The sequence below is a fragment of the Anolis carolinensis genome, chromosome 1, assembly GCF_035594765.1.
Source record: "Anolis carolinensis isolate JA03-04 chromosome 1, rAnoCar3.1.pri, whole genome shotgun sequence".
In the NCBI taxonomy this organism is placed as follows: domain Eukaryota; kingdom Metazoa; phylum Chordata; class Lepidosauria; order Squamata; family Dactyloidae; genus Anolis; species Anolis carolinensis.
In genome coordinates, this window is record NC_085841.1 from 173,970,037 (window position 1) to 174,091,932 (window position 121,896).

General features: G+C 40.1%; 1 protein-coding gene and 1 long non-coding RNA gene across 5 annotated transcripts in view; both read left to right on the top strand.

The window, feature by feature from the left end:
• Positions 1 to 1,578, top strand: part of LOC134293030 (uncharacterized) — a 16,581-nt gene extending 15,003 nt beyond the window's left edge. For both annotated transcript variants that reach the window (XR_010000098.1, XR_010000099.1), the window contains one exon: positions 1,240 to 1,578. This is a non-coding gene — a long non-coding RNA (uncharacterized LOC134293030). The remainder of the gene's footprint in view (positions 1 to 1,239) is intronic.
• Positions 1,579 to 57,722: 56,144 nt separating this feature from the next.
• tfap2d (transcription factor AP-2 delta) lies at positions 57,723 to 121,561 on the top strand. 3 transcript variants are annotated; one of them, XM_062959251.1, is made up of 8 exons: positions 57,723 to 58,639; positions 60,920 to 61,426; positions 68,771 to 68,831; positions 89,533 to 89,698; positions 93,397 to 93,515; positions 102,096 to 102,237; positions 109,361 to 109,474; positions 116,438 to 121,561. In XM_062959251.1, the coding sequence occupies exons 1-8, from the start codon at positions 58,490 to 58,492 to the stop codon at positions 116,655 to 116,657; spliced, it is 1,479 nt and encodes a 492-aa protein (XP_062815321.1). In that variant the 5' UTR covers positions 57,723 to 58,489; the 3' UTR covers positions 116,658 to 121,561. The 3 variants fall into 3 exon arrangements, with proteins under 3 accessions (XP_062815321.1, XP_062815326.1, XP_062815332.1); XM_062959256.1 differs by having other exon boundaries at positions 57,725 to 58,487; XM_062959262.1 differs by having other exon boundaries at positions 57,728 to 58,924.
• Positions 121,562 to 121,896: the final 335 nt, after the last annotated feature.

Genomic DNA, 121,896 nt, shown 5'->3' on the forward strand with positions numbered 1-121,896 from the left:
CCCTCCTTTGGATATGGGTTCCAGATTCTTGATATCCTTCTTAATCTATGGTGTCCAGAACTGGATACACGGTTGCTCTAGTTGAGATTTGATCAAAGCAAAAATAGACTGGCACAGATATTTTGCCCAATCAGGATACTATAAATTTGATTTAAAAAAAAAAAAATCCAGCATGTATCACATGCCTTTTGATACAAGATTTTAAATGCAAAAATACCAGTGCATATTTTCTGCAAACCATGTCTTCAACCATGTGCCTGTTTGTGTGCAATTTCCCAGCTCTAGGACTGCTTGTGTTTCTGTTTATATGAAGCTAATTATCTTTATCCATTCCAGCCGGGCTTCTAGCCAGAGGTGTATGCAGCAATTCCATTTGTCAAGCTTGTCATTTGTTTTTTTCCCATTAGGCAGAGATTACATGTAATGCATGAGGAGGTCTTAGATGAGCTTTCTTGGAAAAGGGGGAAACTACAGTCCCTGTAACTAACATCAGTTGACCAGAAAAGAAAGAGGAAGTGAGGAGAAAACAGGAAGTGGAGGCTGTGGGTCAGATGAAAGAGACTACAGTTCACACTGCAGGTGGAGGTGTTGTTATAAACAAGGATTACTGTTCTAAACAAGGATTACTGTTATGCCAAGCAACCAGGAGGCTTTGGAAAGATCATTTAGATGTTCAGATTGAGTTTAGTTTACCAAACCTTTATGGGGCTAGCTATTTCCCTCTCATAATAGTCACAGCATTTCCCCCTGATGTTTCACCTGCATTTTTGGCTGGCATCTTCAGAGGATCTGACGGTAATAAAGCAAGTGGAGTATATACCTGTGGAGTGTCCAGGGCAGGAGAAAGAGACAATGTTTATTAACCAAATGTGAAGGGTGCAATAAGCAAACCTGATTTGAAAGTGTTTGGGATCTATCCATCAGCATGTGAGTAACTGAGAAAACTGCATAGTATACTTGATTAATATTAATTGTCTATATTTGAGAGGTTTAAGAACATAATATTATTTTTGTATGAATAAAACAGAAAAATGATATTGGCTTAACATAATATGGATAACACAATTTATGAGAGTATTTTCTATAGATGCAAGCAAAATATCCAGTAGAATCTTCCCCAAGTGCTGGTGCATTCTCCATAACTCTGAAGCACACATAATTGCTGCATAGATAACCATTAATTTAGGGCATATATTCATCCTGAAACTGTTATAATATTTACCTTCTCATTATTAATAGTCTTGCTGAACTCTGGCACATAAAAAGATCTGGGGTGATACAATTTTCACACATTTCCTACAATCTACAACACCACAAAACTGCTCACGAGGAAAAGAAGAGGAAGAACAGCCACCAATGGATGGTGAAGCAACAGCTCCCCCTGTGGCCGGAATCGTGAAGCTGGAAAGATGTTAAAAAATGCCTCTGTATCTGTCTAAAAACTGAATGTTGTTTGTCTATTTGCATTGAATGTTTGCCATATATGTGTTCATTGTAATCTGCCCTGAGTCCCCTTCGGGGTGAGAAGGGCGGAATATAAATACTGTAAATAAATAAATAAATAAATATTGAAGTGTAGACTGACACTGGCCAAAACATCATTTTGGTGCCTCAGAGTCTGGTGGACCTGTTTCTGGGTATATTTGACCAGCTGATTCCAAAAATGGTACCAGTTTCCTTCTATCTGCTGTACTGTCTGAGATACAGAACACATGACATATACCAGTCTCCATGTGCTCGCCCATAGAAAACCATAATCAGATCTAAGAAACTAAAATTGAAGTCATTTATCCAATGCAATTTTCTGAATCAACCAAATAACTCCAGGGACAGGTCTGAAAACCAAGAATGGCAAAGTTGTACAATTGAATGTGCTACCAAAAGTGCACAGCAGAGGAAGAGGAATACACAATATGCAACGGCACTGTGTGCACAGTTCTGCTCTCACATCCCTAAATTGAATGGATACATTGCATATTAGATAATATAATAATAAAATATAATAATAAAACTTTATTTGTATTCTGTCCAAGGGGACTCAGAGAGAAAAATGTCTGGCAACTTTCATAAGGATATTTCTTCATGCATAAGATACTATCAAGTTTCTGGCAAAGACTGCTACCTTCACCTTTTTGAGTATATGAAATCATATTTTCTGTATGATTCTTGGAACATTGGGCCTCTGCCCTAGCCCACATTTTCCCCCAGGCCACAACCCCCGGACTTCTGCTGGGATCACACGTGCATACACATACTCACCTCTGAACTGCTAAAGGCTTCTTTCTGCTCCCTCTCCATGGGCCATAATATGAGCATTTTAATAGAATATAATAATAATTTCATTATGGACAGATTGTACCTCATGACTGACATGATCAGAGTTTTTTTTTTCAGACTCAGGCTGATTTATCTTGACACTTTAGTCAAAGAAATGTGGGCTTTAAAATTAATTTTCATTGCAAGGAATAAATTCAGTTCAAAGGTTGGTGGTACTGAAGAAGAACCAATTATACCTGTTGGGGAATCTTGCCATTACTTTGACAGTAGGTGTCATCTATTTTTACTTACAAAACTAGTAACTGAGAGAGGAGGGAGGTCCTCTTTTTGAAAATTCCAGTCACGTGATTTATTTTGTTGTTTCTGATGTGAAGTAGGTATCTGCTATCAGACATCTCTTTCTTGAAAACTGCTTTTGGACATGAGACTCTATATCATCTTAACCCAAGATGCTATGACATGTTTGTCTCGAGTGTTCAAATATTATAGGAACACTGGATTACAACTAGTGTTTGCTTGGTAACCTCCCATGATATCCAGCATTATCTGGACTGAAGTAAGTAAAACTGAAATGATTTCACATTTATCACTTTGACAGAGGAGAAACAGGAGAAAACTCCCAAAAGGTCAGAACCAATAGCAAACCATGCTGTGCCCATTTATCAGGCCATAAAAGTAAATGCCAAATCTCATGAATCCTACAGTATCAAAAGCAACTTTCAGTGCATTGTTAGCAGGCATGTTTTCCTTCCAGAAAGAACCTATGTTAAAGCAGGTAAGAGATTCCTGTGAAATTTTCCCCAATCCCCCTAGTAAGCCAGATTCTATTATGAGGTTTATCAACACCAGAAAATGGATCACAAAGACATCTTTAAAAGGAGGTACTACTTTGCAAGCAAAATTAAGATGGCCTATGAGCTTCCAAAATCCCCAAAAAGGTGACCTTAATAATCCTCAGAAAAATAAAAACCCTGTTATTCAGATTCCTAAGCTTTTCTCCGATAAGATTGCAATACTGATCTATGGCATCACCCTTTACACCCAAACAAGCTAAACATATGCCAGGGCACTCAGTGCTAGAGACACATCCAGCTCTTCTATTAAAGCAATGAAGTCTTGCATGTTGCACCCTAGCACTGAGACACCTATCACCCCGCACCACACCAGAGTCCAGTGATCCAGTAATATAAATGTTTATTGAAGAAAATATATAAAAAGGGGAAAAGAGCAAATCCAAAAGAGACAGTCAGCATATAAAAAGCAATATAGAAAATAAGCCAGAGTTCAGTAGCAGTAATCCAATACGGCCATGGTAAATCCCAGAACCAAGTAATCCAAAAACACATAATTAATCCAAGTATTTCCATGAACATGGACACAGGAATCTCTCCCAGGTGAACTCTCCAAAGGTACATAAGCATAGACAGGAACATAAAATAAGAATCTTGACAAATTTCAAAACATGAACAGGAGAATGATCCACATTAGCAATGTTGTCTCCTCTGCTTGAAGTCAAACCATTTAATTTAAGCCCATCCAGGCTCCCATGAGATCATGTCTAATGCACCTGGACATTAAGGCCTTATCTCGAATCCCTAGTTTTACTGTTTTTCACTCCTTGCGTTCTCAAGTTTAATCTACACTCCCTTGACACCTCCTCCTTCTGACTACTGTGTAGTTTGGTTTGGGGTCAGTACTACGTATTGTCCCATGTCAGGTTAAGGTGATCCCCATAAATATTAAGAATGATGGCTCACTTCAATGTCTCCAACTTTTAGTGCAAAAATAGGGAAGGTGAGTCGACCAATATATGACTCTTTCCCCAACTTTCATTCACAGTACTATCAAGGTTACTTATCTGAGGAGCTCTTTCCTCAATTTCTCAGGTGTCGCCTTAATTACTCATTTGGCTTTGCATTTCTCATTCAACTTTGTTTGTATTCTTCATGTGCCAGGTGTTTGGCTTAACAATTTATATGTAATGTGCTGGAATTTTAGTGAGGAAATGGAGCAGAAGGGATGGAAAACTTAACAGCTGTAAAGTTTTAGAAGGGGAATGTAGAGGGGAAGCACATTTGTGCGTTCAAAATGAATGAAGTATGCACTGCCACATGTTAAAGAATTTATAAGGCCTGACACAACCTCAAAATAAAGAAAAAGAAAAAGAAACACAATCCTAGATAGCTGTGAATGAAGAATGTGCTACATGGCCACAACAAATTCTAGCTAATTAAAACATAGCTGTTTTCTCAAGTTCCATGGCTTTGTTCTGCCTCGAGTTTTGAATTGCATCAAGATAGGTATGAAGTTTTATGAGAGCTTTTTATATTTCCAAATGAAGAAGCAACATTTATCAGTCAAAAGATCCTCCTGTCACCAGAGCCCCCTGTCTTGAGCCAAGTAATCACCCCTATGACCACTCCCCACTTTGCTGCTTCTAAACTGCAAGGGACCCGCAGAAGAGGTGAGGCAGGCCAATGGGCTGGTGGCCTCACTGAAACTCATAGCATTGAAACAGTCACATTTCCTGGAGAGTCCAGGGCCTAAGTCAAGTGAAGCAAAAATGTCAACCTGAGAGCCATAACTAACCATTTCTTCTTACACAAGGTTTCACTTAACGTCCTCCACAATGTCCATTCTAAGGCACTTGTGTCATGGCAGTACAGGACAGCCCCAAGAAACTTTGTTACCTTGAGTGAAGGACATCACCTTCCTTTCACTGAATACTCTAAGAGATGTGATGAACCCTCTTCTAAAGAGGTTCTCCTGAGACTCAAACGTATATGTGAGGATTCCATTTTGTCCCCCAAGCTGTTCAGTATCTATATGAAGAAACTGTGGAAAATCATAAGGAGAGTTATGGTGGAGTGCTATCAGTATGCTTGTCACCAGAACCAGCTAATGTCTCCTGATTCAGATGTCCTCCATAAACTAGGAGTGTGCAAATCTTTTTAAAATTGTAAGTAGTATGTTTTCTATATATGAATAGATATTTAGAAACATGAGGGGAGGCAAGCAAAAACTTAAGAATCAAAACTCACCAATACTTTTTCGTTTGAATTTCTTAATGCTCGGAAGTCAGTTTCATTTCAATGCAAACGAGGTAAAGCGAAAAAGGCTGCCATTCTTTAAATTAAGAAGAGATAGGCTGTCTCTCACTATGAAGAAATCAGCAGGGCAGGATGAGCTGAGTGAGCTGGAAAGGAGACTGAGAAAACATGGAATTCTTGGAAATGTAGTTTGGGAAGGCGAGGAGCCCTATGGCAGAGAATTCAAAAGGCCCTTCCCCAAACTATATTTCCCAGAATTCCGCTTAGCATCAGAAAGCCTCAATAAGGATGGGGGAGAAATTTGTCCCTCCAAGAAGCAGCCAGAGTTCCAAAAAATTGAATCTGCAAACAGGAGGATTGATTGATATTTCAATACTAGTAAGCAAAGGTGTGCTAGGCTGGGAAGAAATCCCTTAATTGAAGTTCTATTGGTTAAAGACATTCAATTATATACCTGTTGTGGCTTTTGAAAAATGTTTTTGTCAATACTTGTATAGTTGTATGAATATTTTTGAAACTTGGTGGGTGGGAGGTGATTCCCTGTTATCTTGTGGCATGGTATAGAAAATTCAAGGAGATAGCTCTTGCAGTTTTTTTTAACTGTAAAAATTTTGCAATTCCCCAAAAATCAGTGGATGAATGAAACATCCTGAAATTTGATGGACTAACAGTGGTAAATGCATTCTATAGTCATAGCAAGTTCCTAACAATGAGTTAAGTTTCTCCATTGGCTCAATTACTTAATGAAAAGTAATGAAAAAGTAGTTAACTCATTATAGTTACGATATGGACTCTGGCTGATATTAGAAACACTTTAGAAACAAATTTCCCTCCATCTCCTATTTTCATAATGAGTATTGAAATATTTTTTCATTGATTACAGAGTTCTATCAGAAAGACTAGCTGCGGCGCAGCATTTGGGGCTACAAGACCAAAGGATTCCCCACAGACTAGCCAGAAAGGATGAAAACTACACTGAATCAAAATTCCCAAACACTTTTCATTTCTTAGCTCATTCAATTGGGAAAAACACTTAAAAACCAATGGATACTTTCCCCCACTTTACCCCAATTTTTATCCCTACAGGGTTTTCGTACCTAAAATTCTCATCATCCCTGACCCATTGGTTACTGATGGAAAATGTAGTCCCAAACACCCAGGGCTGTAGTCAGTTGGCGGTTCAATCCCCCCCTCCCCCCATTTTTTCATGTTTTAAAAAAACCTGGTTTACTCATGAATTTTAACTGGTTAACCAAATTCCCATGAGTGTCCACTGAAGTTTATCTGTCTTGAGTGTCCACTGAAGTTTTTCGATAGAGACTGCTTTCTAAATTATTTTGCATTATAGAAACTACTCATGATTCATTTAAAAAGTTTCAACTCTCCCCCCCCCCCTCACTTTTTTCTGAATATTGTCCTGCAAGCACCTTAATCATTAATGCCTGTGATATCTGGCAACTGTGGAGCACTAAATAATTTCCCATTATTCCTGAGTATGTGACATTGGAAATCATACATGATGTACATTCCTCAGTCATGCTCACATAGTTATGGTTACTATTTGCAGTTTGTGATTCATTCTGCAAAAAAAAAATCACACATTTTTGAGCAGAAAATACTGTTTTCTCAAGAAAACCCTGCCAAAAACCCCCCAACCATATGCAAATGTGGCCCCCTCTTATTTCCAGGGAAACCCACCATGCCCCTTGGCTCTAGGCTTTCAGGTACATCAAGAAAGATGTCCTAATTTTTTAAGCTTTTGGTTAAATTAGTTATGTTTTGGCACTTGCTTTTGCATTGTCTGTAATTTATTATTTTCAGTTTTCTGAAACATAGTGTTCTTATTTTTAGCCTTTTCTTAGGGACTTCTTATTTTAAGCGAAAAGATAAAACTACAAAGTAAGAAGCAGTACATTTGCACTGAAAGTGCAACATTGTCAAAAAGGAAAGAGCAGTAGCTGCAGCTCTTGGGATGATTTTGACAACAGTTGTTGCTGATTATGCAGTAAAGGATCTGCATGTTGCACTTTTATTTTTATTGCTGTGTTTTAAAAATGCTTTTATATTGTTTTGAATTAATCTAAATCCCATAATTATGTGGTCACGAAAAAGATGCAGCAGTAAAACAACTGTCTATTTCCTGGATGATGAAAAGAAAGAAGGCAAGGTTAATTCTATGATGGGAACATTGACTGTTTGGGTTAAAGAGCAATTTTTATAACTATGAGGGCAACCTGCCAGGCTGACCAGCCAAAATCTATCAACAATTCAATTAATTGAGTCTAAGTATCATTAGATTTGATCAATGTACAGATCTATTAGATTGAGACTCATCTTATTGCTTTGGAAGATCATTCAGCTACTCACAAAAATGCACTTTAAGCTTTGAATCATAGAATTAAAAAGACCAAAGACTATATCTAGCCTACTTCCCACCAACCCATCCTGAGTGGTAGCTAGCTATATAATCTCTTAAAAGTGTGAGCACACACAAAGAAGGTTTTGTCCGCCATCTTACAAATGGGTATATTTCACTTTTAAACATATCTTACCATCTTGTGGCTTCATTAAAATCTCATTTCTTGTAATTTGATTTCACTGGTTTTGGTTCTATTCCCTTCAGCAGCAAAATAAATAAATAAATAACATACTGCATACTGTTGCATCCCAGAGCCTGAACCCCTCTGACCGTAAAACACACACCAGCTGAGTCTTATCAGCAAGCAGTTTATTGAAGAATATATAAAAGCCGAGCAATAAAAAGGATTTAAGAGTACAGTCCAAAAGGTTTCTTCAAAATATCACCAATAGTCCACAACTTCCAAGGTACGAGAATTAAACACAAGGTACAAGGTTGCAAAATCCAAAAACACAAGGCAGTGTAAATCCCAACAGTCAAGGCATGAACTTGGTAACTGGAACCATGAAACTAAAACACACTTGGAATTAAAGAACAGGAACTTGGCGGGACAGGAACCATAAAGCTAAAATTTCATTTGGAAAACTTTGAGCATGAACTTGGCATGACTGCCTTGAATCACCAACATTGACCCCAATGAAGTAAAAGGCTTTTCTGTTTCTCTTAAAAATCCTCCTGCAGTGAGAAAAACAATTTCAATTCACTTTCTCACCAGATAATTTATCAATTCTCAAATGCGAACAGACCTTTGAAGGACCCAAGTCAGGGGAAATCCCAAATTCTGGGGCAGGATGCAGGCTTTCCCTCAACTTTGGGCAACATGGGGCAAGGCTGCATTAAGGTGGCCTTGCCCTGTGTTACCACAGATCAGCCCCATGTGGTATGAAGTTGTATCAGGGCCGATCCAATTCTACAACAATCTAACTGGTTAGTATAGATGTGCCCTAAGTGTATGTTAACACATGTGGGAAGGTCCATCATGCAAAGGCCCCAACTCCAATATCTGGCATCTCCAGGTGAGAGTTGGGAAAGACTGTTGCCTGAAACCTTGGAGAGATGCCCAGTCATAAGTGATGGGCTGAGTTAACCAAAGTTCTGTCTAAGCACAAACGAACTTTACATGTAGCAATGGAGTAGAAAGCCATTGCTCAATATAAACTGTTACAAACCGTTTTGTTAAATAGTACTTTCAAGGTAGTGTAGCAGAACAGTTTATATGAGAAGTGGACTAAAAATGAAAGTCCTATTCAGTTATTGTCCTCATGGGTAGTCTCTACAGATGGCGAGAAGAGAGTGGATGAGTTCACAAGTCCCTCCCTCTCCTTACCATTCTTGTCATTTTCTACTGTCTGCAGCCTCTGCCCGTAGAAGTTCTTCCCACGATTATGGAATTCTATTTTTTTTGGTTTCAAAACTGAATTGTCCTTAATAGCAAAAAGAAGAAAAGGGTTTTTTTTACATGTTAAAGCGCTGAGCTGCTGAACTTGCAGACCAAAAGGTCCCAGGTTCAAATCCCGGGAGCGGAATGAGCGCCCGCTGTTAGCTCCAGCTCCTGCCAACCTAGCAGGTTGAAAACATGCAAATGTGAGTAGATCAACAGGTACATCTCTGGTGGGAAGGTAATGGTGCTCTATGTAGTCATGCCAGACACATGACCTTGGAGAGGTGTCTTTGGACAATGCCGACTCTTTGGCTTAGAAACTGAGATGAGCACCAACCCCCAGAGTCGGACATGGCTAGACGTAATGTCAGGGGAAAACCTTTACCTTTACCTTTTATTTACGCTTCTGTTTTGTACCAGATAGAGATTCAGTCTTGTTGTGACTCAAATTTAATTGACTACTGTACACTCAGTCCTGAAATTCGGGTGAATATCAAGCAGCTTAGATGGAAAGAAGTGGACTTGGGCATCATTTATGTATTACAGCCCATAATCAGCTAGACAATAATATACAGTACTTCTGTGCTGCAGGTAAGGTCATTTTCTTAATATAGATATAAAATCTTCCCAAATATTTGTTGTTGGCAAGCTGAATAATTTAAAAAAGAAATTGACAAGAAATAAATGAAGCAGAGCAAGAAATGATAAATATTTGAAAACAGAATAAGTAACTTTCGCATGAAGAAATATAAACTTATTTTAAGGAATGTTTGAAGTCTCAAACAAAAATAGTGCCATTGGAAATACACTTTTTTCCTACTTTTCATATACACGTGTGCATAAAGAAGACTTTCATATAACAGCTTGCTCAACATGCAGCTTCAAATACCAAGAAATCATCCAATAGATAACAATTTGTCATAAACAATTCCATTTTGATAGATAATGTATATCAAATGTATTTCATAGTTCTAATAAACACAGGTACAGCACAACCCATGAAACCAGTTCTTTTACAATCAAGAAGGAGCTATGACTGCACGGGTACCATTTTAAGAGCCTCATGCATTAAACATCATGGCAGGGAGTAGTACAGCTCCAGTTCAATATGTGACTTGTGAGCTATCACAGGGTCTCTGACTCAGTATTACTAAGAAATGTTCACTGACTGTCACTGCAAAGGTATGAGAGTGAGACTCTCCAAGGACCAATTAATGGGAATGGAAGAAAATTCTGGTGGATTGGATGCCAGTAGGGGGAAGGCAAGTGGAGAGTGGTGAGGAATAATATGTGTTTGCAATTTACTTATTAGTTCTATATATAAAAAGAAGAAGAAAAGTCGCTCTTGCCAAATGAGAGATAACAAAAGATCCTAGGAGCATTTGTAAATACCACTTTAATAATTTAAACTATGTGTGAACAGAAAGTCATTTTCATATTCATTCCATAATCTTTTTTCCCCTCTCTTTCTTTAGGGCCTCCATTGCTAATGAACTCCGAGGCCTCATTGTGTGTCAGAAATCAGCAGTACTCTGCCGCAGAGGAAATTTATTGTTCCAGTTTCTTGCTGCTTGTAGCCTTTAATCACAGCTGAAATAATGGCATCTTCAGTCAGAGATATTCATGTTGAGATTTATTATTTTGCTGTTTTCTCCTTTAATTTTTTTTTTTAAAAAAAATGCTCCCAAAGCATTTCTCTCCATTTGAAGGTCTTAGGCATTCTTAACAATGCTAATTAATTGCATTTCAGGAACTCCTTTTCAAAAGCAAGTCTTGCCAAATGCAACTCACCTAATGGTAAGTTCCTTTGGTTGAGTCTGACAGGTGATAATTTTCTACAAAATGAACATTTGTGTGTTTGTGTAGGACTGGTTGTTTATGCATATTTTGACTCTCGTTTTCATTGATTCAGTTTAGTGTGGTACCTAGTATCAGGAGTGTTTTAGCATATGTCATTGACTGGGGCTCACATTCTGGCAGAGAGAAAAGTTTTCTCTTCAACTAATTATTTTTCTCCCGTGAGACTGGAAGAGAAGGCGGTGGAATTTCCCTTTTCTGGATTTGGCTTTCTAAACACAAACACACACACACACACACACACACACACACACATACACAGAGATACCTTTCCGCGTTCTCTTCACTTCAGCCCTTACACTAACCTGTATAAGAAGACTTAAACATCTGGCACTCTGCACACATAGGGAGAAAAAGGACAGGAAGAAAAGAATTCAGGGACAAAAAGCCAAAATATGAGAGTTTGAGCAATGCTTGAAATTATTTCCCAGAACTGAGGAACTTGTATATCTTTCAGATTTCAGTTACTCTGGCACTTCTGGGGTCCTTCCACACAACTGTATAACCCAGAATAACAAGGCAGGAAATCCCACAATATCTGCTTTGAACTGGGTTATCTGAGTCCACACTGCCATATATCCCAGTTCAAAGCAGAAAATGTGGGATTTTATTCAACTATGTGGAAGTGACCCTGGTCTTTCTATAGGTCAACTGCCACCACCGTTCCTTAAAACCTACTGTGATCATCTTTTTATCACCCACTCCCCAATGGTCAAACTGATTGCGACTGAAGAGAACTTGAAAGCAATAACATCTGGAAAATCAAAGATTCTTAGATTTTGGTTATATAAAATATATTGTGAAGGCCATCTGTCCCCCACCCCATTCCCACAGTGGAATTTCTCTTACTGCCTAATAGCCTGGGCATTCACCTATCTAGTACTATTGACAGTTTGGTGATTCTTTAAGCCTCAACTCTTCATTTTTCCATAATACCTGCAGCACATGGTCTGGCTCTGCGCTGGAATCAGGCGATAGCTGCTTGAACCACTTGATCTATTGGTGGAAGAAAGAATCAGTTGTATTATTGTCCACTCATGCCACATGCTGAACAGTGATATTTCAAACATCTAAGGGTGATGCTAGGATGAACTGAAAGGAGATTGGTAACATGCACTACAACCAAGTTATCACACCAGAAATGGATTGGTGAAATAGGGAGCTCATCAATTCAAATCCACACTCCTGCTACCTTGAGAAATCATTCTAGGAATCCCATAGAATAATAGAGTTGGAAGAGACCACATGGGCCATCTAGTCATGCAGGAAAAGCACAATCAAAGTACCCTGACAGATGGCTATCCAGTCTCCGTTTAAAATGATGGAGCTTCCACCACACTCTGAAGTAGATATTATATTATATTATATTATATTATATTATATTATATTATATTATATTATATTATATTATATTATATTATATTATATTATATTATATTATTATACTCTCCCTATACCCATGGCCAGTACTGTGCTCACAGTTTCCTCCTAAAAAAGATATCAAACCCAATTGACCCAACTTCATCTGAGATAATTCATAGGGTATCCTGGATCTTGAATGCTTGCAGCCAAAAGGAAACCCCTTTGAAGTAGTCTAAAATTCCAGACATACATACCTCTTTAATATAATTGGTAGGTCTAATTCAGCAAAGGCCATACAGATACCAAAGTCTTCTTTGGAATCATCACCCTATAGGCCAAATTAAGGTGGCCAATCAGCACCTGCATTTTTGTCGTGGTCACTTTATGCTTTGCAAGAAAACTAGCCCTGCTCTCATAGAAGACTAATCATATCTTCAAGTAGTGGAATCTGTTGGTGTATAGTGTTAATTTCAATTCAGAAGGAACCCAAGCAATAGCCTTGGTCCTCTGACTTTTTCTCTACTGGAAGAACCCGCAATTCCTCTTTCAGAGCATAAAATTCAACCAAGAGGAGCTTACTCTGCCCTATGCCACCATAACCATGAACAGGGAGGCATCTAAATAGGGGACCATGCCCCAGAGACCTAAGCAGAGCTGTAGGGCCCATTCAAGACACTGATTTTTTTAAATGACACGTGGAGTCAAGCACTCCAATATTTTTGCCTTGTTCATATAAAAACAGTGGTCAAAATAAAAGCCAAGCAACTCCAAAATCATGAGCAAGCAAAATGCAGATTTCATTAACTCTGTACCCATGTCTCTCTTCCAGACTTCCTAAATGGCATGTTCAAAAGAGGTGTAATGGACTAAGCATAAGTATGCTGGAGCTGCACCCTTAACTGATTTGCCTCTCAATATGAGTTGAGATGAAATTTACCATCCTCAATGGCGACACCTTAGGATTTGAAACTGACAGTGAAGAAAAGAGTCCTTCTACATCGCCTTCCTTGCTGATCTTATCCCTAACAATTGTCTCTAAAGAGGGGCAGGTGGGTGAATCCATCACCCTGCACGCAGCTCCTTCTCAGTGACACTTCCCTCATCACATGTGGGAAGCATCACCCAAGCAGCAAGGATCCATGCTGGCTCCATTGGACAACATGGGCAGGCTCCTGTGTTGGGACGGAAGCGTTGTATGATGCTTCCACTCCACTTGTGGGCAGGACCTTTGCCGGAAGTCCAGTAATGTTGTGAGATGGGCAGTGTGCCTTCTAAATATGACAGAGAGACACCATCTGTGCTGCTAAGAAAAAGATCTATGCTAGTGCAAAAGCTGAGATCCAAAGAAGGACAGGAGAACTCAAGAACATCTGGTGGACAAAAAGGCTCAAGAAATCCAACACTTTGCAGATGAGCATGATGCACCAAGATTCTTTAAAGCCACAAAGGTTATCTATGTCCCAACAAATCATGGCATACACACTCTATGTTCATCAGATGGAACCAAACTTCTGAACCTTCTTAAACTAAAGGGGCAGGGCTGTGGCACAGCTGGCTAGTAACCAGCTGCTATAAATCACTACTGACCGAGAGGTCATGAGTTCGAAGCCCAGGTCGGGTTAAGCCTCTGACCATTAATAGCCCCGGCTTGCTGTTGACCTATGCAGCCCCGAAAGACACTTGGACCTGTCAATTAGGGAAATTTAGGGACGCTTTATGCGGGAGGCTAATTTACAACACCATAAAACTGCCAGCAAAACACGAGGAAAGAAATGAGGAAGTACAGCCACTACTGGATGGTGAAGCAACAGCTCCCCCTGTGGCCGGAATCGTGAAGCTGGAAAAATGTTAAAAATGCCTCTGAGTCTGTCTAATGTATGTTGTTTGTCTGTTGGCATTGAATGTTTGCCATATATGTGTTCATTGTAATCCGCCCTGAGTCCCCTTCGGGGTGAGAAGGGCGGAATATAAATACTGTAAATAAATAATAAATAAATAAAATAAAGCTCCAACATGGATGAAGAGGTACGTTCGCAAATCCCACAAATATCAGGGATGAGCTTGCAGCATTGCCTAGTTTGGAGGAAATCAGCAAAGCCATCAGCCAATTAAAAAAATTAAAAAGCCAGGGAACTTTATGGGATCCCTGTTGAAATTTTTAAAGAGGGTGGACCTGACCTGACATAACAACTCTACCAGCTTATTGAAAAAGTGTAACCAAGAAAATCCCAGCAGACTTCAAGGATCATCACCCTTTTCAAAAAAGGGGGAAAGAACAGACTTTGGAAACTATCGAAGTATCTTTCTTTTATCCTTTGCTGGGAAAATCCTCACTAGAATCCATGCAAACCGCCTTCTACCTATCTCAAAAGACATCCTCCCAGAATCTCAGAATGGCTTCACCTCTCCAGAAGAACAGTGGATATGATCCAAGAAAAACTGAGGGAATAAAATCAACTTCTGTACATGGCATTCATTAACCTTGCAAAGGCATTCAACACAGTGTATCGCTGTGCTCTCTGGAACATCCTCCTAAAATCGGATGCCCTAATGAACATCCTGTGGCTCCTACATGATGACAACAGTCTTGGACAACATTGACTCCCAAAGTGTCAATGCACTGTTTTAATTTTGTTTATTGTATATTATGATACTATTTAAATGTTTAAACTGTTTTAATGTTATTTTATTGTATATTGGTGCATTGGCATTAATTGCCATTTTTGTAAGCCGCCCTGAGTCCCCTTGGGTGAGAAGGGCGGGGTAGAAATTATATAAATAAATAAATAAATAAATAACCCATTTAAGGTGGAATCAGGTGTCAAATAGGCATGTGTTATTGCCCCAACCTTATTTTCCATTTTCATAGCTATGATAGTGCACTTTGTTGATGGCAAGTTTCCCGCCGGTGTGGAAATCACATACTGGACAGATAGCAAGCTATTTAACCTCAGCAGAATGAAAGCCAAAACCAACATCAAAACAACGCCTGTTATAGAATTCCAGCATGCTGATGATAATGTCTGTGCTCATTCAAAATAAGACTTACAAGCCACTCTAAACACCTTTGCAGAAGCATGCAAAAAGCTTGGCCTCTCACTGAGAAAACCAAAGTGCTCTTTCAACAGGCACCAACCAATGGTGTGTTAGAAAATGTTGATCATTTTTGCTACCTTGGTAACCACCTCTCCACAGAAGTCAACATTGACACTGAAATACAAGACCACCTGAGCTCTGTGAGCCCAGCATTTTTTTTAATGAAACAGAAACTGTTTGAGGATTGGGACATAAGTAGGGATACCAAGACCCTTGATTACAAAGCTATTGCCCTCCCAGCCCTGTTATATGCCTACAAAACACGGACTGTCTACAGACATCACACTCAACTTCTGGAATGTTTCCATCAACTTTGCCTCCAAAAACTCCAGCAAATCTCTTGGGAAGACAGGCAGACAAATGTCAGTGTGTTGGAAGAAACAAAACCACTAGCATTGAAATGATGATCCTACGCCATCAACTTCACTGGACTGGCCACATTGTCTGAATGCCCAATTATACGGTTACTATAATTCAAGAATGGAAAACAGAATGTTGGTGGACAAGAAAAGAGATATAAACATGGGCTTAAAGACAACTTTAAAAACTGTGCCATAGACACCGAGAACTGGGAAGTCCGAGCCCTCAAGGATCCTAACTGAAGGTCAACTGTTACCAAGAGTGTTGTGGAATTCGAAGAACCATGAATGGAGGGTGAAAGGGAGACCACCTTCCAAATGGAAATCAGTATCTTCATTATGAAAGAACATAAGGATCAAGAATAGGTCTCTACAGTCATCAGTAGACCTATCGCCAAGACCCTATACTTGAAAGGTAATCATACTTGACCATGAGTGCTAGCCTGTGATGATGATGATGATGATTATGACTATGCTTATAGCAAATGTTCAGAGTTGATCTGTTCTGAGAACCATTCATTTGTCTTTTTAGCAAACCATGTAGCCATGGTAACCATATTACAAATGAGTTGATTTTCTTCTTGCTAGCTTTCTTAAGTGTCCAGCTTCCACAATCATACATTAAAATACTGAAAAATCAGAAATATGTTTGCCTGGATTATTCATAATTTTGTTTTGATTGTATGTCTTTTCAATTGAGGATGTTATATAATTACTTCATAGCTGCCTTTCTTGGAGTAGTTCTACACAGCTCTCTGAAGTCAGTTTCAAACCAGTATTGAAGAAAATGATTTTTTTGTGCAGATTATTGTATAAGAAATCTTGGAACCAGTTAAAACCTGAATAATGATTACACAAACCACTGAGCATTGATGGGCATAAAGATTTGGTTTTGGGTTTTTTGCATGCATTAATAAGAGTTTGTTGCCTAGTCACTATGAGGTAGCTTTGGACTGCATGATATTGTTAGTGTAAGGTAAGGTAAGGTTTTCCCCTGACATTAGGTCTAGTCGTGACCGACTCTGGGGGTTGGTGCTCATCTCCATTTCTAAGCCGAAGAGCCAGCGTTGTCTGTAAACACCTCCATGGTCATGTGGCCAGCATGACTGCATGGAGCGACGTTACTTTCCCGCCAGAGCGGTACCTATTGATCTACTCACATTTGCATGTTTTCGAACTGCTAGGTTGGCAGGAGCTGGGGCTAACAGTGGGTGCTCATTCCGCTCCCGGGATTTGAACCTGGGACTTTTCGGTCTGCAAGTTCAGCAGCTCAGTGCTTTAACACACTGTGCCACCACCAGGGCTCATTGTTAATGTAGACTAATATAATTCCATTCAATGCAGTTTAATTGCCTTCTGGAATGGCATTATATGGCAGCGTAGATGGGGCAGATTTCTTTACAGTCTCCATTTTGATTAATGAATAAATCAAGGCATATGAAAACTTTAGCCATGTTGATGTCTTCATTCACTTCATTCACTTTAAAGTTATCCAGATCACTTGTGGTCATTATTTTTGCCTTAATATTGTGCTGTAATTGAACCTATTCCTTGAACAGATCTCATTTTGCTGAGAACATGATTCCAATGAAGGAGGAGACCTGATTTGTTGGAAACTCGATTTGATAAGGTCATCTGTGTATTGCCTTCTTGGCAATGATGAGTCAATCACATAGTTTTGGAGATCATACTAAGCAATAGCATTGCCCACAGATGATGAAGATGAATATATTTCTGATGGTTCACATGAAAATGGGCATGCATCATAGCCAGGCCAAAGTGCCTGTGTCAGAGAAGATTGAAAAGGGACACACAAATGGTTCAATTTGGGGAAGAACTGAAATAACTATAACAAATAATCTGAATGATTGTATTCCAATTCAACAAAATTGAATTGCCATTATAAGCAACTCTGAGAAACTAGGGGTGTGTGGTCCATTTAAAAAATGCTTCAAAACAGGGGCACTGGCATTTCATTTCTAAAGTGTTTCTGAAGTATAGTTTGTGGAAAATTCATTACTATAACGAGAGTAATGAAATTTCGCTACTATTTCATTATAGTAATTGTGCATAATTACGATAATTGGGGAAACTTCAGGGGCTCCTTTCTCCCTCTTTTTTAAAACTATTGAAGAGAAACTTGCTACAATGGAAAAACATATTACTATTGTTAGCCCATCAAATTTAAGAGCATTTTACTTATCCATGGATTTTTGGGGGAATTTTCAAACTTTTTAAAAACAACATTTTTAAAAACTACAAGAGCTATCTACTTGAATTTTATATACGATGCACAAGATAATTAGATCATCAATCCCCAGAAGTTTCAGAAAGATTTACACATCTACACATTTTTGGGGATTTTTAAAAGTTTAGACAAAAACAATTTATTTCTCCAAGAAGCGACAACAGCAATTCCCTTGAATTTCTGTCTGTCTTTATGACACACAACCACATAACTTCAAATTAGCACAGATGTATACTATTACTTACTTTAGTCCTCTATGCAGATTCATTAATTTTATTTATTATTATTAGACTGACTCTAAATGGCTGGTGCCATTGGGGCTTTCAGATGCTGAGCACTACATTCTGGGAAATGTAGTTTAGAGCAGGGCCTTTTGCATTCCCTGCCACAGGGGGCCTCGATTTCCCAAACTACATTACTGAGAATGCTGTGTTCTTAGTCTCCTGCCGATTAACTTTGTTAATCCTGCCCCCAGTTCTTTGTTTATGGTGATCGGGCCAAAGAAAAAGGATTGGTTTTAAAAACACTTTATGTTTTCTTGGCTTTACCAAAGTTGCTTAATGCTTATACTCAAAATTAAACTGACCTTGGGAGGCATCCAGATGCTACAGAATCCTAACAAAAATTATTGCTGAGTGTTTCGATTTTTAAATCCCCACACACACCTTTCCTGCATGTTTCTAATATTGATTCATATACACAAATGTAACAAATTTGATACAAAATATGAATTAAAAATGAAATTATGCACACCCCTATGAGAAACCATGCTGGCTTGTTGTAGTACCTAACAAAAGAGGCACCAGTTGAATATGACTGGGGAGGAAGTTCCACAACTGGTAAGAGCCTCCAAGGAGGGGAAAGGTTCTCTTTCAAACATCAACATTCAGAGAAAAATCTCCAAAGATTATTTGAAATGATGGGGGAGTTCATGAGAAAGGAGGACACCTTTTAGAGGCCTGCATCACTTAGGCATTTGAAAACAGAAGCTTATTTTCAACATCTTGTTTCCATATTTATGCATTTAGTCTTACAATGCTGTTGGAAGACAAAGGGATGTTAATAATGTTGCATATTCCATGGAACATCTTGGGTGCTCAGCAATCTGCTTGCATCTCAAAAATGTATTTTCCTGACAAACATTCGTGAAAACATCTTCACATCTGCCAAGCTCAAAAAATGAAGTTGGCAAGGATATTACCATTTGGTTGACACATTTGTTTTGACATTATAAAAAAGCTCCCTTTACTTTCCCCTTTCCATCATAAAACTCTGCCCGTTTCTTTCTCTTCTGAAACAATAATGTGTTTCAGCAAATGCTGCAAAAGATCAAAAGCTGTTCAGATCATATTTACAGAACTAAAGGCACAATGAATGTCCCTGTAAATGACATGTAAATTACAGAACAATGATTTAACTTCAGTCAGGTTTTGCAGATGAATTGAAGGACTTTAATTCCACTTTAACTTAGAGATCTGATTATTCAGCTGCTTGTATGAAATCAGCTTTAATCCTCTTTTAAATGTCATTCAACAGGTTCTCGCTGCTCAAAAGATGCAAATGAGTTTTCCTTTACAATATCTTTTCTCTTTCGTTTTCCTTCCACAAGACATTCTTAGAAATAATTTAGATCTGAAGTATCAAAATGATAACTATTCTGGATGAGACAGCTTAAAGGAAATATTGGGAAATAGCTCTGTCAGTATGTTAGACAGTTAGGCTCACTTCAGGTTACCAGGGCTTCAGTTTTCAATCCCTGTTCTCTGTGGGCGGTCTAGTATGCTGCAGTCAATCCTCCAAATTCTGTAACAAGGCATCTCCACTTTTGCAATCAGAGACACAATGTATTTTGCCATGCCACCTTTCTGTATAGTTGCTTTAAAATAGTGACTGAGCTTCTCCATTCACCCAAGTCTTTATACTCAGCTTGGCCTTCTTGCCCCACCCTGTAATAATATTTCCTGCTTTGACATATTTAAAGAGCAGCATGAAGGAAAGCAATCTCTCAATAAACCTCAAATAAAAATAAGTCTCATACATCAATAAGATCAGGTGAGGATGTCAACAAAATCATCTAGCCCAGAAAAGTATTATATTTCAATAAAGCTAAAATTATCTACATATAAAAACTTCTTTTAAAAAGCAAATCAACCTCAAAGTCAAGGGTCCCCAAACTAAGGCCTATGGGCTGGATGTGGCCCTCCAAGATCATTTACACAACCCCCACCCTAAACTTTAGACTTAGTGTCACACTAAGTCTGAAATGACTTGAAGGCACACAACAAGAATCCTAATTAACTTGATTATTTCATCAGCTGAAAGCAGGCCCACCCTTCCCATTGAAATATTGTCTTTTATGTTTTGTTTTGTATTACAAATAAGATATGTACAATGTGCATAAGAATTCATTCATTTTTTTTTAAATCTACAGTCTGGCTCTCTGCTTTAAAAAGTTTGAGAACTCCCTGCTCTACGTTTTTCTAACACACTCCACTGATAGCCCTAACATACCCCAAATGGCAACACATTCTAAAATTGTGGTGTCATTGCCAGGAAAAAGGCACTTTTACCAGCTTAGCTGCTCTCATATATAGGCATGTGAGGATGACATTCTTATCATCATCATTATCATCTTTTATACCCCATGTTTTCCCCAACATTGGGATGTAAGATTAATATGATTCCACTATAGTGTAATTAAAAATATTTTTAAAAAACAAGATTAAAGTACAATTAAACTGTTAACTACATTAAAACAAGTTATAATGTAACACATAAAAGGGCAAGATGGTTAAAATAGTGCAATTTAAAAGAAAGCAGCACCATCTTACACATCCTATTCTTAAAGACCTTCAGTTTTAAAATGTGTCTGACTACACTTGGCTACCCTTTCCATCATATAACAAACTCCAGGAGAACATGGTCACTCCCACCAGGATCCTTAGGTAATAGGACTGTGCACAGTTCTGTTTTGAAAACGGGCTCTGGATGGTTCAGAGGAGTTGGATGTCAAATCCATGGACACAAGCCAGGTGGAGGGCAGCTGAAGTCTTACCTAGAACAGATCACAGCAGCCAGATCTTTTCGGTTAATGGGGGCTAATAAAGTCCAATAGGCCTGAATGACCAGAACTCTGTCTGAGGCAGAAGCAGACGGTGTGTGGGCAGAGCAGCCTTGCTAAACAGGAAAGCTGCTGTTCCTCCTTTACTTGCTTCCTCCATTCCTTCCAGAAGGTTCTCCCGTCTGCACCCACTTGAGGCAAAGCTTTGAAAGACCCTTGTGCTCCCTCCCAGGAGCTGAGGTTTCTTTCTCTGTTTCTCACTTTCTTTCTCAACCAATCAGAGGCCTGGCTGAATGTGTCCATCCTCCTCCCCTCTTGTGGTGTGCCCTTGGAACTTCAATTCCCAGGACCCCTTCTTGTGGGGTTTTTTTAATAAAAAAATGTTATATTAAAAACATTTAAAAATGCCAAAATAAAGATATAAAAATCTTCTCTAATAATATAAATGGGATCAATTCCCCAAATAAAAGAAGGAGGATTTTTAATGATCTGAGACAAAAAAAATATGAATTGATAGCGTTACAAGAAACGCATATAGCCAAAAAACATTCTAAATATCTAGTCCAAACACGTTTAGGGAAAGAATTTTTTGCAGCCGCAGACGTCAAAAAAAGAGGAGTAGTTATCTATGTTCAAGATTGGATACCGGTGAAGCAAGCTTTTAAAGACGAGGATGGAAGATTTGTGGGTGTAATTTTGGAAATAAAGAATCAAAAGATATTATTTTGCAATATTTATTGCCCCAATGGTCCGAAAATGAATTTCATGAAAGATTTAAAAAATAATATTGAAAAACAAGAATTCGATGAATTAATAGTAGTGGGAGATTTTAATGCGGTAGTCGATATAGATAAAGATAAATCAAGAAAAACTAATATACAAAAACAAGATAAAGGGACAAATTCCAGTCTCTTACCCAAGAAATTCCTAAAATATTTTGAGACACTAAATCTGATTGACATATGGAGACACCATAATGAAGATGAGAAAGACTATACTTTTTACTCAGGGAGGCACGAAGTATGGTCACGCATAGATATGATATGGATGACCAGAACCCTTACTACTAGAACAAAAAAAATAAAAATACACCCTAGAACCCACTCAGATCATTGTGCTTTGGAATGCACATTACAGGGTACCAAAAACAACTTTAGATGGAGACTCAATGAAAATCTGCTGAAAAAAGGAAAGGATATTGAATATAATAGGAAGATATTAAAAGAATATTTGGATATAAATAAAGGAAATGAGACTACAAAAGAAACACAATGGGATGCGATGAAAGCAGTCATGAGAGGACATCTCATGCAACAAAATATAAGAAGGAACAGAAATAGAAACAAAGAAATAAAAGTTATACTAGACCAGATTAATCAAAAGGAGACAGTATTAAAAAAACAGCCAACTAATAAGAAGATAGCAATGGATTTAGAGTTACTTAAGAAACAGTTACAGATAACACAAACAGAAAAATTGGAGATACAATTGAAACGTTCAAAACAAAATTACTTCCAAAATGCAAATAAAACAGGGCAATGGTTAGCCAATAAATTAAAAGAGAAAAAACAGAAGACGCACATAACCAAAATACAACAGGAAGGGCTAACATACACAGAAGAAAATAAAATCACCGAGTGTTTTGTAAAATTCTACAAAGAGTTATATAAGAGAGAGGGAATCCCAAAAGAAGAGATACTGCGATATATATGTAATTTAAAACTACCAAAAATAACAGATTTGCAAAGAGAAACATTGAATGGTACAATAACAACTTATGAAATAGAAAACGCTATCAATAAACTGAAAAATAATAAAGCACCGGGGCCAGATGGCTTCTCTGCTATCTTCTACAAAACGTTTAAAGATGAATTGGGACCGTTACTGAAAGAAGTATTAAATAATATTTTAGAAAAAAGCACACTTCCAAAATCTTGGGAACATGCTAATATTACATTAATACATAAAGAAAATACCGATCCGGCCGAGATTAAAAATTACCGTCCAATCTCTCTACTTAATCACGATTATAAAATCTTTGCAATAATAATGGCAGAGAGACTGAAAACATTCATGACAAATTGGATATCTGAAGACCAAACGGGCTTTTTGCCCGACAGACAAATTAAAGATAATATTAGAATATTAATCGACACTATTGAATACTATGAATATCACAATGAAAAACAATTAGCACTGCTATTCATAGATGCCGAAAAGGCATTTGATAAAATTAATTGGAATTATCTAAAGCTACTATTAAAGGAATTGGATATAGGATTTAAATTTAAAAATTCAATAGAAGCCATATATAGGAATCAAAGGGCTACACTAATAATAAACGGCCAAGAAACTAAGAAGAACATACAAATCGAAAGAGGAACGAGACAGGGATGCCCCCTGTCCCCACTTCTTTTTATTCTGATTATGGAAACCTTAGTAAGAGCAATTAATGATGATAAATATCTTGAAGGGTTAAAAATTAGAAAACATAACTTTAAATTAAGGGTCTATGCGGACGATGTAGTATGCATAATTGAAAACCCAAAAGATAGCATAACCAATTGGATAGATAAAATAGAAAATTTCGGCAAAGTAGCTGGCTTTAAACTAAATAAACAAAAAACAAAAATATTAACTAAAAATGTGGACAGAAACACAAAAGAATCGATACAGCTAAAAACAGGAATAAGAATAGAAAATAAAGTGAAATATCTAGGGGTGACTTTAACACCGAGTAATGCAAAACTGCTAAAAAACAACTATGAGCAACTTTGGCTAAAAATAAAAAGAGATTTGGAGAAATGGAAATATAAAAACTTCTCGATACTAGGAAGAATAGCTATTATTAAAATGTCAATCCTGCCACAAATACTGTTTCTTTACCAGACAATTCCAATAATTAGAAATAACTTCCTTTTTAAAAAATGGAATAGGGAAATCACAAAATTTATATGGCAAAACAAAAAACCAAGAATTAGGCTAAAAATATTGACAGATGACAAAAAAAGGGGAGGGCTAGGCCTACCTGACTTTCAAACATATTACGAAGCCTGCACCCTGTCTTGGGTCAAGGAATGGGCCACACTAAAGAACGTAAAACTACTGGAATTAGAGGGCCATGACCTGCGTTCAGGATGGCACAATTATTTATGGTACAACAAAAGGAAAACTGAGAAAAATTTCGGTAATCATTATATTCGAGCATCTCTAATAAGGGTGTGGGAAAAATATAAAGACAGACTGTACGCAAGAACTCCATGTTGGATATCCCCAATAGAAGCCAAACACAAAAGGGAATTAGCGACAGAAAATTGGCTAACATACAAACAAATTTTGAGAAAATCAAACAACCAAAACTTTAATATAAAGACATATGATGAACTTAAAAAAGAATTTCCAAAAATAACATGGTTTCAATACTATCAAATAAAACAGTGCTATAAAGAGGATACAGAAAAGGGATTTTCACAAAATCAAGGCCCTTGGGAAACTATAATGCAAAAAGGAAAAAAAATTATTAGGATATTATACCAGATGTTATTAGAATGGTCAACAGAGGAGGAACAAATTAAACACTGTCAGGTAAAGTGGGCCCAAGATATAGGCCACAGCATAAACATAAACCAGTGGGAGGAAATCTGGAATAAAAAAATAAAATACACCATAGCCACAGAAATCCAAGAAAATTGGTATAAGATGTTTTTTAGATGGTACCTCACCCCTGTCAAACTAGCAAATTTTAACAAACACAATACGAATAAATGCTGGAAATGTAACAAAGAAGTAGGAACCTTTTTACACCAATGGTGGAAATGTAAGAAAATCAAAGAATACTGGAAAAAAAGTCCATAGGGCATCACAATCAATACTAGGACTCAAGTTCCCTCTATCACCAGAGACTTATCTATTAGGAATATCAAATGTAAAAACAAACAAGAATCAAGACAAATTACTATTTCTTATTGGAACCGCAGCAAGACTAGTTGTAGCCAGAATATGGAAGCAAAAGGAGGTACCGTCCATCAACGATTGGATTCTAAAATTGTTTGATATAATACAAATGGACATGTTAACTCAAAGACTAAGAGAAGTCAAAGAAAAAACAGACTGGCTGGGCTTCAGAGACTTCATTCAGAAAGAAGGATATAATTTAACAATAGACTTAATTGGTATGTGATATACACCAAAACTACAAGACTGTTAATACCTGAGATGAAAACAGACTACAAGATTTTGAAACCCTCAAGAGGTCAATGGGTCATCCACATCTTTTTTTTGTTTTGTTTTGTTTTTGGGTTTTTTTATTATTATTTTTTCTCTCTTTTTTAATTTCTTTTTTACACCTTTTTTTTAAGTTTATTATTTATTTATCTTTCCTTTGCTGGTGTTATCTTCTTATGCTTTTTTGGTCCTGGTTTCTACTTTCACCCCACTGTCTACACACAACTGTTTTCCTCGCTTTCACTGTAATAATAGATAAAAACACAATAAAAACTATTTTTTTAAAAAAATGCCAAAATAATAATAATAATAATAAAACTTTATTTATATACCGCCCTATCTCCTGGATGGGACTCAGGACGGTTTACAGTCATAAAAGCAAACACAAACATTACATAACAACATAATACACATTATTAAACAAAGTAAAATAATACAATTATAACAATAAATCACACTTACATGACCAGATCAAGGGGACGGGAACCATAAAACCAATATATTAAAATGTATCATTTTAGGCTAGGGAAATCTTGTGCAATATATTCAGGCCCAGAAATCGGCGGTAGTCCAATGTAATTACTGAAAAACCTGCCGACACCACCAGGTCTTCAGTTCCTTACGGAAGTTGGATAATGTAAGGGATTGCCTGATCTCTTTTGGCAATGCATTCCAGAGCCGGGGGGCCACTGCCGAGAAGGCTTGTTCCCTCGTCCCCACTAGCCGCACTTGAGACAGTGGTGGGAGCACAAGAAGAGCCTCCCCGGAAGATCTCAAGGTCCGCACTGGCTCATAGGAAGAGATGCGATCACAGAGATAGGTAGGGCCTGAGCCATATAGGGCTTTATAGGTCAAAACCTGCACCTTGAATTGGGCCTGGCAGTTTATTGGCAGCCAGTGGAGCTGCTTTAATAGGGGCATTGTGTGATCCCTATAGCCGGCTCCCATTAGAAATCCGGCTGCCGATCTTTGAACCAGTTGGAGTTTCTGGGCCGTCTTCAGGGGCAGCCCCACGTAGAGAGCATTGCAGTAATCCAGTCTGGATGTAACTAAGGCATGGACCACCGTGGCCAAGTCAGACTTCTCGAGGTATGGTCGCAGCGGGCGCACAAGTTTTAAATGTGCAAAGGCCCTCCTGGCCACCGCTGACACCTGGGCATCAAGCGCCAGATTGATGAAACCTTCTGAAAGTTGGCAGACTTACAGAAATAAATGTGGCCTACTAGTGAGGTGAGTTTCACGCTGACAGGCCTAAAAATGATGGAGAAATGAGCCTCTAAAGTTTCCCCATTGGTGGCAATGGACCAAATCTTTTTGGAATGACAACAGAAATCCCTCCTGAATTCGTGAAGCTCCCTAAAAACAGAACAGGGGGGGATCCAAAAACTGGACACTGAAAACAGCACTGGTTTTGCTAAATTGCACACCCCTATTAAGTACCAACCCACAGATTGACCTCCCAGACCTTCCGCTTCTATGTGTCACACACACATGCATAAATAGAATGAGGCATACATAGTTTTAATATATGTTAAAAAGCAAAAAAAGGGAGCAAAGCATAACTGAAAGTCTATATGGGAAAAGGGTATCACTTAAACCCTCGATCTAAGCATTTTGCAGCCACTACATACATGATTTGGGAGGGAAAGAGGGAATGGAAATAGCAAAACAATGAATGAGTATTCAGATTTCTAGAGCCTTTTATCCCCAATCCCTGTATCCCATATCCCATATTACCTGCTGTTCAAGAGGAACAGAATGACAGACATACAGAGAAGCACAGAGGGAGGCATTGTGTCCTGCTGATCTTGCACCTAAAATATATAACACTCTCAAGAACCCCGTCATGGCAGCTCCATACCTTGCACATCAAACGCAGTTGCTACAGGGACACCAGTGTTATATGAATGTTTCCTACAACAGACATATAAAGTGTACATGACAGATTTGCATCTGTAAAGTACTCATGCACACATGACTAGGAAATCCAGTTGAACTGCAACTACTAGATGCATAAGTACGGGTCTTTTAGGAAGCAACATGTCTGTTGTGTAAAATACAGATGTCATACCAGTGTAATCATGACAATTGTATCTGCTAATCTTCTTTGTAGTTAGCCTACAGCTTCTGAAATCGTTTGTATTTTCCTATGCATTCACCACTTCTTCATATTCCAGGTCCCACTAATTTAGACAGTCATCTTGGATATTATACAAATTATTATAATTATGTATAGTATTAATGTTCATTGATGATATATTATCTATTTCTATTTCTGCCCCTGCCTTATGGAATGCCTTGCCGCACTATATGAGAGCCATGCGTGAGTTAGGGCCTTTTACCCTAGCACTCAAGACCTGGCTCTTTACTAGAGCTTTTAATCTATGTTCATTTTATCAATATTTGTATGTATGTATTTTTATCCTTTACAATATTATCTTGTAAATCGCCTAGAGCATTGTGGATGGAGGGCGATTAATAAGTAATTAAATGATGATGATGATGATATTATGAGTATGCAACATTTCCCCATTTTTCTACTACAGTAGAGTCTCACTTATCCAACACTTGCTTATCCAACATTCTGGATTATCCAACACATTTTGTAGTCAATGTTTTCAATACATCATGATATTTTGGCACTAAATTCATAAATACAGTAATTACTACATAGCATTACTGCGTATTAAACTACTTTTTCTGTCAAATTTGTTGTATAACATGATGTTTTGGTGCTTAATTTGTAAAATCATAACCTAATTTGATGTTTAATAGGCTTTTCCTTGATCCCTCCCTATTATCCAACATATTCGCTTATCCAACATTCTGCCGGCCCGTTTATGTTGGATATGTGAGACTCTACTGTACTATGTTTTGGTCTAGGTAGGTAGGTATCCTTTTTCTACTTAATTATTCATCTCTGAAAAATGGCATACCATAATATTTTAAAGCCTTGGGCCTGGAAGAGACATGTTCAAATTCCTGCTTGACTATGGAGTTTACCATGTAACCTTGGACCATCACTATCTCCCAACAAATCTACCTCATAGGGTCGTTCCACAGATTAGGGAACAGGAACCCTTCAAGGTGGCCATGTCCATTGCTGGTATTGTAGTGGTAATCATAATCATAATGGAAGCAGTAATAACATTTTGCACACAGAGGCACTATTGATACTATTTTCAAAACACAGACATGTGTAATATATTCTATATGTTCCTATTTGTTTTTTCATGGGCGGCAAAAACAAAAACCAGATCATTGAAAATATTTCAGGAAGCCCCTGAAACTGACAGTCATTTTCTCTTCAATTTAGATTTGTGCCAAGAAAAAAATCAGAGGAAATTAAAGGCAGTCCACAAATGTAGCTTCTTTCCTTGCATCTTGTACTTTCTTTTCTAGCTCCTTGCACCTTCTCTTCACTCTTCCTTCTTCTTGTCTTCACAATACTGTTCACCCTTAGCATGCACCTTCTCTCCTTTTCTTGCCTCATCTTGTACTCTTAACATGCCCTCCTCCCTTGCTCTTCCTTCTTCCTTCCATCCTTGACTGATATAATTCCACCACTCCTTTCCCTCTTGCACTTTGTATTGTCTTAGGGCACTTCCAGACATTATTTAAACACGCACCGAAATGGATGTGAAAACACGCTTTGCCATGGGTTTAAGTTCACCGCCCCCCCCCCCAAAAAAAACCAAGGCTTTCCTGGGGGGGGTCTACATGCCATCCCAATAACAATAAAGATGATATGCAGCCACCTCGAACTCATGTGTCTTCTCCCCCATTCCCGGTCTCCTGGCACATCATTTTCTTGCACCATGGGGGTGCAAGGAGGATCATAATGGCAGCCAGGTAAGTTTTTTAAACTTTTTAGGCATTAAATTTGGGGCTTTGGGGGAGGGAGTGGGCACCCTCTTGGTTTTCAGGCTCTTGGAGCCCAAAAAATTTAGAAAGCTTAGATACCTAAGATCCGAGTCTTACCAGGTGTTTAATTTATCAGAACAAAGCAGGGAAACCGGGCTGTGGCGCAGCTGGTTAGTAGCCAGCTGCAATAAATCACTGCTGACCAAGAGGTCATGAGTTTGAATCCAGCCCACATCGGATTGAGCACCTGACCATTAAAAATGGCCCAGCTTGTTGTTGACCTAAGCAACCCAAAAGATAGTTGCATCTATCAAGTAGCAAAATTTAGTTACCGCTTATGTGGGGAAGCTAATTTAACTAATTTACAACAACATAAAAATTGTCCAGCAGTGTGCAGAAAGGAATGAGGAAGCAATCCATCAAGGACTCAGTGTCACAGTGGATGATGAAGCAGCAGCTCCCCCTGTGGCCGGAATCAAGCATACCCTCATGAAGCCTGGAAACTGGAAAATGTTAAATTGCATCTGTGTCTTCGTCTCTGTCTCTGTCTGAATGTCTAATGGCATTGAATGTTTGCCATGTATATGTACATTGTGATCCACCCTGAGTCCCCTTTGGGGTGAGAAGGACGGAATATAAATACTGTACTGTAAATAAATAAATAAACCCTTCCTTGTTCTGAATACATTGGGTTTAATCTGAGGCGTTGTTTGGATGCCTCCAGTAAAACCGTGATAGGTCCCAAGATATGAGCCTGTCTGGATGGGCCCTTGCTCATCTTCTGTGTCACACTCCTTTCCTTTCTTTCCTATCAGCTGCATCAGTCATATCTTCACCATATTCCTTTTTTTTTTTTTTTTGCTTCTTTACTCTTCCACTTCCATGTATCTACCATCCCCTCTCCTTCTGTTGTGCTTCTTTTCACGTGCATGCGCCTTTCTCGGGTTCAACCTTTCATTCCTTCCCCTTAAGCTGTTTCACTTTACCTTGCCTCACTTGTTGCCACAGCTGCAGCTCCACTGCACTCTTGCCACACTTCTTATTTCTCTTAATGCTGCTGTCTATCATTGAAATCACAGTCCTGCTTTAAACCATGGCTGGTAAACAATGGGATAGCAGTGGTGCTTCCACTGTTGCTAGGTGAGCAAGGAAAAAGAGATATACAAATCTATGAGGAGGTGGAAGAGGTGGCAAGGTAAGGAGGAGAAAAGATGGCAACAATGCAGAAGTTTCTTTCCTTTCCATGTCATTCTGTGGGAGACCTTAACTCATCCCTCATAAAAATAAATAATTTTGCCATATCAGAAAAGCAACACATTACACAAAACCTTAAGTACTAAGCATTTTTTGCAGCTTCTGCTTCACATTGATATATCCTACTGGCTTCATTTCTATGGCTCCATTGGTTTCTGTGCAACCTGTATTAGATGCTCTTCAAAATTTGAGCTGGATTTTAAACTATTTTCCTGTAGAGTTTTAACTTGGACCCAGGGAATTTGAGGTAGAATGGCTCATAAATGTAACCACAACCAATCCATTCCTTCACCCCATTTTCATCTTCACTTTGGACTTGTGCCTTTTCACAAAATAAGATTTGCATAACCTCAGTCCTGTAGAATTAATGCAGTTTGGCACCACTTAATTGCCCTGGCTCAATGGTAGGGGAATCCTGGGATTTGTAGTTTGGTGAAACACCAGCACCGTTTGGCAGAAAAAACAAAGTACTTCATGTAACTGAAATGTCCATGATTCTATAGCATTGAGCCATGATTGTTAAAATGGTGTCACACTTCATTAATTCTACAGTGTAGCTCAGGCATGGGCAAACTTCGGCCCTCCAGGTGTTTGGACTTCAACTCCAAAAATTCCCAACATCCAGTAAGCTGACTGGGATTTCTGGGAGTTGGAGGACCGAGGTTTGGCCGTGTCTGGTATAGATGCCCCTAGTCAAGTAAATTTCCCCCCAAAATTGGTCTGTCTTTATTAAAAGTGGGAATTTCACCTTATAACAAATGTTTTTGTCATTTCTTCTTTTCCCTCTTGTAACTTGAATGCTTGATACATAGAATGTTATCACACTGATATGGCTTTTCCTGTGGTGAAACCATGGTCATCCCATCTTGACTGAGACTGGAGGATGCCTGCCTAACCTCGCTTGTTACTGCACAAATCCTTTTTAAAAGCATTTTCAGCTGTGCTTGTAATGAAAAATAATCCAGATAAACCACAGGGGTGAATTAGTAGAGATGTGATGTCCCTTCCAGCCACAAAACAAAAAGTAATCTCTCTTCGCCCTTTTACAAAGAAAAAAAAGGAATTGAAACTTTATTCAGATTTCAATGGCATTTACTTCAGAGTAGGTAGCTGCAATATAGAATTAATTCCGTTTGACACCACTTGAACTATTTTCCAATATTATGGAATCCTGGGAATTGTAGTTTCACACTGTCTTTAGCCTTCTCTGCCAAACTTCTCACCAAACTCTGACTCCTAGGATTCCCTAACATTGATCAAGGGCAATTGATGGAATGTCAAACTGAATTAATTCTACAGTGTATAGCAGTGATTCCAATCCCAACCTTTTTTTGACAAGGGCCCACTTTGACCAAGGCCCACTTTCACCAGAGACCACTTTGACCAGGGACCACTCTCCAACATTAGTACCAAAAGGATTACAAATTAGTTTTTGATCAACTTTAGATTAGGTTTGGTTATTTGGGGTGCTGATTCAGAAAATTGCATTGGATAGACCATGCTAACTCTAGTTTCTGATACTGAACATCTGCCATCGAGTAGTCGCCATCTGCTCACCCACAGAAAACCATATTTAATCATCTAGAGCTGATGTGGTCTATCCAATGCAATGGTCAACTCTGCAGAAAGGAGCAGAAATAAAAATAATACAATATAATAAATAAATAAAGAGGAAGGAGGTTCGCGGACTGGATTTTTGTTCTCGTGGCCCACAGGTTGAGAACCAGTGGTGTATACAAAAGGGCCAGTTTTAACTTTTAAATCTGATGATCAAACTTTTCCTTTTGTGCCTGGCTGGGAAGGAAAGGAGATCTCACAATGGACATAACATCCATCCCACCAACCACCCCATCAGCCCCAATGTCAGAAATGTTCCTGATTCATTACACATTATTAAAGCTGTTGGAAACAGGTTTATAAAAACTACTACCCAGTACCTACCTATGCTTTGCTACCAAATGTCATGCAATAATTTCCACTTCCACTTGTGCTTGAAGAAGCTGTATCTTATGTTAAAAAGTAGTATCCCCCTAGTTGCTATGAGGTGTCAAAGCACCACTTGAAGCCCACTTGATTAAATGGTCATCCAAACAAACAAGCTAACATCTCATCATGTTTGTTTATTGTTTATGTATTAACAAGATGAGAAGGTAACAAGTTCTCATTTAGATGCCAATTGGCTATATTCATCCTGTATGATGGAATTTTGACATTGGTTTTCCACCTCAGTGAGAGTAAGTGTTAACATGTTCACTGAATGATTGTGATAACTGGAGAGAAAAGCACACGAGAAGAAAGAAGATCAAGGGGCAGAGATGGGAGAGATAACCTAAAAGATTTTCATGGAAATAAATGTTTGTGCTTGTTGAAAATACATGCAAACTCCTATTCGTGCCTTCTTTTTCTCTCCCCTTAAATTTCAAGGCAAGTCTTAAAAATTTAAAATGACTATGTACGAATCTTATTAGCCAAGCCTGTATTTGGCCTGATGCTTTCAGTTTGATATGATGTGACCCGAATTTCTGCCCTAATGTAACTCTCTTATCTCATCCTCATCCAAGCATCCCCATGGGCTGCAGCAGAGCTTAATGCTTTGAATATGAGAAAAGAGTTTCTGGCTTTGGAGAAGGGAAGAAAAGCACAACAATGTGATTGAAAAGGGTTTATGGGTAATGCAGGGTTTATTCCTGCATTCTCAAATAAAAACGAACATTGGCGGCTTCCTACCCTCATCTACCAGATATGTTGAAATTAATCTCATAAACACTGCAACTGTGATATGTAAATAAAGGGCTGTATTCCAATGAAGCAAGATGGATTTTAATCTTATCAAAAGACTTAGACATTATCTTTCATCATACTAATCCTTAACCAACACATGTAGCAGGAGAGCTTGGAAACAAGGAAACTAGATGTTCTCAAGAGGTAGATGTGTGCTGACTGAGGAGACTTTCCTAAGTCAGCCAATTTCACAGCACCATCAGAGGCCCACAGATTGTCTATCATTGAACTACATACACAGTCAACAGATGATCCTGAACAGACACACTTTGCAATCTCACCATCCCATCTACTTATGGCGAGGAGCCCGGTGGCTCAATGGGTTAAACCAGGGGTCTCCAAACCGGATGCGGCCCTCCAAGGTCATTTACCTGGCCCCTGCCCTCAGTTTTATAATATAATATTTTTATATCAGTTTTAATAATATAATACATAGAATATTGATAGTAATATTATAATGTAATACAATATAATACTAACAATAATACCGTATAATAATATTAATTATATATTATATATTACATGTAATATTACTAATAATATTACAGTATAGTGGTATAATTCAATATAGTAATATATAATGCTAATATTGTTCTATGCTAATAATATAATATATTGTATATACATATAAATTGTAAGCCGCTCTGAGTCCCCTTTGGGGTGAGAAGGACAGGATATAAATGTAGTAAATAATAAATAAATAAATAAATAAATAAATTTCTGACTTAGGCTCGCCCAAAATCTGAAATGACTTGAAAGCACACAACAACAATAATCCTAATTAACTTGACTATCTTGTTGGCCAGAAGCAGGTCCACACTTCCCATTGAAATCCTGATCGGTTTGAGTTGGTTAAAATTGTTTTTATTTTTAAATATATATTTTTCTTTTGTTGTTGCTGTTGTTGTTGTTGTTGTTTTTGCACTACAAATAAGACATATGCAGTGTGCATAGGAATTTGTTCGGTTTTTTTTTCAAATGATAATTTGGCCCCTCAACAGTCTGAAGGATTGTGGACCGGCCCTCTGCTTTAAAAGTTTGAGGACCCCTGGGTTAAACCTTTCTGCTGGCAGGACTACTGACCAACAGGTCGGTGGTTTGAATCCAGGATGAGCTCCCTCTGTCAACCCCAGCTCCCCATGCGGGGACATGAAAGAAGCCTCCCACAGGATGGCAAAACATCAAATATCTAGGACGTCCCCTGGGCAATGTCCTTGGAGATGGCCAAATCTCTCACACCAGAAGCGACTTGCAGTTCTCAAGTCGCTCCTGACATGAAAAAAAATCTATTTATGGTGTTCTCCTATTTTCTTACCACGAGCCATCTAGCCCATGCAGAAAAATACCCCTAAAAGATGTCCATCGAAACTCTGCTTAAAGACAGTGCACTTTTGATGCAAACTTTTCAACTGTTGAATTGTTTTTTCAGTAAATGTTTTTCAATGTTTATAGACCTATTGGGTTATGTGATCACCATTCATCAACTAAGCTAAAGACTCACTGCTTAAATTCATTTCCCATGAATACCATGTCCCCTTCAGGCCCTATCAGCTTCCTTTGGGCCATTTGTCATTGCCTGGATGATGCTTTTCAGTAACGGATTTCAGAAATCTCCAATGCAAGAACTTGTAGATATGAGGGACTTAAATTGCCCCGATATCTGCTGGGGGACTAACTCTGCTAAGCATATGCTCACCAACAAATCTGCGAGGTGCGTTGCAGTTAAATCTCCTCTTTCAAAAGATAAGAGGGAGGAACAAGGGGATCAGCAATCCAGGACTTGATTCTAACTAAGAGAAAGGAATTGGTAACAGCTGATGCTTTACAGTGGAGTGACCAGGTGGTGTTAAAATTCAAAATTATGGGACAGGCTGAAGAAAAATGTAGTTACACACAAAGCTTGGATTTCAGGAAAGTTGAATTTTCTCAAGCTTGGAGAATCTGGGGGCCCTTTCACACAGCCCTATATCCCAGAATATCAAGGCAGAAAATTCTTCATTTGCCTCTAAAATGTCCCAGTTTTCTCTCGTCCCTCATTTTCCTCCTTTGTCATAAGCCTACTTCAGTTACTGCAAACTAAGTTCAAAGTGCAAAACTAGTTTCCACTCCATTCATTCAGGAGTAGGGAGAGGAGCGAGTGTCCTTTCCAGTAGGCTCAGTCAAAAGTAAACTACTGCCGCCTCTCTTAGGGCCCTTCCAGACAGCCATATAACCCAGAATATCAAGGCAGAAAATCCCACAATATCTGCTTTGAACTGGGTTATCTGAGTCCACACTGCCATATATTCCAGTCCAAAGCAGAACATGAGGGAATTTATTCAGCTGTGTGAAAGGGGCATAGTAGTGAGAATCCCATGATGCTAAAGGAAAAAAGACACTCAGGGAGGTGGGAGGTCTTGAAGAAGGAACCACTATAAGCATAGTCACAAACATTTCCATAGAATCAGAAAAACGGGAAACATCTGATAAAGCCAGTGTGGTTGGCTGCACAGTAAACTGAAGGAGAGACTAAAATGAAATAAAGAACATGTGTAAAAATGGAAGGAATGTTTTAATATAATAATCAAGGATAGATTTATTTAGAAATATATGTTTTTGGATAGTGGACTCATTTTCTACTGAAATTAATGACCTATTATTAGGATCTGTGCTGTCTAACTGTTTTGGTCACCTTTTAGCAAGTAGTACTTTATTGGTTAACAAAAGCAAGCTAGACGTGACTTTCAGTGTTAGGACCGAGCTGTTAACTCAATTTCAAGATTTATGAATTGTCCTGCATACAACTGCTGTTCAAAAAAACAAAAAACAACATGCAGTCTTTTCATTGACTATGCTTCCCAGTTCTTTGTTCTCAGGCTGATCTATCATAAAAGGGTCAATTTCCAAGATCTCATCAGCATTCAGTATAAACAGTCTTTGATGGCTTCCTTAGTTTCCTTGATTCCTTCAGATAAATGGTTGGGAAAATGGTCTGCCACTAAACCAGGCATGGGCAAATTCAGCCCTCCAGGTGTTTTGACTTCAGTTCCCAGAAATCCCAGCCAGCTTACAGGCTGTTAGAAATTGTGGGAGTTGAAATCCAAAGCACCTGGAGGGCCAAGGTTTGCCCATGACTGCCCTAAACTCTGTATATTACTCAATAGCCCATAACACAACAGTTGTATGCACCACATGTTGACATGATGGCATTCATGGCATAACTAAAGAAACCATGACACACATAAGAAGAATGAATTTGGGTATTCTTACTTTGGGAATCATGTCCATCAGCTTTTTTCATTTATTTCCCTTTCTAAACTCTTTATCTTAAAAAAAAGTCTTAAACTGGGATTCTTGAACTTCTGGCTCTATAGCAAAGAAGCTCTTCTCAGTACTGAACAAAGAATAGGTAAAGGTAAAGGTTTTCCCCTAACATTAAATGTAGTCGTGTCAGACTCTGGGGGGTGGTGCTGATCTCAATTTCTAGGCCAAAGAGCCGGCATTGTCCATAAACACCTTCAAGGTCATGTGGCTGGCATGACTGCACGGAGCACTGTTACCTTCCTGCTTGAGCAGTACCTATTGATCTACTCGCATTTGCATGTTTTTGAACTGCTAAGTTGGCAGAAGCTGGAGCTAACAGCAGGCACCTACCCCGCTTCCCGGATTCGATCCACTGACGTTTTGGTCAGCAAGTTCAGCAGCTCATTGCCACCGGGGGCTCGAACAAAGAATATAATACAGTATATTAACTCATGTATGTATCTGTCTGCTTGTTCCACAAAGGCAACCAGAATACCAGGGGCTGACAATTGTTTCAGACAAAAGAGTATAATGTGACTCTTGTTTCGGTTTTCCTGGAAGCTAAAGATGACATATGGGTTGTAGAGAAGGGGATGTTTGCTGAGCACTGTGGGCAGGGAGGGGTGTGTTCCTAAGAGTCCTCTCTCCAGCTCACCAGATGGCCCTGCTCCAGTACCCACCACTTCAGTTAGGGCTTCCAATAAAGTAATAGCTAGTATTGAAATGACTTTTTGATGTGAACTTTTCAAGCCATTTCTGGCTTCTGGTGATCGTAAGGCAAACCTAACTGGCAATATTTATTCAGAGAATGTTTGTTTTTGCTTTCTTCTGAGGCTGAGAGAATGTGACTTGCCTAGAGTTACCCCGTGAGTTTCTGTGGCTAAGCAGGGATTCAAACCCTGGTCTCCAGAGTTCTGGTCCAATGCTCAGACCAGACTAAACTATGCTGGCTACACCCTGAAACCACTACAAGTTAGAAATCACTACCTAATTTTGCTCAGAAGAGTTTAATAAGAACAACTGTTGTAGCCTATGTAATTGTATCTATATAATTTATTCCTCTTATCATTAAAGAAAGAAAAAGTGAGGCTATATTTATCCATCTGACTGAGTACAACTCATAGGGGCTTTGGTGAGGAGGGGAAAGTACAGTAGAGTCTCACTTATCCAAGCTAAATGGGCCGGCAGAAGTTTGGATAAGCAAATATCTTGGATAATAAGGAGGGATTAAGGAAAAGCCTATTAAACATCAAATTAGGTTATGATTTTACAAATTAAACACCAAAACATCATGTTTTACAACAAATTTGACAGAAAAGGCAGTTCAATACGCAGTAATGTTATGTTGTAATTACTGTATTTACGAATTTAGCAGCAAAATATCACGATATATTGAAAACATTGACTACAAAAATGGCTTGGATAATCCAGAAACTTGAATAAGTGAGGCTTGGATAAGTGAGACTCTACTGTATATTACAATGAATTAGCTCTTTGGGAGGAAATATGAAGACTGGACCTATTAGGAAAAGTCTCACTCAGCGGAGTTTTAGAGAAATAACATCCCTCCGTCTTTGGTATCTCCCTGGATAAGACTGCCTGAGGGCCCTTCCACACAGATATATCACCATGAATATCAAGGCAGATAATCCACAGTATCTGCTTTGAACTGGGTTATCTGAGTCCACACTGCCATATAATCCAATTGAATATGGATTTTATACAACTATGTGGAAGAGGCCTTAAATCAGTGGTTCTCAGCCTGAGGTCCCCAGATGTTTTTAGCCTTCAGCTCTCAGAAATTCTAGCAGCTGGTAAGCTGGCTGGGATTTCTGGGAGTTGTGGGCCAAAAACATCTGGGAACTTCAGGTTGAGAACCATTGCCTTAAATAAATACAAGCAGGCAGCATCAAGTTATAAACAAAAAATAGCTTTTAAAATACACTGATACTTAAGAGTCTGACATCCTAACTAAAGTAAAGATTGGGTTGCTGTGAGTTTTCTGGGTTGTATGGCCATGTTCCAGAAGCATTCTCTCCTGACGTTTCGCCCACATCTATGGCAGGCATCCTCAGAGGTTGTGAGGTTTGTTGGCCTCCAACAAACCTCACAATCTCTGAGGATGACTGGGCAAAATGTCAGAAGATAATGTTTCTGGAACATGGTCATACAGCCCAGAAAACTCACAGCAGCCCAGTGATTCCAGCCATGAAAGCCTTCAACAACACCATGAAAAGATTAGGGAAAGAAAGAGCTCCAGTGAGATTAAAACTTGAATTCACCATCTCAGATCTGAGAACAAAGGGCCCTTCCACACAGATATATAACCTAGAATATCAAGGCAGATAATCCACAATATCTGCTTTGAACTGGGTTATCTGAGTCCACACAGCCATATAATTCAGTTCAAAGCAGATAATGTGGGATTTTATACACCTGTGTGGAAGGGGCCAAAGACAGAACGGAAGAGGTAAAAAGAAGCAGAGAGAAATCATAGAGAAGGGGTAGTTTTTATATGACCATCAACTCCAGAGATTTCTCAAATCACATGCTCTGGTTGTGTAGACATGAAACTCATGGCAATAAATAGGTGAACAAATTGGGAAACGTGACCTAAAGGATATTTATTTATTTATATTGTGGATAATGTGGGTTATTTGTCTTGATATTCTGGGTTATATGGTTGTGTGGAAGGGCCCTTACTCTCCTTGATCTGGGCACTGTGGTACTGTTGATGCAGCCAAAAACTGCATTGCCTTTTTTGGGCTACTACATCACACTGTTGATTCATATTGAGTTTATAGCCTACTAAGACCCCTAGATTTTTTTTTCTCATGTACTCTTTCAAACCAAATGTCATCTATCCAATATTTGTGCATTTCCTTTTTTCCTGCTTAGATGTACTGCATTGCATTTATTCATGTTGAAATTCAGCTTGGTAGTCTTCTTCCAGTTCCCCAGTATGTCGAACTCCTTTTGAATTCTGACTCTGTTTTCTGGATTATTTGGTGTTATCTGTAAATATAAGAAACATGCCATATATTCCATCAACTGAGCAATTACTAAAGTTGTTGAAGACTGCCAAGTCAAAGGCAGAATCCTTATGTACCTTACTAGTCACTTCTCTGCAAAATGTAATAGATCCTCTGGTAAAAAAATGTCTGGTTTCAGTCCAGTCACAAATTCACCCAGAATGACACTGTCTAGTTTGTCGGCAAGATGTCATGGAGGAACCTGTTAAAAGCTTACTTTTAATACTATTTTAATATTATATGCTGAGGATTTTAAATTGTGTTGTTTTTAATGTTGTCTGCTGCTTTGCATCAATCAAAAGACAAAAGTGTGAAATAATAATAATAATAATAATAATAATAATAATAATAATAATGATAAGGATAAGGAGAAGACCTGGCTCTGGCTCACGAATGGGACCCTGAAGAAGGAGACAGAAGGCCTGATCCTTGCAGCCCAGGAGCAAGCCATCAGGACAAAGGCAATTAAGACCAAGATTGAAAAATCAGCTGATGACCCAAAATGCAGACTGTGCAAGGAAGCTGATGAAACCATTGATCATATCCTCAGCTGCTGTAAGAAAATCTCACAGACAGACTGCAAACAGAGGCACAACTCTGTGGCCCAAATGATTCATTGGAACTTATGCCTCAAGTACCACCTTCCAGCAGTAAAGAACTGGTGGGATTACAAACCTGCAAAAGTATTGGAAAATGAACACGCAAAGATACTGTGGGACTTCCGAATCCAGACTGACAAAGTTCTGGAACACAACACACCAGACATCACAGTTGTGGGGAAAATAATAATAATAATAATAATAATAATAATAATAATAATAATAATAATAATAGAGGTAGTCCCTGGCTTACAAACAAGATAGGTTCTGTAGGTTTGTTCTTAAGTTGAATTTGTATGTAAGTCAGAACTGGTACACTTTTTAAGTTTAACTCCAGCAAAAAAAAAAAGTTTTATATAGCATAGGGAAGGGCTAACACCCCTTTAACATTTGTTTTGCTGTCTGTCCCTGTTCAAAAGATTACACCCCAGTTTCTGTCCCTTTGACAATTGGATTTTGAAAATTTTGGGTTGTGAAAACAAATATTGATGATAAAGCTTCAGTGGAAATACCTTTTTCCCATGATAACTCTTACAGGAGTGAATTTCCTGTAGACTTCCTATCACTTCATGTTGTCTCCCTGCTGTTGTTAACTAGGAATCGTATGTAAGTCAGATGTTTATAACTCGGGAACTGCCTACCCCTACTTGGGTCCTCCCCCACTTTTTTTTTTTTTTACATTTATCCGAGTTGAAATTCAGCTTGGTAGTCCTTCCCTGTGTTTTATAATAGTTGACGAAGTGAAGAGCTTGGATACTGGTGTAGCTCCAGACTCACATGATAGTTCCTGATAGATCTGCTTCTGTGTATTACATTCTTCCAATTGTCTATCTCCTGCATTTGGAATTGTACGCCTTCCTAAAGGCACCTCCTGTGTGTTGCCCTTCCAAGAGAGTCTGCCTACTCTTCTCTTTACAGGAAAGCTTCATTATCTGTGGTAGATACAAGGGCTTCAAGCTGTTGCACCTGTTCTTCCAGTGGAGAAACCAGCTTGCATTTGCTGCCAGTACTAGTCCTTCCATCTCACTCTTCTTCATTCAACGCTTGTGTCTTCCACTGAACTGCAATTCTTCCCCAATATCATAATATCTGGAATTATTTGATGTCCTTATAAAACAGTCTTCCTCTTCATCCAGCTTTGTGCCGTGCCCTTGCTGAGCAAGCATGTTCATAGCAAACATGTATCAAACACTTTATCTCCATTAAGTTCAGTGAAAATATAAATTGGGGAAGGTAGCATAGATGTTTGAATAATAATAATAATAATAATCTATTTAAATATTTACTTCACTTGTATACTGCTTTTCTCACCCCAGATGAGGGACTCAAAGTGGTTTCCAAACATATTATGATAAAATTCAATGCCTACACAACAATGATAAAATACAACTATCGATTGAATCATAAAAACACAATAACATTAACATTAAAACATAGTTAAAAACATATTAATTTAAACATTGAAATCACATATTCCAAAAATCGAAGTCCAGGGCCGTTCCAATAATATTAATTATAGTAATACAGTAATTTATTACCTGCCTCTCCTTGCGGCTCAAGGTGGGGCACAATATGGTTAAATCAAAGATAAAACAAGGTTATTAAAATACATATAGCAAGATACACAAGTAAAAAATGCAGGTTAAAATTCACCAATAAAATACAGATTAAAAATCACAAGTTAAAATTGACTAGAAGTGAGGTCTTCAGTTGAGTCTTGAATTCTAACAACAGATTTAGCTGTTGGAGCTCTTTTGGCAGGTCATTCCACAGTCTTGGGCCAGTTAGTGAAAAGGTGGTTGCCAGTCTGGTTCTGGCTGGCTGGAGTAAACGCTCCTCAGAGGACCTAAGTGTGCAAGGCAGATTATGCAGGAGAAGGTGATCCTGAACCCAAATCATGTAGGGCTTTAAAGGTTAAAACCTTTGGAGCCCTAAGTGGTGCAGTGGGTTAAACCTTTGTGCCAGCAGTACTGCTGACCAACAGGTCAGAGGTTCTAATCCGGGGAGAGCTGGTGAGCTGCCTCTGTCAGCTCCAGTTCCCTATGTGGGGACATGAAAGAAGCCTTGCACAAGGATGATAAAACATCAAAACATCCAGGCGTCCCCTGAGCAACATCCTTGCAGACAGCCAATTCTCTCACACCAGAAGCAACTTGCAGTTTCTGAAATCGTCCTGACACGAAAAAAGAGTTCAAACCAGTACTTTGTACTTTTCTCAGAAACTAATTGGCAACCAGTGGAGTGACTTTAGTATAGGTGTAATATGCTCACTACTAGATGGCTGCCATGCTTTGAACTAAGTGAAGTTTCCAAACTTGATTCAGAAGTAGCCCATTATGAAGCACAGTACATAAGTCTGACTTTCAGGTTACCAGAGTGCGCAATACCATCTTTAGATACTCCAATACTAGGAAGGGGCGCAGCTGGCGTATCAGCCAAACCTGGTAGTAAGCACTTCTGACCATTGCATCTACCTGGGCTGATATTTGGGGAGACTGATTCAGGAGACACTCCCAAGCTATGAACACAGTCTTTTGGGGGAATGTAACTCTGTCCAGAACTAGTTGACACACCTCTATCCTCAGATTAGGACCTTTGATGGCAAGCACCAAGTTTCAATTTGTTCTTCTTCATCTTCATCCAGCCATTACCTTCTCCGGGTATCTATTCCAAGGAGACATGCACTCATTAGTGTTCAGAACCTTGCAGTATCTCAGAGCCTGTGTCTATATTTGACAGCTAGGAAAGGAAGAACTAAAATCATTAGATAGAAAAATGACCTGCCTTGAATAAGTGAGTGAATGGGAAACCTTCTAAATCTTCCATTGTGTCCAGTAGTGCTCTTCCCACTGAGTAACACTGTCTCTCTTGGCAACTGTTACAGCATCCCTGCCATCCGTAAGAGTCAGGCTGCTATAGGGAACACCCAATTCCCACTAATGCCTTTTGTTTTACTTGAAAAGGCCCTTTGATATTGCTGTGCCATCAGTCAGCATCCAGCTCATTTTTTTGGTCTCTTCCCCCTGGACGGATGGGATATTAATATGATCCCTGTAACAAGCCACAGAAGAAATAAAACATCTAGGTAAATACTGCAAATGAGATTAAAACTCTTAGCTTTCTGATCTAACCCTGTGACATTGAGTTTCTAGCAAATTAAACCAAATGTACAAGTATTTAATGACTAATCCTTTTAAGTATTTTAATGCCCAAATGAAGATTTCTTGGGGGGAGAGGGAAAGCATATGTGGTTTCCGTTAGAGCTTGCCTGCAGGCGTAGAATTGAACAGATTGTCTCTCTCTCTCTCTCTCTGTGTGTCTCTCTCTCTCTTAATTAATTAATATTTCACTCCCTTTGTTTTTTCGTGGGCAGGAGCCATGTGAGTTGAGTAGTGCTGCAAGGACAGCTCCTAGTTCAAGCCCTGCTGGAAGGCAGGAGGCCTCTCTCCCCAAACCAACCAAGCTTTGGGAGAAGAAGAAGGCGGCCCAGTGTCTTAGTCCAACCAGCAGTCTGCTCCTTCTCCATAGAAAGGGAAAGCAAGGCAAGCAGGCTGCGTTTGTTCCCTTTACAGTTTCCGTGGTTTATTACAAACAGACAAGGAGAAACAAGGGCAACGGGGCAAAGGGAAAAGGGGCTTCTACAGCAAAATTGACAAATTAAAAATTATAAAACAAGAAGATGTGGTAAATTTGTTTGGCAAATTGACATTTTGGGTTGCATTAAACCAAGGGTGCACAAACTAAGGTCCATAGGCTGGATGTGGCCCTCTAAGGCCATTTACCCAGCCCCTGTCCTAAACTTTAGACATAGGGTCACCCTAAGTCTGCAATGACTTGAAGGCACACAACAATAACAATCCTAATTAACATGACTCTCTCATCAGCCAAAAACAGGCCCATACTTCCCATTGAAATACTGATGAGTTTACGTTAGTTTACAGGGTTCTTAATTTTTAACATTGTATTGTTCTTTCATGTTCTTTTGCACAACAAATAAGATATGTGCAAATGAGATATTCATTCATATATATTTTTTTCAAACTATAATTAGGCTTCCCAACTGGCCCACAACTTGAAAAGTTTGAGGGGCCCTGCATTAAACACTAGTAAGCAAAAAACAGTAAGTATTTTCATCTGGAATGTCAAGAGCGCAAGGTGTCAATAGCTAGCAAGGCATAACAGAAGATGGAAACAGTATTTGTGCACAATCTTGTATCAATGTGCAGAATTCGGTTACATGAACTTCGTTGGAGGCAGTGGCACAGTGATCCCTAGAGTCAGGGGGCTCACAGAACAATTTGGTATTGAGGGGAAAATTAAGGGGGAGATGTAATTTCTTCCTAATAGAAGGGGTGGTTTCTACACTTGCCTCCCATTCCAATTCACATAATGAACAATGTTTTTTTTTTAGTCTCTGCATTATTCACTATGACTCACTATTGAGAAATGTGAAAATTAAAATATGCACCCCAAACCTAATCATAGTTACTTGGAAGTAAATTTCAATGAACATGAGAAGGCTTACTTTATTTTAGGCTCCATCTAAATTTCCATTATAATGCAGATTGAACTTCATGATATGGCCAGTAATCATATACAGTAGAGTCTCACTTATCCAACATAAACGGGCCGGCAGAATGTTGGATAAGCGAATATGTTGGATAATAAGGAGGGATTAAGGAAAAGCCTATTAAACATCAAATTAGGTTATGATTTTACAAATTAAGCACCAAAACATCATGTTATATAACAAATTTGATAGAAAAAGTAGCAGTAATGCTATGTAGTAATTACTGTATTTATGAATTTAGCACCAAAATATCACGATGTATTGAAAACATTGACTACAAAAATGCGTTGGATAATCCAGAACGTTGGATAAGCTAGTGTTGGATAAGTGAGATTCTACTGTAATTAATTAAAGTAATCATATAATTAATAAACTGAATTATATGAGCCCATGGTGGCACAGTGCTGAGCTGCTGAACTTGCAGACCAAAAGGTCACAGGTTCAAATCTGGGGAGAGGAGTGAGCACCCGCTGTTAGCCCCAGCTTCTACCAACCTAGCAGTTCAAAAACATGCAAATGTGAGTAGATCAATAGATACTGCTCTGGCAGGAAGGTAACGGCACTCCATGCAGTCATGCCAGCCACATGACCTTGGAGGTGTCTACAAACAACGCTGGCTCTTCGGTTTAGAAATGGAGATGAGCACCAACCCCCAGAGTTGTACATGACTAGACGCTATGTCAGCAGAAAACCTTTACCTATATGAGTCTACACTGACCATATAATGCAGTTCAATCTGCATTATGATGGCAGTGTAGATGGGGCTTTACTGCTGCCTTTAGGCTCAGGCAGATAGGACAACCATTGAAACATTTGTGACCTCGATAAACTAAATGCACATGTTTCAGTCAGGTTAAGGCTGCCTCAGTGCCACTAGTGTCCTGGCATGAGTGCATAGTAATAAGTTCCTGGGATCCTTATTTCTATAGCACTGGGGAATGGGGGGCCCATTCAAAGAAATATGTTGTTGTTCTCACAGAAACAGAATCAGGTTTTGGTTTGAAGCCATGATAAATATTGAGGTGTTTGGATGCCCTGAAATGCATTCCATCTTGCAAATCTTCCTAGTTACTTTGATATATACCACTGAGCATAAATCTAAATTTCTGAATATACCCTTCTTCCTGTTTCTCAGTTTTTAGGGCACACTCCTAAACTGCTCACTTTGAAGTATGCCCTCTTTGGAGTAAAGATACACAGTTCCTTGTGTAGGTGGCCCCTGTTCTTGTTAGCTTGCAGGAAAAAAAGAAAGTTTTGTGTGTACCTAAGTTATGCTAGAAAGTTTTTTTATATTATCATTATTGCTCAGGGCTGCAGGTTTCAGCATTCTGTGTTAGAAAATGAAAATTATACAGATACATTCAGAACAGTGCCCCATACTGCTGCAAATGGTGCTCCAAATGGGTCATTTTCTTCACCACAGTAGAAAGTTTTGGAACTGGTGGGAAGATTCAGAATTTGTTTTTCTAGCACCTTTTTGAAAATAATATTGTGTTTTCTTTTCCAGTGGTGCATTCATCTCTATCAAATTGGGGCAACAGAAAATAATTTTGCTGTGCATCTTAGAAGAGGTTTTCTGGGCTGCTTCCTACTTTAGCTTTGAATACCTCCATCAAAAGATGCTTTAATTATGCACCTAACCTCACAACAGAAACATTTTCTGTCATTTAACAAGTCATACAGGATCATAAATCAGGAAGCTAGTCTTTGAATTCGGGACTAAACTAGGCATTACATGCAAGCACAAATAATTTCTTCCTGTCTCTCACTACCACTACTTTTTAAAGTTGAAGACTTAAAAAAAAACTTGAGAGACACTTGGAAGTGAGACTCAGGCCCCTTCCACACAGCTGAATAAAATCCCACATCATCTGCTTTGAACTGGGATATATGGCAATGTGGACTCAGATATTCCAGTTCAAAGCAGATATTGTGGATTATGCTGCCTTGATATTCTGGGTAATATGGCATATGGAAACCTGACAACTGTGAGTTTAGAAGTAATAAATGGAGGCTGCTTAACTTTTTTCCTTATTCACTAAGTCCACTTTCACACTGCCCTATATCCCAGGATCAGATCCCACATTTAAACTGGATTATATGTGTCCCCACTTCCAGATAACCTGGGATAAATAGATAATCTGGGATCAGATCCTGGGATATAAGGACAGCGTGAAAGTGGACTTAGTGAATAAGGAAAAAAGTTAAGCACCCTCCATTTATTACTTCTAAACTCACTGTTGTCAGGTTTTGTTCTTGTACAGAAGGATATCTGCAAATAATGTTAAAAGGTAAAGGTTTCCCCTTGACATTAAGTCTAGTTGAATCTGACTCTGGGGCATGATGCTCATCTCCATTTCTAAGCCAAAGGGCTGGCATTGTCCATAGGCAAAGAGCTGGCATTGTCCTAGGTCATGTGGCCAGCATTACTGCATGGAATGCCGTTACCTTCCCACCGAAGCGGTACCTATTGATCTACTCACATTTACATGTTCTCAAACTGCTAGGTTGGCAGAAGCTGGGGCTAACAGTAGGAGCTCACTCCATCTCACAGATTAAAACTGCCGACCTTCCAGTCAGCAAGTTCTGCAGCTTAGCAGTTTAAGCTACTGTGCCACTGTAATGTGTTTTTGTTTTTTTTACAAAAAACAACTAATGTTATTATATGTTTATAGATGAGATGTAGAAAGAGAAGACTAGGACTGGGAAGGACAACTATGAAAAACTAGACAAGATCTAGAAATCAAAGCCATATCATTGCATACTTAAGTTAGGGTTGTCCATGCCATCATATTTCCCATTCCCATGTATGATTGTGAAATATGGACAGTGTAGAATGCTAAGCTTTCTTTATAGATGGGACCCATGTGCTTTAATTCATTCTCTAATCACTAGTGAAATTTCACATTGATTTTCCATTACTCCTTTCTTTCTTTTTTGAAACACAATGAAAAGATAAATACATATTTAGGGCTTCATCTTGAGCTTGGCAAAGTCAACTGAAGAGTTTCTGAGTTAAAGTGAGATTTGGGAGTCAGAGTCCCACAGATCTAAGGCACCGACTCTTCAATCTTGACTCAGTCAGTGGGTCCATGGGGATCAGTGGGACAGCTGACTTAAACTGGGATTATGGCGGTTTGCAGAAGTGAATCCATAATTTGGACTGTCAGCATGCCCATTGTGAATCTCTGCTGGCTGTTTTCAAATGGCCCCTCCTCTACCTTATCTTAGAACCAAATCTTGCTGATGTGTAAAAAAAAAACCTTCTACCAACCTCCTTATTGCCAGATTGCTAAAGATGGGTTTTTCTTCTATATACAATTTTAATTGTTAATTTTTACATCTAAATTCTGAGGGAAAACTTGATTTTATTCATGAACTGTTATGATCAATGGGGAAATTAAAATATGTTTTAAAAACATAAATACATATTCCCTAATGGACTCTAGTGTCTCTGAAGTAGCTGGCTTCAGTTTGGGGAATGTAGCATATGCATTTTAATAGCGTAAAGACCTGAATTCTGAATCAGACAAGGAAAAAAAACATATACAATGGTTCCTTTGCAACCATCCTGAATTCTTGGGTCAATAAAAGCCTCCTGTTTCAAACCCATGAATAAATATGTGTTCAATTTTTTTTTTTTACAAAAATCACACTTTAATCATAAAACTGATTTGTTCAAGCTGCTCGTGCTCTTGAGAAAAAGAGTGACTTAAACATATTAATAGCATTACATTTAAACATAAGGATTATTCTATGATCAAATATTCTTCTACAACTGTAACAAGATCAATCCAAAATGTTGTTGTTGTGTGTATGCCTTCAAGTCACCTGATGACTTATGGCAACTCAATGAATTTCGTAGAGTTTTCTTAAAGGTAAGGAATATTTAAAAGTGTTTTTGCCAGTTACTTTCTCTGAAATAGAGCCTACAGCATAGGGAATTCATTCGTGGTTTCCCCATTTATGATCAGATAACTAAGGTTGATGGGCTTGTCAGTTATGAGAAGTTTAGCTTTGGTTATCTTATCACAAGCTTTGATTGTTGTTGTTTATTCATTCAGCTCCCTGTCGGTCGTGGCCACGCCCAGCTCCTTCAAGGTCAAGCCAGTCACTTCAAGGATACCATCCATCCATCTTGTCCTTGGTCGGCCCCTCTTCCATTTTCCTTCCATTTTTCCCCAGCATCATTATCTTCTCCAAGCTTTCCTGTCTTCTCATTATGTGGCCAAAGTACTTCATCGTTGCCTATAATATCCTTCCCTCCAGTGAGCTTTGATTGTCTTATCATAAATGACAACACCATATATATTTTCAATGTCAGCAGTCACTTTTGTGTTTTCCTATTTATTGAATATATTCTGGTCAATTTTGAAAACCCACTTTAGTTCATTATCAATAATGTCATATCCCTGAAATTAACCTGGGTTTTCCAGTAGTTTATTGTGAGTGTCAGTGCTCACAAATTTCTGCAGCTCTAACGGGAAAAGGTACTAAGCTGAACTAAGGTTCCAGTGTCAAGCTTAATTTTGAATAAATTCTTTTAAAATTGATGCCACAGCCATAGTGTTATTTAAATATACCACAAGGCTATGTGTGTTTAATTAGAGGAGGAAACATGCTTGCTCTTACTGGTGGTACATAAATATATGAGCACTGTAGATGATCCCCAACAATCTAAAGAACCTGACACTATATTATTTATTGAAATGTCTGCATCAATTATGGATGGTCCTAATATAAGGTACATATTTAATACATCACAGTCTACAGATGTTTTCATTCTCAACTACTAGAGAGAAGTTTAATGAGTGGATACAGTCTCAAATAGTGAAATGCATCTTGCAGAACATGTCAGCGTAGTCTTTTTGATGGACAAACAATAGTTTGCAATCTGGTCAAATATTTTCTCAGCTAAAGTTGTTATAGACTGTGTAGACACCGGCAAAAAAATGTGTAACTTGGAAGCATTTGCATGGAATCCTGACTCCATTTACCATTGCTGAACAAGCTTCTTTTCCTGAAGACTGTCCAAACAAAGTACAGCAGAGTTCAGATCAGTCACTACCCAAAATATGAAAGAACATCCAAGTGGAAGTGCGTATTAAGGAGAAATCAGCACACGAACTCTCACTTGTCAGTTTCCTGAAAAAACAACTCTGATCTTGTCATCCATCAGAGTGGCACAGTCAGTGGGATACCATTCATGCTATGATTTTGTTCTTTGGTCTTCCCAGTTGCTTCTGGTAAAGCATCACTTGGGAAAGCTGTCATTAGCAATAGCACGCTTTTAGACATATTTATGATGGTTGTAAGGGAAAAGATCACTATATATATTCCATAGGCACATGCACAAGTATACCACCCACCATTCTGGTTGCCATACTCCGCAATTTTGGAATTACTATGCCATTAGCCTCTGGACAGAAGAGGATTCACTGGACTCCCATCACAGTTAACTTGTGTTAACTTTCTATGTCTCCGATGAGGTGTAACCAAACTAGAAATGTGGGAATGCATCATTCATTCATGAATCACTTCTCATTGCCAAATAATTGCTGAAGAGAATTATAAAAGAAAACATGTTAAATAATTTGCATAAAAGGATGTACAAGTCAATGTAATCTATGATCAATACAATAATATAATTATGAATTGATGTTCGGTAAAACATCATTTAAAACCATATCAAGCTGAAATTGTTCATTAGCAGTATCCATTTCAACACCCCATATTTAAACCCTATGTCTTTGAGATACTGTGGTGTGATTGTAGCAATGGACATCCTAAGGATATCATAAAATCATAGAAGGAGGAGGAGGAGGAGGAGGAGGAGGAGGAGGAGTTGTTTATTTATACCCCACCTCCATCTCCCCCGAAAGGGACACGGGGTGGCTCACAGATAATATCAAACAAAAACAGTGACAATAAACAATACATCAGTAAACAAAACAGAATCTTAGAGTTGGAAGAGACCTTGTGGACCATACAGTCTAACCCCTGCCAAGAAGCAGTGGCATTCAAAGCACTCCCAACCACTAGCCTCTGCTTAAAAGCCTCCAAAGAAGGAGCCTCCACCATACGCCAAGGCAAAGAGTTCCACTGCTGAACAGCTCTCACAGTTAGGAAGTTCTTCCTAATGTTCAGGTGGAATCTCCTCAACTCATGGAAATATTTCTTTTTTTAAAAAAAAATCAATAAATTAGGACAGAAACTTGACTTGGAATAGAATACAAATAACCATATAAGAAGAACTACTCTGCTCAAGTTGGAGCACAAAGCTAAATATGATACCCGATTCTTCTGAACACACTTTCGTTTACTTTCTTCATGCATACTGTAGACTGGATCTCTCTGTGTTAAACAAATGAATCCCAACCACAAGGCAGATAATTCAGGTGGTCATTAATTACAACTCCTATTATCTTTCATCATTGCTAAGGCAGACGTGATAGGGCTTTCTCTGTAGCAGCACCCTAACTATTGGACTTCCTTCTCAAGAAGGTTAGGCTGACTCCTTTTCTTGTAAGCTTCCACTGGGTCGGTCAAAACAGAACTGTTCCACCTGGCCCTTAATATCTAAAATTGTTTTATTTTGATGGCTTCAAAGTTGTATTTTGGGTTGTTTGAAGAGGTTTTAAAAAGTATTTAATGCATTTTACATGTTTTTATCTTTGTGTTAACTTAATTGCTTTGGCTTGTTTATTGCTTTAGACAACCTTGGGAACTGGGAGATGATATAAAATATCATTCATAAATAGATAGAGATGCTTGAAAATATCTTTGGTGGTGATAACTGAAAAAGACCTCGAAACAAGCAAGAAGTAATGTTAATCAAATGTGTAATGATCAGAAAATAAGGGAATCCAAGATAGTGGGTGATGATGCAAATGCAGAAGAAGAAAATGCTATGTTATGTTTCCAAAACGGATAGAATAAACATGTAGTTCTGACTGGCTGAAATAATTACATATAAAGGTTGTTATTGTTGTGTGTTTCCAGTTTCCGGCTAATAGAGAACCTAAAGTGACTCCACCACTGGGTTTTCTTGGCAAGATTTCTACAGAGGATTTCCTCCTTTGCCTCAGGCTCTGAAATCCTGACTTGCCCAAGGGGATTGCCATGTCTGAGCAGGGATTTGAAGCCAGAGTTGGAGCCCAGCACTCAAACCACGCTGGCTGGTGGCTGTCCTAAAGTAGAAACCCTGAAATGTCCATGGGAGGGGCCTTCCACACAGCCATATAACCCAGAATATCAAGGCAGATAATCCATAATATCTGCTTTGAACTGGGTTATCAGAGTCCACATAGCCAAATCGTCCAGTTCAATGTGGAAGGGCCTGGAGGAAATGTTCTGTTTAATAAAGAAAGTGCTGGGCTGGGGACACATCTTGGTTCCCTGTTTTAATTTTTCACTAATACTCTGGTCTTTTGCATGTCACACAAGATGAATTTCCTCCATGCACATCACATGCTTGATCCATAGACCATCACTGTACACCAAAATAATTCTAACGTCTTTATGTCTGCATCCAGTTCCCTATAGAAACTTCCTCCACTTATGATCCATGATAAGTGTACAAGGAGTGAAATTAACAGTTCCTGAGTTACAAACATCCAACTTACAAATGACTTATAGTTAAGAATAGAAGTGAGACAACAGGAAGTGATAGAAATCTACCCCTAGGAAGCCCCTGGTGGCACAGTGGGTTAAACCCTTGTGCTGGCAGGACTGCTGACCTGAAGGTTGGGTTGCTGACCTGAAGGTTGCCAGTTCGAATCCAACCTGGCGAGAGTGTAGATTAGCTCCCTCTATCAGCTCCAGCTCCATGCGGGGACATGAGAGAAGCCTCCCACAAAGATGGTAAGAACATCAAAACATCCGGGCATCCCTGGGCAACATCCTTGTAGACAACGAATTCTCTCACACCAGAAGCAAGTTGCAGTTTCTCAAGTTGCTCCTGGCACAGCGAAAAACAACCTTAGGAAGGGAAATTTTCTCCTGGAAGAGTTATCATGGGGAAAAGGTGTCTCTACTGAAGCTTTCTCACCAATCTTTCTTTCCAAATTCGTCAAAATCCAATTCTCAAAGGGACAGAAAGTAAGGTGAAATCTTCTGAACAGAGGCATGGGCAGTAAAACAAACCTCACAGGGGTGTCAACCCTTCCCTATGCTATCCAAAGCAAAATAAATAAATATTTTTGGCTGAAGTTACACTTTGAAAGTGTACCTGTTCTGACTTACAAACAAATTCAACTTAAGAATAACTTGGGGACTGCCTGTACATGGTTTGTTTGTTTGTTGGTTTGTTTCAAATATGTACAGTTTACTACAAGCAATGTCTACATAGGATGGTCTACACTTCAACGCTGTGCCTGTGACTGCAAAAAAAGGTGCCATTATATGTATGAATAGGGATGGACCAAACCAGCTCTCACCCTGCCTGGCATTTAAAGTGATGCAATGCTTTCCAGCCAAGCCATTCATCCCTGAATGTTCTCCAGAATAGTAAAATAGCCTAGAGCATTCTGCATCAAGATGATGCAAAATATGGTTGCTGATAGAGCTTTCCTCTTTCTTTCTTTTTTTGGTGGGAGCACACAGTGGATGAGAAATATCTTCACTCCAAAGGGATATTGATTATTATTATTATGTACTTTATGCTCACCCTGCCCTTTTTGCTACAATAGGGACTCCAAGCAGCTAGGTAACCAGGAAGAGAGATGCTCCTTTGCGGCCTTTGAATAATGATCATAACAAGCCCAACCAAAAGAAATCTTAGGGCCCTTCCACACAGCCCTATATCCCAGAATATCAAGGCAGAAAATCCCACAATATCTACTTTGAACTGGGTTATCTGAGTCCACAGTCAGATAATGTGGGATTTTCTGCCTTGATATTCTGGGATACGGGGCTTTGTGAAAGGGCCCTTCGTGTCTTGGTTTTGAGGCCTTTTCCTGGGCTTATTTGGGACTCCAATTCAAAACATGGCTTTGAAGCATCAGCTCTAGTTTCCTAGATATGGTTAGCATAGTTTTCTATGGGTGAGCAGATGGTGACGACCAGTGCATGGCATATGTTCTGTACCTCAAAAACTAGAGCCGATGGGGGGGGGGGGGGGCTTCCTGGCCTCCTTTTTCCAGCCTTAGGCCCCACTGCCATATAACCCGGGTTATCAAAGCATTATCTGTGTTGAACTAGATTATATGAGTCCACACTGCCATATAATCCAGTTCAGAGCAGATAATCTGGATTGTATATGGCAGTGCAGAAGGGCCCTTAGAGCAGGAGTCTTTCCTCCCTTGGTGAGGACTTTGGGAAGGAGAGGGAGTTGGGCCCAGGTTTTGGAGGATGGGTCCTGCCCTCCTTCTGGAGCCTATGGGGAGCTCTATATATGAGGGAGGGAGAGAGGGAGGAAGGAAGGAAGGAAGGAAGGAAGGAAGGAAGGAAGGAAGGAAGGAAGGAAGGAAGGAAGGAAGGAAGGAAGGAAGGAAGGAAGGAAGGAAGGAAGGAAAAGCCGATTTGAAAAGGCGCTACTTTGTCAAAGAACTAACCTGTCTTGCTTTGCGTGGCTGGCAACTTAAGCAAACCAGCAAACTTTCCCTCCTCTGGCAGCTGGGGAACTTTGGCCCCATATAACCCAGATTATCACATCAGAAAATCCGAATTATCTGCTTTGAACTGGATTACATGAGTCTAAACTGTCATATAATCCAGTTCAAAGCAGATCATCTGGATTTTGCACGGAATGCAAAGAAAGGCGCAGAAGGGACCTTTCTGTGCAGTTGAGGAAAAAGAGCTGTTGTGCCTTGCCTCAAACCGTAAGGGAAGGTGGGTAATAAATGATTTATTATTATTATTATGATTATTATTATTATGTGTTATTATCTTATATTATTATTTTCCGTTATTATCATTATTTTATATTAGTATTTTTATTATATTGTGTGTTATTATTATTTTATATTACTATGTGGATTTTTATATTATTATTATTATTCTCCCCTCTAAGTCCTTCTTCCACACAATCATATAACCCAGAATATCAAGGCAGTTAATCCACAATATCTGCTTTGAACTGGGTTATATGAGTCCACACTGCCATACATCCCAGTTCAAAGCATATAATGTGGGATTTTATTCAGTTGTGTAGAAGGGCAGGTCCAGTGCACTTTCAGTTTCTGCCTTGCCTCAAGCCCTAACTAAAGGCGGGCAATACATATATTATTACTATTAATATATATTGTTATTAATAGTTATTATTTATATTATTAATATTATTATTATTCTGCCCTACTACTGCCTCTAAATAAGGGCAGTCCCACTGCAGTTTCAGGTTGTGCCTCGCCTCAAACGTAAGCAAAGGCGGGGAATACATATATTATTACTATTACTATTATTGTATATCATTATTATTAGTTGTTAATATTATTATTATCCCATACTACTGCCTCTAAAGTAGGGCAGGCCCATTGCACTTTCAAGTTGTGCCTCTCTTCAAGCCGTAAGCAAAGGCGGGTAATACATATATTATTACTATTACTACTATTGTATATTATTATTATTAGTTGTTAATATTAATATTATTTTCTCCCCTACTACTGCTTCGAAAGAAGAGCAAGCCCAGTGCACTTTCAGGCTGTGCCTCGCCTCAAGCCATAAACAAAGGCGGCAATACATATATTATTACTATGATTTTATATTATTATTAATTATTATTTTATATTATAATTTTTATTATTATTCTCTGCTACTACTGCCTTCAAGGAAGGGCACTGCACTTTCAGGTTGTGCCTCGCCTCAAGTCATAAACAAAGGCGGGCAATACATATATTATTATTATTATTATTATTATTATTATTATTATTATTATTATTATTATTATATTGTATGACACAACAAACAAGATAGATATGCTGGATTTCGTTTCACAAAATTATTATTATTATTATTTTCATTGTGTGTTATTATTTTATATGATTATTATTACTCCCCTCCGAAGGCCTTCAAAGAAGGGCATGCCCACTGCACTTTCAGGTTGTGCCTCGCCTCAAGCCATAAACAAAGGCGGGCAATACATTTATCATTATTATTATTATTATTATTATTATTATTATTATTATTATTATTATTATCATTGTGTGTTATTTATATTATTATTACTCCCCTCCGAAGGCCTTCAAAGAAGGGCATGCCCACTGCACTTTCAGGTTGTGCCTCGCCTCAAGCCATAAACAAAGGCGGGCAATACATATTATTATTATTATTATTATTATTATTATTATTATTATTATTATTATTATTATTATTATTATTGTGTGTTATTATTTTAGATTATTATTCTTACTCCCCTGGCTTTCATGGGGGCTCCTCTGGGGCTGCGGGGAGGCAGGAGGGCTCTTAAGGGGAGGGGTCGGCAGTTGCCGCGGGCTAAATCCCCCACCGTCCACACCACCAACCACAGGGAACGCCGAGAAGGCACGTCAAGAGAGTTCAGTCTTGAACGGCATTTCCCAAACATCAGCTTCATTTTCTTCTTCCTCCTCCTCCTCTCCCCCCTCTTCCCTTCTTTCCCAATAAAGGAGTGTGTCGGTTCCTACTCAAGACTGGGGCGGTCTTGAGCAGGGACTGACACCCTCCTTTGTCAGTGGGCTTTTTTTTTGCCGCTGACCCTTCCCCGCGTCGGGATCGTGGCGCGTCTCCATTCTGAGGCGTGTGCCTTTTCGTGTGTTTCCGCTCGCGGAAAGACAAGAAGGTGGGCTGACAGCCTGCCTGAACGGATACCTATTAGGCAGGCAACAATCCCCAAACCTGGCCCTTTAAATTTTTTTTAAAGGGAGCCCACATGGCTGTTCGCCTGCGGCTTCTTTTATTAAGAAAGACACCTTCGCGGTCTAAACGTTGGAAAACGGAGCGAATTAAAGGGCAATTAAAAGCGAGTTGCACCCGCTTCTGTCTCCGAGGCGGCGGATTTTCAGAAGGGGGGAGGAGGATAGAAAGAGAGAGTGAGGGAAAGGAGGAGGAAGAGGAGGAAGGGGAGCGACATTTGATGTCTGCCCTGCTTCTGGTTTTAGGAAGATCCTTTCGTTCAGGGAAGAGCAGGGAAATCAAGCCCTGCAATGGAGCAAACGAAAAGAAAGAGCAAGGGAAAAGAAAGGTCTCAAAAGAGGGGAATTCCAGCCAGGAAACAATCAAGGCCAGCTAACACCTCCCAGGGAGGAATGAGCCAGGCTTCGAAGCTGAAAGGCTTTTCGATGCGAATCAAGGTGACTAATGGCAACATTCACACTTGTTTCAAACAGACAAGTATTTGTATTTGTATCCCATGTGTAAGCCGCCCCAAGTCCTAATTGGGAGATGGTGGCGGGTATAAAAATAAAGTTTTATTATGATTATTATTATTATTTCTCCCACCCTGGACCTTCCACAGCTATATAAACCTCCCTTGCCTAGTTTCCATCAGACCTCACAACCGCTGAGGGTGCTTGGGCGAAACGTCAGAAGAGAATGCTTCTGGAACATAGCCTGGAAAACTCACAACAACCCAAAGTGAGCAAAATGGACACAACCCCCCCCCCCCCCAATATTGCTGTCCCTTGTCGTTTCTTTCGCCTACTTCCGGCGTTGCTTTGTGTACTTGTTCCCCTTTCCCTCTGTGTATTGTGTACCGACCTTGTCTAGAAAGGTTGTGTATGAAATACACAACTGGAACACTTGAATAGATGTCTCGAATCATTTCTTGCCAATAGTAATAATAATGATGATAATACTTTATTTATATTCCGCCCTGTCTCCCCGGAGAGACTCAGGGCGGATTCCAAACCTAAAAGGCAAACACAACAACAATACTGTACACCCATCATAACGAAAACGCTTCGGTGTCCCATCATAATAATTTTTAAAAATCGTCATAAAAGTGAATTTCGTTTCGTTGTGGTGTTTTGAAAGCTGGAATGCCAGCCCTAGACAATCCTTGTCCTCGGGTTTTGGTCACTAAAGGGAAAGGAAAGAGGGGAGAAGGAAAAAAAAACCCAAACCTGGCAAAACCAAACAAGCAGCCCTCGCCCCTTTGAAAAGAGGTGTTTGCAATTAATCTCGCCCGCTTTGTGCCTGAGATCTTATGTTTCTTAAAAAAAGGGAGGCGAAACAAAACATTAGATCCATGCGAAGGGCCCCCAAAAAAAGAGAAACCCGCTTCCTAAAAAGAGTGGAAGGCGAAAAAATGGTCGAAAAACGTTGAAAGAAGCTCCCGTTCCTTATTAGGCGAAGATACAATATTTATTCCTTGTCTCCTGGGATGAAGCTGCTCTATCTATTGTCCTCCCAGTTCTCAGTGCTGATGCTTAATTTTCAAAACTTCGATATTACCAAGGGACCTACGACATCAGCCAAAGAAATACCCAGCAAGTACAAAATCTGATCCGGGGAGCTGCCTTTGTGCAGAGGGGGAAATTGTTCCTACAGGTTTTGAAAAGACCGTTCGGTGGAGGCGAGGAGAAGCCGGCGAGCTGGGCTAGGGAGGAAGGAAAGAAGGGAAGGAAGCAAGGCTTTGTCTCTTTAGAGGGGAGAAGCCTCTCGCCACCCCTTTAGATTATTCTCACATCTGGGGGAACACGGGAAACGCCTGGATTTTTATTAGTATTATTATTCTATTATTATATTATTATTATATTTTAAACTATTTGATGGTGGTTTGAAATTGGGAGAAAGGATTTCGTCTTGAGCCTCCAAAATGTCAACTACCTTTCCGGGACTCGTCCACGATGCGGAGGTATGAAAAAGACAGAAAGAAACAGAGAGAGAGAGAGAGAGACAGAGAGTGTGTGTTGTGTGAGTGTGTGGATGCGTGCGCGCTTCGGGCGTGTGTGTGCCTCTGTCTACCAGGAAGAGAGCCCAAGTGTTGCCTGCCTTTTCCTCGCCGCGGTTTGTTTTTCCACTCCTTTTTTTTGGTATATGTGTGCGTGCTGCTTAATCCACCTCGGACCGTTACATTTAATTATAATCCGGCTTCAGAGAGAACCTCGGAGAAGGCAAGGGCGAAAATTCGTTATGACATCTGTCGCCGGGAAAGGGGCGACGCCATTGCCGCGCTCGACGGGGGAAAGAAGAAGCCTCGACCACGGCATCCGAGGGGAAGGGGGCGGGTTCCCGTAACCGCGGTTCCGACTCCGGGCGGGAAAAGGGGTCCAAGTGGGGCGGACGAGGAAGGTAGGGAGGCAGGGAGCGGCGTGGGGTTTGGCTGGCGCTTTGAGGTGGATATTATTAGATTATTATTGTATTATTGTTATTATTATTATTATTGTGTTGTCGAAGGCTTTCATGGCCAGAACCACTGGGTTGCTGTGAGTTTTCCGGACTGTATGGCCATGTTCCAGAACCATTCTCTCCTGACGTTTCGCCCGTGTCTATGGCTGGCATCCGCAGAGGTTGTGAGGTCTGTTAAAAACTAGAAATGGTGTGTGTTTCTGCAGCGTAGAAGGAAAGTCAGGGAGGATAGTAGATGTACTTTCCTGGTCCTTAGTTTTTCCAATCTCCCTGTGTCGTGGAACAGTTTCTCCCCCGTGAGTTGTCGAAGGCTTGCTGTGAGTTTTCCGGGCTTTATGCCATGTTCCAGAAGCATTCTCTCCTGATCTTTCTCCCACATCGTTTCGCAAGGCTTTTCAATATTAATCAAGGCGATTAATTGCAACATTCACACAACATTCAACCGACAGGAGTTCTTTCTCCCACCCTGGACGTTATTCCACAGATATATAAACCCCACTTGCCTAGTTTCCAACAGACCTCACAACCTCTGAGGATGCCTGCCATAGATGTGGGCGAAACGTCAGGAGAGAATGCTTCTGGAATATGGCCATATGGCTCAGAAAACTCACAGCAACCCATTATTATTATTATTAGTAGTAGTAGTAGTAGTAGTATTAGGGGTAGTTTGACGGAAGAGCCCCGACTCCATGGCCCCATCTACACCGCCATTATAACACGGATTGTACTAGTTTATACTGCATTTTGTAACACAATTTGAAAAAAAAAAAAACACTGTTCCTGGTTCGAAAAGGGTTATTTCCTGTTTGATTGTGCCGCCCTTACTTTTGTGGCCGCCACAAACTATGTCAAATTGGTAGATTGAGATCGGGTGGAGATATCCGTTGAAAAAATGATAGCTAAATGTGTTGTTGAAGGCTTCCGTGGCCGGAATCACTGTGAGTTTTCCGGGCTGTGTGGCCGTGTTCCAAAAGCATCCTCACCTGACGTTTTGCCTGCCTTTATGGCAGGCATCCTCAGAGGTTGTAAGGAATCCTTTGTTGGGAGGTGTTAGCTGCCCCTGATTGTTTCCTGTCTGGAATGTCCCTGTTTTCTGAGTGCTGTTCTTTATTTACTCTCCTAATTTTAGAGTTTTTTTTTTAAAAAAAAATACTGGTAGCCAGATTTTGTTCCAAACGACAGGATAGAATGATTCCGGAACATGGCCATACAGCCTGGAAAACTCACAGTAACCCAATGATTCCGGCCATGAGAGCCTTCGACAACACTTGGACAGTTTTATAAACTTTTCCCCATTTTTTATTTTGATAGAACCAATTAGGAAATGACATTGATCTTGGATAGCTGTGAATTTTTTAGGCTGTATGGTCATGTTCTGGAACAGCACCATACAGTACGAAAAAGTATTGGGTTGTTGTGACTTTTTCGGGCTGTATGTCATGTTCCAGAACATGGCCATACAGCCAAAAAAAATCACAGCAACCCAATTATTCCGGCCATGAAAGCTTTCGATATTGTGTTACATAGGGCCCTTCCACACAGCCATATAACCTAGAATGTCAAGGCAGAAAATCCCACAATATCTGCTTTGAACTGGGTTATCTGAGTCCACACTGCCATATATCCCAGTTCAAAGCAGAAAATGTGGGATTTTATTCAGCGGTGTGGAAAAGGCCACAGTGTTATCCGATCAACATTAGATCAGTTTACACTGAGCATATCATGGAGTCCAATCTACATTATTATGATGGTATAAATAAGGAGACTCAAGGTGCATCATACGGCAGTGTAGGTGCCCATTGGGGTGGGGGCATGTGTGTATGTATGTATGTGGGTTTTGTTGTGGTTGCGACGTGAGCGACTGCTTCTGCTGCTCTCCTGCTCCGGATGCCCCGCTGGCTCTTCCTCCCGGGTGACCTGCTCCCTTCTCCCTTCCAGATCCGCCATGACGGCTCCAACAGCTACCGCTTGATGCAGCTGGGCTGCCTGGAGTCCGTGGCCAACTCCACCGTCGCCTACTCCTCCACCTCGCCGCTGACCTACTCGGCCACCGGCACCGACTTCGCCTCGCCCTACTTCTCGGCCAACCCGCACCAGTACACGCCGCTGCACCACCAGTCCTTCCACTACGAGTTCCAGCACGGGCACCCGGCCGTGGCCCCGGACGCCTACTCGCTCAACTCGCTCCACCACTCGCAGCAGTACTACCAGCAGCTGCACCATGGCGAGCCCGGGGACTTCCTCAACCTGCACAACGCGCGCGCCCTCAAGTCCTCGTGCCTCGACGAGCCGCCGCCCCGGCGCGAGCTGGGCTGCCTCGACGCCTACCGCCGCCACGACCTCTCGCTCATGAGCCACGGCTCCCAGTATGGCATGCACCCCGACCAGAGGCTCCTGCCCGGCACCAGCCTCGGACTCGCCGCCTCCGGAGCCGACGAGCTGCAGGTAAGCAACACCCCACGCCCTTAAAGGCGCACACCCACTCCGCCGCCTGCACGAAGGGAAAAGGAGAATAGCAGACGCAGGGAGGTTGGGAAGCTTCCTTGTTGCGCTGAAAGGGCAAGTCGGTCCTAAGCGCCTTCCTGTCTTTCAAACCACTCTCCCCCCACCCCCTCGCTCCCTTCGTTTTGTTTCTGTCCCTTCTCCTTCTGCTCAATGTGAACCCAAATCTATCCTGCCACAGAAGGCCGTTTCCGAAGGCAGACGGCCTCACGTTGTTCACTGCATTCAGCTTAGGCCTCTTCCACACAGCTGAATACAATCCCACATTATCTGTTCTGCCAGTGTGGACTCAGATAAGTCAGTTCAAAGCGGATATTGTGGGATTTTCTGCCTTGATATTCGGGGTTATATGACTGTGTGGAAGGGCCCTCAATTTTGTGGGCGAGGAAGAAGCGTCCCCTGTTTTCCAACCGGGCTTTGAGTGAGGGTCTGCTCTGGATCTGCGCTGTGACCTTTCTGGAACTGCATGATATACTCAGTGTGCAGACCCACATCATGGAGTTTGAGGGCCCTTCCACACAGCCCTATATCCCAGAATATCAAGGCAGAAAAATCTCACAATATCTGCTTTGAACTGGGTTATATGAGTCCACACTCAGATAATGTGCGGTTTTCTGCCTTGGTATTCTGGGATATAGGTCTGTGTGGAAGGGCCCTGAATATATAGGTCTGCATTAATCATGCCCTGCAGTTGACAGTGTAGATGTGGCCTTGGTCTACACTGCCTTGTAATGCAGTCTGAATGGCACAACAGAGTCATAGAATAGTAGAGTTAGAAGAAACTACATGGGCCATCCAGTCATGGAGTTTGAATGTAGTGTTGACCCTATTCTAGAGTTGGCAGTGTAGATGTGGCCTTGGCCTACACACTGCCCAATAATGTAGTCTGAACTGAACTATAGAATCATAGCATCATAGAGTTAGAAGAAACCACATGGACCATACAGTCATGAAGTCTGAATATAGGTCTGTGTTGACCCTATCCTGTAGTTGCTAGTGTAGATCTGGCCTTGGTCTACACACTGCCCCAAAATACAGTCTGAACTGAACTGTACAAGCATAGTGTAGGTCTGCGTGTACCCTATCCTGCAGTTGGGGCCTTAGTCTATATTGTCCAATAATGGTCTGAATTGAACTATAGAATCATAGAAACATAGAGTTGGAAGAGACCACACATTGACCCAATCCTGTAGTTGGCAGTGCAGATGTGGCCTTGGTTTACACGCTGCCCAGTAATGCAGCCTGAACTGAACTATAGAATCATAGCGTTGGAAGAGACCACAGGGCCGATCCGGTCAAGCAGTGTAGCTGGGGCCTTGGTCTACACACTGCCCAATAATATAGCCTGAACTGACTCATAGCGTTGGAAGAGACCACATGGGCAATCCAGTCCAGCCCCCTGCCATGCAGGACAAGCACTATATGGGTCTCGACTTGAATTAAATTAAGAGAGACTTTTTTTTTTTGGAAACGCTACCCTTTTATTGCTCTTTATAGCCTGCTGTGATTGTTTCCAAATGTTGCTTTGGGGGGAAAGGGACACTGATAGACCACTAGTATTTTTCTGAATGCATTATTATTTGGCAAGTGTAAATCCAGGCCAGTGAATGAGGAAAGGAGGCCAATGCCGGGAAGCCTATCTGTCTGCGGCCTTTCAAGGAAGACGCTCCTATTAAACTCCTTCCAGGTCAGTTTTTCTGGCCGCCCTTTCCTCTCTGGATATGTCTAAACCCAGATTATCTGCCTGCAGTCTCAGGCTGGATCTGCAAAGCCCAGGAATGCATTATATAGCCAGTGTAGACTCAAATCTTGCAGTTCAGCGCAGTTCAAACTGCATTGTGATTGTGATATGCGTTATATTACATTATATGTGCATGCATATGTGTGTAATATGCGTTACATTAACACTCACCATATAATGCAAACTTGAACTGCATTATATAGCCAGTGCGGACCCATATCTTACAGTTCAATGCAGTTTAAACTTCATTATGGTTGTAATATGCGTTATATTAGGTTATATGTGTAATATGCGTTATATTACACTCACCATGTAATGCAAACTTGAACAGCATTATATAGCCAGTGTAGACCCATATCTTGTAGTTCGATGCAGTTTAAACTGCATCGTGTGTGTAGTAGTAGTAGTAGTAATAATAATAATAATAATAATAATAATAATAATAATAATAGCAATAATCATAACAGCAACTTTATTTATAGGCCGCTCTATCTTCCCAGGGGTGCATTTAATATGCTGATATGTATATGTTTAATACGCCTTACTGTACACTGACCATATAATGCAAACTTGAACTTCATTATATAGTCAGTTTAGACCCATATAATGCATGATATGGGTTTACACTGACCATGTAAACTATAGTTCTGCTGCAGTGTCGATCAATCCACAGCTTTTTTTAAAGGAAAGGTAGGAAGCGAAGCGATGCTTCTGTAGCTTTCGGTATGCTCCTTTTGCACTCCATCCAAACCAAAATAAACTAATCGCGGGGACCGTAAGGCGGATCTCCCTCAATCCTGACTTTCTGCATTGAAATTCACCCGGCAATGTCCTCCACTTCTGTATATATATATATATATATATATGTCTCTTCCCCCCCCCCCCTTCCTCGCCGACGCTCCGCATTTTTAACCAGGCTTCTCCTTATGTTCCTCCTCGCCACCCCAGTCTCCCATTCACCATTTAGCTTCACTAAGACCTTTTCTCTCCCCCTCCCTTCCCCTTTTATAATCACGTCTGCTGCTTATTTTTTTGAGCGGTACATTTTTTTCTATGCTGGACACAAAGCTTTGTCTTTTCCCCCCCAAAAGGAGGGATTAGAGAGGTTTGCAAGGCTGTGCACAATGCCTAAATCCCGTGCAAGAAAGCACCATAGTTTATCCAATTTTCGACTTAGTGCCATTCAAGTGGTCACTTATGCGATGTCATCCGAGCAAACAAGGCGCTTCCCCTCCCTTTCCCCCTCCCCTCCCCTCGCCCCGAGCTAGGTTGACAGAACCGTTTCAAAAATATTACATATTATATAAATTTATTTATTTAAATGAGGGATTTACCATTCGCTTTCTTTCTTGGTGTTTGTGGAATTTGGCGAGGGGAGCCCAAATACTCCAGGTTTGCCCAATAGACTCGAAATGAATGAGGGCGCTTCCAGACAAACCCTATATCCAAGCAGGTTTTCTGCTTTAAAATGGATTCTATGAGCCCACACTGCCAGATAGTATTGAATAAACAGAAAACCTGGGATCAGATCCTGGGATATAGGGCTTGACTGGAAAGCCCCTGAGAAGCAGCTCCATGATATTCAATGGTTTAGGATGGATAGCTCACTAGTCAAGGTGCATTTGGGTGCCTCAAATGTTCGCCTTGTTCCTGGGTATATCTGACCCTCTGATTCCAACAAATGGCACCAGTGTCCCGATATCTGCTCTAGTTTTTCAGATACAGAACACAACATATGCCATCTACCAGTCGCTATCTGCTAACCCATAGAAAATAATGATAACCCTATTTAGGAAAGGAGAGCTGATGTGGTCTATCCAATGAACTGTTCTGATTCCAGGCCACAAATAAACCCAGGAATAGGCCTAAAAACTAAAAAAAGGAAAAAAGAAGAAGAAGCAATTTTTGGGTTGGGCAGTGTAATAATAAGCAGTGAAACTGTGAAGCTTAGAAAGTGGGAAGGAGTGGGCTCCCCCAATTGAAGCGAAATGAATGGGAAACAGATCCATGATGTTTAATGGTTTAGGATGGAAAGCTCACTATATCCTCACTCATGTGGGTGCCTCAAATGTTCGCCTTGTTTCTGGGTATATTTGATCCGCTGATTCTAAAAATGGCACCTTTTCCCGACTATCAGCTATAGTTTTGGAGATACAGAGCATAACATATGCTATCACTGCTCACCCATAGAAAATAATAACTTTCTAAGGGCCCTTCCACACAGCCCTATATCCCAGAATATCAAGCCAGAAAACCCACAATATCTGCTTTGAATTGGGTTATTTGAATCCACACTCAGATAATGTGGGATTTTTTGCCTTGGTATTCTGGGATATAGGGCTGTGTGGAAGGGCTCTAAGAAACTAGAGCTGATGTGGTCTATCCAATGCACTTTCCTGAATCGTGGCCACAAACAAACCCAGGAACAGGCCTAAAAACCATGAAAACAATTTAGGGTCAGGCAGTGTAACAATAAGCATTGAAACTGAGAAGTTATAAAATGGGAAGGATTGGGAAAGAGAAACTCACCAGCTCAGTCCCAAGCTTTCTAAGGCCCCTTCCACACAGCTGAATAAAATCGCTCATTATCCCAGTTCAAAACAGATATTGTGGGATTTTCTGCCATGATATTATTGGTGCCCTTCCACACAGCAATATATCCCAGAATATCAAGGCGGAAAATCCCACATTATCTGAGTGTGGACTTAGATATCCCAGTTCAAAGCAGATATTGTGGGATTTTCTGCCTTGATATTCTGGGTTATAGGGCTGTGTGGAAGGGCCCTGTGTTATATGGTGATGTGAAAGGCCCCTAAACCAAGCTGTTTGTGTGGGTGAAGTGTCAACACAGGAGACCAGCCTGCAAGGCCAAGCCTTATCCTTTTCTTTCCCCCAGTCTCCACTTCCTTCATCAACATATGCCTCATTGCTGATGCAACAAATGTAAATATTCTTCTCTCTCCCCCTCTCCCCTTGCACAGAATGTTAAGTGAAAAGTCCAATAGTTTGCCAGGCTGTTTAAGTCAGCCGAACAGATGCAAGGAGCCTTGGAGCCGGAGTGGGCATCTTTGAGTCCCTTAAAAAGATTTGCCATGCCCAACAAAGGAAACTGTCACACCTTTTCCCGTCAGCGCGTTAATGTATGCGCCCTCGCCCCGTTCGCGTCCATATTGATTTCATAATCACTTTAAGGCAGAACACTTGCCCTCAAAAGGGGCTTTGGCTCGGCCCGCGTCGCCCCGGCGCGGAGGGCGGTGTTTTGTCGCCTTCTCCTCCTCGCTGTTCTCCTTATTATGCGCCGGCGCTTTCTCCTCGTGTGCTTAACTCTTCACGGGCTGTTGGGGAGGTTAACCCCCTTCGAGGCCTCTTTCATGTCCACCACAGCGTTTGTTTGTAAAAGAAAATGTCAAAGAAAACGCTTCTTTCGACGCATTCACGCCGGGCCAAAGGATTTAGAGGGTGGCGCTGGGGAGAATACACAAACAGGCAGGAAAGAGGGGAACATATTGGGGGGTTTCTGGGGTGTTGTGTAGTTTCCTAGCTGTATGGCTCTGTTTCGCCTGCATCTGTGGCTGGCCTCTTCAGAGGGTACATGCCAGCCACGGATGCAAGCTGAATCCGTGGACACATAGGGCCAACTATAACACTATGTCACACGATTTTTGTTCCTGGTTTCTAAATATCATTTCCGAATTGCAACCAGAGCCCTGCCATATACACAATGGAGGACCTTCTCACACTGATACCAAAGGCACTCCAAGTGGCCAGCTCTGGTCAAAGGAAATCTAGTACAATGCCAAGTTTTTAACTTTCTTTGTGTTTTTAAATACATTATAACTGTATCCTCAATTCGCTTCTGGCACGATAAATAAAATTAAATTCCCAATAGGTTCTCCCATATAAAAACATGGGAAAAGTAGAGTTGTTGTGAGTTTTCCGGGGTGTATGGCCATGTTCTAGAAGCATTCTCTCCTGACGTTTCGTCCACATCAAGGTGGTCAATTGCAACATTCACACTTGCCTCAAACAGACAAGAGTTCTTTCTTCCACCCCGGACATTACACAGATATTATTATTATCATTATTATTAACTGCATTTCTATACCACTTTTCTCACCCCTGGGGGAACTCAAAGCAGTTTACAACATAATAAATGGAAAAATTCAATGCCTTACACACACACACATATATATCACATATCTAAATCAAAAACATACAACTGTAGATTAAAACCATTAAAACTATAAAAACATCAAACATAGATATATGCATGAAACATGTTATTACAGCAATTACACACACACATATATATCACAAATCTAAATCAAAAACATACAACTGTAGATTAAAACCATTAAAACTATAAAAACATCAAACATAGATATATGCATGAAACATGTTATTACAGCAATTAACATAGATCCCTTCCCTTCCCCACCACCATCTCCCATCTCCTCTCTCCCATCTCACATCCCCCATATACACACCCCACTTGCCTAGTTCCAACAACCTCACAACCTCTGAGGATGTCTGCCATAGATGTGGGGTAAACGTCAGGAGAATAGGCTTCTGGAACATGGCCATACTTCCCGGAAAACTCACAGCAACCCAGTGATTCCGGCCATGAAAGCCTTCGACAACACAAGGAAAAAGTTTCCCAAACTGTGCAGGAAGGACATCCTTGCAGCACATTTTGCTCTAGTTTCCCAATGAAAAGGAGTCTCAACTAATTCAACTTAGTTTGTGGCAACCACAAAAAAATAATTTCTGTAATAGAACAAATTAACTACTTTCAAAAGTAAACCCTGCACAGTTAAACCAGAAATAATACTTTCAAGCCAGGAGCAGAACATTTTTCAAATTTTGTTATATAGTGCCATTATTTCACTTAGGTCCCTTCCACACCGCTATATAAAATTCACATTGAACTGGATTACAAGGCAGTGTGGACTCAGATAACAAATTTCAAAGGAGATATTGTGGGATTTTCTGCTTTGATATTCAGGGTTATATGGCTGTGTGGAAGGGCCCTTAGTATCCGGGTGCTTTTTAGTTTCCCCCCAGTTTGAGCCACCAAATGTTATTGAAGGACAATTTACATCATTTTTATTATTATCCACCATGCAGAATGCGGATAACGGAAACTGCAATTTAATCCTTCTTGTGGCTCTGAGGTTGGGGAAAATTAAATGACATTTTAAAGACAGACAGCTTATCCACAGGCCTTGTATCTAAATTCAAGCTCATCCTGACTGAGGGCCCTTCCACACAGCCATACAACCGAGAATATCAAGGCAGAAAAATTCCACAATATCTGCTTCGAACTGGGTTTTCTGAGTCCACACTGCCATAAATTCCAGTTCAAAGCAGATCATGTGGGATTTTATTCAACCGTGTGGAAGGGGCCTCAAAAGAACAAAACGCAGACTTCCAGATATTATCTGCCTGCTTGCCATTTAAAGCCAGTGGTATCTGACTAGGGTAGTTTATTTTGTCTCCCTCGACTCACGCCTGTGTCTAATGCGGGTTTATTCTCTTCCTTCCAGGGCTCTGTGGAAGCCCAGTGTGGACTCATGCTGAACGGCCAAGGAGGGGTGATAAGGAGAGGTAAGCCGGCTCCAAAAGCCACTTTTGGGCTTCATATTTCAATATATCCCTGTCCCCGCTGCCGTCGGGATTCAGCATTTCATTGTGGGATAACCAATGAGTCCTAAATCCGGGAGGAGGGGATTTAAGAGAGTTTTGTTTCTCTTTGTATTCCTGCACACACGGTACAATGTTGTAAGAAAGCTCCGAGCCTGTCAGCAAAGCTTGTGTCTTCTGAAAGGGTTTTAGGATTTGTTACTGCATCTTTATCAACAGAAATAGCATGTTCAGAAATGAAAGGCAACGCTGTTTTCCACCGGTGTTTTCCAACTCCTCCATAATCTTTCCTCCCTCTTCCCATTTTTAAAAATGTTTTAAATTTTGCAGTTGGAACAAGTTTGAAAGGGATTTCATTGGCACGGGGCAATATTGGAAAATAGAGACTCAAGGCCTTTCCACACAGCCATATAACCCAGAATATCAAATATTCCAGTTCCATTTTAAAGATAATCAGCTTCTCCACAAGCCTTGTATCTAAATTCAAGCTCATCCTGTCTCAGGGCTCTTCCACACAGCCATATAACTCAGAATAGCAAGGCAGAAAATGCCACAATATCTGCTTTGAATTGGGTTATCTGAGTCCACACTGCCATATATTCCAATTCAAAGCAGATATTGTGGATTTTCTGCTTTGATATTCTGGGTTATATGGCTGTGTGGAAGGGCCCTCAGCCTTTGTAAACACTAGTCAAAGGCGGAAAGGCGGAGCTTGTTTCCAAAAGGGAACACACCCATCTGAACACAATTTTACCATGCTGAAGATAAACAATCTTTTGCTACAAAATGCAGTTTCCCAAGCGCTGTACGGAAGTGATTTGATATGTTTTGATTATGGTACATAATATTCGACTCCTAGTCAACTCCCATGAGACATTTTTTTCCAATTTTGAGGGATTTGGTACTTTTTTGGAAACAAAACCCCAGAAAGGAAGTCTAACAGGGATGGAGAACAAAAGATTGGCTCGGATTTGGAGGAAGAATAGTCCAAGAGAAGGAATCCGGACATTTCGGCTGCAGGAACATGAGGGAATGGCTTTCCGTCCTCCATCTCCCACCGATAGCGCTGCTAATCCAGTCAAGTTTTGAAAAAACTCTTGAGAGGAGGTGTCGAACTCGTTAAATGGGCAAATCCTTTGCTTTGTGTCTTGTATTTAACAGAGTTACATAAGTGTTTGCACTGGGGTGGTCTACTATAACCTTCCCCCCCCCCCCCCCCCCCGAAACGCATTGCTTGGGAGTAAATTCAGTTGAAAATCTTCAGAAGTTTCCAAGGGAGAAAATGGAAGCAAACCCTTCCACCTCTTGTCCCAATTTGGACCGCGTGCTTCTTTGGAGAGGGAACTCACATTGTGTTTTGTACTATAATGTAATGGCCTTGATATTCGTTTAATAATAATAATAAAAACTTTATTTATACCCCGCCACCATCTCCCCGTGGGGACTGGGGCGGCTTACATGGGGCAGAGGCCCAAACAACATAGGACAAAACATAGGCAACATAATACAAATCACACTATAAAAAGATAAAACAGTAATACAATATATCAATTAAAACAAAAATACAGGATAAAAAATTGCATTGAAAACACATAAATTATAGGTCAGCTTTAGAGTGAGCCGACATTAAGGAAGACGCTTTCCCCTATTTAAACACATGTTGTTAGATCTGTTTCAGGGTATATTTGACCTGCTGGTTCCAGAAATGGCTATCGGCTCTAGTGCTTGAGATACAGAACATATGCCATCCACCAGTCGCCATCTGCCCGCACGTAGAAAACAACGACAACTAATCTAGCGCCCCTTCCACACAGCGGAATAAATCCCACATTATCTGCTTTGAACGGGAATACATGGCAGTGTGGACTCAGATAACCCAGTTCAAAGCAGATATTGTGGGATTTTCTGCCTTGATATTCAGGATTGTATAGCTGTGTGGAAGGGCCCTAAGAAACTAAAGCTATTGCGATCTATCCAATGTAGTTTTCTGAATCAGTGCCCTAAAAAACCAGGAAAAAACCTAAAAACCAAGACACCAAGAATGCCATTATTATTATTATTATTATTATTATTATTATTATTATTATACTTCATTTCGAGGTGAATAGGGGCAAACACGGGTCGCTTCTACACAGCTGTAAAAAAAATTCCAGGTTCTCTGCTTTGAGCTGGATTATATGAGTGTAGATTCAGATAATACAGTTCAAAGCATATGATGTGGATTAATATTCTGGTTTTTATGGCAGTGTAGAAGAGCCCGCGTCTGCTGGATTAGTGGCCTCTGTTGGAGTCGATCCAATGCAATTTTCTGACTCAACAGCCCAAATAAGCTCGGGAACAGGCCTAAAAACCAAAACATCAAGTCCTATATTTTTGGTTGAGCTGTGATTTGTTTGTATCTCGTCTTTCCAAGGCGGTTTATAGGGACAGGACACCACACAATAAACCTAGGTCTACACTGATAGATTAGTTGTTACGGTTTATTTAACACATACACCCTCCGGGTGTCAAAAGTGGTTTCCTCTGAAACAGAGCCTTTAGCTTCAACTAATCTCAGCTATCAGAGCCAGGCGATGGCGTCCTCAGAGGGCCCTTCTACACAGCCCTATATCCCAGAATATCAAGGCAGAAAATCCCACAATATCTGCTTTGAACTGGGTTATTTGTGTCCACACTGCCATATATTCCAATTCAAAGCAGATAATGTAGGATTTTATTCAGCTGTGTGAAAGGGGCCTTGGTCAATTCTGCTTAAGGAAACCAAAACCTTAGGCAAAGGCATGGCGTGAGGAACATAACAAGCCGGAGCTGGTGGTGCTGAACTGGACAGCTCCCCGGCGCCTTACTCCCAGGCTTTAGAACAGGGTTAATTTTCTAACAGTCGCCTCATCCCCTTTCTCTGCGATAAGGACGGAGAGGGTGAATTGGGAGCGTGGTTGTTTTAGTTCCTTGGAATTGGAGGGATTTGTGTGACAAGCAAGAGCGTCTACTTTGAGGCCGAGTACTTTCTAAAGAGGAAGGCAGCTTCTCTCTCTCTCTCTCTCTCTCTCACTAGCTTGGGCCTGTCTGTGCCTGTGATGGGTCTGTGTGTGTGTGTGTGTGTGTGTGTACTGCTTGACTGGAATCTAATCTCGCATCCGAAGGAACCTTTTGTCTTTATCGAGCTCTTCTTATCGAGTGGATGCCATTTCTCTCCGCTACACTCAATCCTCAATAAGGGTTTCCCAATTACTTGAGCGAGGGCTTGTAGTTTTTAAAAAGCGTTCCCTCCACCCTCTGTTATTTTTTTCTGAGTGAGTCAAGGATTGAAAGGCTGACGGGGAAAGAAAATCCAGCACGGGACTCTTGCTAACGCGAATCTGAAGAGCGGAGCGGCTTTGGCAAGCGTAGACATAAATGAAATGCAGGAAGGGATATCAAAAGACGTTTCACAGCTTTGGTCAGGCTTGAAGACAAAGGCGGCGCGCGTTGAAGGAGAAAGGCCCCTCGAAACCCGCAGGCGGAAAGCGGAGATCCGGACGCAAATCTGCTTGAATGTCTTCTCTCCTGGCCTGAGGAAGAAGGGAAGGGAAGGGAAGGGAAGGGAAGGGAAGGGAAAGGAAAGGAAAGGAAAGGAAAGGAAAGGAAAGGAAAGGAAAGGAAAGGAAAGGAAAGGAAAGGAAAGGAAAGGAAAGGAAAGGAAAGGAAAGGAAAGGAAAGAGGCGCGGGAAGGATGGAAGGAAGGAAATTGTTGGGGAACCGCCTTCATCTTCTAGTTTAGGCAGAGTCCAAAGAAATTCCTACTTCCCTTCCATGGTTCTCAGCTTCCAAAAATAACATGAAAAAATGCTCCAAGAAAATTCAGAAAATGTTCAAAAATCCAGGAAAAATATTCCAAAAATAAAAAGGCTCAAAAATCTATTTGAAAAACTTTCTCTGCTATCCTAACCCATTGTTGGGGGATCTATGCAGTTAGGCTCAAAATAACCCTCAGTTGAGGTGATTCAACCTGAAATATAGCAGAGCTCCAGAAGTAAACTTCATAACCAGCAGAAACTTAGGATAAGCTTCAATTCCTCAGGATGGTTTAGGATTGCAGAATCCGAACTTTAGGTTCAAAGGTATTTTATTGAAGTGAAAAAAATACATTCTTGATAGAAAGGGTCTTGGAGCTAACTAGCTTACTAAGTCTCATCTTCTAAAAAAGGTAAAAAGGGTAAAAAGTTTTTTTTAAAAAACCCATGCAGCTACATTTTGCCTAGAAGAAATAAAGGAGGGGAAAAAGGAAGGAAGGAGTCTCAATCCCAGGCACAGAGGAAAGGGAAACGATACAGGAGGGAAGGAAGAAGTAGAGAGGAAAGAAGGAAAGGAGAAGGAAGGAAGGAAATAATTTCAACCCCGGGGACACAAGTAAGGGAAACGAAAAGAAGGAAGGGAAGGATTCTAGATTTCATATACACAGGTGAGGGAAGTAAGAAAGAAGGGGGGAAGGAAGGAAGGAAGGAAGGAAGGAAGGAAGGAAGGAAGGAAGGAAGGAAGGAAGGAAGGAAGGAAGGAAAGGATTTATCTGAGTGAAGAAACAGGAGACACAGGCAACGGGCTTGGTAAACCCGGCTTCTCTCATCCCCAATTAAAGAAGGCAAGAAGAATGTCTTGAGGACAGAACTGCAACTCTAGAGACCACGCTTTGTAAAAGTCACAGACCTCAGAGGAAACCAAAAGGAAAAAAAAACCCTCTCTCTACAGACCCCGGGTCAGGGTCGCCCTAAATAGGAAGCGGCTTGAAGGCAGACAACAAGAAGAACAACAAGGATGGCTTCTTTCATGGTAGAGAAAAGAAAAACTAGGTGGGAGTTTGGCGGCCCATCCGAGACAAGGGCCGGGGCTTCCGAGCTCGGGGCGCTGGAGAGGCGATTCCCACCCGCCCCAGTATTGGTGGGAGGCTCCCCGCCGCCCTCCCCGCCTCCTTCCCGGTTCACGGCGTGCCGCATTTCGCCCGCAGCTCCGTTCCGCGCGCCCCATCACGACCAATAATCTTTACGTCGCCGCCCGCGCGCCTATCGATAGCTTCTCTTGCCGCGGGCGCCGGCTTTGATATGCTAATCTTGCCGAGGGCCCCAATTCTGCAGAGATCATATTAATGGTGTACAGACGGGCGAGCGCAGGCTTCCTTCGCCTTGGAAAGTTGAATATTCAGAGTCGGCCCTTTGAAAAGCAGCCGGAGTGAGGGGAACCTCTGCTTTGGAGGGGAGAAGGGGCAGGGGAAAGGCCTTCCTTCCCCCCATGGCAAACCCATTCCTTTTCCCTCCCCTTTTCCTTGGCTTGGTTGTGAACCAGATTTATGGTGTAGAAACCTTCCCGTAATCGTCTGTCCTGAACCTGCTTGGTTACACTAGCCAACACACATTTCGAGCCGCAGGGAGAAGCGGGCAATCAATGTAGTGCTATTTATCAATTATTATAAAGTATCAATTATTATTATGTCTATTAATAAGCATTACTATTATTAATATTTATGACTATTAATAATTCTTACTATTAATGATATTAATAATTTTAATAATCTCCCCGAGTCCTTTTGGGGATAAATAATATTTATGTAATTATTATGCCGGCCACATGACCTTGGAGGTGTCTACGGACAACGCCGGCTCTTTGGCTTAGAACTGGAGATGAGCACCAACCCCCAAAGTCAAACATGACTGGATTTAACGTCAGGGGAAACCTTTACCTTTACATTTTTATTGAATAATATATAATATAATAATAATCCCCCCGAGTCCTTTCAGGGAAGAATAATATTAATATAATTATTATATTATATTAAATAATTTTGGGGAGATAAATATTAATATAATAATTATTAATAATAGTAATAATAGTAATAATCCTCCCGAGTCCTTGTAGGGGAAAACAATATTAATTTAATTATTATTGATAGTAGTAATAATAGTAATAATCTCCCCGAGTCCTTTTGAGGGGAGATAATATTAATGTAATTATTATTGATAGTAGTAATAATAGTAATCTCCTAGAGTCCTTTCGAGGAGAAATAATATTAATTGAATTATTACGGTATATTATATTAAATAATATTAATGTAATTTTTATTGATAGTAGTAATAATAGTAAGAATCTCCCTGAGTCCTTTCAAGGAGAAATAATATTAATATAATTATTATATTATATTAAATAATATTAATGTAATTATTATTGATAGTAGTAATAATAGTAACAATGTCCTAGAGTCCTTTCGAGGAGTAATAATATAAATATAATTATTATATTATAGTATATAATGTTAATATAATTCTTAGTAATAGTAATAATCTCCCCATTATAAAAATAAAAAGCATTAATAATAATAGTAATTAATAATTACTACTATTAATAATTGCTAATACTTTTTATTATTGTTAGTTATATTATTATTTTTATTATTGTTGTTATTATGGTGCCTCAAATGTTAGACCTGATCCTGGGTCTGTTTGACCCGCTGATTCCAAAAACGGCACCCGTTCCCTACTATCAGCTCAGTTTTTTTTGAGATCCAGAATAAATGCTGTCTAGCAGTTACATACACTACGCCCATGATAACCATATCTAAAAAGCTAGTGCTGGTGCGGTCTCTCCAATGCAATTTTCTGATTCTACACCCCCAAATAACCCCAGGCCTAAAAACCAAGACACCAAGGAAGTTTGTATTATAATTATTGTTATTGTTGTTGTAATTATTCTGAGTAGGGGCCAATAGGGCGTCGGGGTGAGTGGCCTGGCCTCCCTCCTGGAAACCAACCCAAACAAACGAGAGGCGACACTGGTGACAAACTCCACACCCGCCCAAAAGGGAAGGCGAGGGGGGGGAGCGGTTGAGGGGGGAGCGAGGGAGGGAGGGTGGGTTCCCGCTTTGTGATCATCCCTCTTTCCCTGCCCGAGGCGAATTTCAGAAGCTTAAATACTGCCTTCGCCCCTGGGCCATGAAGAGAGAAAGGGGGCCCGGGCTATCGGCACTTTCTCTCTCTCTCTCTCTCTCTTTCCCGATTGCCCGTGGCGACGTCAAAGACAAACTACTTTGAATCAAAACATTTTGGGGGGAATTAATATGATCTGAACTCTTTCTCTCTCCCCGTTTTAAAGAGATCTTGAGTTTGTCAAATCGCTTAGAGGGGACTGACATGAGAAGGCTGAGGAGGCGTTGGCGCCGAGCGAGGGAACCCTGTCAGATCGGATCTGATTAAAAAGAAAAACAAATAAAGAAATATAAAAATAAATACAAGCGGGCTCCGTTCCCCCCACCCTCCACCCCGAACCGGGCCAGCCAATGGAAGGCCTCCCCCGCATTGATTGAAGGCCTGCCCGCCCCGCCCAGCCCCAGAGGGATGGCGGCCCCTTTGATCCGCAATTGTAAGGCGCGGGCGCTTCAGGATGAAACTGCCGCCGAATGACGCAATCCCTTCCCTGCGGGCGGGGCGGGGGCGGGAGAGGAAAGGCGGGGCTTCATCCTCGGGGAGACCGAACAATACGTTGTTGTAAAAGAAACAAAAAGCATCAACTTCCGCGTTTCCTGGCAGAAGAGATCCTTCTACATATGTCGTGGTGGGGCACCTAAACCATATATGTCAATCGGTTGCTGTGAGTTTTCCAGACTGTATGGCCATGTTCCAGAAGCATTCTCTCCTGACCTTTCGCCTGCATCTGTGGCAGGCAGAGGTTGTGAGGTCTCTTGGAAACTAGGGAAGTGGGGTTTATTTAGAATCATAGAATCATAGAGTTGGAAGAGACCTCATGGGCCATCCAGTCCAACCCCCTGCCAAGAAGCAGGAAAATCGCATTCAAAGCACCCCCGACAGATGGCCATCCAGCCTTTGCATAAAAGCCTCCAGAAAAGGGACCTCCACCATATTCCAGGGCAGGGAATTCCACTGCTGAACAGCTCTCACATTTAGGAACTTCTTCCTAATGTTCAGGTGTAATCTCCTTTCCTGTAGTTTGAAGCCATAGTTCCATGTCCCAGTCTCCAGGCTTTCCCTCACAGATTTATACATGGCCATCATGTCCCCTCTCAGCCTTCTCTTCTGCAGGTTAAAAATGCCCAGCTCTTTAAGCCGCCCCTCATAGGGCTTGTTCTCCAGACCCTTGATCATTTTAGTCACCCTCCTCTGGACACCTTTCAGCTTGTCAACATTCAACATCTTCAATTGCGGTGCCCAGAATTGGACACAGTGTGATTTCAGGTGTAGCTTCTCTGTGTAGTCTAATTCAGCCACAGAAGTCAGCCATAGCAGAGCAATTGATGAATCAACCTGGACACATCATATTATTTGAGAACACAGAAATATAAACCCCACTTGCCTAGTTTCCAACAGACCTCAAAACCTCTGAGGATGCCTGCCATACAGCCCGGAAAACTTACAGCAACCCAGTGATTCTGGCCATGAAAACCTTCGACAACACATATGTGTCAAACTCGATCAGTGTGCCACATCCAACCCTACGTGTGCATTGACTTGGCCCTCTTCTAGATGCTGGGCTACAACCTCTGTCTTCCTCACCATTAGGCATCATGACTACAGCTGATGGGAGCAGGCAGACAGGAACCTCTGGAAGGTTGCCCTTTGCTCTGTTTAGTCAGGGGTTTGGATTACATACAAGGATATGATGTCTGACTTTAACATATCCTCTAACCGGGTTGTTGTATGTCTTTCGGGCTGTGTGGCCATGTTCCAGAAGCATTATCTCCTGACGTTTCGCCCACATCTATGGCAGGCATCCTCAGAGGTTGTGAGGTATGGACCTTTCCCCAAACTCAGGAGCCACAAAATGTTGTTGGGTTGCAGTTGCCATCATCCTCAGTCTGCAGGGTGGATAATCAGACCCAGTAAGGGTTGTCATTCATTAACATCTGGCAACCCAAAGTGGGTCAAAGAGCATAGACCACTATGTAAAAAAACAACAACTATAGTTGGCCCATATTATCCATATTCTTCATCCATGGATTCCTTTGAAGGCAATCATAAGGCTGATGTAGCCCTTTGTATATATCAGTGATTCCTAATCTTATTTTGACCAGGAACTACTTTGACTAGGGACCACTTGGCCAGAGACCACTTTGACTGGGGACCACTCTCCAACATTAGTACCAAAAGGGTTATGAATCAGTTTTTGGTCAACTTTAGATTTGGTTTGGTTATTTGGGGTGCTGATTCAGAAAATTGCATTGGACAGACCACATCACCTCTAGTTTCTGATACAGAACATATGCCATCCAGTAGTAACCATCTGCTTACCTACAGAAAACCATACTTAATAATCTAGAGCTGATGTGGTCTATCCAATGCAGCTTTCTGAATCAGCACCCAAAATAACCCCAGGAACAGGCCTAAAAATGAAGACATCAAGAAAAATAATGTTTTTATTTGGGCTCTATTATTATCTGTGGATTTTGTTTGCTTACTAAAACTCATCTTCTAAAGAAAGATAAAGGGGTAAAAAAATGAAATAAATCCATATAGCTACATTTTGCCAAATTGTTGAGTTTCATACATGGACTGTAAAAGTCTCTTGTGTCATCAAGTTTCCAGTCCTCAATGAGTAGCTAGTGCAGAGACAGGGCCAAGCTGAGGGATTCCTCCCCCCAGATTCCTATGCATGTTTTCCCAGAAAGGGCTTTGTCTTCTCTCCTCTTGCTAACCACTGTCTCCACCCCCTTTGATGTTGCAGCAATTGAATTCAGTGAGGCAACTTCCTTTTAAAGTTTTTATTGCCCTTAGCTGGCCGTGTCGCCATTGGCTATTGGCTCTTCTGCTTTTATTTCCCCCTGTGAGGATGCACATTTTGCCTTCTTCTAGGAAAAATGTAGCTGCACTAACTTTTTGCCCTTTTACCTCTTTAGAAGATGAGATTAGTAAGAAAACTATCTCCAAGACCTTTTCTTTCAAGAATGTATTTCTTTTTACTTCAATAAATATTTTGGAACCTAAAGTTCTGACTCTGCAATCCTAAAGCATCCCGAGGAATGGAAGCTTATCTCAGCTCATTACACGTAAGTTATGAAGTTATTTCTGGGACTCTGCTATATTTCCGGTGGAATCACCCCAACAGAGGGTTATTTTGAGTCTAACAGCTCAGATTCCCCAACACAGTGAAACAGGACGCCTTAAGATGGGCCAACGGGGGCCCTGTGCACACCTAAGCACAATGGTAAATCTGGCACTGCTTTCAATGACAAGCATAGGATCCAATCCTGCCGCAGGAAGGAGGTTCAGTCTCAGCAAGAAAGGTTTCCAGGACTGGCTGCTGGCAAGCCTCCCTCCTTCCCGTTACTCACCTGAGGAACATCCGGGGCTTGGGGGAGCAATAAGGGGCGCTTCTGGGGGGAAAGGGAAAGGGAAGGAGAAAGGGGTCCGGATCCTTTGCCTGCAGGAAAGACAGGGAGGCTTCTCCCGCTCCTCAGCCCTCCCCCCTCCACTCACTCTCCAGCTCTTATCTGATCTTGATAATCCCATAATACGTTTAATTTGCCCTTAATGTCTTGTCATTAACGCTGCTGTCTGCTCTTTCTTCCTTCCTGCTTAGCTTTCTTTCTTTGTTGTTTTTTTTCTTTCCTAGGGAGCAATTGGAGTCCCATTAAAAAAGCCTTAATGCGCTTGTTTAATTAATAGCTCCAGCCGAGCCCCGGTTTCCAGTGGAGTCACAACAATAAGGGTGGGGAGGGGGGGGCGACATAGAGGGAAAGCGAGGCAGAGCCTCAACCGAGGAAGCGGCTCGCCGAAGGCGCGAAGAGCCGCTCTAATCCGCTCTGGTTTGCCTGCCCGGCTGCTGCTGCTGCTGCTTTCCAAGGGGATCCAGTTTGGGGAAGGGGGGGGGGGCTTGGCTTGGCTGGGAGATTAGTGGGCGTGGGCCTCGCCTGTTGTCTGGCCTTGGGATGAGACAGTTCTCACGGGAGTCCCCTTCCCACGCAAAACACACCGAAAGTTGAGAGATGCCATTTCAAGGAGCAAATTCCAGTCACTAAGGTTAAAGGGGCCTGTTTCTCCATTGCCTCACCACAAGCTACTTCCAGTGGGACAATGCAAAAAATGGAGTAGCCATGGGGAGCCCTCTCAGCCAGGTTATAGTAAATTTCTATATGGAACACTTTGAGAAACAAGCCCTGGAAACAGCAACAGAAAAGCCCACTATATGATTCAGATGTGTGAATTACACCTTCATCATTTATCTGGAGTCTTGGAGAAGACAACTAAACAAGTTCCTGGACCACCTCAACAGCATCCACCCAAACATCCAATTCACCATAGAAAAAGAAAAGGAAGGAAAACTGCCATTTCTAGATGTCCTAGTTAAAGGTAAAGGTTTCCCCTGACGTTAAGTCCAGTCATGTCTGACTCTGGGGGTTGGTGCTCATCTCCATTTCTAAGCTGAAAAGCCAGCGTTGTCTGTAAACACCTCCAAGGTCTTGTGGCCTGCATGACTGCATGGAGCTCCGTTACCTTCCCGCAGGAGTGGTACTATTGATCTACTCACATTGGCATGTTTTCGAACTGCTAGGTTGGCAGAAGCTGTAGCAACAGCAGGTGCTCACTCCGCTCCCCGGATTTGAACCTGAGACCTTTCGGTCTGCAAGTTCAGCAGCAGCTCCTTAGATGCCCTAGTCATCCACAAACCCAATCAACGATTGGGCCACACAGTTTACAGAAAACCTATACACACGGATAGATACCTACATAAAAACTCCAACCATCACTCAAATAAAAAAAGAAGCACAGTCAAAGCCCTGACAGACCGTGCACAAAGAATCTGCGAACCTCACCTCCTCCAAGGTGAACTGAACCACCTAAACTGGGCTCTACAGGCCAATAGATCATAGACATCAGAAGAGCTGCAAGGCCAAGAACAAGCCATGAGAGTCAAGACAAAGATCCACCCAGAGGAAAGATGTTCTTGCCATACAGCAAGGGAACCACTGGCCGTAAAGGGAAGTTGGGGAAGAAACACAAACTACAAACTATCTAGAGACACACTAAGAAAATCTAACAAATGCTACATTCAGTGAAGGACAAGAAGGATCCTCTCACCTCTGCAGGAGTTTACCGGATACCATGCAGCTTGGACAAGTCTACATAGGGGCCACCAAACGCAGCATTGCCCAAACACGAATCAAGAAACATGAAAGGCACAGCAGACTAACTCAACCAGAGAAGTCAGCCAGAGCAGAACACTTGATGAACCAACCTGGGCACAGAATATTATTTGAGAACACAGAAATGCTGGGCCACTCTAACAACCACCATGTCAGACTACACAGAGAAGCCAATGAAATCCACAAGCATGTGGACAGTTCCAACAAAATGGAGGAAACCATGAAAATTAACACAATCTGGCTACCAGTATTTTAAAAAACTCTAAAATTAGGACTGTAAATAAAGAACAACACTCTGAAAACAGAGGAATTCCAGACATGAAACAATCAGGGCCAGCTAACATCTCCCAACAAAGGATTCCCTCAGGCAGGAAGCAGCCAGGCTTTGAATCTGCAAGGCTATTAAATGCTAATCAAGGTTATTAATTGCAACATTCACACTTGCCTCAAACAGACAAGAGTTCTTTCTCCCACCATGGACCTTCCACAAATATATAAACCTTCCTTGCTTAGTTTTTCCAATATACCTCACAACCTCAGAGGATGCCTGCCATAGATGTGTGTGAAACATCAGGAGAGAATGCTTCTGGAACATGGCCATACAGCCAGAAAACTCACAGCATCCCAAGATAAATTCTGTTTGGTTATTCTTAAGTTGGAACAGGGACTTTATAAAGTCTCTCTCCAGCCATTGTGTGTGCCCTGATGTGACCTAAGCAGAAATACACATGCCACCAGGAAGGAGTGGAGGAGATGGTCCTCTCTATTCTTTGTCACCTCTGCTGATGTCAAAACATGGCACCCCTGATGGCTAAGAGCTCAAACTGAGCTCTGCAGCCCTCAAGTCTCAAACATTCATCTCATGTGGCCTTTGGACCCCATGGTGTGGCTGCTATAGTTCCCCAAAGATCAGCATGATATAGGCCCCTTCCACACAGCTGAAAATCCCACAGTATCTGTGTTGACCTGGAATCTATGTCATTGTGGACTTAGATGTCCCACAGATATTGTGGAATTTTCTGCCTTGATATTTTGGGTTATATGGCTGTGTGGAAGGGCCCAGAGTTCCCCAAAGATCAGTCTTCTCAAAGATCAGGATGATTTTGGAAACATGTTACCTTAAAGCCATGCAGAAACCCACTGGATGAAACTCCTTCCCTGGAAGCTTTTAAACAGTGGCTGGATGGCAAATTGTCAGGGGCACTTTGTGCTTTTCTTGCATGGCAGGGGGTTGGACTAGATGGCCCATGTGGTCTCTTCCAACTCTAGGATTCTATGATTCTATGAAAACGCATGTTGGGTTATCTAGCAATCATGCATGCATTTTCAATGTGGGATGGTTTATGTAGCTAGGTTTGTTTGTTGCTTAGTAACATGCGCCAAGCTGCATTCCAAAGTTGATGGCACCATTTTAGGGGTTTTGCATGTGAAGTGGGCAAGAGGAGTATACTTCCTGGAGACATACAGGAAGTTACATATGCCTCTTTGGGGTATAAAAGGAGAGACTTTCTTTTGTTCTCTCTCTTCATCCTGCCATGCGGTCTGCTGTTACCTTTTGCTAAGAGATATGTAGTATCCTGAACAATATTCTTTGGAACTAAGATTTTTTTACCAGTATGACCATCATCATACAAGATTGTGAGTAAACATACTTTTACTATTTTACTTTTGGTGTCTCTGATGTTTATTTTATGCACATGACTCTTTAAAGAGAAAGGGAGGCTGGCTATTTTGTTTTTATTACCTCTGCTCGCATAAACCCTTAGCCTTCTGCATTTTTGCTACTCTGCACCAATATCTAACCATATTGGTATCATAATCCTAACAGATTATGATAATATTTTCTAATAACACATCCCCATCCCAACTCCACCAGGACCCTAGAACCCCCATGTTACCACACAAACATCCTCACACACTTTTATAGATTTTATGTTCCTTTTTTAAAAAAAAATAATAAACATTTGTAAAAATGGTGGCCTGAAATGTCACTTTCTGTCATCATTTTGAAAAACACAGTAGTATAACCAAGTGCTCGATTTTTTCCTAATCTTCAGTTTGGATTGAGACAAAAATAATATGACCGGTTGCACGCCAAGTACTAAGTACAATTTTTGCTACCGTATCTTTTCATACTTAGATAAGTTTTGGATAGCATAGGTTTGTTCCTAAGTTGAATTTGTATGTAAGTGGGAACAGGTAAAAGTTTAAATGAAACTCCAGCCTATCTCTCTAGCTCTCTGTCTCTATCTCTATCTCTGTCTCTGTCTCTATGTCTATTTATTGATCATTTATCTATAAAAGCTTTGGATACCCCTGTGATGTTTGTTTTGCAGCCCGTGCCCCTGTTCAGAAAGTTTCATCTCACTTCCTGTCCTTGTGATAATTGGATTTTGGAAAATTTGGCTTGTTCTGGAAACAAGGATTGGAAAGAAAGCTTCAGTTGAGACATCTTTTGCTGTGATAAGACTTTCAGGAGTGAATTTCCCTTCTGAGTGATAGATTTCTCCCACTTCCTGTTGTTTTACCCTATTCTTAACTATGAGTCCTTTAGTTGGATGTTTGTAATTCAGGGACTGCCTGTACAGTCAAAGACAAAGGCTCCTTGACCCTAGCTATTACAACATTCTAAGGCCTCTTCTACACTGCTATATAATCCATATTATCAAATCATATAATTCACATTATCTGTTTTGAACTGGATTATATGAGTCTACACTGCCATTTAATCCAGTTTGAAGCAGGTCATCTGGATTTTTATATGGCAGTGCAGAAGGGGCCTAAGAGGAACAAATGTCCCTACTGAGAACTTGAGAAAGAGTGGGCACCCCAAGAATATAAATCTTTAGCCTCATTGAGAGGGGCAGGATAGGCAATTTTAAAAGGGAATAAATAGGACACCCTACCAACATTCTTCATGCCTTTCTACTGACCTAGCATTGTTGTCATAAGGTAGAGAATTGTTGAATTCTAAAGGGTAGTAGGGTGTCCAAAGTCACCTGCTGCATGATTCTAATTCTATTAATTCTAATAATAATTCTAATAATAATAATAATAATAATAATAATAATAATAATAATAATTTGTTGTGCATTTTCCAGGCTGTGTGGCCATGTTCCAGAAGCATTCTCTCCTGATGTTTTGCCTACATCTATGGCAGGCATCCTCAGAGGTTGTGAGGATCCTCACAACCTCTGAGGATGCCTGCCATAGATGTAGACGAAATGTCAGGAGAGAATGCTTCTGAAACATGGCCATACAGCCCAGAAAATACACAACAACCCAGTGATTCTGGACATGAAAGCTTTCAACAACACAATAATAATAATAATAATAATAATAATAATAATAATAAATCTGTGTGCATCATCCAAAAATACATCACACAGTCCTAGACACTTGGGAAGTGTTCGACTTGTGATTTTGTGATACGAAATCCAGCATATCTATCTTGTTTTCTGTGTCATACAATATAATAATAATAATAATAATAATAATAATAATAATAATAATAATATCGGGTATATATCTTTTTTTCCAATCCTGGGCCAGTTGTGCTCTTAACACATGTAATCCAGTTTGAACTGTATGATATGGTCACTGTAGACCCATAGAATGATATTTGAACTGCATTATATCTACACTGACCATGTTCAAGCAGTTCGAACTGCATGAAGTGGCAAATGTACATCCAGACACAGTTTCCAAAAAAAATTATCTGAGCAGTGGTATGATTTTGTATGGATTTTTCTTCTTTTAAAACCTGTATTTTCTGGTGGTGGGTAAGATCACTGGAAGGACGCTACTAGTGCACTTCCATATATTTGCAAGGCTGTTGCTTTCTTCCTTTTTAAAAAAGGAGTCTAAAAGTCACAATTGGTTGTGCCGCTTTGGGGTCTCGCCATCCTTTCTCCTGTACTTCAAACCCAGCGATGTTTTATGTTAGGTTTTATGTTAAGCTGCTTTGTGTCTCCTGCAGAAGAGATAAAGCGGGGTATATAATAATAATAATAATAATAATAATAATAATAATAATAATAATAATAATAATAATGTTCCACCAGCAATATATGCACTTCATTGATAATCACAGCCTTAGGACCCTTCCACACCGCCATGTAACCCGGAATATCAAGGCAGAAAATCCCACAATATCTGCTTTGAACTGTGTTATCTGAGTCCACCCTGCCATATATCACAGTTCAAAGCAGAAAATGTCAGATCTTATTCAGCTGTGTGGAAGGGGCCCAAAAGCAGTGAAGAAATTATATATTTTACTGGGGAACTGTTTGTGCCCCCTCTGTAATTTCTTCCTTCTTACCATGAGGTAGTGACTTCTCATTGGATGGGATGCAAGCAAAGTATGGACAAACATACTCATACAGAGGCAGAGCTGGGGTTGTGCTTGCCAAATGGCAGTTGGAGGCACTTGGAGGACCATTTTGGCAAAGGAGAGTGCTTTCAGGTGAGGAAACTGAAGGAGCCCAATGGAGACCTGCCAGGGTTTCCAGTCTAACCCTGTTTCCAAGGTTGCTCTGCATAGCCTCACTTCATCAGCAGGGCTGATTTGATCGTCTTGCCCGGGCATTGATGGAACACATGCTTTTGTTCAGTTACAAAACCTGCTTTGAAAAAAAAAAACTCAAAGCAGGTGGGAACAAAGTGCTTTCCTATTAAAAGAGCAATTGTTTGTTCAGCACAAATGGTTTATGCACACATGGGTTGGACTGTGTAAGAGAAATATTAATATTTTATTGCTGCACTTCCTCATTGTTTGTAAATTGTGGAGTAGTAGTTAATTTGTTTCTTGCGTTGCAATAGAAAGATCTATGACTGCAAGTAATTCTCTGCCTGCCTGCAAGCAACCCTATCAAGAACTGAAATGCAAAATGCCTTCCAGTATAATTAACCTCATTTATACATTATCTGACTGAACAGAAAATCTGGGTGAGCAGGAAGGAAGACTATGATTTCCTTAGAATTATAAGTGCATAGAAATGCAGACAAGGTACAATTTGGCACTGGGGGTTGCTCCATTTACATGACCCCAGGTATATAGGTATATAAAATAGGCTTAAAAATCAAACATTGGCTGATAATAAATCAGTATTTGTAAGGCTTGCTAAATAGGATGGATTTCCTTTTTATGAACTGCAGTCAAAGCATTTGCTGCAGCATCCGCACTGAGCAATAGATTCACACAAATGTCTAAAACAGCCATTAATTGATGCTCTTTTTGTTACTGTTGCCAATTTTTGGGACCCCAACATTGAGCTAAGGGGATCCCATTTAGGGTTGAGACCCACAGTTGGAGTTGATGGTGTTCTAGACCAAACTTCTTAACCTTAATTAAATGTTTGACTTGTGTCTGATTTGTCTCTTCATTGTAGTGTGGAATATACAGTCAGCCAACTGGATTCAACCTTTCATGTGTCCCTTTGTAAACAATCACATTTATTAAGAGAACTAAGTTCCAGAAATTTTATTCACATTTCACTATTGATAAAACCCATTTAGTTAATAGTAGGGCTGTGCACAGATCCATTTTTCAAAACGGACTCCGAATGATTTGGCATTTTTGGCTACCGGATCGTCCTTAATGGAAGGGTGGGGGACACCAAAATCAGGACACCAAAAATGGTACAGGGTTTATCCAAATTGCACGCCCCTGGTTAATAATATATGGGGGTCTTCCATTTTGTTAACAAGTGTTTTGATTGTCATTATATTGTGCTTTAGTCAATATAGACTATGATACGTACCTAGTAAAACACCCATCAGAGCTTTAGCAATGTAAGAAGAGGGATCAGACTTATTTTCTGTGGCCCTGGAGATTAGGACTTGTAGCAATGAGTTCAAATGACAGGAAAGGAGATTCCACCTAAGCATTAGAAAGACATTCCTGACCTTAAGTGGAACTCTCTGTCTCAGAGTCTGGTGGAGGCTACTTGTTTGGAGGCTTTGAAGCAAGCTGGATGGCCATCTGTCAGAGTGCTTTGACTGTGCTTTTCCTGCACAGCAGAGGGTTGAATTGGATGGCCCATGTGGTTGCCTCCAGTTCTATAATTCTAGTTGTGGTAAGCATGGGTGAGAATTTTGTTTCAATTCTTTTTGTTTCCATCTTGTCCTGCCTCACATGCACACCTATGTGAGGCAGGACAAAATTGTTCTCATCTTGTCTGCCATTGCACACATGCTGAGGTAGGAATACAAAGGAAAACAATACACCTGTTTTTAATGTATTTACTGTTTTTCTTGGACTCAAAGATATATGAATTAGAATCAGAGGGGAAATAATGAGGTGTGTGTGTATTTAGAAAACTGGTGGTAAAATTGACATATTGATATTTTGCCATAGTTGTGTTCCTTCAAGTGTTTCCAACTCCTTTCAACCACAAGGTGGTTTGCCTTGACATTCCTTTGAGGCTGAGAGAGGGTAACTTACCCAAGGACTCCCAATGGATTTCCACAGCCAAGTGGGGAGTTAAGCTCTTATATGTTATTTGAGTGATTATATTGTTTCTGTTTATGTGATTGTTTTAGTCAATTGTTATTTTTTTTCTTTTTTTGTATTCTTATAGCGTTTTATAGTGTTTCAGTGTTTTATTGTACAATGTTTTATGCTGATTTTATATTGGAAACCGCCCTGAGTCCCTCTTGGGAGAGAGGGCGGTATACAAATAAACTTTTACTTACTTACTTACTTGATCAAGCCATTACATTAATTCAAAAATTAGGTTAACAATTTTTAAAAATAATTTTATTAACATTTTGAAAGGTGACATGCATAAAAAAGAAGGTTTGGAGTGAGATGATGGTGTGTTGATAGGGTAGGGTTGGAGGTTAGTTTAGGAGAGGGGAACAAGTAGGGTAGCAGAAAGAGAAGGTAATAAAAGAAAAGGAGAAAAAAGGAAAGAAAAAAAGGGAATGCTTTCTCATAGCTTCCAAATTATCCTGCTGGTTAGAATGTCTGTTTTGAAGCTTCTCATGTTGTTAACAAAAGTATTTTATTTTATTTATTGTTAAAATCACTTAAAAATATAATAGATTTACTAATGGTATTCACAAATGGGTGGCCTCTGTGAAATTAATTTAAAATTGACATTTGGGTTAACAAACGATTTTTCTTTTAAAAAAATACTTATTTCACCACTTTGGAGATATTATATACTTTGAATTAAGGAAGAGGGGCCCTTTCTGTTTTTAGCACTGGACAGAGGTTCCTTGCTTTCTCATCTGAAAGTTGGCTTCATGTTTTCTGTGTTTTAGCAGCCTAATTTGAGGTGGGTGGAAAAAGAGATGTGTGGTTGGTATTTTACATATGATAGTCAAGGACCCTCAATAAATTGCCATGTATCCCCACAGATCTGGCAAAGGATTCTGATCTGCTCCCTCAGGTCCCATCTATGAGAAAGGTGGGATATTGTCAGGATCCTATGTTCAAAATATGCCATGTTTGAGATTATGATGTATGTATTCATGCTGTTAGGTGTGTTGTCAAAGGCTTTCATGGCCGGAATCACTGGGTTGTTGTGAGTTTTCTGGGCTGTATGGCGATGTTCCAGAAGCATTCTCTCCTGACATTTCACTCACATCTATGGCAGGCACCCTCAACCTCTGAGGATGCCTGTCATAGATGTGGGCAAAACATCAGGAGAGTATGCTTCTGGAACATGGCCATACAACCCAGAAAACTCACAACAACCCATGCTGTTAGGCCTTATTGATATAGCCATACTGCGATACTGTATGATACTGTATGATACTGTATGGGCCTCCCCTTCTAGCTTTTGGGAGAAGCAAACAGGCCAATAGAATTGTCAAGACCAGGAGCTAGATGCTGTCTGTGACTAAAAGCTGACTATGTGTGTCTCTGTTCAATTATAAATATGTTAATTATATTTGATATTAAATTGGGTATTTAAACAGGAAACACTGCTGGGAATTCTTTCAATCCGGGGTAGGAAGGAATCCTATGTCACCTCTGAAGTTTCCACAATTCCCATCACCAGCTAAGCTGTCAAAAACTGAAGGAAGTGGCAGTGCAACAATATTTGGAGAGCCACATGATTCCCACTGCTGCCCTAAATAGTATTGGCCATAATGCAACCAAGTTTCTTGTTAAATTAAGGGGGGCGGGACGACAACATCCCAGCACACTCAGGCATTGTATCTTCATGGGAGATAATTATTTGATGACTACTTTTGACAAGTGGACATTCCATAAGACTTTTGATTGATGTGAGGTTTGATCTTCCTCTGCCTCCTGCTTGAAAGTTACAAATGTTACTACAAATTTACATTATTTGGAAACTATCCATTCTAAATCACTATTTATAGCATAGCAAATGCTGACATATCCTATAAGCCTCCTTTTAGATATTGAGTTGCATTTTTGGAACATCAACAATTCTATCTACTTTCATTTTCAGTGGAAAAAACTGCCAAATACTTCCCTGACATATCTTCCAGAAAGATTTCAGCTCCCCTACCCCACCCTCCTGATGCCAGATCCCCTTCTAATACATGTCATGTATACCTTTTCAGGTGGCACATGTGTAGTTAACCCCACGGATCTCTTTTGCTCTGTTCCTGGGCGCTTATCTTTACTCAGCTCCACTTCCAAATACAAAGTGACCATCGCAGAGGTGAAGAGACGCTTGTCGCCCCCAGAATGTCTCAACGCCTCTCTGTTGGGTGGCATTTTGAGAAGGTAAGGAAGACTTTAGCGCAGCTGTATCAAAGAAAGGAGATACACCTTTTCATGGAACACCTTTGCACTTGTTCAGCTGCATAACAGCACAATTATCAGAAATAAATTGCATAACATGTAATGGGAGAATTAATTGATGGTGGGTAGCTATATAATGGTCATCTACAAGGCACATTGCTAAGACACCACTGTATTTACTTGGGTCTAATGCACCATTGAATCTAATGTGCACCTCAATTTTAAAAACCATAAAACAAGAAAAATGTATTTACTACCGAATGTACTGTGCTTTTTGTCTCCTTTGTGGTGAGAAAAAGGCAGGTATATAATAATAATAATAATAATAATAATAATAATAATAATAATAATAATAATAATAATAATAATAATGTGCATTAATGTAATTTGACCAAAAAAGATGTGCATTACAGTTGCTGCCTGCTTAGAATTCCTTCTCTAAAAGCCAAAGTGTTAGAACACCAAAGCTTTCAGGAAATGGCAAAGAAAACCTTGGAATGCATCTGTGCTGTAGAATGAATGCACTTGGTTCAATGCTACATAATTATGCGGGCTGTAGTTTTACAAGGTCTTGAGCCTTTTCTTGCCAAAGAATGCTGATGCCTCACTAAACTACAACTCACAGGATGGCATAGCATTGAGCCATGGCCATTGAATGAAAAATGCCATCCCTCAAATAGGAGCTCCAGGTGCAGCTTCCCCTTTCGCTTTGGCTCAGCACGAAGATTACCGTATGACGTGAATCTAATGCGCAACCTAATTTTGTCAAGGTAATTTAGCCAAAAAAAGATAAGCATTAGATTCACATAAATAGGGTATTTCTTTTCTTTTTTAACCAAAGTGCCATTTATTTAATTATTTTATTTTTTTTGAAGATTTTTTATTATTTTCAAAATTATTGTAAATAGGTCTACACAAAATTATACAAACATTCAAAACATTTTCCATAGGTAATGCATGTTTACATTATTCCCCCTCTTTCTCCCTCCATCCCCTCCCTGAGAACAGTTTACAAATTTGGCTGTATTTTTTACTATTGTTCGTTCATGAGGATAATCTTGTTTAATTCCTTATATTTATCTTTCCCCTTTATTCTATAAATCAAGCCTTTCCAATTTGCCTCCCATGACTTTCTGATTTGGCCCATCCTGTAGCAACTTTTCCTTTCGCTAATGCAGTCTTGGAGGATGTAGTCCGCTAAATATTTATACCATGTTTCTGTCCCAATTTTTTTAGATTAAGTATTTAACATGCTGCAATAATATTCTGCTCAGGTTCTTCTTTGAAAAATAGCATGTTGAGACAGCAATGACAAAATGTTGCCACCTACGAAATCTAGCTCTTGAAGGTTTTGCTTCATGTAATGTCCTGGCAGAGATGGAGACTAGAAGGAATGGAGGGTCTGTTCTATCTACAATCCAAGACCGTTTTCTAGTCATTCAACCATAAGCCTGTTTCGTACAGTTTTCTTTTCACATCATTTTGTCATGTCATTAAGCATTTTTAAATAAGTAGAAATGAGGAAGATGTGAAAGAACAGTGTTCAGATCTTAATTTCAGTCTTGGAAACAGAAATGTGCTTAGTCTGCTTAAAAATACAGACAAATTAAATGTTTCCATTGCTCTTGTTAGTTCCTCTGAAAAGAAAAGGGGAAAAAACCCTCCAATTGGCTCAGTGCAGAAAGAGAGGACTCTGGATGAGAAATAGGAAAAGCAGCAGTATGATGGTTAAGGTTGTACTTTGAATGTTGATTGCTTAGCTGCCCTAGAAGTTGTCGGGTAGGAGGTCAACCTACAAATAAAATAAAGTAATGCAAAGTAAAAGAATCACTCTTTCTGTCTGGCTTACCAGTTTGGCATAGGCAAATTTCTGAGTAGCAGGGGCAACCACCCACCCCTCGGTAGGATGAGGTATGACATCTTCTTTTGGACCATTGGCCACTCCTGAGTGAATGTTTATTGAAATTAATCTATTTGGTGCCACTTTCATTTGTTTTTAATGAGTTGATTAAATGGAATATAGGAAACCATTTTATGCTCTGGAAGACTATTTCCCCATCTAGTTCAGGGTAGGATGCAATTCTCACTTTTCGGGGCCCTAAGGTCCTTACCAGAGCCCTCAGTGGCACAGTGGGTTAAACCGCTGAGCTGCTGAACTTGTTGACCAAAAGGTCGGCAGTTCGAATCCAGGGAGCGGGGTGAGCTCCCAACATTAGCCCCAGCTTCTGCCAACCTAGCAGTATGGAAACATGCAAATGTGAGATCAATAGGTACCGGTCTGGCGGGAAGGTAATGGCTCTCCATGCAGTCATGCCGGCCACATGACCTTGGAGGCACCCACAGGCAGGGCTGTAGCCAGAAAAAAATTTCGGGTGGGGTTTTGAAAATTTCAGGAGGAGTTTTGAAAATTTGGGAGGGGGTTGAACCCCTAGCCCCCCCCCCCCCACTACAAACCTGTTAATATCTGCTTGAGATAGTGCCTGGAGGGACTCTTAATGTTTTGCGTCTCATAGACTTAGCATGGGGATTTGGTTAACCAGTTAAAATTCATGAGTAAACCAGGTTTTTTTTATAACCTGAAAAATTTCGGGAGAGGTTTAAACCCCTAACCCTCCCCCCCTCGCTACAGGCCTGCCTACAGGCAACTCCGGCTCTTCAGTTTAGAAATAGAGATGAGCACCAACCCCCAGAGTCAGACACAACTAGACTTAATGTCAGGGGAAAGCATTTACCTTTACCTTAAGGTCCTTACCAATGCCTCGAAGGCCATTGTTCTCCCTTTTTAAAAATGCAATTTGGGGTGCAATCACTTGAACATTGCACCCAAAGACCATTCCTGTGTATGTAAATACGTACAAATCCCTGTTCAACTCCCAACCTCATCAACCCCAACCAACCCCTCTCAAATATATTCTTTCCTCTCTATTTCAAATTAAAACAGGAACAGGAAATAATGTAGTGTTGCTTCCAGATAGAATTTTGGAGGATTCTTCACTAGCTGCATTTTTCAAGCCATTTTCAAGTGCACCTGCACATACAAAAAAAGTATCTGGGCAAATCTGTAGATACAATCCTGTGACATTTATAGTGGAGAGGCCCATCTTAACAGACATCTCCATAGTAAAGAGAGGGTGGGAAATCCTAGGTTGAAGGAACTAAGAACTGGCATATGGTCCATCAGCAGGTAAAACAAACCATGAAATAACCATGAAGTAACCATGAAATAACAGCATGAAAGGAAGTAAATCCAAATGTTCCTATTTTACTCTGGTAAAAACAACAGACCTTTCAAAATTGCAAACTCCAGGAATTTCAGAGATCATCACCTCTACATGTGATTTGCAGTATCAAAATAATGTATGGAACCTGCAGCCAAAGCCTGGCCTGTTTCCCTCTGCATGCCTTGGGCTTGATCCAACTAATCCTCAAAACCCTTTGGAGGGAAAAAATGAGATATTGAGAGATCTGGCCATGGGCGTCTTGCAGTATAAGGTGGCCAAGGGCCAAAGGACACTAGCCTTACTGCAGAAATCTTCTGTCAACATCTACCAAAAAGGCCCCAAATATGCAGTTATTTGGTAGATATTTGGTAGAAATAAGAAAAGGAGGAGGAAATGGTAAAACAAAAAAAATGACATGTTTTCTCTCTCCCCCCTGTTTCTACCCTGTCCCCCTCACAGAGCAAAATCCAAGAATGGAGGACGTTGCTTACGAGAAAAACTGGACAGACTGGGTCTCAATTTGCCTGCTGGAAGAAGGAAAGCAGCCAATGTCACCCTCTTAACATCCTTGGTAGAAGGTAGGACACAGCCTTGATTACTGCCTCCTTAGTTTTTGATCCAGGCCTTTAAGTACCTTTTGTGTACTTTGAGACAAAAGCAAATTCAATGTGTTGTCGAAGGCTTTCATGGCCGGGATCACAGGGTTGTTGTATGTCTTTTGGGCTGTGTGGCCATGTTCCAGAAGTATTCTCTCCTGACGTTTCGCCCACATCTATGGCAGGCATCCTCAGAAAAAAAGAAAGCAAATTTCAAGAAGAAAGCAAATTCTTCTTGAAATACTTCAGAATACCACAGAAAAAGATGGGGGGATGCTATAAGCAGACCTGTAGCGAGGGGGGGGGGGTTAGGGGTTCAACCCCCCCCCCCCCAAAAAAATTTCAGGTTATAAAAAAAACCTGATTTACTCATGAATTTTAACTGGTTAACCAAATCCCCATGCTAAGTCTATGAGACAAAAAACATTAAGAGTCCCTCCAGGCACTATCTCAAGCAGATATTGACAGGTTTGTAGCGGGGAGGGGTGTGTGCTAGGGGTTAACCCCCCCCCCCGAAATTTTCAAAACCCCTCCCGAAATTTTTTTCTGGCTACGGCCCTGGCTATAAGTGACATATTTCCTGCCTGTTTATATCCTTCTGGGACCACACTTTCTCTCCTCTCAATCCTCAATCAAGTTAAAGAAAAGACATTAGAAGAGACAACGGGAAGAAATGAGCTGACTCTGGCCTCTTCCACACAGCTGAATAAAATCCCACATTTTCTGCTTTCAACTGCAATATATGGCAGTGTGGACTCAGATAACCCAGTTCAAAGTAGATATTGTGGGATTTCTGCCTTGATATTCTGTGTTATATGGCTGTGTAGAAGGGCCCTTTGGGTTAAACAGAAATCAGCTTAAAATTCCTTGGTTAAATATTTTGCCTCTTGCCTCCATTCCTAACACAAAACACTATGTGTTTATGTAAAAAAGAGCAAGCAAGCATTAGATGTATTTGTGTGCATACTATGGTACATACTCATTTATGTTATTTTTAACATAAAAAATATTTAGGCTTCCTTCAGAAAATCTCTTTTGCATTAAAAAAAACCTTTTGAAATTCTATGGAATATTAAAAAAACAATGGAGCCCCAGTAGCGTTGTGTGTCAAAGCACTGAGCTGCTGAACTTACAGATTGAAAGATCACAGGTTCAAATCCAGGGAGCGGAGTGAGCACCTGCTGTTAGCTCCAGCTTCTGCCAACCTAGCAGTTCGAAAACATGCAAATGTGAGTAGATCAATAGGTACCGCTCCAGCAGGAAGGTAACAGCGCTCCATGCAGTCATGTTGGCCACATGACCTTGGAGGTGTCTACGGATAATGCCGGCTCTTCGGCTTAAAAATGGAGATGAGCACCAACCCCCAGATTCGGACATGACTGGACTTAATGTCAGGGGGAAATCTTTACCTGACCTATTAAAAACAATAACTAGAAACAAATCTAGAATTGGGAGAGAGAAGAAGAAGAAGAGAGCAATATTGAGTAAATGAAAAGTGCACCTTCTCATCCCAGAACAAATTTTATCACCAGGTCTTTCAGAGAAATGTTGTGAGAGTTTTTTAAAAAAACCCATAAAGGCCCTTTCTACACTGCCATATAATCCAGATTATCAAAGTAGATAATCCATATTATCTGATTTGAACTGTATTAAATGAGTCTACACTGACATATAATCCAGTTTAAATCAAATAATCTGGATTTTATTTGGCAGTGTAGAAGAAGCCTAAGAGCCTTTCAACACAGACATATAATCGGGAACATCAAGGCAGAAAATCCCATGATATCTGCTTTGACCACATGTACTTATGCAAGGCAATTTGACTTTTCAATTGTTAGAGTGATAACCTAGTTGTCTCTGATCTGTTAGGAACAGAGATTATGTGCCAATGCACAAAAACAGCAGTTCTTCAGAAGTGTTTCTTTTCAGTGCCCAAAAACATCTACTCTCCTATAAAACATCTTGTTTCTATATCATGCTCTCAAGAGACAAAAATAAAGTAGACTTCGTTAAAAGTAACATATCTGGTTTACTCAGCATATAGATACATAATTTGTCAATCCAGTTAAAGATAGGTTTGAAGTAATTTCTCTGTGCAGATAACATAGGGCATCTTTCTTATAATCAAGAGCAACATGAGTTTGCTCTTAATGGTACAAAGTCAATATGGGGTCTCATGGAGTCTGTGCTCTAATATAGTCTGAGCACTAAACTGTCTCATGGCTAAAGCATTTCTTTTGTGTTCTAAAATGGAGTCTCAGATCTCAACAGTCCCAGATCTAATCATGTGGTCTGCAGCCCCACCCACAACCTCAAGAAACATCGAGAAAAAGGGAAAGCTGCTTATCAAAGCGTACATATACAATACAGTAAGCAGACAGAATCATATACAAACAAATTACTAGTGGAGGCTTAAAGAAGGTTGCTATTTCCAAGAAAGACTCTGTTCCTCTTATTACTACTGTGACACCTAACATTAGTATTTAGACCTGTAGTTCTCAAACTAGGGTCCCCAGATGCTTTTGGCCTTCAACTCCCAGAAATCCTAACAGCTAGTAAACTGTCTGGGATTTCTGGGAGTTATAGGCCAAAAACATCTGGGGACCCCAGGTTGAGAACCACTGATCTAGACTGTTATGACTCTGACAGTGTTCTATGAAAATTCTTTTGAAAAAAGAAAACATAACCTTCCTTTCCTATTTACTTATGTATGATGATGTAAATTATATTTTCCTTTGATATTGATATATCTGTATTTATTGCACTATATGTATTGTTACATTAGGAGTGCTTTGTAAGCTGCCTTTTGGGAGATGGTGGCAGGGTAGAAATAAAGTTTTATTATTGTTATTATTATTATTATTACTACTACTACTACTACTACTACTACTACTACTACTACTACTTTGTCTGGCCCAATAATATATATTGTGTAGATATAGGCTTCAGGGAGAGAGGGAAGTAAGACTAGAAGTGTAATAAAGGCTACATAAAATATAAACAGCTGCAAAATACAAGCATCTTTGTGATAGTGTTGGATGCCAAGTCAGGATGGAATCCTGCCATGCCCACTGTCCCCCTAAAGGGTTTTATTTCCACTAAAAATAAGCAAATACTCTTTATCCTTGCCCCCTGAATTCCCTTGTTTCTTATTTTGATAAATTAAAACAACAGAAAAATGTTCTGTTAACATAGTGCAAACACAATCACTATGACCACAAGAACAATGCAGCTCAAAAGTAGTCACAGTCCTTTGCACATGTCTGGATTAAGGTAAATTTTAGTCTATCGAAGGCAGGGGCTAAGTTTGTCTATGTGAACATTGGGTGCACTGCTCATTTACACTGTAAAGAATGTGCTCTTTTTTATATAGAGGACAAAGAAAGTAGCATTTCTTTCTGTAGCTGCAGGCGAAAGTAGTCAAACCATCACAAACTGTTGCCCTTGCACGGCTCATGTCTAGTAAAAATTTCAAAGAGAAGTACATTGCCTTGGCATGGCTCCAGGCTAATAGTCAAACCTTCATGGTACGATGCCCTTGCATGGCTTGTGTCTAGTAAAACTTTCAAAGAAAAGTACATGGCCTTGGCGTGTCTCCAGGCTAGTAGTCAAACCTTCACAGCATGTCACCCTTGCGTTGTTGGCTTAAAGTATACCTGGGGGATTCATCAAACCTAGCCAGGAAACGTAGCTAGATTTCTGAGAATAGGGCACATTGCTCCAGACCAGTGTAAACAGGGATTTGTCATAAAGGTGATCCCAAAGAAGTTACTGCTGTAGGTTGCCTAACCCTTTGCTCTTATCACAATACTATTTCACGTTATATTATCATCTTGCCGATGCACTCAATTGTCGTACTGAGGCTGGATCTACATTGCCATATACAACCCAGTTTCTGAATCCAAATTATCTTATTTGAAGTGGATATTGCAGTGTAGACTCATATAATCAAGTTCAAAGCAGATAATCTGGATTCAGAACCTGGATTATGTGGCAGAGTAGATCCAGTCTGACTTGGATTGGTAAGGTTCTCCATGCCTCCTTTGCTATATCTTGAAGTTAAGTAATAAAAAACAAACAAACCAGTAAACCTTAACTCAGCCTGATGTTTGAATTCATCAGATGTCCATGAAGCCATCTGTTGAAAAACTGCTGGTGCCTTCCCATTGCCGCTGCTTCTGCCACTTTTGGATATCAGTAGCATACACTGGTAGCCAATGACTTCATGAATGGCCATTTCCAGTCCCACTGTGTACTATTGTTCAAAACCATATACAGAAGAGTCTCACTTATCCAATATAAACGGGCCGGCAGAACGTTGGATAAGCAAATATGTTGGATAATAAGGAGGGATTAAGGAAAAGCGTATTAAACATCAAATCAGGTTATGATTTTACAAATTAAGCACCCAAACATCATGTTATACAACACATTTGACAGAAAAAGTAGTTCAATGCAAAATAATACTATGTAGTAATTACTGTATTTATGAATTTAGCACCAAAATATCACGATTTATTGAAAACATTGATTACAAAAATGCGTTGGATAATCCAGAACTTTGGATAAGCGAGTGTTGGATAAGTGAGACTCTACTGTACTACAATTGCTTAGACACATGACACTGTCAAGGATGTGATCATGTAGGTTTAGCTTTCTCTTCTTCTTCATTCATACAGTCTTTCCCAGCTCTTTGTGGCCTCAGAGTTTTACCTTATTTTCCCTTAAAGCATGTTTAACCCAAATAGTTTCACGTGTTAATACTGTTAGGTGGAAATAAGTGAGGTGGGAGGGGGCTAGGTAAAGAGGATGAAAACCTCCATCATGTTTACCATTTCTTGAACACTAAGAACCTAAGGCAAAAAAGTCTTTTTTTAAAACACCATTCAAATTTGAAGGCCGCTGTTGCCCCAAAAAACTGCAGCAACCAATATAAAACTCTGTGGCCTTGATTCCTTTGGAAGAGGGGACTACACTTGCAGTTTTCTTCCAATTCCTCCAAGAATTGCTTCAAAAGATATTGGTAGTTCTATGTTTTTAAAAAATGCTGAAAGAGGATAACACAAGCACCCCTGTAATTATTCATTTCGACTTGGCAGGGATAACCCTCCCCTGAGGGGCTACAGTGCCTGCACATTTTGTATGATTCTGCCAAAAAGAAAAAGAAAAACGAAGTTAGAGATATTTTGTTTTGCTTTCCAATAATAGCCAATAGGAGATCATGTTGACTTAGGTTTGAAATACTAACTCACAGCAGTCTGGTTCCAAACAAATCCTAGCTAAAGAACATCATTTCCTAAAATGCTGATTTGGGTTCTGAAACAAATGTTTTTGGCAGTCTTGAAATCTTGTCAAAATCCACAAAGGAAGCATGAGTATGGAAGTGAGCAAGCCTCAAACCCAATTCATCAAAGGAACAAAACAACAGATGGGGAACAACATAATTGGAGAACCACAAATGCTTTTCCAAAAGATTTTGGCTGGGCCTCTTAGAAATCTCCAGGCAAGGCCTGAGATAGACTTCCCTTGAGACAGGGTTCTGTGAGTTTGGCATCCTTAAGTTGTCATTCCAAGTAGCCACTTCCAATGACTGGAGTATGTGGATGTTTAATTCCTCTTTCAAGGAACAAGCACACATGGAACCTGTAAGGGTGCAGTGTTGCATGCTTGCTTAGAAAATGCTGGATTGTGCTCTGTATACGCTATCCTTCCATGTTCTGCTTTCTGTGACTTTTATGTCAGCTCAGCAGAACATAACCTGTAGCAACTGTTTTACTCTTCTAGGATTCTGCAGATCCCCTGCCCCCACCCCACACCCAACCATGACAGCTCTCTGATTCATTCCATGTCACCACCCACTTGCCCCATCCACATGGTTGCAAACTTTCACACTGTATTGCACTATGGTACCCTTGGAAAAGTTACTGCAGTAATGTACCATTGTACTGTACTAATGTTAACTGTTACCCTCATTACCCATCAGTTTCTTGTAGTTCAATTCCAAATGGAGCTGAGAAACTTGTTTTGTTTCCTCCCAATTTACATAGAAACAAGCTTTTTCAATGCCTATCCAGTATTTCCATAAATATATTTCTTTAGATTATAGGACTAGTTGTGTTTTTCTATCCCAGCAGGCTTGGATGCTCCTAGTTTCTGGATCTTGCATTCAGTCTGAAAGTGAAGGAGCATTCGTTGGGGAGGGGGCCTGCACAGTTCTGCAGAAGATCATGTGGCCTGGATAGTCCCGCACAGTATTTGCTATTCCCCTGACTGCTCATTTAAGACAAGCTTCAGCATTTAATTAAAGAGTGGAAACCCACACAATCAATATACTTGGAAAAGAAAATAGGCAGAGAAAGAAAAAATCATTCCCAAACACACAAAACACTTGAGTAATCAGACACTGGGGAGAAAGAGTGGACTTGTCGACACTGAGAGTTATTGTTAGTTTAAAAGCTGTCTTCAGATTATTGCTGCTCCTTTATTTTTCAGATCAGGGGGTGGCAATGTTACTGCAGAGCTGTCAGTTCTTTTATACACCCATTAATTTGTGTGTGCATTTGTACATGGATGTGTGTGTGCAGGTTTGTGTGTACTGCCATGCTCTCTTTCTATGGTTCAGCAAGTTTTTACTGGTATTCCTAGAATTCAAAGTTATAGCTACAATAGCTGATATACATTTTAATGCATAGATGTGGGTGTTCCTGATACATGATGATGATGCCACTTTTTCCTTTCTTAATAGAGGTTCAAAGTGGTGAAAAATGCGAAAATTAAAATTTACAATTCAAAACCTAAGACATATAAGCACTGAGGCCCCTTCCACACAACCGAATAAAACCCCACAATATCGGCTTTGAACTGGGTTATCTGAGTTCACACTGCCATATATTCTAGTTCAAAGCCGATATTGTAGGATTTTCTACCATGATATTCTGGGATATAGGGCTGTGTGGCAGGGCCCTAAAATAGAATTGAACATAGAAGTATTAAAAATACAGCCAGTCTCCATTAAGAACATGATAGATTCTGTAAGTTTATTCTTAAATTGAATATGTATGTAAATTGGAACAGGTACATGGTTACATATAACTCCTATCTATCTATCTATCTATCTATCTATCTATCTATCTATCTATCTATCTATCTATCTCTATCTATCTATCTATCTATCTATCTATCTATCTATCTATAAATGCTTTGGATAGCATAGGGGAAGGTTAACACCCTTGTAGTGTTAATTTTGCCATCTGTGCCCCAGTTTAGAAGATTTCACCCCAGTTTCGGAGATTTGCCAAATAGCCTGAACCTGAGCCATATGCCCTTTTGTAGGTCATAATCAGCACTTTAAATCTGTGATGAGTTGTGGTTAAAAATATTTTTAATACCATTGGAAAATAGTGATATATTCTTTGTGCAGAAATAAACTTTATATTTTAAATAAGAAAAAAAATGAGGTATGTTGCCCCGGGCATAAAACTGACTAGGAAAAAAAATCTTCATTTCCTACAGTCTTGACAGTAAAAACAAATAATTCACTTAGGGCCCTTCTGGACAGGCCCTATATCCCAGGATCTGATCCCAAGTTGTCTGTTTATCCCAGATAATTTGGCAGTGCAGACTCATATAATCCAGTTTAAAGCAAAAAAACATGGCGTCAGATCCTGGGATATAGAGCCTGACTAGAAGGGGCCATAATTTCACCCTGTTGGTTGGTGGTTACTCAGAAAATTTCACCGGAAAACAGGATTTTCTGCTCAGGGAGAAGGTTTCTCAAATAGATAATTGAGATAGCCGCATTGAGTCCCCACAGGGGTTGAGAAAGGTGGGATATAAATATGGGAAATAATAAATAATTGTGTTTTTCGATACACACGTTCCAATACATTCACAAAGGCATAATTTTTTTCAGAGACAATGTGCAATATCTCATTGATGAAGAATCTTGTCACATTCAGAACTTTCCTCACTGAATTTCCTGGTCATTGCAAAACTTCTTTTGAAAAGTTAATTTTAATATATGCAAACATTCTCTCCATTCCTATTGTTAACAATGTTCTCTCTTCTACTGAGTGCTACAGGAGGCACCTGTAGGCCGCTTCTACACTGCCATATAATCCAGATTATCAAAGCAGATAATATGGACTATCTGCTTTGAACTGGATTATATGGGTCTATGTGGCCATATAATCCAGTTCAAGGCAGATAAACTGGATTTTAAATGGCAGTGTAGAAGGGAACTTAGAACTAGGAAAACAGAACACACACACATCCTTCTTGTTATGAATCTTCCCATTCTTCTATTACTGAAGTTACCAAGGGCCCTTCCACACAGTCATATAACCCAGTATATCAAGGCAGATAATCCACATTATCTGCTTTGAACTAGATTATCTGAGTCCATACTGCTATATAATCCAGTTCAATGTAAATTGTGTGGAAGGGACCATGTGTAAGTTGTTCTGAGAGGTTTGTAGGTAAAAAATGCTCAAAATCCATGCATACCGAGCAAGCGGCTCAGCGTGGCCTATGAATTTACAATTCTTTTCTGTCTGCTCACAGGAGAAGCTTTACATTTGGCCAGGGATTTTGGCTACACGTGTGAAACGGAATTCCCAGCCAAAGCAGTTGGGGAACATCTTGCAAGGCAGCACATGGAACAGAAGGAACAGACAGCAAGGAAAAAGATGATCTTAGCAACCAAGTGAGTAAATTCCGAAACACAAAATTTGCAAGTGCATTTGAAAACTGCTCTTGAAGTAATTCAACACTCAAATTGCAGATTAAAACCCCTTTGACAAAGCCATATAATCCAGATTATCACATTGTTAGCTTTGAACTGGATTATATGATTCTGCACTACATATAATCCAGTTCAAAGCAGGTAATCTGGATTTTATATGACAGTGTAGAAGGGGCCTGGGGCTTCCCTTATTTTCTGAAGGCTATAAACAGGCCTTGGACACAGCGGATGATCTTGCTGCCTCTCTGAAAAGCACATTAGTTTCCTTATTTATTGCACATGGAGGTTGCAATACTCAATCCACTAACTTGTGAACGAGTTGTACTCAACTCCCTGATATGTATTTACAGGTAAATGTTTACAGGAGTGTGCTACTCTGGCAATATGTTGACAGCAACAACATAAAATACACTTCGTGCAGTGGTGTAGCATTAGAGATGAAAAACTGCACAAGAGTCTAGGTTCATCCCTACTTCTATTTTTATTTGCAAAGAATGACCCACAAAGTCTCAGAATATCCATAGGTACATTCTTCATGCATCCATGTCATTCGCATGAAAGTGAGACTTTGGGAGTAGGAATGGCAATTCTGAGGCTGAATGTGCATCAATGGCATCTACTGCCTTATGATGGCAGCTGGGCAATGGCTTCAATTTCTTTGTTTTCTAGTATGTCATCATTGCCCTCTACTGGACATAAGAAGAATTTAACAGCTGCTTGTCACAGATGTGTATGGCCTACCACTGGCATAAGGGGGCCATTCCCATTTAATATTGTGTTTTAAGATCTGAGAAGCTTCACTTCTTTTTTTGGACCATTTATTTAGAAAACACAATTTTCTGACATGGGTTTACTCTTTCAAAGGGTTTTCTCTAAGCAGGGAGATGGGTTCGGTGCATGGGCTTATGGGCTTGGCTTCCTTCCTGAGAGCCCACATAGGAACACATGATCAATATGAGCCACTTCTTATATAGTATGTTCAGTGGAAAGTGAGGAAATCCCAATGCTTTCACATTAATGCAAAGTCCAGTGTTTTCATGAATGGATCACAATGCATTGATGGTTAACCTGTCAATTTTAAAGTTCTTTTCTCTATTAAACATGTCCATAATGGAGATATGCTTTAAGAAGGTATTATTGACCCAGGCCCCTTCTACACTGCCATATAATCTAGATTATCAAACAGATAATCCACGTTATCTGTTTTGACCTGGATTATATAGGTCTACAATGCCATATAATCCAGTGTAAACCAGAACATCTGGGGGCCCTTCCAGACAGGCCCTATATCCCAGGATTTGATCCCCGGACTTCTGTTTATCCCAGATTATCTGGCATATTATCTCATATACTCCAGTTTAAAGCAGATTATCTCATATACTCCAGTTTAAAGCAGGAAACCTGGGATCAGATCCTGGGATATAGGATCTGTCTGGATTTTATTTAGAAGGAGACTCATATTATCAAGTTCAAAGCAAATAATGTTGATTATCTGCTTTGATAGTCTGGATTATATGACAGTGTAGAAGGGGCCCCTGTCTCAGGATAGGCTCATTCCTAGAAGTGGAAAATCAAATGGTGCCCCCCACCCTTAAATGAACACCTGCCAAGCTTTTTTTTTTTTTTTTTTTGCAAGGAGGGAAGCAGAATTTTTCACCAGCCCCTTTCACCATCTCTAGAACTAAAAAGATAATAACTGAAAGGTCAATAACTCACAATTTGTTCTCCTTCCATGACATCCAGTAGACTTCCTTGAGTAGATGGCATCTTCACTCTGCCTAATGCCAGGACCAGATGAATTTCTTTCCAAGCCAAGATTCTGGTTCTTGGAAACACCCGAGCCAAAATCCTGTTGGTACCTTACTTTGACACAGCAGTCCTTTTTGCCACATTTTTATAGTATGCAGTAGCAGTGGGAGGGATGATGGTCTAAAAACCAACTCCCTAGCCATTGAAAAGTGTCCTCTTAGCTCAGGCCTCTTCTACACTGTCATATAAAATCCTGATTATCTGCTTTGAACTGGATTATATGGCAGTTTAGACTCAGTTAATCTAGTTCAAAGCCGATAATTTGGATTATCTGATTTGATAATCTGGATTATATGACAGTGTAGAATAGATCCCCGATGGCTCAGCGGATTAAATCACTGAGCTGCAGAACTTGCTGACCGAAAGGTTAGTGGTTCGAATCCGAGGGATAGGGTGAGCTCCCAGTGTTAGCCCCAGCTTCTGCCAACCTAGCAGTTCGAAAACATGCAAATGTGAGTAAATCAATAGGTACCGCTCTGGTGGGAAGATAACAGTGCTCCATGCAGTCATGCCGGCCACATGACCTTGGAGGTGTCTACGGACAACGCCGACTCTTCGACTTAGAAATGGAGATGAGCACGAACCCCCAGAATTGGACACAACTAGACTTAATGTCAGGGGAAAACTTTTACCTAACCTAGAAGGTGTCTAAATCCCATTTTCTTCCTTGCACATTTCCATCACTGGAAATTTCTAAAAGTTATCCCCTTTCCTGGTATGTTTAATGTGCAAGATCTGCAGAGAGATATCACTACAAATTGTTCTGCTGGATGCCATAGAGCTAAGCAAGTACTTTTAAAAAAGTCCATTGTGGACAGTAGCTCTTTAGCGTGATCCACAAACCATTTAAGCACAAGCTAAGCTTCTGCATGTATTGGACTTAATCAAAAGTACTTCCAATTCATTGGTTTATCAGCAAGGCCATATATATTGCAAAGGGCAGAGTAGTAATCCATGTCCCAGATCATTGGGCAGCTCTTTCAGTCCTGACAGATTTCTAAGCTCCATCCTTGATGTCTTTTTGACATTCTCAGCAGAGCCTAGTGACAAGAATGAGGTGGCCACCAGAAACGTATACAGTATCAAAGGATTCCATGAAAGTTTCAAGCATTCTGTTTCTTTGAAAAGCAAACCTCTTCCCTACTTGATGTATAACCCTACTTCAAAGAATCCCCTTTGGCTATATCCGACATGCAGTGGTCCACAAATCATTGAACAGAGTTAAAATGGAAGGAAGAAAAGCATTACTTTTATTAGGCCACACACACTCATTAGAATTAGGATACGCAAAAATGTACCACTAGAGACAAGAGGCAAATAGGCCATGTGAAACCATAAACGGAGTAACTTCACTTGAATTCTAAAGACCAAACAAAATCTAAAAATATTTGCCTAAGACTAAAACAAAACTAGTCCTTGTATCTGCATACCCATTGGCCTTTTGTTTTAAAGTTACCTCTTTTTGCCAGGAGTGATGGGACTCCTGAAGAAAGATTGAGATGTGGATTTCTTTAAGTGTATTCATAGTAATCCATGTTACAGCTTCTTGAAATCAGAATATGACACTGTAAAGGCCACAAAGAGGAAAAACAAATGCACTCAGTTTTTATACTAAAACGGAAGTGGCATATCTATGTCTCTCCCTATCTCCACCCCTCATTTTCTGTGTGCCATAAAGAGATAAAGCGCTCCATCCAGATTTATGTGTAATCTAGGTTTTTAGACAAATCGAAGGGGAAAGGGGCTTTGGCAGTGGATGAATGAGCACTAAGCATTCTCCAGAACCCTTAGGAGATTATCATGTTTTAGATTATGCATTTGGGAGTTCTGTGTCCTGGTGATGGCCAGAGTGTAAACATTTAGGTGTGTGTTCCCTCTTGCATGCCATATGGAGCGTGCACTTGTATTTGGGCCTTTTGTTGGGTGCTACAGGAAGTCTGTGAGAACAGCATTATTATTTTTTGAATGAAGCAGAGTGTTTGAGGATCGGGACATTTTTTGAGATACTAAGATGCTTGTTTATAAAGCTATTGTCCTTCCAACCCTGTTATACATCTGTGATAAGAGGAATGTCTACAGACATCACACACAACTTCTGGAATGATTCCATCAACGTTGTCTCCAAAAATTTTTGCAAATCTCTTGGGAAGACAGAGGGACCAATGTCAGCGTTCTGGAAGAAGGAAAGACCACCAGCATTGAAGTGATGGTCCTTCGCCATCAACTTTGCTGGACTGGTCACATCCGAATGCCCGATCATGGTCTCCCAAAGCAGTTACTATACTCCCAACTCAAAAATGGAAAACAAAATGTTGGTGGACAGAAAAAGAGATTTAAAGATGGGCTTGAAGCCAACCTTACAAACTGTGGCATAGACATCGGGAACTGGGAAGCCCTAACCCTTGAGCATTCTAACTGGAGGTCAGCTGTTACCAACAGTGCTGTGGAATTCGAAGATGCACAAATGGAGGGTGAAAGGGAAAAACATGTCAAGAAAATGGTGCGTCAAGCCAACCCTTATTGGGACCACATTCCATCTGGAAATTGATGTCCTCACTGCAAAAAAACATGCAGATCCAGAATAGGTCTTTACAGCCACCTACGGACCCACCACCAAGACCCTAGACTCAGAAGGCAATCATACTCAGCCACGAGTGATAGTCTATGATGATGACAGGAAGTCCATATGTGAAATAACCTCACTGCCATATTATCTAGTTTCAGAATGCAGATTAACTAGATTGAACTGGATTACATAGCAGTGTAGACTCATATAATCAAATTCAACGCAGTTAATTTGCATTCTGAAGCTGTATTATATGGCAGCTCCAGCCATATACTGTATATACTCGAGTATAAGCCGACCCAAATATAAGCTGAGGAACCTAATTTTACCACAAAAACTGGAAAAACTTGTTGACTCGAGTATAAGACGAGGGTGGGAAATGCAACAGCTAAGGGTCAAATTCAAAAATTAAAATAGATATTAATAAAATTGCATTATTTGAGGCATCAGTAGGTTAAACGTTTTTGAATATTTATATACAACTGTAATTAAGGATAGTAATAAGACTTTAATAAGATAAGACTGTCCAACTCTGAATACCTATATACTCAAGTATAAGCCCACCTGAATAGAAGCTGGCCAGGACCCTCACACGAGTATAAAAAAGGGCTGAAAAACTAGGCTTATACTCAAGTATATACAGTACTTAAAATTTGGCTTTTTAAGGGGTCCAGAGAGGCTCATGGAATACCTAGATCAAGGAAACCTGTTGTGGCATAAACTGACAAACACTAATATACATTGTTTCTAATCAAGGAACTGTATTCTAATACAACACAATTGAATACCGCTAAGAGTTGTCGTTTCCAGCTTATTAACTGATCCTACACCATGGATGAAGGAGCAAAACAAGAATTACTCTTTGCACCATCATTCTTTCATTTATACTTGAATGAAATAATCCTAACATTGTCTGACCCAGAATTTTTTTCACCCTCAGTTGGGTCAAAGAAGGTGTCTATACTTTTATATGCTGGTAATGTGGACTTTTTTCCCCAGTTACTTGTATAAGTCCTACAAGGCCATTCTCTAAGTTTATCACATTTTGTTTTATAGAAAAGCTGAATATTCACTATACCAAACAAAAGTGATGGTGTTGGAAGAAGCTGGGGCTAAAAGCGGGATCTCACCCCGCTCCCTGGATTTGAACTGCTAACTTTTTGGTCAGCAAGTTCAGCAGCTCAGCGATTAAACTCACTGCACCACCGGGAGCTATGTACACATACACACACACACACACACTTTGGATGGCATATATATGTGGTTTTCACTTCCTAAGGGTAGATTTCTCTCACTTCCTGTTGTCTCACCCTATTCTTAATTATGAGTAATTTGTAATTCAGATGTTTGTAACTCGGGGACTGCCTTTACTGCCCAGATTCTCTATAGTGTTGCTATATGCAGATAGGATGGTTCTCTGGTGGTTAAAACTGAGGCACTTCAGAATACATTTCTCCAAAAACTGTTGATGTTTCTACCTGGCACTCCTGCAACTCTGGTTGAAGCAGAGGTCAGATTTCCTTCCATTAGATCTCAAATTCATTTAATTTTATTTAACTACAGGATAATTTTAAAAGATCCCAAAGTCATGTTTTAACCAGCTCTCAAGTTCAAAATATCAAAAGTTGCTTCATCCTACTCTACTTGACAACTGAGTGGAGAAACTTTATGAATACATCATCAACCATGGAATACAACTGCATAGACAGGCTATTAGCAACTCAATATTTATCAAAATGGAATAGACTCTATAAATGTGACTATCAAAAGGCTGTTTACCTGGCAAAGCTCACATTTCCAAACTTTGGACATTATCACACCAGTCTGTAAGCCATGTCAAAGGCTCCCTAAATATGAATAAAAACACTGTTACCACAGAACAGCATCCTAATCTCTTCCCAAACCAAATGTCAAGTCATCTCAAAATTGCATTTAATGAAAATGGGTTCCTGCCATCTTTTGGCATCTAAACCCAATTTCATCCAGATTTACAAATCCCATGTTATTGTGTAGAGAAAGAAACCTGCTTTAGTCACTCATTTTGTGAGGTGTGATATCCATTGTGGGCTGTATATCCTATGCTTTTGGCTCATTACAAAAGCAAAAAAGCCCTTTAAAGTGCACTTTCAAAATGATGAATAAACACAATGCTAGAAGTGCTTATTTCTTTTCAATTTTTAAAGGATGCATATGCCCACAGCTTCAAAAATCTGAAAATACAAGCGTGCAGAGGTGTGCAGCTTAGAAGCTGTGAACTAACAAACAAAAAGAGGAGGGACATGTATGAAGATTGTAACAATATGAATTGGGAGGAATCATGTCCCTGCATGTGCAATACGGTCAACATGCCCAAAGTGTATTTAAAAAAGAATAATGCAGTAAGACGAAGGGCTAGACAGGCATGCTCCTGTGTCAGCAATGCAGCTTTACCATGGGAGAACACGTTTTACAAGACACATGTGATAGCATTCTTTGACACATTTTTGCAGCCCTTCTTCTTTAAACTATATTTCTAGCCATGATAGATAGCAGATATTCTCATACCCTTCTAGTCCTCCATTTGTATATTTGTGGGGCCCCAGAAATTCAGAATTTTACTGACTCATATCTTATATTAGATAGTTATTGCAATAATTATGTATAAGGGGAGATTGTCTTCATATCGAACTTGTATGTGAGCTTGACAATTATGCCTCCATTTTATTCTAGGCAAATATGTAAAGAATTTCAGGACCTGCTAAGCCAAGATAGATCACCTTTGGGATCCTCAAGACCCACTCCAATATTAGACCTTGACATCCAGAGACATTTAACACATTTCAGGTATGGCCTTCTAAATCACTTTATGGAATAATATGACAAAAGAGATCTGAAATTTTGGAAGCGTCAGTGAATATTTTATCTATTAGGTAAAACGGCTGGTTCTGTAAGCCTCTGGAGGAAGGCTTCTGCTTCAGGTTGCTAAAATCTCCACGTTAGAAAAGCTGGATAGGACTATGAAAATTTTCAAAGCTCCTGTATAGATCTGTTTCCCACATGCTGCATGAAAGTAGTTTTTGTTTTATTGCTGAATGGTGCCCACCTGTTTTTTTAAAAAAAATGTTTTCTATTTGTTTTCCTCTAAGACTGTAGTTGTATCTGACATATGTTTCTTTCAACTTTGTTAGCCGCTTTGAGTATTTAGATGAAAGATGAAATATGCATATTTAATATTATTTAACAAATGATTTACCCTTTTCCATTTTTGGCATGATTTGCATGCAACTTTGATGGGAAATATGTCTCTGGTCCAAAAAAATCAAGGTTTTTACATGAAATATGGAACTCTTGGAAATCTGCTTACAGAAAAACAAAGGCTAGGCTGCAATAGAGCCATGTTTGCTGTAAGTAAATTGGGATGTGCTCTCTAGTGGATGTAGAATGAAGCAGAGGCTTCTCTTCTACCATTATTAGCAAGATGAATAAAGGGAGCAGTATAGTACCCTATCTGTCTGTCTGTCTATCTCAAAGCATTTGGGAGCAGGAAAGGAATATTAGGTTACATTTTCACCATTGCACCTAAATGGGCATTTAACCTTGAGCACTCTGAAACCATCAAATAAACATAAACCCTGGACCAAGTAGTGAGAGAATGGGGCATTTTATTAGATTATTGCAGGAATCAGTTTTGCTGCTGTACCTGAACAGAAGAGTAGACAGAGATAAAACAAATAAGCCTAATACTTTATGTAGTGAGAGCCGCATAGTGTAGTGGTCTGAGCATTGAACTATAACTCTAGAGACCCGGGTTTAAATCACCAGACAACTCCACTATGAATGTATCTTGCCAAGAAAACCTCATGATTGATTTGCTTTAGAGTTGTCATAAGTCAAAAACAACTTGAAGGCACACAGCAGCAAACTTCATGTAGTATTTGTAGACATTATAGCACTTAGATGTTTAGATGATCCGTTCCTCAGCTTTCGTGAAGATCACAACATCTTCTCTGTTTGCCTTCATTCATATTTTGAGCACATGTTGACCAGTGTACCATTGTATGACCATGTTTGTCTCTCACATCATACACCATACAGAATGAATCAGACCATCGGGTGGGAGGACAACCAAGAGAGCTCATCAATCTCCATGGGTACCATGTTGCCATGGTATGCTCCAGCACCCATCTGTTCTATGTATCATGTGGCCTTCAAAGCAATGTTTGAGTTGGGCAATGTGGCATAGAAGATCTTTTACTTTTGATATTTTTTGAGCATCCTTGTTGTGCAGTTCTCTCTGCATTCAGAGAGACATCACAATGGGCCGTCTTCTGAGGGAGGCATGTACAACCTGTAGTTGTTCTGAGAGAGCCTTTGTCATTGTCCATGTCTCTGTACCATAGCATAGGGCAGGTAGCACGGTCGAGTCAAACAATTGAACTTAGGATAGGGTGATAATCAGATAAAAAAGGTAAAGGTTTCTCCTGACATTAAGTCCAGTCATGTCTGACTCTGGAGGTTGGTGCTCATCTCCATTTCTAAGCCGAAGAGCCGGCGTTGTCCGTAGACACATCCAAGGTCATGTGGCCGGCATGACTGCATGGAGCACCGTTACCTTCCTGCTGGAGCGGTACCTATTGATCTACTCACACTGGCATGTTTTCGAACTGCTAGGTTGGCAGAAGCTGGAGTTAACAGCGGGAGCTCACTCCGCTCCCGGGATTTGAACCTGCGACCTTTCAGTCTGCAAGTTCAGCAGCTCAGTGCTTTAACACACTTTGCCACCAGGGCTCCTGATAATCAGATACTTTCAGGAATTAACTTCTAAAACAAGAAAGTGCTATGATATTGTGGAATCAATAAGTAATCTGTATATACTGTTCTTGACTTGTAGCATCAAGATAGCTTATTGTATTTTCTACAGTGTTATCCTGAAACATTTTTAACAAAAGAAACAGGAACACGACCATTAGATCTTATATAGAATCTTTCCATAACATTTAATTGCATATGTAGAATATAACAGCACAGAGAGAGCACTGAGGGCATAGTAATGTGTCCCATATCTTCCCAATGATCTATTCTGGCACCAATTTAGTATGCATTCCATGGGAATCTCATCAAGGTTATAGTTCTAACAGAAACCAACAAGTATAGTGGTCTATTTTGTCCAATCAGGAATGGTTTTTACTGCTATTCCTCCTACAGCTGCTCCTTGTTTCTGGAGCCAAACGAAGACTCAGTACTATTAGAGGTCTATTCAGTTCAGAGCAGACTGTAGAGATATGACAGTAAACCCCAGAATCTACTGGCCCTGCAGTGAAATCTACCAGCCACCCCAATGCGGACCATCAAGCCTATGATGATAGATGCATAACAAATAATCAGGAAACCATCTGCAGATGTGGTAGCTAGGGAAATACGTTTATTTATCAAGGAGGGTTCAGCCTCTAGGTACATTTGGGTGAATAATTTGATAATTTAAGTCTAAACTTTGATGTTTTCAGTCATGAGTTCTGTTATTTTTCATTTCAAGCAGCACTTTAAATAGGTTGTGAAGAAAAGACAAGGATTTTTCTTTTAAGGCAATATGTGGACATTGCTGGTAGACATGGTTGAAGTCATATGGGCCATTTGGGGGATTACATATTTTTCTCATAATGAGCATAGCATAGCAGAAGAACATGGATCTCTTTGAGGATCATCTCTTAGCCATGGCATGTTGTTAATATTTGATAGCAACTTCTGCTCTTAGAAAGATACAGACTTGGCCATTGCTGAAAACTGGAGACAGGCAGATGGTGCCTTCCTCATTTGTCTCTGCCACCCCCATAGCAAATGTCGGTACTTCCTCTGCAATAGAACGGAGCTATTTCAGCCTGGGGGTGGAAGGGTGGGGTAGGAGCGTGTGTGAGAGACCTTCTGACTGCCAAAGAAAAGTCCAAGTCTTGGGGCTTTTTTGGCTGCTTTCACATATATGAAATGGTATCATTAAAACATGAGAGAGGCTTACCTTCCTCTAGGCACAGCTGCATATGTTGACATGTATAAAACAATGGGCTACATATAAGCCCAGGGATACTGAAGTACCTTGAAGTTACCAGATCTCATCTGATCTTGGAAGCTAAGTAGGGTCAGACCGGCTTATTACTTGGATGGGACCCTGACAAGGAAATGTGGATGCTGTAAGCTATATTTCAGAGAAAGGAGCTGACAAAGTTGCCTTTGAATATTCCTTGCCTAAGAAAATCCTATGAAATTCAAGGAATCATCATTAGATAGCAGGCGAGTTGAAGGCACATATACTGCCATGCTTCCCCGATCTCTTGTCTTCATCTCTCCCCCCCCCCCCACTCCTATATCTCTGCAACTGCTATAGAAATATTAATTATTAATTTATTTCCCTGCTTATTATCCAGACTGCATTAGTGGGCTATGTGACTTACTCCAGTGATTCCTAAGGCTGTCATTGTTGTTCTGCCAGGCAAGGATGCTATTTAGGAAGGAAGGAAAGACTATCAGAGCCTGATGGTAACTCCAGAGTCTACATCATTGCCTGCCCCACACTTTCAGTGAACTAAATGACTCTTGCTATCAGCCATTCATACCTAGAGCAATGCCCTAGCTGCACTTTTCTTTTGCTTCACGGAAGGGTGGAATTAGGAGTAGTGTTGAGACCAGTCATTTGGCATCAGTGATGTCATTATTATCAAACAGGACCCACACACACAAAAATTAAAATATTACCTGGTTTGGAAGAGGTTGTACCTCAATTTTAAAAAAGAAAGAAAGAAAGAAAGAAAGAAAGAAAGAAAGAAAGAAAGAAAGAAAGAAAGAAAGAAAGAAAGAAAGAAAGAAAAATGTTTAAATCATTGAGAATTTTGCAATGCCTTCACCCTCATTACAAAATCCGAAAAGACCACTCTGGGTTGTTGTGTGTTTTCTGAGCTGTATCACACAACAACCCTGTGATTCTGGTCATGAAAGCCTTCTACAACTCTGGGTTATTTCTACTCTATCAAGATCAAATAACTTGATGATCCCAAGGAGAACTGAAGCTTTTTCTGTAGCAGATGATTATTATTTTATCATCTGCTTTGGCGAGTGTGAGTTATTGGAGGCAATTCTGTTTATTTGGTTTTGTAGGAACTGATGCCAACATAGTATAATGTGCTGCCAACTGTGTTTCCAGATATGCTGGTAATATCATTCCAAAAGCCTATTGAAAGTAATTAATTCATCTCCCAAAAACGAAGGGTAAAATTGAGTCATAGAATCAAGTTGGAATGAGTCTCAGTGAGAGGGAGAAAGAGGGAAGGGGAAAATTGAAAGGTATAAGTAAGTAGTAGATAAGTATAGAAATGTAAAGGATAGGAAAACAGGAATCATCAGAATGTTATGAGAATATATGGGATTTTTTTTGTAAACTTGACTGTGACAATGTTATATTTTACTTATATAACAAAATAAAAACAAGAAATAATTAAAAAGTAACTGAGCTACATGATGCATCTCAAGACGATGACACCCACATGGCTGCAAGCCCAAATCAGAAAGTTTTCTGGACTGAACTTTGCTTTCCTGCAATAAATGCAAGCAAAGGTAGGATCTTGCATCTTCCACTGCTGCTAGTCGAGGTTCAGTAGGAGAAGCCTCAAAGACCACACAGACAGCCCCATGCTACCCTTTGGCTTTGGGAACCAGATTCATGGATATAGTCTACCCTAACTTAAGCAGTTAACACCCTGCCCTACCTGTATTCACTGCCAGTTGGGACAAATTTGAGTTAGTCATCTGAATCAGTCAGAAATAGGAAATCCTATGAGAAAAACTGCAAGCTGGAGTGTGGGTAATTTAAAAAAGGAAAAGGGGCATTTTAAAATGTAAAGCAACAGCAGCAGTTTAGCAGATCAGAAATCTTTTTGAGCTAACAGTAGAGTGAATAAAAGATAAATGTTTTCCCCTGACATGAAGTCAGACTGGGGGGGGGGGGTCATCTCTATTTCTAAGCCAAAGAGCCAGTGTTGTCTGTAGACACCTCCAAGGTCATGTGGCCAGCATGACTGCATGGAGCGCCGTTAGAGTGAATACACTTCAGCACTTATAGAAGCAGAATGAAACTTTATTGAAAGAACTACATTTCTATATAGAAGAGCCAGGGCCTATCTGACTATATGACTCTCAGCAGACATCTGGTGTCTCTTTATGCTCATAGGAGAAAAACAAAAATACAGGACTATGAGGTTTGCTATGTGAACTTTGTACAAAACGAGGCATGTCCCTGAGAAGTATTAGTCTCGCACAAAAGTGAGAGGAAAGAGTAGAGAGACAGGTAAAAAAAAGAGTACAACAAGGGAGGAGCTTTCCCTGCCAGTGAACTAATCTACCTATATATTTCCTTGATGAGGACTATAAACTTGTGCAGGATGTGGTTGAATTCCAACATGATGCCCCCTCCCCATACATGCACACACACATACATGCACACCGTTTCTACTTAACCCCAACAAGAGAATTGATAAGCCCATGATGCATAAAGAGAATGGCTAATGGGATATTGTATGGATAAACTGTTTACTATTTTAGGTCACTGGTTGTTGTTGCTATTTTGTACTGTGTTATATTGTTGTTTATTTTATATTGTTTTACGATGCTGTTATTTGAATACTAATTTGCTCATTTATGTTGTTGAGTCTCCCCAAGTGAGCTGCCCATGTCCCTCCAGAGAAATGGAGGCGAGATACAAAAATAAAGTTGTTGTTGTTTTTGTTGTTGTTGGATAAAAAAATGACAGCTACATCATCCTTACATCACAGCTGATTTTCTCAAAAATCAGAGACCTTGTGATAGTTCAGTCCAAGACAAATGATTTATGGGCATAGGGTAGCCCCTGAGTTGTTTTTAAAATGTGTATAGGCTGCCAACATTTTTTCCACGGATGTTATTCCTGTATTTTTGCCAGATGGCTAGTAGGAGGAAATGACTATGTGAAACTTTCACCACCATTGGACTTCCATATCAGGAAATACTTCATTGCTAACAAGTAGGAAGCTTTTAAAGAAAACAGATGGCAATCCAAACTATAATTCACAGAGCAATGCAGTGCTTACCAGAAAGGAATCTGATGCCCTTGTTTTTTTTCTCAAATATGATTTGGGTCAGGGACATGGTGTTCAGGAAAGAGTGAGAGCATTGCCTTAGCTCCACAGCTCTTCCCTGATATTACCATCTCCCTATTGGTATTAGCCAAGGGGTTTGGATTCATTGGTGTCCAGATGTTTAAATGACTCTGAACTTAATTTTGCTTTAATGATGCTGTGAAGCTATTAGTCTACTGAACAGCAAACTTGTGAAAATATAATATATGTGTGCCTGACTGGGTTAAAAGTCACAGAAGGTGCTGATGTCTTCTAAAAGGTGTTTAATGTGTACGGTTGCTTAAGCTTTGAGGCTGTGCATGTGAATGTGTACATGCACATACACTCCCTCATCCCATTGCCCAGAGAGAGTCACATTGTATTGATCTAGAGTATATAACAGTCACACCTGATGTCAGAGGAATTCAAGGGTATCTGTTGCAATGCAGGGTTTACACCCAGTTGTAGATGTGGTCTCCAGATGCTTCAAACCCTCCAACCAGAAAAATCAACCTTTGAAGCTGTATCTGGCCTTGATTCCCCCCCCCCCCCTTCCCCGTCTTCTTTCAACAGTAATAAATATTTTAGCGGACAAGTCTTCAATTTCAGCAAAATGAGAATCTGTGTGCAGTAAACTCTTCAATATTTCTCTCTCTTTCTCCCTGCTTTACAGTTTGATCACTCATGGCTTTGGAACTCCAGCTATATGTGCTGCCCTCAGCACTTTCCAAACTGTTCTCAGTGAAATGCTGAACTACTTGGAAAAGCACACAGCGCACAAAAATGGTGGAGCAGCAGAATCTGGCCAAGGACATGCCAACTCAGAGAAGGCCCCCCTGCGGAAAACTTCAGAGGCTGCTGTGAAAGAGGGCAAAACAGAAAAGACAGACTAGTTACATCAAACAGAATCTATTTCCAGAGAACCTTCCTGCTGATATTTTTTTAAAACATATATCTATCTATATATATCTATCTATATCTATATCTATATATCTGATTGAGGGTGACTTCACTCCACTGGACCAAACCGACTGGGGAAAGAAAATGTGTGGTTTTTTTCAAGCTCACCAGCCCTAGCAACCAGGAGGACCATGATGTAGAGTAACCATATGATGGAGTTGTTGTCACTTTTTAAAAGCATTGCTCTCCAACCTTCATTCTGTGTGTGCGTATGAGTGTGTGAGTGTGAATGTGTGCACATTTAATCATCGTTGCAAATGAGGCTCTGACACCATTTATTTCTTAGAGCTTCCAGACATGGAAGAAGCAGCACAATACTAATTTGTTCTATGACAGTCCTGAAACACTTTAGTGATTGGACAGTGCCACCGGAAACTAAGAAAATATGACATCATGGGTTATGCAGCTCCTGGTGTCACATCACCCATTCAATAGATGAAACAGGAAATAGAGCATCTTTCTGTTGCTCTTGAGAGACAATATGGAAGAATACCTGGAATGAGAAATGGAAGAACCCGAAGGCCTTGAGAAGCAAACATTGTTTTGGTGGGACTGAATACTGAAGTCTGGGGGTTTATGGGAAATCCATGTCAAGACTATGCCCGTCAAGTCTTTCTTTTTCAATGAGCACCTTTGGTATTTTTCTCTTGGGTGGTGGCTCAGATTAAAGGGTCCTGATGGTTGAGGCCATGGTCATTATCACTCTGGTTAAGAGACATCAGAATCCATAATACTTTGACCTTTTGATCATCTCCCACTTCCCTGCTATCCTTGGTCTCAGTATCTAAATTCCAAATTTGCAGAAAGGCACATGCTATTGCATGCTCTGCTAGGTTAAAAGAGGTGAATGGAAAACCCTATTACATTGGCTTGAAACTTCCATCTCTGCTAGTCATGCCTTTAAGAATTTTAGTAATCTAGCCATGAATGACAGCTCTATTCAGAGGTTCCCCAGAAGAATGTAGAAGGTGAACCAGTATTTTTCCAAGGTGCCCTGTACACTTTTGGTGTTATACCTAAAAAGCCTATACTTGGGAGGTTTATCTAAGTAGGCCCAAATATCACATCAGAAACACCTCATATCTGTTATAGACATAGTGGTGACTGACCACATCTGGCATCAAGTTAAGGTCATCAGGCCAGAACAGGCAGCATTATACTTCCATTCACACTCAGTCAAAGAATGTCTGAATGTTTCAGACATTTTAAGCTATTCTATTTGGGTTATGTCAAATCAGGCAATAAAGAACCCTATTAGTTGTAGTATGGAATCACAAAATACCCTTCCTTAAACAACATACTGCATTAACCAGTATGTTCCTTTCTTCTAAGAATCTTATACTCATAACATAATATAACGGCTATACCCCCATAGAATTACCCAAATACAGAGGGTAATTAACCTTTCATTAAAGACCAATAGAACATAACATGGATCATATATGTAGCAGGATTGCTCATTTTGAAGCCTACCTTTGTGTCTTTAACAGCGCCTATATTATCCAGAATTATAAGGTTAACCTCGACTTTTTGCCCCATGCAGAATTCATGTGGAACCTAGTCTAACATTTGGCAGTCCTTTATGTCTGGTAATATGTATAAGGTATCTGAGATGGTACAGTATTGCACATTCTGTAACTCATGCCATTGTAAACCAACAGAACTGGTTTTGATAATACAAGTTTAGTATCCCTTATCTGAAAGGCTTGGATTTTTCCAGATTGTGGAATATTTGCTAATAGATAATGATATATCTTGGAGATGGGAATTAAGTTTAAACACAAACTGTATTATTTATGTTTTATGTGCATCTTGTACACACAGCCTGGAGGTAATATTATGCACAATATTTTAAATAATGTGTGCATGAAACAAACGTTTGTTGTTCATTGAACCATCAGAAAGCAAACATGTTTCAATCTCACACTCCCCCACAAAAAATGTAGACAATTTTGGATTTTGAAGCATTTTGACTTTCTAGATAAGGGAGACTAAATTCTAACTTCGTTCAAAAGGTACCTCCCCAATTGACCTATGACCATGTACACTGGCAATGCTGGCAATGGAAGTCTGGCAACTAATTTAAAAACAAACATTTACAGACTGCAGTTCAAACATATTAGCTCATTGGAGTGTTTTATTTGCGTGGATAATGTAACATTAGTCCTGTGACTCCAACTGAGATCATAGCCTTTGTTCTGTACACTGGAAAAAATAGCAAGTTGTGATTTTCCAGTCTAATATTAAAAAGGGGTGGGTGATTTTGGATATGTTTGCTCATTTAAACAAAGTGATGGGTTTCATGGGGATGGGGTGCTGATGAAGACTTCTGACCCCAAAATTCATTGGTTTACTCTAGGTGATTTCGTTTTTTTCAATACAGATGCACAGAATAATAGTGCCAAATATTCACAGTGATCTGTGTTAAAAGTTTGTTCACCTCATTGTGATCTCAGTTTAGGAAAGAGCAATGAAACATATCCAGGAACATAATGTAGAAGGGTTGCTCATTTTGAACCCAATCCTTGTCTTTTTAGCAGTGGACAGATGATTCATGATAAGCACAATAAGTATAAGGAGAGTGGGAGACAAGTTTGCCGATGCAGTAATTTTTTCCAAATGGAGTGATAATCAGAAATCCCAAAAGGTATAATCATGATGCCATCAAAATCAGTAACACTACAACCAAAGTATGCAGACCTACATTTTAGTTTGTTGTAACGTAACTAAAATTGTACTTAATGTTTGATTGTGTAAATGTTGTGGCTGCCCTCCAACCTATTTGAACAAATTGTATCGTTGGATCCAGAATTCAAATGAACAATCTTGATTTCTTGTTAAAATGATGGTAATATTCTGTATAGAACAAGGGATGTGATTCTCCAGCCAGCTTTAGGCCATTAGTCACATTATTGTTGTGACAAACAGACATTAATAGTTGGGTCTCACCGTTGCTGCTTTGGCACATTATGGACCTTATCACATTGGGATATAATCTGTTTATATCAGTATGCATCCCATATTTTTTTAGGACTGGATGCATACTGAATTAAAGACGGGATGCATGCTCTCCCCATCACACCTGATTATTACAATTCTTACGATCTGAAAAGACTGTGTTTTGACTCATCACACCACGAAAGACTGATTCCTCCCAATCCATTCAAAACACCACCTACATCACTCTGACCCTTTTAAAAGTATCATTGCTAATGGAATACATACAGATTTTCCTATCATACACAAAAACAGCGCTTCAACAACAAAAAATCCATAGTATTTCAAAAAACATGATTAAAATTCCATCTGCAAACAATCCATTTTTGCGATGCTTTGCAGATGGATTCCGACAGAATACTGACCGGATGGGGCAAATGTCACATGATGAGACCCAGTTGAAATCATTCTCAGCCTCAGAAACAGAGTATTTCCTAATGTGATAAAGTCTTATTTGAAATGTTCAAGAGTGAGTTAAATACTTCTTTCAATCAAAAGGGATGCCAAGCCAGATTTTTTTTGTGAAGGGTCTCACAACTTAATCAGATCACTGAATTTAAAAAGGGCAAAAAGTATCTTTGCCAAGAAAAAAATATTGCTGATTTTGAGATATTCTCTCCCCTACCATTGGTTCATATTCAGGACTCTCATGAGGGCTAACCATTAGGTATATAAAAACTGTCTTGTTACTTTTCTTGTTCATCTTCATCATCACCATCTCTTTTCTCCAACTGACAGAACATCCATACTTAGGGCCTGTTTTAGGTGGACTCTACGGATGTGTAAAACAAGTGTTTAAAAAATATTTTGGTTTTGTTTTCAATCAGTTACACTTGTCAGAAAACTGGAGGTGGTCTACAGCCTGAATGTTGCGTAGCTTGAGGGCTCCTTGAGCGTTCAGTGGCAAACAGTGGTGGTGGTCGTGCAATGTGTGAAGCGTCACTCTTCCAGCTCTGATATGATGTCCTAAAAATAATATAACCAATTGCAGTGTACAGTTTTTGCAAACCTCTATGTAAATACCATCCATGGTTGATATCTTTTGAAATGTCATCACAGGCATGATTGTTTTATAGAAGCACTAATCGAGGGGCATCCTGTTCTTGATTTGCAAATTTAGAGCCCTGCCCCATGTAGCCCTGAATGATGTGATTTTCAATATATATTTTCGATACATGTGTACATATATATTGAAAATAAGACAAAACTTTTTGCTCTGGAAATTGACAAATCGGAAAGGGCTGCCTATTAAAACAAACAAATCTGAGTTTTTCTTAATATTCAAAGAGGTAACTTGGTTTTTCTAATTGTTTCATTCTAAAAAGGCTAGGTGAGCTGGTAGTGAGAAAATCCAGGCCAACAAAAATGATACTGAAAGTTTGCAATTTCAAATGTTCCCTAAAGGGATTGGTCCTGATGGCCCATAAAGCTCCTTCTTCCAAGTCTTGATCCAATGATTCCTCTTTAGCTGTCTTGTGGTCAGTGTATAAGTGCTGGCTGGGAAGATGAGGTCATTTTCCTACATGAGATAAAGGTCAGGTGTCAATTTCTTTTACTGATAGTAATTTTGAACAGTTACTTCTCTTTTTGTACGATGGGTTCTGTTCTGTATAGCAGTTGTTGTGATTGTACTTAAATGTGAGTGAGCACTTGGTCACAAGCAAAGCAAAGATCATTGTTTCTCTCCCTCCCCCTAAACAATGCAACAAAGTGGTAAAATGCATCTGCCGTTTTCTTTTCTGTTTCTTCTATAACTTCTCCATGAGACATGAATCTCTGAAGATGATGACCACATTTAAGTAAACATTTCACGGCAATAAAATCTATGTTGATTTATGCACATGGAAATAACTCCAGTCTCTAAGATATCTGAACAGCAATAGCATGGGAAAGGGAAATTACTCTGCCTCCCCATCTCTTTGAAAGAAGATCTGTGCCTTCCACAGCTGTAGCCTGTAGCCTTCACAATCACTGTCTCTCGGTCTCCTTCTGCTCATCACATAAAAGATGTGTTAAAAAAATGAAAATATATTTACACATACTAGGCTTGTGCATTTTAGGTGAATCAATATCCGTTTCTGCTTGCCTAATACCATAAACCTCCCGAACACGTACGCGCTGCCGAATGGGCGTTTATGTTCCACATCTGAAAAAAAAAATGTTCTTTTCAGTTCA

What these genes read in the sequence shown, in the direction of transcription:
- tfap2d (XM_062959251.1), top strand. Translation starts at nt 58,490, where the DNA reads ATGAAAAAGACAGAAAGAAACAGAGAGAGAGAGAGAGAGACAGAGAGT. An exon ending in CCGGAGCCGACGAGCTGCAG is followed by an intron (nt 61,427 to 68,770) that starts GTAAGCAACACC and finishes TCTTCCTTCCAG; the next exon opens with GGCTCTGTGGAAGCCCAGTG. An exon ending in AGACATTTAACACATTTCAG is followed by an intron (nt 109,475 to 116,437) that starts GTATGGCCTTCT and finishes CCTGCTTTACAG; the next exon opens with TTTGATCACTCATGGCTTTG.